Source organism: Saimiri boliviensis, chromosome 5 (assembly GCF_048565385.1).
Source record: "Saimiri boliviensis isolate mSaiBol1 chromosome 5, mSaiBol1.pri, whole genome shotgun sequence".
Taxonomy (NCBI): domain Eukaryota; kingdom Metazoa; phylum Chordata; class Mammalia; order Primates; family Cebidae; genus Saimiri; species Saimiri boliviensis.
This window is the reverse complement of record NC_133453.1, coordinates 125,237,079-125,358,974: the sequence shown is the minus strand read 5'-3', so window position 1 is coordinate 125,358,974 and position 121,896 is coordinate 125,237,079. Positions and strand designations below refer to the sequence as shown.

General features: G+C 42.8%; 2 protein-coding genes, 1 long non-coding RNA gene and 1 other non-coding gene across 12 annotated transcripts; 1 reads left to right on the top strand and 3 right to left on the bottom strand.

Annotated features, from left to right (window-relative positions):
• Window positions 1–3,863: 3,863 nt before the first annotated feature.
• TMED3 (transmembrane p24 trafficking protein 3) lies at window positions 3,864–67,894 on the bottom strand. Of its 8 annotated transcripts, none has more exons than XR_012517810.1 (5): window positions 67,599–67,891; window positions 65,104–65,352; window positions 47,289–47,427; window positions 28,724–28,894; window positions 6,898–6,913 (listed from the first exon to the last, which is right to left on the bottom strand). XR_012517810.1 is itself a non-coding variant. In XM_074399915.1 (3 exons), the coding sequence occupies exons 1-3, from the start codon at window positions 67,764–67,766 to the stop codon at window positions 6,626–6,628; spliced, it is 705 nt and encodes a 234-aa protein (XP_074256016.1). In that variant the 5' UTR covers window positions 67,767–67,894; the 3' UTR covers window positions 3,864–6,625. The 8 variants fall into 8 exon arrangements, 3 of the variants coding, with proteins under 3 accessions (XP_074256016.1, XP_074256018.1, XP_003921742.1); XR_012517808.1 differs by lacking the exon at window positions 6,898–6,913 and adding an exon at window positions 8,434–25,915; XR_012517807.1 differs by lacking the exon at window positions 6,898–6,913 and having other exon boundaries at window positions 8,434–28,894.
• LOC120368274 (U6 spliceosomal RNA) lies at window positions 7,022–7,127 on the top strand. The gene has a single exon (XR_005582460.1). It is a non-coding gene; the product is annotated as a U6 spliceosomal RNA (small nuclear RNA).
• LOC141584639 (uncharacterized) lies at window positions 56,999–65,094 on the bottom strand. The gene is made up of 3 exons (XR_012517812.1): window positions 60,224–65,094; window positions 59,580–59,621; window positions 56,999–59,068 (listed from the first exon to the last, which is right to left on the bottom strand). It is a non-coding gene; the product is annotated as an uncharacterized LOC141584639 (long non-coding RNA).
• A 13,350-nt stretch (window positions 67,895–81,244) lies between the features above and the next one.
• Window positions 81,245–97,229, bottom strand: ANKRD34C (ankyrin repeat domain 34C). Of its 2 annotated transcripts, none has more exons than XM_003921694.4 (2): window positions 96,380–97,229; window positions 81,245–86,309 (listed from the first exon to the last, which is right to left on the bottom strand). In XM_003921694.4, the coding sequence occupies exon 2, from the start codon at window positions 86,263–86,265 to the stop codon at window positions 84,658–84,660; it is 1,608 nt and encodes a 535-aa protein (XP_003921743.1). In that variant the 5' UTR covers window positions 86,266–86,309; window positions 96,380–97,229; the 3' UTR covers window positions 81,245–84,657. The 2 variants fall into 2 exon arrangements, with proteins under 2 accessions (XP_003921743.1, XP_074256015.1); XM_074399914.1 differs by lacking the exon at window positions 96,380–97,229 and adding an exon at window positions 92,199–92,273.
• Window positions 97,230–121,896: the final 24,667 nt, after the last annotated feature.

Sequence of the window (121,896 nt, the reverse complement as noted above, 5' to 3'; positions counted from 1 at the left end):
CTGCCTCAGGCCAAGTTACAGCAGCAGGGACTGTATAGCTTGTTCTGCTGACCCCTCTGTATCAATCTTTCTTTCTTTTCTTTTTTTTGAGACAAAGTCTTGCTGTCACTCAGGCTGGAGTGCAGTAATGTGATCTCAGCTCACTGCAACTTCTGCTTCTTGGGCTTAAATAATTCTTGTGCCTCAGCCTTCCCAAGTAGCTGGAACTACAGGCACGTGCCACCACACCTGGCTGGCTGACATTTTTTTTTTTTTCTTTTGAGCAGTACTAAACAGGGTTTCTCTATGTTGACTAGGCTGGTCTCGAACTCCTGGCCTCAAGCGATCCACCCGTGTCAGCCTCCCAAAGTGCTAGGATTATAGGTGTGAGTTGCCACGCCTGGCCCTGTATCAAGCCTTGAGGAAACTCCTTCACAAGGCTCTGTGGCCCAAACAGTGTGAGGACTGGGCTGTGTCAGGCATCTCTTATGCTTTGTCTCTGACTTCTCGGCCCACCTTTCACCCCAGCAATTGCTGGGGCAATCAGCTCTGTGCAGGTATGACCTGGCAGGACCAAGACTTGGCTCTGTTATGAATCTCTCCCTTTCTGCTTCTGGGATTCTCTAAAACCTCAGCATGAGCCATCTGCATGAACCCACCCGGCATTCACCCACACATGTGTAACCTGGGGGCTGGACAAAGTTAATGGCCCAGAGATAACTGGACCCTTGGGCCACAGGAGTCAGCAAATAAATGCTCCACTCTTTGGTGTCTGGTGGACATCTGTGAGGCACATTCTCTCCTGCTCCTGAGGTCCCAGTAGAGTGGAGCCCTCGCCATCCACAGCAGCGACCCACTGAAGAATGCCATCTTGATCAGCTTCTCCTTCCCTCTGCATGCTCCCTCTCCCCTCCTCCTGATCCCTGAGGTCTCAAAATAAACCACCTTCCCAAAAGCCTTTGCCACAGGTTTTTCTTTCTGGGGAAACTGAGGCCAAGACGATGACCTCCTTTCCTGCCCTCACTCCATCACTGCTCCTTTGCCAACCAAGAAGGGCCCCTGAGGATACTCCTCATGAAGAATGCCTCCTCCAAAGGGACTTTCTAACTTCGCCTAAAAAAAACCTATCGATGAGATTTCAATTGCTAACCACATCTGCTTGAAAATGGTACTAAGCATCCCCACCCGACACACCCCGTTGTAGAAGTGGTTTGACAGGAAAACCTTTATTCCGATTCTTCCACCTTCGTTTCTCTTTTCCCTTTGTCGTTTTTTGCGGTTACTGGTACTCAGAGGCAGAAAGGTGAAGCAACGCTTTCACACCGCCCCATGTCCCTGTTCGTCCTTCCACACGCGGTGAGGACAGGGCTTCTGAATCTTCGCCCTATTGACATTTGGGAATGAATAATCCTTTGTTTGGGGAGCTGTTCTGTTCAACATCCCTGCTCTCTACCCACCAGGTGCCAGTAGGGACTCCAATGTGACAAGCCAGGATGTCTCCGGACATTGCCAAATGTCTCCTGGGGGCAAAGCCACTCCTGGTTGAGAATCACTGGCCTGGGAAATCCTTCTGCTCCTCCTATAGGCTTCTATCTCTTACTGTCATCTACCTCATATTCCTGTAAAGAAAACACTGATCTTTCCTTCTTTGCTAAATCAAAATACAAATTCTTGCATATTTGTCAAGCGGCTGCTACATGCCAGAGCATGTCTCAGGCATTATGCCATTAAGAATGGTGATCATTAAAAAATCTGGAGACAACAGATGCTGGAGAGGATGTGGACAAATAGGAACACTTTTACACTGTTGGTGGGAATGTAAATTAATTCAACGATTGTGGAAGACAGTGTGGTGATTCCTCAAGGACCTAAAAATAGAAATCCCATTTGACCCAGCAATCCCATTACTGGGTATATATCCAAAGGATTATAAATCATTCTACTATAAGGACACATGCACACGAATGTTCATTGCAGCACTGTTTACAATAGCAAAGACCTGGAACCAACCCAAATGCCCATCGATGATAGACTGGATAGGGAAAATGTGGCACATATACACCATGGAATATTACACAGCCATAAAAAATGACGAGTTTGTGTCCTTTGTAGGGACATGGATGAACCTGGAAACCATCATTCTCAGCAAACTGACACAAGAGCAGAAAATCAAACACCACGTATTCTCACTCATAGGCGGGTGTTGAACAATGAGAACACATGGACACAGGGAGGGGAGCACTACACACTGGGGTCCGTTGGGGGGAAATGGGGGAGGGATGGGAGGGTGAGGAGGTGGGAAGAGATAGCATGGGGAGAAATGACAGATACAGGTGAGGGGAAGGAAGGCAGCAAACCACACTGCCATGTGTGTACCTATGCAACAATCTTGCATGTTCTTCACATGTACCCCAAAACCTAAAATGCAATAAAAAATTATATATATATATAAAGAAATGAATATGAATACTAGTACTTAAGTGTTTGATTTCATTCATTCAATCATACATGTAGTCCTTCAACTCATATTTATTGAGTGCCCAGTCCGTGTCAGGAAATATTCTAGGCACCGAAAATCAATTACTGTAGAAAGTAAATAAAAATTCTAAGACACACAGTAGTCACTCCCCCATGGAAAAAAAAATATATATGGGACTTGGGGATAGAACAGACCTGAGTTTAAGTCCGATTTTTATTACCTTCGGGCTGTTTTGTCCTAGGATGGTATGTAGTTTCTCTGAAACTCAGTTCCTGGTCTGGAAAATGGGGTGCTAGAATGCCTACCTTAGCAGACCAGCTTCAAGAGCAGAGGCAATGTATGCCACATGCTCATAATAGTAATGTCACCACATGGCAATTATTATTCACCCTCACAGCTTGTTACATTGTTGTGGAAGATCAGACATGGAAAGGTCCCTTGGCATTAAGTAATCCAACGCCCTCACTTTACAGAAGAAAATACCAATACTTACAGTGGTGACAAAGTCAGAAAAACAACATCAGTCTCCTGTTCATTTCTCATTAAATGAGATAATTTTTATATACACAGAATTGTACTAAAATGATCACATTGTAATAATCACTTTCCCTCCTGTTTTCCTGTCTCTTAGGTATAACGAGAAGGCGCTCATCAGCTCTAGACCCTAGATGTCATTTTCACATTGCTCATTTAATCAACAAATGTTTACCAAATGTCTATTATGTGCCAGGCGGTCAGTGTTCTAGGTACTGGGGATGTGACGGCAAACAAGGCAGCCAATATCCCTGCCTCTATCATGCCCGTAGTTTAGTAAGGGAGATGGATGAGAAATAATTAAATACATAGTACATGAAGTGACTCCAGCTTACCAAAGAAGCCAGGAAGAAAACAAACAGGTACTGTGACAAAGAATAACAGAAGTGACTTACTTGGATAAGGAGTAAGGGAGGGTTTGATTGTAGAAGCAACATTGAAGCTGAGAACTAAAAGATTAGGAGAGACCAGCGCCGTGGAGAGTGAGAGCAGAATGGTCCAGGAAAGGCAGAGCAGGTGCAAAGGTCCTGAGGTTAGGAGGAGCATGGCAAGTTCAACAGATCTTTTAGCTAGAAGAAAGGCTGGGGAGAAAGGCAGGAGCTATGTGGTGTTTAGACTTTCTCCCCGGTATGACAGAAAGCCATTGATGTTGAGGAGAGGGGTTATGGACAGCAATTTTCTGACCTGGTGTGCCTTGTAAATCACCCCACTTGCAAAGTAGAGAGGGTCATTGGCTGTCAATGAACCTCACAGAGAGGAAGAGGCCTCGCCTCCGTGGGGACGGACGCGCACGTGTCGGCCTGGCTGGCTTAGATCCACGCCCCCTGATTTCCACTGTCACTGCAGAGAAGAGCAGGATTACACTTGACAGTTCTCACAGATGCAAGTTTTATTGAGCTTTTCCAGAGGCCATTTAGGTTGGTATTTGAGTAATGAATCGGAGGGATGTTCTGCCCAGTTCGGAAAGGCAGGTCAGAAACCTTTCTAAAATGCAAATCTGACTGTGTCTCTCTCTTGCTTAAAACCCTTCATTACATGCCGGATAAAGGACACATTTCCTGGCATGGAAATCAAGGCCCCTCCACACATGGCTCCTGGCCACCATTCCAGCTGATGTCTGTTGCTACACACCATCCTACTCCTCCAGACCCCAACCCCCAGTTCTCCTGGAAGCATTATGTGTCTCCATGCCTCAGTTTCTCCTTTCTTTCCTCTTCCTTGTGTTTTTTGGACTCACACAAGCAACTGATGATCAGCTTGTCCCGGGACGTCTGCAGCTTTAGCACTGGAAGTCACAGTTTGGGAAACCTCAGTCCTGGACACACCAGGACAGTTGGGATGATGAGTAATTGTATGTGTCCACTTGAGTGAGCCATGAAGACCCCAGATATTTGGCCAAGCATCATTTTCGTGTTTCTGTGAGGGTACTTTTGAATGAGGTTAACATTTTGCTGGGCGTGGTGGCTCACGCCTGTAATCCCAGCACTTTGGGAGGCCGAGGCAGGTGGATCACTTGAGGCCAGGAGTTCAAGACCAGCCCGGCCAACATGGTAAAAACCCCATCTCTACTAAAAATACAAGAATTAGCTGGGTGTGGTGGCATGTGGCTGTAATCCCAGCTACACCGGAGGCTAAGGCAGGAGAATCGCTTTAACCGGGGAGGCGGAGGTTGCAGTGAGCTGAGATCGTGCTACGGCACTCCAGCCTGGGCAACAGAGCAAGACTGTATCAAAAAAAAAAAAATACATAAATTGGGAGACTGAGAAAAACAGATGGCTCTCCCTATTGTAGATAGGCCTGGTCCCATCAGCTGTGATGAGTAGTTTTATGTGAAAACCTGACTGAGCCATGGAATGCTCAGACTTCTGGATAAACACAATTTCTGGACGTGACTGTGAGGGCATCTCTGGAAGAGACTGGCATTTGAATTGGTGGACGGAGTAAAGCAGATGGCCCTCCCCGGTGTGGGTGGGCCTCGTCCAATCTCTTGAGGTCCTGATTAGAACAAAAAGGCGGAGTCAGGAGACTAACTGCGTGATTGATGGAGCTGGGGCATTGATCTTCTCCCGTCCTTGCAGCTTCCGGTTCTCAGGCTTTTAGCCTCGAACTGGAATCTACACCATGGGCTCTCTGGCTCTAAGGCCAGCAAACCACACCACTGGCTTCCCTGAGTCTCAGACGTCCCCGATTGAAAGAATCGCTGAAGCTGTGAGACACTTCGAGAGACTTAGATCATCAATAACTGAAGTTCTTACATGGAAATCCCCACCCCATCCCACCCCGCTTTCGTAGTTTTAACTTAGAAAATAGAGCTTTTAGGCCGGGCGCGGTGGCTCAAGCCTGTAATCCCAGCACTTTGGGAGGCTGAGGCGGGTGGATCACGAGGTCAAGAGATCGAGACCATCCTGGTCAACATGGTGAAACCCAGTCTCTACTAAAAATACAAAAATTAGCTGGGCATAGTGGTGCGTGCCTGTAATCCCAGCTACTCAGGAGGCTGAGGCAAGAGAATTGCCGGAACCCAGGAGGTGGACGTTGCGATGAGCCGAGATCGCGCCATTGCACTCCAGCCTGGGTAACAAGAGCGAAACTCCGTCTCAAAAAAAAAAAGAAAAAAAAAAGAAAATAGAGCTTTTAAAAACGACCTGCCTTTTAAAGTAGATCTGCCGTCCCCCACTACTGCAAATTTCCATTTATATTTCCTTTTATATATTATTATAAAAATTTTTTTAAAAAGCACTGTTAAATCTTGCAGGCCGCAGATAGTAGGACATCTCCAAGGGAAGCTGAGGCAGGCAGATCACCTGAGTCCAGGAGTTCAAAGCTGCAGTGAGCTGTGATGATGCCACTGCCTTGGCAACAAAGCAAGATCCTGTCTCTAAAATGAATACAATAAAATAAATGGCATGAAAGAATCCTGAATGCATACGACTAAGTGAAAAAAACAAACTGAAAAGGCTACATACGGTATAATTCCAACGACATGGCATTCTGGAAAAAGAAAGCAATGGAGAGAGTCATCAGTGGTTGCCCCGGTTGGGTGAAGGAGGGATGAACAGGCAGAGCACAGAGGGTTTTAGGGCAGTGAAACTATTCTGTATGATACAACAATGATGGACACATGTCATTATGCATTTGTCCAAACCCAAAGAATGTGCAACGCCAAGATTGAACTCTAATGTAAACTATGGACGATAGGTGATAGCCATGTATTCAGGTACGTTGGTCAATTACAACGACTATGCCACTCTGGTGCAGGACGTGGATAGTGAGAGAGGCTGGGTATGGGGCTGAGGGGGAGGGGCATATGGAAGCTGTATTTTAATTCAGTTTTGCCATGAATCTAAAACTGCTCTAAAAGGTCGGCTCTATTGAAAACTATAGCCTGAGTTCTGGTAGAAAATGTCGTCTGGATAGAACTCTTAATGATGCGTCTCCTGACATCTTATTAAAATATAGGCAAATGCAAAAATGTGTATGCATATTGACTGATTGATAATCTGATGCAAGAATCTGGGAGAAGAGAAGCTGAGGCAAATTGCAAAGCAGATCAATTAAACCGGCGAAAATGTATCCAGCTTCAGCTCCGGATATACTCTGTTTACCTACGCTTCATGAAACACACAACAATGATCAAAGATTGGTTTGCACTTTGAATCTTGTCTGTTTACATCGGTTGCGGCTCCGAGTCCAAGGGCTGACCAGAAAATGGGCAGCCAGTTCTTTATTCAGTGCTGCTGGTCCACGAGGAGGGGAAGACGCTGTCCTGATCTGTTCGCCGTCTTTCCAGGTCCAGGCAGATGAGAGAAAGGTGAGCAGACTGCTATGTGCACAGTACTTTCTGAGGGGCACGGTCCTCAGAAGAGAACTCTTCTCAGGAAGATACTGACGAGATAGCCTCTGTGAACCAGGAACAAAGTTCTAGGGAGAAAGCAGATTTAGATGAAAAGTAAAAGGATGAAGCAAGCAGACAAGAAAAGGAAATAAGAAGATGAATTTCAAATAAAATAAAATAAAATAAAATGAATGGTGCTGGCTTGGGCAGCACATATACTAAAATCGGAAAGATACAGAGAGATTAGCATGGCCCCTGCGCAAGGATGACACGCGAATTTGTGAAGCGTTCCGTATTTTTTTCAAAAAGAAAAAAAAAAGGAAATGAGTGAGTTGAGGGTCGCTAAGCAGTAAATGAGAAACAGTGTCGTGCTTTTAAAACCTGACCACGATGCTTGCCAGAGGTGCAGTCTGCATTCCCGCCTCTTACCTCTGAGGGTGCTTTGCCCAGCACCGTCCTGCACAAACATAATGTAAGCCACATGTGGCATTTTAAATTTTCTAGTGGCTGCGTAGAAGGAGTAAAAAGAAACAGGTGAAATTAATGTTAATATATTTTATTTAACCAAATATATCCCAAATATTATTTCAACATATAATAAATTTATTAATACAATATTTGACATTCTTCCTGGAATACTAAGCCCTTGAAACTCAGAATGGGTCTTTTACTTGCCCGAAGTCTCACTTTCCCGCTAACTACATTTCTGGTGGTCACAGCCACACGCAAGCCGTGTCAACCACTCTGTGCAGTGCACGTTTTGACCAACAGAGTGTGATGGGAGGGGTGCTATGTGACTTCCAAAGCTAGATCATAAATCACCGAGCAGCGTCCGCCTTGCTTACTAGAAACGCTCACACTGGAGTCCAGCGGGATGATGAAAGAAATCCAACCACCCTGAGGTTACATGCGTTGAGGACACCCAAGCCACAGGGACGGGCTACAAATAGGTGTTCTGACTGACATTTCTACTTGGGATGGCCACTAGCCATCCTTGCCAGGTACAGGACAGGTGAATGAAGATCCCAGCCCCCAGCCATTTAAATCAGACTTAGCCATTCAAGGTGAGGCCCCGGACATAATGGAGTCATGACAAGTTACTCTCTGTGTGCCCTTTATAAATTCCTCACTCACAGAACCAGCAAGCATAATTAAATGGTTTTGTTTTGTTTTGTTTTGTTTTGTTTTGTTTTGTTTTGTTTTTGAGAAGGAGTCTCACTCTGTTGCCCAGGCTGGAGTGCGGTGGTGCCATCTTGGCTCACTGCAACCTCCACCTCCTGGGTTCAAGCGATTCTCCTGCCTCAGCCTCCTGAGTGGCTGAGATTACAGACATATGCCACCAGGCCCCAGCTAATTTTTTGTGTACTTTTAATAGAGACGGGGTTTACCATGTTGGTCAGTCTGGTCTCAAACTCCTGACCTCCTGATCTGCCTGCCTCTGCCTCCCAAAGTGCTGGGATTACAGGTGTGAGCCACCGTTCCCACCTGATGACCTGATGGCCACTGTTTTATATCACCAAATGTTGGCGTGATTTGTTAGACAGTTACAACACAAAAATAAAAGTTACCACCTCACTAGAAGGAGTTAAAGAGTAGAACTAATAGAAGCAGAAATAAAATAATTTTTATGGAGGACAAACTTTAGCATTTGTTTGAGAATTCAGAGGCAAAGAAAAATGAGATGAAGCAATAAAAAATATGTTAGACTTAGAAGTCAGAAGATGGAGGACACTTTCTTTTTGTCTCTTTGAGGAGTTGCCTGAGTTGAAGCATTATCAAGGGAACACCTGAAAAAATATTTCCCAAACAGTTAGACTAACCATGACTTATCAGCAACAACTTATCCAGACAAGAACTGAGTGATATATCCAAAGTATCCATCTAAAATGTTATTATTTGCCATAGTATTAATTGGGACAAAGCGCAGAGGTTCACACCTGTAATCCCAGCACTTTAGGACGCAGATGCAGGTGGATCACCTGAAGTCAGGAGTTCGAGACCAGCCTGGCCAACATGACTTACATAAGAATAATTTTCCATTTATATAAGGACAATTTAAAATGTTCAAACACTGAGTCTACTACACACAGACTTTCATTAAAAGGTCTATAAAGGGATGTATTTAATCATAAAGGAGAGATATGAAATAGAAGAAACAATAATGAAACACATAGAAATTTGTAAAATATGTTGGTAAATGTGATTAAACATCTCTCTTTAAAATCTGGTATTTTTGTGTTAAACAGCAAACTCAGATTCTAAATAGTAATAGCAAAAAATAGCGTAAGTATCTCAACACATAAAGTCCTTATCCATGGTTGGGGGAATAATAAAAATGTCTTCTTTTGTAGGTGTAGTGAAATATATATTTTAAACTAAATATGGCACTTAAAAAACAGAGACATTTGCTAGGCATGGAGGCTCACACCTGTAATCCTGGCACTTCAAGACGCCAATGCAGGGGGATCACCTGAGGTCAGGAATTTGAGAACAGCCTGGCCAACATGATGAAACCCCGTCTCTACTAAAAATACAAAAAATTAGCTGGGCTTGGTGGTGGGCACCTGTAATCCCAGCTACTCGGGAGGCTGAGGCAGGCTGAGGCACTAGGATCTCTGGAACCTGGGAGGCGGAGGTTGCAGTGAGCCGAAATCACACCACTGCACTCCAGCCTGGGCAACAAGAGGGAAACTCTGCCTCAAACAGATAAACAAAACAAAACAAAACAAAACAACAGAAACATCATCCAGTTTCCAAATCAGGAGAGTTGAGTGAAAAAACAAAACCAGAAAATATTATCAGGACAATAGAAGGCAGAAAAGAATAAAAGACAGAAGAAGTAAATGGAAGGATAGAGAGAAATAAATCCAATTATATCAGTAACATTTTCCACTTATATAGCTCGATAGCCTGTAACACAGTGCTTTATAATATTTACGGATACATAAATATGTATCAAAAATATAAAACAACATCATTGCATGGAAACGATGCTCTAATTCATGACAGTATTTACCTTTGGGGAAGAAGAGAGGGTACTAGTGTTAGGTACTACTACACAGGGGATCTCAACTCCTCTGGAATGCTTAATTTCTTTAAATAAAGTTCAATCAAATAGGACACCATGTTAAAACTGGATAAAACTGGAGTAGTCAGGACACAGATATGATATTATTCTCTGGTCTTAACTATATATTTGAAATAGTCTTGCTAAAATAAATGCAGCGGGAGAAAGAATGCAAGAACCTCACTCCATTTGTAGCTCCTTCTCTGAGCCCAGAGAAGGCTGAATCTATGGACCTATAAATAGCGGGGAAAACACATTTCACAGCAAGAATGAAAACTCAGACTGGAATGCCAGCCTATGATCTAAGAACTGCTGCTCCAGTAACAATTACAAAATCTGTTTGCAAACTTTCCTCCCCGTGTGTATTTTTTAGGAAACCTTGCATTGCCAACAGAAGGATGAGTCAGTCTCTCTTCCCAGCCAGAGATACAACCAGAGCCAAGAGAAACTTGTTGCGGTAAACACATGGGAACGGTGGGCGTTCTGCAAAGTTAACATTCTATAAAGATCTGCAAAGCTGATTTCCGACAGTCTATGGGGAAAATAAACCCTTTTAAAGTATGCCTTTTTGAATGAGCTTTTTAGAGACTTGAGGCAGCCTCATTAATTTATTAGGTAAATGTCATTTGGTCCTAAATGTACACTGCTCCACCCTCCTCCCCCCACACCCCAACTATTCAGACCCTCTTCAGCTCTCAGCATTTTAACAGCACAGTCAAATACACTTTGGTGTGAATTCGCCCTCAGAACCAGACCTACATCTATGACTTAAAAATTAGAGGCAGAGGCCGGGCGCGGTGGCTCAAGCCTGTAATCCCAGCACTTTGGGAGGCCGAGGTGGGTGGATCACGAGGTCGAGAGATCGAGACCATCCTGGTCAACATGGTGAAACCCCGTCTCTACTAAAAGTGCAAAAAATTAGCTGGGCATGGTGGCACGTGCCTGTAATCCCAGCTACTCAGGAGGCTGAGGCAGGAGAATTGCCTGAGCCCAGGAGGCAGAGGTTGCGGTGAGTCGAGATCGCGCCATTGCACTCCAGCCTGGGTAACAAGGGCGAAACTCCGTCTCAAAAAAAAAAAAAAAAAAAAAATTAGAGGCAGAAAAGCAAATATAAAATGCCTAAATGGGCCGGGCACTGTGACACATGCATGTAATCCCTACATCTGGGGAGGTGGAGATTGCAGAATCACTTGAGCTCAGGAGTTTGAGCCCAGCCTGGGCAACATGGTGAAACTCCGTCTCTGCAAAACAATTTTAAAAATTAATTGGGCATTGTGGCATGCACCTGCATTCCCAGATACTCAGGAGGCTGAGGTGGGAGTATGACTTGAGCCCAGGAGGCAGAGGTTGCCGTGAGCTGAGTTCACACCACCGCACTCCAGCTTGGGCAACATAGTAAGACCCTGTCCTAAAAAATAAAATTTAAAAAAATTCTTAGATGAATGAAATGGGGCATCCTCTGTATTTCTTCTAAGGATTTATCGTTTGCTGACCATTGCCTTTTCTGCTTCTCCAATCTATGATATACCTATCGTATCTATCCTTCAAAAACCTAGTTTAAACAACACTGCTGCTTGAAATCTTTCCAAGTGTCACCAGGCAGAAGTGAGCTTCCGAGGACTTTCTCCGCATATATCTTTTATAACCTCTTGCTTTTACAGGCAGCGTAATACTCTTGTGTCTACAATGTCTTTCAAACCCAGTCCCGAATGCCTTGGCTGATTCATTTCTGTATTCTCTCCCGGCATTTAGCAGAAGTACTTCCAGATAGTAGCTACTCAGTTTTTATTGCCTTGTTAACAAAACTCAGCTCTAGTTCCTGAAAGCCTACTGCCAGTCATGCTGTTTTATTTTCTGGAATCTAGGCTTAGAAATATTAATAACTTCCAATTCCAATATTTGCAGACTAGATAATTCAGGCCTTACCCTCCCAAAATTTTGGATGGAAGTTCACAAAAAGTTGTTCAACATCTAAATAGCTTATCTTTAAAGGGATCAAAGAATAAAGAAGAAATGGAAAATTACTGAACTTAAAACCTTTGGGCGAAATGAAAAGCCAAAGAAGCGAGTCTAGCTCTTTTGCTAGTCGTATGGGGGAAGGGAGGAAATTTATTCAAAACTGAGTTAAAATCAAGATAGAAATTTAAAATTGCTCAAACTGAACAACAATAATCATACAACCTAGCAAAACCTCTGGGATCCAGCAAAGGCATTGCTAAGAAGAAAGTTTTTGGCCCTGAACACCTACAGCAAAAAACTGAAACAGCTTAGACTGACATTCTGACTAATATTCACACCTCAAAAAACTAGAGAAACAAGAACAAACGAAACTCAAACTCAGCAGAAGAAAGGAAATAACCAAGATCGGAGCAGAAATAAATGAAATTGAAATTTTAAAAAATACAAAAGATAAATGAAACAAAAGCTGGTTCTTTGAAATAAATAAAATTGATCAATCATTAGCAAGATTAACCAAGAAAAGAAAAGAGAAGATTCAAAGAATCTCAATAATAAATGAAATGGGAGACATTACAACTCACATCACAGAAATACAAAAGATGATTCAAGGTTATTATGAACACCTTTATGTGCATAAATTAGAAAACCTAAAAGAGATGGATAAATTCCTGGAAAAATACAACCCTCCTAACTTAAATCAGGAAAAAATAGATACTCTGAACAGAGCAATAATAAGCAGTGAGATTGAAATGGTAATCTAAAAACTACCAACAAAAAAGGAGTCCAGGACCAGATGAATTCACAGCGATTTCTGCCAGACATTCAAAGAATTGGCACCAATCCTTTTGACACTATTTCACAGCATAGAGAAAGAGAGAACTCTCCCTAATTCATTCTGTGGAGCCAGCATCACCCTAATGCCAAAATCAGGAAAGGACATAATGAAAAAAGATATCTACATATCAATATCCTTGATGAACGTAGACACTAAATTCCTTAACAAAATACTAGCTAACTGAATCTGACAACATATCAAAAAGATAATCTTCAAGATCAAGTGGGTTTCACACCAAGGATGCAAGGATGGGTTTAACATATGCAAGTCAATAAATGTGACACATCACATAAACAGAATGAAAACAAAAATCACATGATCATTTCAACAGATGCAGAAAAAGCATCTGCCAAAATCCAGCATTGCTTTATGATTAAAACTCTCAGCAAAATCAGCACATAAGGGACATACCTCAATATAATAAAAGCCATCTATGAAAAACCCACAGCCAACATAATACTGAATGCGAAAAAGCTGAAAGCATTCCGTCTGAGAACTGGAACAGGACAGGGATGCCCACTCTCACCACTCCTCTCCTACATAGTACTGGCAGTCTGAGCCAGAGCAATCAGGCAAGAGAAAGAAATAAAGGACACCCAGATCGGTAAAAAGAAAGTCAAACTGTCACTGTTTGCTGATTATATGATCATTTATCTTGAAAACCCTAAAGACTCCTCCTATATGATCATTTATCTTGAAAACCCTAAAGACTCCTCCAGAAAATTCCTAGAACTGATAAAAGAATTCAGCAAAATTTCTAGATACAGGATTAATGTACACAAATCAGTAGCTCTTCTAGGCACTAACAGCAACCAAGTGGAGAATCAAATCATTAACTCAACCCCTTTTACAATAGCTGCAAAAAAAAAAAAAAAAAAAAACCAAAAAAACAAAACAAAACAAAACAAAAAAAACCCAAAACAAAGCAAAACAAAGAACAACTTAGGAATACACATAATCAAGGAGGTGACAGAACTCTACGAGGAAAACTACAAAACACTGTTGAAAGAAATCATAGATGATACAAAGAAATGAAAATACATCCCACGCTCATGGATGGGGAGAATCAATATGTGAAAATGACCATACTGCCAAAAGTCATCTACAAATTCAATGCAATTCCCAACAAAACACCACCATCATTCTTCACAGAATTAGAGAAAGCAATTCTAAAATTCATATGGAACCTAAAAGGAGCCCACATAGCCAATGGAAGATTAAGCAAAAAGAACAAATCTGGAAGCATCACGCTACCTGATTTCAAACTATTTCAAACTATGCTATGGCCATAGTCACCAAAACAGCATGGTACTGGTATTAAAATAGGCACATAGACCAATGAAATAGAATAGAGAACCCAGAAATAAACCCAAACACTTACAGCCAACTGATCTTCGACAAACCAAACAAAAACATGAAGTGGAGAAAGGACTCCCTTTCAACAAATGGTGCTGGAATAATTGGCTAGCCACATGTAAGAGAATGAAACTGGATCCTCACCTCTCACCTTATACAAAAATCTATTCAAGATGGATTCAGGACTTAAATATAAGACCTGAAACTATAAAAGTTCTAGAAGATAACATTGGAAAAACCCTTTCAGACATTTGCTTAGGCAAGGATTTCATGATCAAGAACCCAAAACAAATGCAATAAAAACAAAGATAAATAGCTGGGACTTAATTAAAGTACACAGCTTTCGCATGGCAAAGGGAACAGTCAGCAAAGGAAATAGACAACCTACAGAGTGGGAGAAAATCTTCACAATCTCTACATCTGACAAAGGGCTAATATCCAGAATCTACAATGAACTCAAACAAATCAATAAGAAAAAAGTAAGCCTGGCTCACACCTGAAATCCCAGAACTTTGGGAAGCCGAGGCAGGCGAATCATGAGGTCAGGAGTTCATGACCAGCCTGGCCAACATGGGGGAAACCCCATCTCTACTAAAAATACAAAAATTTAGCTGGGTTTGGTGATGTGCACCTGTAATTCCAGCTACTCAGGAGGCTGAGGCAAGAGAATAGTGTGAACCCCGGAAGCAGAGGTTGCAGTGAGCTGAGATCACGCCATTGCAGAGAGTGTGAGACTCTATCTCGAAAGAAAGAAAGAAAGAAAGAAAGAAAGAAAGAAAGAAAGAAAGAAAGAAAGAAAGAAAGAAAGAAAGAAAAAAATGAACAATCTCATCAAAAAGTGGGCTAAGGACATGAATAGACAATTCTCAAAAGAAGATACACAAATGGCTGACAAATACATGAAAAAATCCTCAACATCACGAATGATCAGGGAAATGAAAATCAAAACCCAATGTGATACCACCTTACTCCTGCAAGAATGGCCATAATCAAAACATCAAAAAACAGCAGATGTTGGTGTGGATGTGGTGCTCCGGGAATACTTCTACACTGCTGGTCAGAATGTAAACTGGTACCGACACTGTAGAAAACAGGGTGAAGATTCGTTGAAGAACTAAAAGTAGAACTACCATTTGATCCAGCAATCCCACTACTGTCTACCCAGAGGAAGAGAAGTAATTATACAAAAAAGGTACTTGCACATGCATATTTATAGCAGCACAATTTGCAGCGGCAAAATCGTGGAACCAACCCAAATGCCCATTAATCAACGAGTGGATAAAGAAACTGCAGTATACACACACACACACACACACACACACACACACACACACACACACACAATGGAATACTACTCAGCCATAAAAAAGAATGAATTAACGGCATTTGCAGTGACCTGGGTGAAACTGGAGACTATTCTTCTAAGTAAAGTAACTCAGGAATGGAAAATCAAACATTATATATTCTCACTGATATGTGGGAGCTAAGCTATGAGGATGCAAAGGTATAAAAATGATACAATGGATTTGGGGGCCTTGTGGGGAATGGTGGGAGGGGAGCAAGGGATAGAAGACTACAAATAGGATACAGCGTATACTGCTTGGGTGATGGGTGTACCAAAATCTCGCAAATCACCACTGAAGAGCTTACTCATGTAAACAAACACCAAGTGGACCCCAATGACCTATGGGAAAAAAAATAAATTTTTAAATGAAGGAAATATAAATTCTAAAACTTTTTTTTCAATGATTGGCATTAACAGCAGAGTAACGTAAACAAAACTGGAGGGAGAAGTCGGAAATAGGAAGAGAGATCAGAAGTAATTAAGCATAATGAAGAAGAGAAAAAATTATAAAAAGCAAAGAAGAGGTTCTTATGACACGGGTGATATGATAAGAAAATCTAGCCTACATCAGCTGGAAGCCCAGAAGGAGAAAAGAGAACATAGAACAAAGATAAGATTTGAAGAAATAATGAGGGAGGATTTTTCAGAACTAATAAAAGACAACTGCGTATTCAAGGAAGCCCAATGAATCCCCCCAAAAATAAATAAATAAAAAGAAATCCATACCGGAACACTTCAGAGTGGAACTACAGTAAACCAAAGACAAGGAAAAATAGCTGAAAATCTGCCAAGATAAAAGACGAATATCTTGTAAAGGAACAAAAGTTAGGTAGACAGCTGACTTCTTAAAATGGAAGCCAAAAATATAGTCAAACAATATAGTCACAAGCAGAAGGACAATAACTGTCGTCATATACATATATATATATATATATATATATATATATATATATAAAACTGTCATCCTATATATATATAACTGTCATCCCATATATATATGTCATCCTATATATATATAAAACTGTCATCCTATATATAGGTCATCCTATAGATATATATGTCATCCCATATATATATGTCATCCCATATATATATATGTCATCCTATATATATATAACTGTCATCCTATATATATGTCATCCTATATATATATCATCCTATATATATATATCTGTCATCCTATATATATATGTCATCCTATAGATATATATAACTGTCATCCCATATATATATGTCATCCCATATATATATATGTCATCCTATATATATATACAACTGTCATCCTATATATATATATGTCATCCTATATATACATATAACTGTCATCCTATATATATGTCATCCTATATATATATATAAAACTGTCATCCTGTATATATGTCATCCTATATATATATCTCGTATATATATATCTGTCATCCTATATATATATATATAACTGTCATCCTATATATATATGTATGTCATCCTATATATATATATATAACTGTCATCCTATATATATATAACTGTCATCCTATATATATAACTGTCATCCTATATATATATATGTCATCCTATATATATATAAAACTGTCATCCTATATATATATATGTCATCCTATATATATATATATAAAAAACTGTCATCCTATATATATATATGTCATCCTATATATATATATAGGATGACAGTTATTCTATATATATTCACTCACTATCACCAATCTATTGAATACGTTATTGGGGAGTCATGCCAGCTTTAAATGTTAAGATGACAAATAAAATATATGAAGATCAGAATGGAAAAAATTCCTATATTTTCAGATACTATGATTGTGCTTATGGAATGCCCAGAAGTACTATAGGTGAATTATTAAAAATTAATTTTAATAATTTTAATAACTAAGAAAGATTAGCAAAATTGTCAGAAAACAAAATCAATTTTACTTCTGTATGCCAGCAACAAACGGAAAATGAAAATTTTAAAAATTCGACTTGGAATAGCATCAAGAAGTATCAAGTATGTAGGAATCTAGAGAATAAGAGACGTATAAAACTTGCATGAACAGAAATATAAAACTTTACTGAGAGAAATCAAAGGAAGACTCAAGTAAATGGAAAGGAATGGACTGGAAAACTGTCTTACAAAGATGTCATTTCTCCCCCGATCAACCTATGGATTCCATGCAATCCCAGGGAAAATCTGAACAGGATTATCTTACGTGTGTGTGTGTGTGTGTGTGTGTGTGTGTGTGTGTGTGTGTGTGTGTTTTAATTTGAGTAGTTGTTTCTAACATTTTCATGGAAATGCAAACAGCTAAGAATAGCCAAGACGCTGATGAAAATGACAAAGTGGGAGGACTTGTCTCACCAAATGCCAGCACTTATAAAGGTTCAATTATCAAGTCACTGTGGTATTTGCACAGGGATTGACAAGTAGGCTAATGAATGGGAATAAAGAACCTAGAAACAGACCCACACATATGTAGATATTTGATTCATGACAAAGATAACATTGCAGAGAAGAGGCGGATAATCTTTTCAATAGGGAACTGAAATAATCGGGTAGTCATATGGAAAAATCAAATAAAATTGAACCCTTACCTTCTAAAACACTAAAAACAATCCAGGTAGATTATAGATTTCAATATAAAAGGCAAAATTGTAAAGCTTTCAGTGGAAATGCAAGAGAATCTCTTCCTAAGTTGGGAGCGGAGTATGTTTCGTGTTTTTTACAAGCCATAATTAGCCAGGCATGGTGGCCTGCAACTGTGTCCCTGCTACCCAGAGGGCTGTGGCATGAGAATCGCTTAAGCCCACGATGCAAGGCTGCAGTGAGCCTGGGTGCCACTGCACTCCAGCCAGGGTGACAGAGCAAGACCTTGTCTCAAAAAAAAAAAAAAAAAAAAAAAAAAATTAAAGTATTGGTCATAAAGGAAATAGATTGATAAATTATATTACATTAAAATTTTAAAACTGTTGTTCATCAAACTACCCCTTTTACCTCCAAGCAGGAGAACACTTAGTCAAAGAAGAAAAAGGGAGGCAGGTGGATTGCCAGAGATCAGGAGTTCGAGACCAACGTCAGCAACATGGGGAAACCCTGTCTCTACTAAAATAGAAAAGATTAGCCAGGTATAGCGGTGTGCACCTGTAGTCCCAGCTACTCGGGAGGCTGAGGCAGAAGAATTGCCTGAACACTGAAGAAGGAGGTTACAGTGAGCTGAGATTGAGCCACCTCACTCCAGCCTGGGTGAAAGAGACTCCATCTCATGAAAAAACAAAAAAAGAAAAAAAAAAGGCAGCAGCACATAGTAAGAAACAATGTAGTGTATAGTAACATAAAATGATCAAATTTTTTGCTGCAAAGACCTAGTGAAGTAGAGATGGGGGAAGTGCTTCTGGAAACGATCATTCTCAGCAAACTGACACAAGAGCAGAAAATCAAACACCGCATGTTCTCACTCATAGGCGGGTGTGGAACAATGAGAACACACGGACACAGGGAGGGGAGCACTACACACTGGGGTCTGTTGGAGGGAAATAGGGGAGGGGTGGGTGGTGGGAAGTTGGGGAGAGAGAGCATGGGGAGAAATGCCAGATGTAGGTGAAGGGGAGGAAGGCAGCAAACCACACTGCCACGTGTGTACCTATGCAACTATCTTGCATGTTCTTCACATGTACCCCAAAACCTAAAATGCAATAAAAAAAAAATAATAAAAAAGAAAAGTGGCCCGTCACCTGCAGAGAGTGAATACAAGTTGTTTTGTTTTGTTTATTGTGGTCAAAAGCACATAACATTAACTCTACCATCTTAACCATTTTTAAGTGTACAGTTCAGTGGTATTGAGTGTATTCACACTGTTAGACAACAAATCTCCAGAACTTTTTCATCTTGCAAAACTGAAACTCTGTACCCACTAAAATCTAACTCCTCCTCCCCCCAGCCCTAAGCCCTTAGCAAATACAGGTTATCTGTAATTCATTCAATCCTTTAACCCCTTTTTCTCTGTCTGCTATCTCTGATTTCCAGCCTCCACTGTTCACACTATTTTCTGTGAAAATTTTTCTCCTTTCCTGGTCTAGTGCTGTAACACACGGGGGTTAAGAATGAAGACTTTGAATTCCGGTGGACCTGGGTTGAAATCCAACAGTTGTTTTATCATTTGTAAAATGAAGATAATAAAGAGTACCTGATGATGACAGTGGCTGCTGCCGTCACACCAGCTGCGGCTGGGACTGTACACTCTATGAAGCCAGTGGGAGTTCTGCTCCTTCTGAGTTGGGGCTGGAGCTCCCGAAGTGCTGCCCAAAATGTGACTGCAGTCCCAGGCGTCCTGCTCTAAAGAGGCGCGGTGGCTCACGTCTGTAATCCCAGCACTTTGGGAGGCCGAGGCAGGTAGATCACGAGATCAAGAGATCGAGACCATCCTGGTCAACATGGTGAAACCCCATCTCTACTAAAAATACAAGAAAATTAGCTGGGCATGGTGGCACGTGCCTGTAATCCCAGCTACTCAGGAGGCTGAGGCAGGAGAATTGCCTGAACCCAGGAAGTGGAGGTTGCGGTGAGCCGAGATCGCGCCATTGCACTCCAGCCTGGGCAACAAGAGCGAAACTCCGTGTCAAAAAATAAAAAATAAAAAAAAAGAGCAAGTTACACCGACCATGTTCATTATAATCTCAAAGGAGAAAAAAAAAAAAAAACGCAAAAGAAGCAAGACTAACAACACAAACTTCTATTTGAAGCATTCCAGTAACTTTTTTGTGTTTAAACTTAGCTGTGCTGTAAGTACTCTGTTCGTATTAGATTGTTTTTAAAAGGTCAAAGATAAAAGGTTTTTTTATTTCCTTTCTTTGTCTGTGAAGTTGCTGTTTGTTTATTTATTTACTGGCCTGTTTGATGTATGTGTGAAACAATTTTGCTCAACAATAAACTGGAATTTTATCTTGCTAAGTAGTTCTAACAAAAACAATTAAAATTAAAATGGTTAAGACAGTAAATTTAATGTTATGTGCTTTTCACCACAATAAACAAATGAACAAAAAAACATACATTTACTCCACAGGGGAGGGGCCCCTTTTCAGCTGCCACGCCCCCTTTTCTACCTCATTAGGTAAAAGCGCATCTGATTACTTTGTGTTCTTGTAAGCTACATTCCTCCTTGACAGATATATGCTTCTCCATTAAAGACGTGTTCCGTCACTAAAAGGGTTTTTTTTTATGAACACCAATTGTTCATTTTATGTAATCTAATTTATCAATTTTTTTCTTTATGCTGAATGCTTTTTATGGCTTGTTTTTTAAAAAATCGAAACATTCTCTGTCCCAAAGTTAGAAAAATATTCTTTTATTTTCACTGAAAGCTTTATGATTTTGCCCTTTATATTTAAGTCTATAATTCATCTGGGTTAGTTTTAATTTTATTTATGTATTTATTTGTGGAGACAGGATCTCACTTTGTCACCCAGGCTGGAGTGCCGTGACGTGATTTTTGGCTCACTGCAGACTCAACCTCCAAAGCTCAAGTAATTCTCCGACCTCAGTCTCCCAAGTAGCTGAGACTACAGATGCATGCCAACGTGCCCAGCTAACCTTAGTGTGTGTGTGTTTGTGTTTGTGTGTGTGTGTGTGATATCAGATCCGCATTTTATTTTTTATTTTTTCCCTATTTTATAGTTTTTTAAAAAATTTTCCAACTTGTATGTTAAATTCAGGGGTACATATGAAGGATGTGCAAGTTTGTTACATGGGTAAACATGTAACAAGCATGTGCCTTGGTGGTTTGCTGCACAGATAATCCCATCACCTACGTATTAAGCCCTACACCCTCTGACAGGCCCTGGGGTGTGTTGTTCCACCCAATGTGTCCATGTGTTCTCATCGTTCAGTTCCCACTTATAAGTGAGAACACGTGGTGCTTGGTTTTCTGTTCCTGCGTTAGTTTGCTGAGAATAATGGCTTCCAGCTCCATCCATGTCCATGCAAAGAACATGATCTCATTCATTTTCATGATGGCATAGTATTTCATGATGTGTATGTACCACAGTTTCTTTATTCAGCCTATCATTGATGGGCATTTAGGTTGACTCCATGTCTTTGCTATTATGAATAGCGCTGCAATGAACATATGTGTGTAAGTATCTCCCTAATAGAATAATGTGTATATTCCTTTGGGTATATACAAATAATGGGATTCCTGGGCCAAATGGTACTTCTGCCTTTAGTTCACTGAGGAATCACCAGACTGTCTTCCACAATGGCTGAACTAATTTATAGTCCCAGCAACCGTGCACTGAAAAAGTATTCCTTTTTCTCTACAACCTCACCAGCATCTGTTGTTTTTTGACTTTTGAAATTAGATCCCATTTGTCAATTTTTGCTTTTGTTGCCATTTCTTTTGGCGTCTTTGTCATAAAATCTTTGCTGGTTACTATGTCCTGAAGGATATTGCCTAGATTTACTGCCAGGGCTTTTAAAGTTTTGGGTTTTACATTTAAGTCTTTAATTCATCTTGAGTTGATTTTTATATATGGCGTAAGGAAGAGGTCCAGTTTCAATTTTATGCATAGGGCTGGCCAGTTCTCTCAGCACCCTTGATTAAATAGGGAATCCTTTCCCCATTGCTTTTGTTGGCTTTGTGGAAGATCAGATGGTTGCAGATGTGCAGCCTTATTTCTGGGCTCTCTGTTCTATTCCATTAATCTATATGTCTGTTCTTGTACCCCTATCATGCTGTTTTGGTTACCGTAGGCTTGTAGTATAGTCTGAAGTTGGGTAACATAATGCCTCCAGCTTTGTTCTTTTGTTTAGGAATTGTCTTGTCTATGCAGGCTCTTTATTGGCTCCATATGAATGCTAAAATAGTTTTTTCTAATTCTATGAAAAAAAATGTCAGTGGTAGTTGAATGGGAACAGAATTAAAACTATAAATTGCTTTGGGTGGTATTGCCTTTGTGATATTGATTCTTTCTGTCCATGAACATGGAATTTTTTCCATTTGTGTTATCTCTGATTTCTCTGAGCAGTGGTTTTTTCACTTCTCCTTGAAGAGGTCCTTCAGCTTCCCATGTTAGTTGTATTCCTAGGTATTTTATTGTTTTTGTGGCAATTGTGAATGGGAGTTCATTTGTGATATGGCTGTCAGCTTGCCTGTTGTTGGATGTATAGAAACGCGAGCTATTTTTGCACATTGATTTTCTATCCTGAGACTTCACTGACGTTGCTTATCTGCTTAAGAAGCGTTTGGGCTGAGACGACGGGTTTTTCTAGATGTAGGATCATGTCATCTGCAAACAAAAATAGTTTGACTTCCTCTCTTCCTATTTGAACACGTTTAATTTCATTCTCTCGCCTCATTGCCCCAGTCAGAACTTCCAATACTATGTTGAATAGGAGCGGTGAGAGAGGGCATCCTTGTCTTGTGCCAGTTTTCAAGGAAAATGCTACCAGGTTTTGTCCATTCACTATGATATTGGCTTTGGGTTTGTCACATATGGCTCTTATTATTTTGAGGTATGGTCCTTTAATACTGAATATATTGAGAGTTTTTAGCATAAAGGAATTTTAAATTTTATCAAAGGCCTTTTCTGGAACTATTGAAGAAATGACATGATTTTTGTCTTTGTTTCTGTTTATATGATGAATCACATTTATTGATTTGTGTATGTTGAACCAGCATTGTCACCCAAAGAATGAAGAATTTGATTGTGGCAAATAAAAACTCTCTTTCGTATTCTCACAAGGACGTATATACCTTTGCCTTTACTTGTGGTATTTATACATTTACTCATTTTTTAAGATCCTACTCAAATATTACCTCCTCCAAGAAAACAATACTAATATCCCAGACTACTATTTACTTCTGCCTTGTTCAGAATCCTACCCCTCAAGGCCTTTGTTTAGTATTAATCACTGCCTCAAGAGAGTCCTAGAGGTTTTGGACTGTTGAAAGAAAGGGAAGATGTACCTTATTGTGTACCCTGACCTTGTCTGTAGTTGAGAAGAAGCTATTAGAACCTCTAAGCCAGCTCAGATCACACCATCCTCTCCATGGGAACATTATATTTCCTCCCACAGGTTTGCATGATGGAACATCGGGAGCTCATTGATGATGGGAGGTGGGTTTCTCCAATCTCTTCTCTGGACTGAATCATTCCCTGGAAATGGGGCCATGAATTATTGGGGTCTTAGAGCTTGTGCAGTAAAGGATTAAGCCAAAGAAAGTTTTGGCTCTTTGCCCCCAGTTTCTGGAAGGTAACACTTAAACCCTTGGAATGCCATGAATTTTAAGAATGTCTTTATGTAACCAGAACCTTGGGCCCTGCCAGATAGCCTGTACTAACCATAAGATTTATGGTGAGGACCTTGACAACACAACATCAGCTTTGCCTCTGGAGGGGCCAGAGACCAAAGTCAGCCATGTGGGTGACTAGCCATATCAATGCAACTTATTCCTCAATAAAAACCCTGGACACGGAGGCTCAAGTGAACTTCCCTAGTTGGCAATACCCTGGGCACATCGTCACATATCATTGCTGGGAGAGATGAGTGCTGTCTGCACGACTTCACTGGACTAGACAAATGGGAAGCTCTATTCCTAGTCTCTCCTAGACCTCTGTACCTTTACTTATTGTTTTTTTTTTTTTTTTTTTTGAGATGGAGTTTTGCTCTTGTTACCCAGGCTGGAGTGCAATGGCGTGATCTTGGCTCACCACAACCTCCGCCTCCCGGGTTCAGGCAATTCTCTTGCCTCAGCCTCCTGAGTAGCTGGAATTACGGGCATGCACCACCATGCCCAGCTAATTTTTTGTATTTTTAGTAGAGACGGGGCTTCACAATGTTGACCAGGATGGTGTCGATCCTTTGACCTCATGATCCACCTGCCTTGGCCTCCCAAAGTGCTGGGATTACAGGCTTGAGCCACCATGCCCGGCCTATTGTTGGTTTTTAAATTCATTCTTTTGCTCTAATAAACTGTACCCATGGGTAAATTGGCTTACTGAGTGCTGCGAGTTCATCTAGTGAAACTCTGAAACTGAGGATGGTGTGAGGTACCTTCCAAACTTCCAAGGAGTCTACTCAATACATTTCTTTTCTCAATCTAAGGGCACCATGGGTCAAACAGATATAATCTTCAACAGCCTTAAAATATTTTCCAAAACAAGGTAGCAAACTGCCAGCCACATTGGAAATCGGGTAGCTGGATGGTCCCTGAAGATCGATGATGGTACCGATGACCAGGCCAGCAACACCTGGTGGAGGTGAGAGTGGACGTGGCAGAAAGTAAAGAGCACCAGGGCAGTGAAGCTGTTGCTATCTGGTGATCTACAGGCAAAGAGCCATGTCTCATGGAGTGTGTGCAGGAGGTGAATGAGCAGTTGGAACCGGAGACCCCAGATGGCGATCACATGGAACCCTTAGTGGTGAAGGATTTGGGCTCTTGGAAAGGAAATAAATCGTATTGATGTCCTTGTAATTGACTTTGTCACTGAAAATAAAGACTGTATTGTTTTGGTAAGAACAAGAGTAGGCCATACCCATGAAAGATAATATAAAAGAAGCTTCCCTGCCCCTATATCTGAAAACACTACTTCGTAAGTAGATGATCTGATCAAAATGTAGGATGAGGAGTAGCAGGAAGGATACGTGGCTGCAAAAACCGCTAGCCATGGTGCTAGAAGCTCAGAGTGAAGTGGAGGACGTAGAGAAAGGGATTAAGGTTTCTAACCAGGAGCTGTAGGGGGTAGAGAGAGTGAACTTGTGAGCCAAAGGCACTGAGCACCCAGAAGAACTGTGAAGAGCAGACAGTTTCTGGCAGCCTGGGGAAAGGCCAGCAGGCCACGGTGGGATAGGTGCTGCCAGTACAGGCCAGGCACCACTGGAAGAATGACCTCTCCCCTTGCAATAGCACTTTAGCGATGCATTCTGGCACTGGGCTGGTGTGCGTATCAGCAAGTAACAGCTCCAAGCAGGTACTACTGTCAGCCAAGAGACGGCGGGGCTAGTCACAACCGTTTTGTTTTTCAATGAGGCAGATCACAGAGGAGAGTCTGGGGGTCCAGCCGGCTTATAGCCTCCCTCGAAAGAAGTTCCTTCTGGGAATAAGGCCCACTAAGCTGTTTATTCCAGTTCAGCTCCTGCATAAAGAGCCAAAACTCAGCAGTATCATGAACCCATAGCCTGCACACGGTTTGCTTTGTGGTCTTGATGTTTATCTTTCTAGGCAGAACTGCCATTCATGTCGCTGAGAACTGCGGAGAGGATGGGGTGAGCTTCATGTCCACAGCTGCCGAGCATAAAACCCAGAATGGCAGAGACTTCTTCCTGCAAAGTCCAGAAAAATCTAAGCTCTATTGCATAATAAAACTCTCAAGCAGCTACTTTGTACACAATGCCAATGATTTTACGAATGGGGCAACTGGGGCCCCAAAAGCTCAAATGGCTTCTTGGTTAGTGATACAGCTGGTCACCTCTAGGCTGTGATGCAATACTTTTTAACTCCACATGGATGCTTCTGACAGCGTCAAGACCCCAGTGAGCTCTGGAAGAAAGAAGGAAGGTGCTTTGAGGACAGGAAGAGCAGCTCTGACATTGGTAAGTCAAGAGTCTGAGCTGACTTGCAATCACACAACACACAGCCTTTTGAACCCATAAAAGAATCAGGCAAACGCAACTGTTTATTACCCCACAGGATAACAGGTAGCTTTAACAAGACCGAGCCAGGCGAGAGTGGCTGCAATATGACATATCTTCTTTGTCCCCTATTCTGATGAGATACTGGGTTAAACCTGCCCTCTCAGCCTGGGCACCCTTGGGTAAGGGAACAAACCTCCATGACATTCAGCACTTGTTCCAGACAAAAGTTACCCAAACGTGCTAACGTTCAGGGATCAATTAGGAGTGTTCTTGGTGAGTATCTGCTACCTCCTTACTGCTCCAGAGAACCTTTTAACCTTCATCCTGTTTTGATAGGTGTGCAACTCCCAAACTGTTCATGCTGAAATGAGCAGAAAATGAGACTAAGAGACATTCACCTTAGCTTCTGTCTGCCGTGGGTTTTTCTGCTTTTGGTTCTGCGTGCACTCTGCCTCGGTTCAGGCTCATTTATTCCAGCCTATTAAGGTTACAGACTCACCTGGGTTTCTTTCCTGCCTTAAAGCTCACCAACAACTAGGGGATGCTGCCACCTGGTGATGGGAATTGCCTTGCATGAGAATCTACACCGGTGAGCATCAAATTGCACTAAAAAGTTAAGACTTTGCAAGAACATCCCTTGCACGGAGACTTCGAAGGGAATCAGTTTCCAGATGCCTGGACTGCCATTCTTAAAATCTGCCTGAGAACAGACTGGAATGATAAGATAGAGTTTCCTTTCCCATATTCCTTTTTGGAGGAAAAAGAAAGACACATCCTTATCCCATCCTGAATCTTACCACTGTGCATTTGCCCTGAGCTATAAAGCAAACAAAATACTGCAGTATGCCAAAGGGACAATTTAAAATACTGTCTTCAAGGACAACTCCATTAATGATTAATCAAAGTACCACAGGCTTGTCCAGCATGTCTCTGTCTGCGGGTCTGGGAGATACTTCCGTGAGGAGAAGTGAGACGTTGGAACCTGGGTTGCCCTGTGCTAGGGTGTTCTGAATTTGGATATAATGCAGAGAAAAGCAGTGAAGGGTTTCACCTCTTCCATCCCCAAATATTGCCAGGCAGAGCAGCACCTTGAGGGAGAGTCCCCTGAAAACATAAAAATGAGCCCCAGAAAATGTACCCTCCCTCAATATTTAAGTGATTCCTTTTAGACATATTTATATCAAAACCTGCACAGCTTAGTGATGCTGATACTTTTAAGCATGACTAGGTTTTCTGAGCTACCAGAATTCTCCAGTAAACACTGACTCATTCTTGCAGATAAAAACCTTTTGTGTTCTTTCAGATTTGGTGTTTCATTCAATAATGTAGTTAAAACCTGTTTTAACACATCTATGAAATGTTTATTCCAGCTACTCTGCTATTACCTTATTTCAGCTTAAAAAATGTTTAATATTTTTCTCTTTTTAACAAAAAAACAAAATTACATGCTAGCTGTCAGACTGATTCATGTATACACTTTAATTGAATACAGAAGGACATTTTGATCAGTATATCTAATGTGATTAATAATTTCTGATTTTATACAAGATTCTTATTTATTTCAAAAAGCTAGCCACCACTGTTTAATACACAAATACATACACATTTTTCAAATATATGCCTCATATACCTAGCTTCTTAATAACAATATTTTAGCCACATCTTACATTGCATTAATATTAGAGTAATTATTAGATACACGTGACTTCATTACGGATTGCTTTTAGTAATATATCTTATGAGATGTGTTTTTAAGTTATTCCTTAGCTGTTCTTTTTGAAATACTATTTTTTGAAACACAAATTGAAAAATAAAGTCAATCCTTTCTGATTTTATTAAATAAAGAAAGTAAATCTGATGTGACTGAATAGTTTGCCAACAAGGAACTGGATTTGCTCATCAGGTTATATGGAAGATATTTTCCATCAACTGAACAAGCTAAATTTGCAATTCTAAGATTTCAATCATAACAGAAACTATTTATAAAGCAGGCAAAATAATTAAGACATTTGATAAAATAATATTGGGTTGACAAAGGTATACTGAAAGTAAAATTTCAATTTTCCCCACTCTTATTGATTAAATGTGGTGCTTGTGAATAAAGGGGCAACAGTATAATTAATAGTCACTTAATACATATTGGTAAAGATTTTTTTGGTTATATGTTCCAGAAATATAAATAAGAAATTAGTTTTATGACTGGATAACACCATTTGAAAGTAAGGTGTTTTCCAATTATTTGATTTCAACAATATTGCAGAGAGACCTCATTAGGTCTTCAGCTGATAATGTTAAGGATAAAACTTTTGACATATTACTTAGAAGAAGTTCCAGTAATTGAGTCACAATTCTAAAACACAATGTTTATTCCCACCTCCATATTTCTGAGAAACAAGGTTTCTCAGTATTTGTATCCATAAAAATGAAAAAAATAGATGCTAAATCATGTCGCATTTTGGCAACAAGTAAAATTAATCAAAGGAAAATGACATATTTTTATAATCATCCATCTCATTAAAAGAGTGTATTTGCAACCTTCTCCTTTTCCGTTGTAGTTAGCTGCTGACCCTTCCGTGAGCTCCCATGCCTCATCCTATAGCAGAAAGTCCTCCCTGGAAAGCAACTGCTCCACCAGTGACCTCATGCACGTCATACGGTCATGTGACTACTTCTCACCCGTAGAAAGTCAGTAGTCACAGTGGGTGGAACTTACCTCCAGGCCAGGGCTTTTTAGGTCTTCCCCGTACAGTCCTCTTCCTTCTCCAGCTGGATTCTGCTAAGACGATGAGGCCCTCAGGGTTGGAGAAGCCATCAATCAAAAGAAGCTTGAGTTGCTGGATCATTGGACAGAGAGCCCCGTGCCAACTAGAATATCCACCTGAGACTGGAAAATGGGCCGGAGGTAAACTTCCGTTGTATTAGGCCACTGGAATTGGGGATTTCTTTCAACAGCCATCCCTACCTTAAATAACACATGCTCAATAATAACTTATCAATATTCATAATACATCTCTGTTACTTTATTATATGCTAATAATAAATTATATTAATAACTCAAGCCAGAAGAATTTTTAACACTTAGAGTCTTATGTTCATAGAAAGTTGTTTGAAAGTTTAATTTCAATTTACATTTGTAATTTTGACATAGAGAATTTTGATGGCATGATCAATAAATATTAAAATGTATTGTAGGATAAGCTAAGATTATGTATTGGGAGGGGTGTGGCAAAATGAATTCAAGCAAATAAAAGGCTGATATAAAACTTTTTAACATTATAGAACAGTTTGTTCATATACAATTTTTAAAGATGATAGTTTGCTTTAAGTTGCTACCAGAGTCCTTCAATACTTCTTTTAAAATGTTTAAGACTAAAATCTATTGCACCATGGTAGATTTTTTTTTTTTTTGAGATGGAGTTTTGCTCTTGTTGCCCAGGCTGGAGTGCGGTGGCACGATCTTGGCTCACTACAACCTCCGCCTCCCAGGTTCAAGCGATTCTCCTGCCTCAGCCTCCCAAGTAGTTGGGATTACAGGCATGCACCACCATGCCCGACTAATTTTGTATTTTTAGTAGAGACGGGGTTTTGCCATGTTGGACAGGCTGGTTTCGAACTCCTGACCTCAAGTGATCCACCCACCTCAGCCTATGGTAGACATTTTTTAAAGTTCTTAAAGCATAAATTGGCAAGTGACAGATCTGTATCTGAAGTCAGAGGCATCTTTATAATCATTCACTACATGTGCATTTACTGACTACTCTCCATATTCCAGACACTGCATTAGACTGTAAAGGTACAAAGATAAGACACACCTATACTCAAAACTCCCTCCCCACACCTACAGTCAAAAATCCCTCCCCACATTCTCTCTCTCTCTCTGTCTCTCTCTCTCTCTCTCTCTCTCTCTCTCACACACACACACACACACATACACACACACACTTGGGGGTTGCTATTCGGAATACCTAAGATAGCATGTCCACCTCACCGTAGTAAGTAGGCCCATTTTAGAAAAGAAAATAGACCCACATGAGCAAGAAAATGGCTCAACCCAAAACTGCAAAGAAAAGAGTGATCTTGGCCATTTAGATATTCTGTACTTTTAAATACCTGTAATCCCTCTATGCTCCCTGGTATCCCTTTAGTTCCTCCCAAAGTGGCAATGACAATGGCTAATTCCAGGTTTTCTCAGCTTCATGAAGACCTACCAGGAAGTAGACACAGCCTTGACCCCACCTCCCACTGACTGAAGGAGCTACTAAGCACGTCACATACCTGAACTAGCCTTGTGACCTGAGGCTATTTGAATGGAAGTCTTGGAGCTCTGCAAAAAACTATAAAACTGACCCAAATCTAGACCAGCTAGATGATGCCAGTAAGGGGGAAAAAACTCTGAGCACCAACTGAAAAACAATAAAACAAACACCAACAACAAAAATGCTAAATAAAAGATATTTTGAGGTTACGATGGACAGTAACTCAATGTCAATAATTCAGTGAGACTTTCAAAGGGTTAATGCTATTCTAAAGGCATTAATGAAAGCCTAGGTTCCGGAACAAAGGAGGGGTTTCCATCTATCTGAGCCAGTCACATAACAATTACAACAGTGTGCTCTGTTCTAGGTAACACGCTCTGAAAGCAGCCCTGACAAACTAACGCTTCCCTATAAATTCTCTCCACCACCCGCCACCCCACATAGACATGAGCAGTTATGGGATTAAGGCGGGAAATAAGGGTGGTGGAACTGGGATGCGACTGTAATTCTGGAGTTTGCAAAATCTTCTGGCATTCCATAACTCTCCTAAAATACGATATGCAAAATGACCAATCATGTCTATCTCAAATGGCCTCTGTCTTTGCTCTTCTTATTTGAGTTACCCAAGAACGCCTAAAGCTATCAGATAGAGGGTTCTGATCTTCGTAGCATGGTTTATAAAAATGACAGAGCGTTACAGTTTAACTTAGAGAAAACTTTCTCTTGAATAGATGAAGTCAGTTTGGGGACAGTACATCCCCTAACTTGGAGGTGATAAGCAAAGGAGATAGAGTAGAAGAGCAGATCATTAGCTTAAATAATCCCGACTCTAACCTCATGTAGCATAGGGCTGCCATATGGGTGCCCTTTACCTTGGATACAGATGATGAGAGGACAACAGGTCTGATCATCACCACTCACCTTCCCACTCTGAAAGGCTTCTGATGCCACAGAAAATCGTGCATCCTGAATAGTTTAGATGTGTCTCACACTGAAATGTAATCCCCGGTGGCGGAGGTGAGGCCTGGTGGGAGGTGACGGGATCATGGGGATGGGTTTCTCATGAATGATTTAGCACCCTCCTCTTGGCACTCTTCTTATGACAGTAAGTGAGTTCTTGCAAGACTGGTCATTTAAAAGTAGACGGCGTTTCCTCCCTCTGTCTCCTGCTCCTGTTTCTGCCATGTGACATGCCTGCTCCTGCTTTGCCTTCCATCATGACTGGGAACTTCCTGAGGCCTCCCCAGAAGCAGTTACTCTACAGCCAGCAGGACCATGAACCAATTAAACCTATTTTCTTATAAATTACTCAGACTCGGGTATTTCTTTATAGCAATGTGAGAATGGATTAATACAAACTCTAAGCTCTTCTGATGACACTACTCTCTTTTCCCAGCCATCACAGAAGAAGTCCCTGGGAGTTCCACGAGAGAGATAAAAACACAAGGAATGTTAGTTGTTAACCAGGCAGAAGTAGACCAAGAAGCAGTGGGACGTTGTGCTAACTGGTGGTCTGAAGGGCATGGGACCAACAGACCCGCTCCTCCTTCCTGGTCAAGGCCCAGCATCAGAGAACTGGGGAGCTACACCTGGCATGACAAGGGTTAAAGGGCCAGAGGGATGCTGCTGGTAAGGGCCCTTTATATGAGCATTTTGAGGCTTTGGGGATGAGATATTTTTCCATGATTCTATGGAATTCCAAAGGTCATGAAAAGCTACGAGTGTGTCTAGCATTGTGAAGACATAAGATGAGTAATTTAGGGATGGCTTTCGTGGGGATTCTTCAGAGTGGAGGAAGAGACCTCCATGTATCTACCTGGTTGCCCTGCTCAGCAACCCAGGACAGGGAATCAGAGTAAAAGCTCTCTCTAGCAATGAAGTACATTGGTCTATTTGAAGCATCTCCTAGACTGTGTTTTGTGGGGTGCAAAATCCACTGGACAACTTGAAAAAGGAGTTATGGTCCAAAGCGGAGTTAATGTGATTCACCTGTTTGTCCTGGTCCATCTGCAAATTACCCTGAACAAAAAGATCTTTATAATTAACCATGCTTTGTACAGAAATATCCCTAACCCCCCAAGTCCTTGTTAATAGGTAGATAATTTGGTGGGCATACGGCAGAGAGAAATCAGGGATGGGAAAGAATGTTCTTGAATTTCATCAGTTTCCATCTTGGTTTTATTCATTTTTTTTCATGTGGGAATTTTTAACTGAATCCACCTAAAGTTTAAGCAATTTCCTGCCCAATGGATTCTAAAAAAATTATCTTGCTTCAGGCAGAAAGGGTCTCAAATGTAAACCAAAATTAAAATTCTAAGCACCCCCCTCAACTGACTGAATGGACTCCTCTTGGCCAGGGGCATTCCAAAGTAAACCTAAAAAAGCTAGTTCAGGTCGTGATAAAAAGAGGGGAGGGCATCAGACATGCTTCATCATACTCCTCTCCCTTTGGAATTCAGGCAAAACTTACTAGTAATAACATTAAAACAGAGATCCTAAGACTGACAAAACAGACTCTTTGTAGCAATAAGATACCAAATTCCGGCCGGGCGCGGTGGCTCAAACCTGTAATCCCAGCACTTTGGGAGGCCGAGGCAGGTGGATCACGTGGTCGAGAGATCGAGACCATCCTGGTCAACATGGTGAAACCCCGTCTCTACTAAAAATACAAAAAAATTAGCTGGGCATGGTGGCGCGTGCCTGTAATCCCAGCTACTCAGGAGGCTGAGGCGGGAGAATAGCCTGAACCCAGGAGGCGGAGGTTGCGGTGAGCCCAGATCGCGCCATTGCACTCCAGCCTGGGTAACAAGAGCGAAACTCCGTCTCAAAAAAAAAAGATACCAAATTCCAACTTGACTCTAGCACAGCATCACACGGTGGATAGCAGTCCCTGGAAGACACTGAAGCATTTTACCCTAAAGGATAGATCTCCGACATATTTTTAAATGGCCCTGCAAAGTTACAGGCCCACTGGGGAAAATTTACACTCTGAAGAAAGTCCCCTTCCCTTTCCAGGTCTTCCCCACGCCCCCTGCCCCCCTCCAGGAGATAGTTAGCTAAGAGATCTCACCTTTTAGTGTCTGATAAGAGACATTTGCTATCGATTCTCTCTGAGCATTGCTACCTGGAGGCTTCATCTACATAACAAGAAACTTGGCTTCCACGACTTCCCTAATCTTAACTACAAACATTTTTTTCTGCTGACTTCAACTCTTCAGGTACACTTTAACCCTTTCCACCAATTTTCAGACAGGACATCTTTGAATCCACCTACAACCTATAATCCCCTGCTTGGAGTTGTCCTGCCTTTCCAAACCAATGTATCCCTTACATATATTGATTGATGTCTTAAGTCTCCCTGGTATAAAACCAAGCAGTAACGCAATCACCTGGCGTGCCTGTTCTCAGGACCTCTTAAGACTGTGCCTCAGGTCTTGCTCACTCCTATTTGGCACAGAATATATCCTTCAAATATCTTACAGAGCTTGCCTCTTTTACATCAACACAAACTATATAGACCATGAAACCCAAAGCCACAGCAGCTCAGAGAGGCTGCCCACTCTTACTTCGTATGCTGAGTTTGTCCTAATACCAGTACCCAATCTTCTGTTCATTCGCAGGAAGGAAAGGGATAGATAATTAACTGCTGTTGGGAGGCATGGGAAATTCATCGAAGGATGGGCTTGCTCACGTTAGACCGTATTTATAACCTTTTGCAGTTGAAGACAATTGAACAGCCAAAGAAAATAGCCCAAGAGGGAAACCGAAAAGATTTAAGATGCCTTGATGGAAGGTTCTTGACAAAATTCCCAGACTAGCATAATCCTGTTGAAAACACAGCCCTTTCTATCCCTAATCAAGAAGTTTCTATGAATAAAAGAGATAACAGCCTGTGACTGGCCTTATCTGCATGATTAGTGGTGTTCATAAAACACCAATTCATTGCATGGTGAGAGAATAGTGCAAACTTGTTTGCAGGTATAAAAATAAAACAGAATCTGCTAAAACTGGAAGCACAAGGGCCCCATTCTCTTCTATCTCTACTCATTTGATCAGTGTAAGGCTAGCAGTGAGCTAGGCTCTGGAGAATCCCATACAGATAAATCAAAGAATTGTGGATCCGTTATTTAAAGCTGATCAGGCAAACAGGGAGAAAGCTCATTTTTCAGACATTGCCTGAAATTTGACTTGAAAAGACTGGAACACATTATAGGGATAGAAGGGGCACTGATAAAAAATGAGAATTCTAAAGTATTATGTTCAATTCTAATTACCTAGCTGGGAACGGAACGGTAGAGTCAGGGTTGGGGAGTGGTATGGTTCGGCTGCGTCCTCACCCAAACCTCATCTGGAATTGTAGCTTCCATAATCCCCAAGTGTCATGGGAGGAACCCAGGAGGAGGTAATTGAATCATGGAAGCTGGTTTTCCCATGCTGTTCTGGTGAGAGTCTCCCAAGACCGATGGTTTTATAAAGGGGAGTTCCCCTGCACATGCTGTCTGCTGCCACCATGTAAGACGTGCCTTTGCTCCTCTTTTGCCTTCCACGATGATTATGAGGCCTCCCCAGCCATGCTAAACTGTGAGTCAATTTAACCTCTTTTCTTTATAAATTACGCAGTCTCAGATATGTCTTTGTTAGCAGCATGAGAACAATCTAATACAGTGGGAAAGGAGGGGAGAAGTCTCAGGTATGGAAGATTATAGAAAATTCTGCAGAGAAGGTGAGGGCCTTAGAACAGTGAAAAGTCAATTTCATTCAATTCAACAAACCTGTACTACAACCTCTCTACCTGCATCATCCCATATCACAAATTCTCCACCCTGGCACAGACATCCACCCTTGCCTATCTCCACCATTTCCTCTTGGCCAATAAGCCTTCTACTAACTTTACAACTTCTCTACCCATCTTGGTGAAACTGCCTTTGCAGAAATATAAGTAATGAGAGAAACCTAACATGACTGACTCCATGTTGCCTCTAAACTCACAGGCTAAGGTGATTTCTTTTATTTTTTATTTGTATTCTTTTGCTTATTCTAGCATTAAGACCAAGATAACTATGAAAGGAATTTAGTTGATAGTTAAGCTTTGACACAGAGAAAACTGATCCCCCTTCTTGTTCAGAGATTGAAGCAGCATCCACAGGAAAATGTAGAATTATGGTACAAGCTTGAACTTTGCTAAAGAATAGTTAAACTGTAACATGGCTAGCCTAAAAGTTAGAACCTGAGAAATGCCATTTTATAAAAGACAAAGCTGTTCTTAAAATAAGCTGTAACGGCTTCCCCATTCTCTTTGCAATAACTGCTGACCTTGGCTTCTATGAAAAGTGCTTGCTTCTGCTTATCAATAAGTGCTGAAAAGTTGCTTGCCCTGCATCCCCTCACCCTGAAACCAGGATGTGGTTTTTCAGCTTAAAAGCCCCGCTCCCCCGAACTCGGGGCCACGGTTTGGAGAGACGCAAGTCCTCCGTGGTCGCCGGCAATAAATGACCCTGCAATTTGACATACTTTTGTCTTGGTGTTGACTTTCTATGCTCGGTCCTGTACAACAGAACAATGACCTGCCATTGCCTATCTTGCTTTTGTATAAATTGCTTACTGTCCCTAGAGGTGCATAACCAGAGGTTGTAAGATTTATAACTTCCCCATTTACTCCTATAGATGACATCACTATTGTAAAACATAAAGAACTTGTCTTTGAAATATTTTTCGGATCCGACATTTCAGCAGACCAACGGAGGTCTCTGGTCCTGAGACCACCCCGCTCCTAGGAACTAACTCAGCTGCATGAAGACAGTTTAGATAACCCTGTGGTTTCATCCCTGGCCAATGGATGGTTTCAGTTCCCTAACCCCATGCCCATCAAAGTACCCTTAAAATCCCTAGCCTCTGAATTCTTGAAGAGGCGAATTTGAGAAATTTCTCCCATTCTCCTCACTTGGCTGGACAGCAATTATTAAACTCGTTCTCTGCTGCAACACCTACTGTTTTCGGTGCATTGACTTTTATTTTTTGGGGAAGCAGGCAATGCGAACCTGTTGGGCTGTGACACTGGGGCCCCAGAAGCTGCATTTCCATCACTTCTCACTGTCACTCAAAAAGTCACCAGCCCCAACCCTCATCAACAAGAGGCATTTTATATGGATGTTCTTAACATAGTCACATTTGTAAAGATTTGGATATAAAATTCATTGCTTTACATCATCTAAACCTTCTTAGGGACCTCAATTTTAAAATATGCAGCCTCATCAATTCTTTCAAGAGTATACATCTTTGTATATTTGTTTTTTTTTTTTAAGTAGGGCCTATGTGGCACACTATTTGGTCAACTGAAAGACACATTCTTGAGTATTTTGGAGTTCAAACCTTAAGGCAGTTTTAAGCACGGGCAGATGAATATTCTTTCAGTTTGATCACTGTCAGATTAGTAACAGTTCACCTGCCTCTCTGGAGAAGTTGTCTGGGAGGACTTTACAGACGCCTTTCACACAACCTGTGACTGAGATAAAGCTCAGTGCGGAGCTGCTTGTGTATTCAGCCCATGTAAGGCAACCACAAAGGAGAAATGGCAGACGTGCCAAGTAAAGCAATATGTGCAGAAGATGCTCAGAGAATGACTGTTTCATTCACAGAACCAGCAGAAGCCAGGGGACTATGTTGTACTGGAGCCAGCATAAAAAGTCAAAACTAAGACAAAAGTATGCCAAATTGCGGGTCTTTACTGCCGGTGGCCACAGAGGACTCGTGTCTCTCCAACCCGTGGCCCCGAAAGGAGGGTGTCAAGACCTTTCATGGCCATAAACCACCTCGGGGGTGAGGGTGAGGAGCGAGGGTTGGGGTGAGGGGCTTCAGACATTCTGAGGGCCAGTGGACTTTGGACATTCCGTAAATCACCTCCTGGGTGGAGATGAGGGTGAGGGGCTTTGGGCATTCTGATTGTTACTTAAGTGGTTCACAGAAGTCAAGATAAGCATTAGTTTACACATTGCCTGGGTAGGGTGGAAATTACAGACCTTAGTTACTTGATGGCGTGGATTTGGACTGGGTGGCGTGGGTTTGGACTGCTTGCTGGTCACATCAGGGTTACAGAGAGCAGTTTCAACAGAAAGCCGAGGTACGGTTGAGGTATGCAGTTTCATGGGGCTTTTACCATGTCACAGACGACACCAACATTCCTTCACATTTAAGAACTTACAGGCTCAAAACTATATCCTTGGGTTCCAGCAGTATGTCACTGGGTTTCATGGCCTCCATATAAAGACTACCCCATTAATAACTGGATTCTGTCACTTAGGAGATCATAAAATCAGACATAGACATTTGACATGGAAAGGCAGAACTGGAGATCAGTGCCAAGTTAGGGAAACAGAAACTAGGTGTTTCAGAGTTAGACGTGAAAGGAGCAAAAGGGGATGGTTGAGGTCGAACCCATGTGACTGGGGAAGCAAAAGGAAAGTTGATATTCCCCAGAGCCCATCACTGGGGCTGATGGAGCCCCTGTTCCTGCCCGCCCCAATCTGTGGGATGCCAGGAATCTGCACTCCTGTGGAAGCTGCAGGAGCCCTGGCACCTACAGTCAGCAAGGACTGCTCCTGCTGGAGCCAGATTCCAAGCTTTCAGCCGCTGCTGCTATTGCAATCCCCCGCTTGAGCAGAATCCCGGAAGCCGCCCTAGCAGGGACCTGCTATTGCCACTTGCTGGAGGTGACTTCGGAGCAAACGGGGGAAAAAAAGGACCTCCCTTTCTTCTCAGAAGCAGCAAAGCAGCCCCTGGCAGCCAGGAGCCGGCCTGGCACAGCAGGGCCAGGTGTTCTATTAGACATGAAACACTTCACAACAGCGACATCAAACAGGGCTACTCAGGGCCAATGATGCAGCAAGATAAACACAAGACCACCCCATGATTACGTGTGAACACTGACAACACATGAGTCTGTTCAAATCATAAAAACGACCAAACATTCCCCCATTCTGGCTAATAGTGTAGCTGAAATGGGGGTCAGTTGCTTGCCAATTGCAGAGTCCAATTGAGGAAGGAGACCCAAGCATCTGGGATTCCCTCCCCCTCCGTCACCCACTGTGTGTCTCAACAGAAGAGAGAGCAGGCCGGCTGGCACCTCCTGAATCTCCTTCCTGAAAATAACACGCTCGGTGTTGGGGAAACCCTCTGGAAGACACTATTTTTATTTAAAACAAGATCAAACCAGAAACCTTTTCACATGTGAGTCCTAAAACTGTAAACCAGAACCCTTTCCTATGTGATTCCTGAAGCTGTAAACCGAGACTCCTTTCATATGTGATTTCTAAAACTATAAACCTAAGATTCTTCCACGTGTAATGTCTAAAGTATAAGCCTATACAAAAGCAGAACTTTCCTTTGTTAGAGGAGCTGGGTTTTGGACAAATTACCGCCCAAGGCTCCTGGTCGAATAAACCCCTCTTCCTCCTGTATTTGATGTTTGAGAGATCCGTTTCCCGTGGCCGCTCCTGCTACACAATTAACAAGCACGAGGTCTGTATAAAGCGATTTATTTCCAAAGCTTAGGAGAAGCAGCAGAGGCATCCCACCTTTAAATGCACCATTTTGCTTTGGGAGCAGGAAGTGAGCACTTTTAAAAAGCAGGGGAGAAACCCAGCAAAGTGTGGAGACTGCATGTTAGCGTGGTGCCTTACCTACTAGGTGGTCAAGCTAGTGACAGCTGGCGTCTTCTTGGGCAGGACTAGGCAGACCACTAACCCAGGTAGGAGACAGTAGCAGGCATGTTTTTTGACTATTATCCGTCCAGGCAACCCCCTGGTGGGTGAGAGCTTCCTAGTGGGCACGCTTTGGTTTATAAATCCACTGTTAACTCTCAAGGAGAGTTCTGTCCTGGAGAACACAGATGAGCCTGCCCTGTGGGGAGTGTTTGGTGACGAAGAAGGAAAAGTATTTGCGTTTCGTTTTTTTTTTGGAGACAGAGTATCAGTCTGTCACCCAGGCTGGAGGGCAGTGGTGCGATCTTGGTTCACTGCAACCTCCGCCTCCCAGGTTCAAGTGATTCTCCTGCCTCAGTCTCCTAAGTAGCTGGGATTACAGGTGTGTGCCACCATGCCCAACCTTTTTCTTTCTTTTTTTTTTTTTTTTTTGTATTTTTAGTAGAAATGGGGCTTTTCCATGTTGGCCAACTGGTCTCAAACTACTGACCTCATGTGATCCACCCACCCTGTCCTCCCAAAGTGCTGGGTTTACAGATGGGAGCCACTGTGCCTGGCCCTATATTTGTATTTCTAAAGGGTTAAGTAGGAAGTGGAGAACCAGGGGAGCAAGAAGAGAAAATAAAATAATGAAAAATAATTAAACTATCGCTTAGGAAAGTGGGGGTACTCATTCACAACATGACTGATGACTGCTTCGTACAGTTTTGGCTTCACCTGGTTTTCCCTCCTTCTAGATTAGATGTATTAAGATATCCAATCATAGAATTAAGCCCATTTCCTGGAAGCATCTAACACCTCCTCCTTAATTAAACTTTCCCCAAATACACTGAAAACAAGCCCAAGTCCTATCATAGGTTCTTTCTGACGCTATCTTACAGAGGTACCCCACAATTCCCATTGTGTGCAAGCTCCCTCACAAGAAGCAAACCTCACCTTTTTCACTACGGGAGTTCTCAGTGGTCTTTGGCTGCAGCATAGACACTTCCAACTTGCAATCTGCTGCCAGCAAAGGATGTTGGATTCTGATCATCAGTTGGGAAAGATGACCGAAAAGCATGAAAGCCCCCCTACGCATGAAAGTAAAAGACAATCGTGGCCGGGCGCCGTGGCTCAAGCCTGTAATCCCAGCACTTTGGGAGGCCGAGGCGGGTGGATCACGAGGTCAAGAGATCGAGACCATCCTGGTCAACATGATGAAACCCCGTCTCTACTAAAAATACAAAAAATGAGCTGGGCATGGTGGTGCATGCCTGTAATCCCAGCTACTCAGGAGGCTGAGGCAGGAGAATTGCCTGAACCCAGGAGGCGGAGATTGCGGTGAGCCGAGATCGCACCATTGCACTCCAGCCTGGGTAACAAGAGCGAAACTCCGTCTCAAAAAAAAAAAAAAAAGAAAGTAAAAGACAATCTTGAGTTCCTTCAAGGCACCTAGCTGGTCCTCGGAAATAAATAAGCAACTTGATAAGCAAGAAGCTAATGGTAACTTAAAATAATAGCTGAAGAAGCCAGAATCACATGATGTTTGGAAACTAAAGACAACATTCTAACATACGTCGCTGAGTTGTTTTTCAGAAATCTGGGTCTCCGCCAAATGGATGCTTTGTTGCTGAGGCCCCAGGCAATGAGGAGCTGAGGGCTGAGCTCTGGCCACTGTTTTGTTCTAAATTACTTCCTGAGGGGCCTGGATAAAGTTATACCCACAGACAGAGCTAATTCGTTTCCATTGACCTCAAATTTTTCAACAAAGCTTCTCTTCCTTAACAAACTGCAAATCAGAACATCTTTGAATCTACCTGTAAGCCCCTGCTTCAAGATGTTTCACCCTTTTAGGCCAAATCCAACATGCAATTTCCATGCCTTGATTTATTACTTTGCCTGTAACCTCTACTTTCTTGAAATTTACTCCTGCCTTTAAAAAATCCTTACCTGAGAGCCGAGATTGCGCCATTGCACTCCAGCCTGGGTAACAAGAGCGAAACTCTGTCTCAAAAAAAAAAAAAAAAAATCCTTACCTGCAACCCATCGGGTTGTTCAACATCCCTTGATGGCAGAATATTGGGAGCTGAAAGCGTCGATGCCCCAGCCGAAGACCACCCAGAACACCTGCAGTGGGGTTTATTCCTTGCTCTGAGGGAGCCTGCACACTCTGGGAACTGGGAGGTGTCTCTGTAAGAGTGTTGGAAAGGCCCTGTAAATGGACTTGGGCCTGGGTTAGGTGTTGCTGGGGAGAGTTTAAGGAAGAGATGTTAGGTGCTGCCAGGATTTGGGTGTCAGGACTTAAGCATTAGCTCCCCAAACTTCCTTGGGTGGTGCCCTACAAATAAACACCTCCCTTTCCCCTGCTGCAAGCCCAGTGGAGATCTCTGCTCCTACTGCACCAGGTGAGCAGACCTCAGTTTGGTTTGATAAACCATCTGAGTGCTGGCATAATTTCCACTTCACTAATCCAGTTTTCTGTAGTATCCAGTAACCTGCCGACCAACTCTGTTTGACGTTCTGCATCATTTTGGACTTTGTCAGGCACCACGTGAGATGCGTTTGGTTAAAGATGCCTTAGGTCTCCACCTACATCCTTCACCCAGAAAGAAGTATAGAAAGCTCTATGTTACAATTTTGAATGTCGAATTCAGGACCCAGCGGCTGGGGTCAGGTGAAAAGGAAACTTGGTTTAGAATCAGCTCCGCTCGAACCACATGGGCTGACAGTGTGCAAAGGGCGGTTTCTAAGAAAAGCTAAAGTTCTGTGAAAAAGGATCTAAGCAGAGAAAAATAATAGACTCTCAGTTGTAGTTACATACTTAAACGGGAGGACAGAGAAATGTCCACGAGCCAGAATCTAGAACACTCAAGTCCTTGACCAGCAGTCCTTGAGTACAGTTGACCCTCAACTAGACAGACCCTGGGAGAAAGTTTCTGCAGAGAACAAGCTCAGGAAAGTCTGCTTTCCTTACCACCCAAGGCTTTACCCCAGCCAGAACCCGCAGCCATTGGGCTTGTGTGGTGCAGATCATGTTGTCTTCTATGGATTCTGACTGCTGGCGACAGGCTCTTAGCCTTTGCTAAGGGCAAACCGTTTGGGCTCTTGGTCTCATAGGCCTAAGTTCAGGCTCCCTGTGAAAACACTCCAATGAATATCAGAGGGAAAAAAAAAAAAAAAAAAAAGAAAAACGCAAGGAAAGGTCACTAAGGAAAAATGGAGGCTCTTTGCAGGAAACCTCAGGCTTACCCCTCTATCACATGAAGCCAGATAGAAGCAGAGCAAAGATACTGCCAAGACCAGGAGCCCGAAGCCAAATAGGGTCATTCCCTGTGGGGGCCTAAGCTCTAAATTTCAACCGTTCTCATTCAAACTCCACCCCCAGCTCCATTTTTGGCTTGCTTCTGATCTTTCTCTGGGAAGAAGATGTTGAGATGGAGAGGCATCATCAGACATGACCTTAGCCCCATAACTGCCCTCTATGAGCTATGTCTCCTATTTAAGCAGCAAAGGCCATGACAAATCAGGAGAGGGGATCAGTTGGGCATCAGAGATCTTGCCTGCCCTTGCAAATCCCTTCCACTGGGTTTACATACCCACTTGGTACCAGTAATACAGGAAGTAAGTCCTTTAATCCTTTTAATATCCCATTATTGAGGACCCCAGATACTCCTGAAATGAGCTAGGATATTACACCAATTACATAACTCTAAAACACTGTGTACTAGACCAGGAAGTCAGCTGTGACATCCAAAAAGCCCACTCTGTAAAGTTATCCAGTGTGTATCCAAAAACAACATAGCTCACGTGTCTGATGACAGCTGTCCAAAGGGGCCCTATAGACTCACTTCTAAACCTGGAGGTGGTGGGAGTGGCCAGCCCAGAAGGGTCATTTGCAATAGCAGATCCAGCCCGTAGGTTAGGTGGCTGGGCTGGTTGGAGGGAAGGGACTCTCTGGGGAAGAATGCCATACCGGCTCACCCAAGCGAGTGTCTCAGCCAGAAAGAAGATTTTCGGAGTCTCAAAAAACCAGCTTGCCATCCAAAGCAGGGCTCCAGTCCTGGGGTGCTGCAACTTCAAAGCAGACCGCCACAATAACCAGTTGTCTGACATGGCTTGGCAAATACACTGTAACCCTCACTACAGGGACAGATTTGAGGGTAAGAGAAGAAGGGGTGCTAGTCCTCACCCCTTGGATCAGGCTAGTCTCAGGCTCTGGGGTGAGCACGCCAGCAGGTGGGAGCCATCAGCAAACCGAGCTTTGAGGAGCCAGCCTGACCCTCCCCAAGATGGCCTGTCCTCCCTCTGTCTGGCCTGTCCTCCCTCTGCCTGGCCTGTCCTCCCTCTGCCTGGCCTGTCCTCCCTCTGCCTGGCCTGTCCTCTCTCTGTCTGAGCCCATCTATGGCCTTTTCCATTTGTGGTTTCCTGGGTGGCATCTGCTGCCCACTTTGCAGATAGTTTTTATGGATTAATTGACTGAATGTTTGAGAAAACGTAATTTACTGTTTAAATTTTAAGTGGGAGGTTTAATTTTAGATGTTTCGGCCCACATAAACATCATCATTATAAATTAAATGTCAGAGATGTCAGCAAACTTAGTCTCCGGTCCAGCCTGTCCTCATTAACTGGGGGGAATGAGCTTAATGGGACATTCTGATGGTCTGTTTGTTCATCTCCCAGCACACATTCTAGGTGGCAAAGTACACGGTTGAGACTGCCCCTGCACCCAGCATCAATATGTGCCCACGTGATGCTTTCTGCAGGGATGAGGTGGTTCAACAGGATTTTGTTAGATTGGCGAGGAGAAGCTGTGTGCTTTGAAGAGTTCAAAGTGCTCCTCAGTCCCAAATGTCCCCCCATTAAAACAACCCCTTTCACTCACTTAGCAACAGGGTGAGGCTCGTGTCCATTTTCTTTAGTGCTGTATCCTCAGAGTTTAGAACAACGTTGGCACATAAAAGGTGTTCCATATACATTTGGTGAATGAATGGAAGAATAAATGAATTTAAGAATGTTCCTTTATCACCCACCACGTGCCAGACACTGTCCTAGGACCCAGATGGCAGCAGTGGATGGCTGCAGTAGGGAAAAGGCATCCAAAGCCCCTGCTGTCATGAAATTTCCAGAAGAAGAAAATGAACAGCAAACACATAAATTCCTATGTACTCTCTCAGATGGTGATGGGTGTAGTGGTGCGACAGAGATCAAAGAAAGCAGGGCAAGGAGATGGGGAGTGTCAGGGACTGGGAAGGTCCATGCAAGAGGGTCAGGGCAGCTCACCCTGAACAATTCAATGGCTTATTGGAAAATTAATAAATGAAGGAATAAATGATTTCACTTCCAAGTTACATCATAACTGACATAATGAGGGAAGGCTGGAAAAATAACTCCTTGCCTTTAATACTTCTGAATAACTATCATGGCTAACATTCATTAACTGTATGCTACATGCCAGGTGTATTAGTGATCTTTTCCTGCATAACGAATTATCTCAAAATTTTGTTGGCACTTCACAACTGCAAACATTGCTTATCACCATTTCAATGGATCAGGAATTCATGAGAGATTTATCTGGATGATTCTAGCTCAGTGTCTCTCATGAAATTACAGTGCAGATGCTGGCTGGGGCTGAGGAGGTTGAACTAGGTGGTTCTCAACCAAGTCGGGAACACTCATGACACTCTGTGATCTGTTGACTGGCCTGAAATTCCCACAACCTGAGCTCCTGCAGAGACCCACACTTCTCCCTGCTGAGGAGCGGCTTCTTGAGTGGAGACTGTGGCTTGTGCCTGTCCTGTCCTTGAGGTGTAAAGTTCAACTTTATTGATGTTTCTCTACTGTCCTCTTGTGGTCTTTTCTCATATTGCTGCAGTTCTTCAAAAAGCTGAAACTCAAGTATTTCCAGGAAAAAAGAGAATTACCATGCTCAGTACAGTACTTTGAACAGTGTTTACTAGCAGCAGTAGGAGACACACATTAATGCATTTTGCCTTTGGAGGGTTTAGTCTTACTAGCAGTGAGACACACAGCCCTAGAAGTGTATGATATTATGCAGCAGTGTGTGTGTGGTGTGGCTCAGAGCTAGATCAGAGGTCTAACACAGCTCCCTACACATATCACCTTCACCACCACCACCACCATCATCATCACCATCACATTCACCATCACCACCGCCACTGCTGTCACCACCATGATCACCAACATAATCACCACTGTCACCATCATGTCATCACCACCACCTAACACCATTACCACCACCATTACTACCACCACCATTACTACCAACACCACCATTGCTACCAACACCACCATTGCTACCGCCACCACCATTACAACCATCACCACCATCATCACCACCATTACTACCATCACCACCATTACTACCATCACCACCATTACTACCAACACCACCATTGCTACCGCCACCACCATTACAACCATCACCACCATCATCATCACCACCATTACTACCATCACCACCATCATCACCACCATTACTACCATCACAATTACTACCATCACCACCATTACTACCACCACCACCACTACTACCATCACTATCATTACTACCGCCACCACCATTACAATCATCACCACCATCATCATCACCACCATTACTACCATCACAATTACTACCATCACCACCACCACCACCATTACTACCATCACCATCATTACTACCACCGCCACCATTACTACCATCACCAGCATTACTACCACCACCACCATTACTACCATCACCACCATTACTACCACCACCACCGTTACTACCATCACCACCATTACTACCATCACCACCATTACTACCAACACCACCATTACTACCAACACCATCATTACTACCATTACTACCATCACCATTATTACCACCACCACCATTACTACCATCACCACCATTACTACCAACACCACCATTACTACCGTCACCACCATCACTACCATCACCACCATTACTACTGTCACCACCATTATCACCATCACCACCATCACTACCATCACCACCATTACTACCACCACCACCATTATCACCATCACCACCATCACTACCATCACCACCATCACCACCATTTCTACCATCACCACCATTACTACCACCACCATTACTACCACCACTACCATTACTACCATCACCATCATCACCACCATTGTCACCATCACCACCATCACCACCATCACCAGCTTTACTACCATCACCACCATCATCACCATCACCACCATCACCATTACTATCACCACCATTACTACCATCATGAACATCATCGTCACCACCATTACCACCATCACCACCGTTACCACCATCACCACTATTACTACCATCACCACCATCACTACCATTACTACCATCACCACCATTACCACCATCACCACCATTACTACCATCACCACCATCACCACCATCACCACCATTACTACCATCACCACCCGCTAACAGCTGCACCGCCACCACCATCACTGCCACTCTCAAATGACCACTACCATGGTCAGTGCCAACACCACCCAAAACTTGGAGCCATCCAACACTGTGGACTTTTGAAATGGAAGTTAATAGAATCAACAGCAAATGAAACAGATTAGCTTAAACTGTAATATTTGTACAGAGCTTTTAATTTTCAAAGAACATTCACAAATATTTTATGATTGAAACTTTGCAATATCCCTAAGAGGTGAAGCAAGGGCAATTCCCATCCTCCTATTTACTTTGCCTTTGAGATGTTTAATGCAGAAAAGTACAAATGGTAACATAGCAAAAACCCACATATCTGCCACCCAGGACTAAGAAACGCGAATATTTTGTCATACATTCTTCAGATTTTTTAAAGAAAGGAAAAGAAATACTCCACAGATAAAATGGAAGTCTCCTTTGTACCCCATCCTGATTTCTATCTTCAATTCCCAAAGGTGACCTTTTCTTTACAATCCATGTTTTATATACATTATAGATGAACACATTTATATGTTTACAACACATACATGAACACATTTACATATGTTTACTACATATTATACATGAACACATTAATTTTTTCCCATGAGCTATACAGAATCATGTTGAATGTGTGTTTTTACTGATATATAAGTGATACCACAGTGGATGGTTTTGCTTTTTTAATGTACACTCTGGTATGTCCTCAATATTACTTCATGTTGCTGTGTAGGGAACTATTCCATTCATTTCCAACTGTTATAAACTATCCCCATATACAAGAGTACTATTTTTGTTTATTCCTTCCCTGTCCACGCTCCTTTGAGTTATACTGTAATGTTTTATCACTATACACAATGCTGTAGTGAATATCATTGTATGTTTCCCTTAATACCACATTTCATTACAAATAAGGAAACTGACCGTCAGAGGAGAGAGACCACGTGATCCGTCCATCCTCACACAGCTCCCAGGAGCAGAATCAGGATGTGATCGCCACTGAACTGTTCCACGCTCCAGGTGTCTGTGCATGTTCCTGCTGATGCGAGTGTGTGATCAATATCTTATAAAAGAGATCAGGAAAAAAAGTAATTCAAGCTATGAAATGCACCTAATCTTGAAAAAATGGTGGTTCTAGTCAAAGATAATTTAATGTTTTGAAAGCGGCGTAGGTTGAAAGACTTGGATGACATTTACGGCACTATCTGTCATTGGATGAACTATGTCCTCCCCTCTCCCCCAAATTACTCTTTTTTTGTTGTTTTTTGGTTTCCCCCCAAATTCTTATGTTGAATTCCTAACCCTCAGTACCTTAGAATGTTACTGTATTTGGAGATAAGACTTAAAGACGTAATTAAATTAACTACAGTGGGCCTTAATCCAACGTAACTGATGTCCTTTTATGAAGACAAAATCAGGACAGAGACATGCACAGGGAAGGCGCCATGTGAGGACACAGAAGGCAGCCATCTACAAAGCAAGGAGAGAGGCCTCGGGAGAAGCCAACCCTGCTGACACCGTGATCTCTGACTTCCTGCCTCCAGAACTGTGAGAACATAAATTTCTGTTCTTTAAGCCACGCAGACTGTGGATAGTTTGTTATGGAAGCCCCAGCAGACTAAGACACCTTGCAACTGACAGCAGCTAAAGCAGACAGATCCAATGGATTCCGGTCAGTTCACCTACAGCCTTGGTAGCAGTGAGGCTGGTTCCACCAGGGTCCACCACAGCCCCGCACTTTCAAGTCCCTTGCTCTGGTGACAGATGCACAAAGCACTTGTTGTCTATTATTATTAGATCTACTTTGACACCTGGAAGTTGTGACATGGTAAGGTTCCTGAGTGTTTCATGTACTGGAAACATCTATGACCCTCTATTTTATAAGTCAATCAACCAACTCCAGTGGGTGGACTTTGCTGTGTTTGATCCATTTAGAGTAAAAATATTACCTAGGGTGCTAATGTGTTTTTTTGTTTGTTTGTTTTTGTTTTTTTGAGACAGAGTCTTGCTCTGTCTTCCAGGCTAGAGTGCAGTGGTGCGATCTCGGCTCACTGCAACCTCTGCTCACTGCAACCTCTGCCTCCTGGCTTCAAGCCATTCTCCTGCCTCAGCCTCCTGAGTATCCGGGACTATAGGCGCATACCACCACACCTGGCTAATTTTTTGTATTTTTAGTAGAGGCAGAGTTTCACTATGTTGGCTGGGCTGGTCTCAAACTCCTGACCTCAAATGATCCACCCACCTCAGCCTCCCAAAGTGCCGGGATTACAGCCACGAGTCACTGGGCCTAGCCCGAATGAAGTTTGTTGATGGCTCTATCAAGACATTCCCAGGTCCAGCCCACCAGCCAGCCAGTGGGGGCCTAGGTTTTTGATGTTTTAACATCTGCCTACCAGAGCCACAGAGGTTCAGAGAGGTAAAAATTTCCAAGCTGACATATAAGAAATGCTCCCCCTGCCACCTCCTTGGCACCAGAATAAGAAACAAGTGAATCCATAGCTCCAGACTCTACAGCCACACTTCAGCTCATCCTTGTCCATGACCAATCATTTCTTTATCAAAAGTTTTCATCAGGAACGGCTTGTGTTGATCTTACAAACTTTGTTTTCAGGACCTCTTGAGATGACCAAATGGCTTTCCTTATTTTCCTTACTAGCTGCATTGCCTCGGGAAAAGATTAAATTCTCTGTGTTTCAGTTTCCTCATCTGTAAAATGGGAACATTCGTGGTTCCTATGCTGCTCAGCTATTGTGAGAGATTGATGAAATGCTACGCATAAAACACTAAGAAGTGTGGTTGGTGCCCAGCAGGAACTCAAGGTAATTTCTTTTGTAGTCATTAACGTTCTATCAAGAAACATTGGAAAGTTAGCATTTACATTTCTCTTACCTTCCCTCACCTCCTAACTCTCAATTTCAATTTGTGTATTGCAATTTTTAAATAATTAGACTTCATAAAATTTATTCTCACTAGATTATTCATACTTGTCTCACTAGAGTGTTCATAGTTGCCACCACTGTATATTTTAGTGGATGAAATGCTTGCTTACTACCTGCCCTTTTGATGATGGCCTCTTTCCTTTCCTTGCTCGGTGGAGTTTTTCCTGGGGTAGCTGATTCAAGGGTGGTTCACAGGTGCTCTGTGCGCTGAATTCCTTTTAGTTTTAGAAAGGCCGTCTATTGCCTTTGTATCTGAATGGCAAGGTAACCGTGTATCATTTCCCTGGGTCCATTCTCAGTCTCCCTGAGCTCCTTGAGGACCCTCTTCCATGATCTTATCCCAGTAAACGTCGAGGAAAAGTTTGAGGTCACATGATTTCTTCCTCTGATCAATTACTTGCTTTTTTGACTTTGTTTTTTGTTTGTTTGATGTAACTTCAATGTTGTTTGTTTATCTTTCCTAGAAGCCCAGGAACATCACCAGAATCTGTCTGTGTCAATTATTCTGCTTTGATTTTTCCTGAAACGCAAGGTACCTTTTAAACTGAGGATTTAGGTCTTCCTCGGCTTTTATTAAGGCTTTGTTACATCTTTGAATTTGTTCTGTTTTCTTCTTCAAGAACCCCAATTATCTGCATGATGGGAGACCCTTGTTGTACAAAGCTCTCTGGCTCTCCCTAATAACTTTCAGCTTTTTGTTCTTTTCCATTTGTTTTTCAGACAGTCTTCTCAAGCCTTTCTTTTGTGATTTCATCAGTGTCTGTTCTCATTTTGGCATCTTAAAGTTAACTATCATTTCTGAAATGGTGTTTCCTCGTCCACGTATTTCCTGACATCTGACAGCTTCTTTTCATCTCGTGTTGTATTATAACCCCTTCTACAATTTCTTGTAACCTTTTCTGAAGTCTTGTTGCCTTTTTTTTCCCCTTTTGTTAAGACTATGGGAAAAAATGTGTGCATCGTTTTGGCTTCTGGGAGTAATTCTCCCGAAATACATTCCCTACGTGCCTTCTGTTAGTTACTTTGCTGTGATCTGTTGCTTGTCTGAAGAGGGTGGAACACTATGGGATTGTCTCTCAGGCCCTTGCTCTGGGCATGTCACTGTTTCACTGGCCTGGGAGTGAGTCTATCAGCTTTTCAGAGGCTTGGGGGCCTCTCCTGCTTGGGGGAGTGTGTGTAGCAATCTGGCCGGTTCAACAGTGAGTTTACCCTGGGCAAACTGCCAGACTGTTCTGATGGCTGGAAGCATGACAGTTGGGGGCTGGCTTCTCTCCTGTGTAGGACCAGAGTCCTAGTCAATCCTGGGCTCAGGCTTCCCATCAGCCACCCAAGTGTGGGCTTGGTGGAATGAAGGTGAAGCCCCAGTGCTGAAGACATGCAGTGGCTGCTGGCCCCCAGAACAGGGCCCATTCCAGAGGTGGCTGTGGTCTCAAGATGGTACCGTGCTAAACAGCTCGGCTCGTGGAAAAGGTTGAAGGTGGGCAGTGTACACTTTGTGCTCCTAATCTGGGGCAATGTAGCGCATTAATTCCCAGCTCTTTAGAGAGCTTAAGGAAAGGGAAGGAAGGGAACCCCTGGACAGAGAAGGTCACAGTGTAAAATCCTCATTTGCTAATACTTCCTTCAAAGTTCACTTTAAACTCTCAAAAACAACCGCTTTGGAATAAGATGGTGGCCTTAGTTTTTTTCTTTCTTTCTTTTTTTTTTTTTTTTTTTTTTGAGACAGAGTCTCACTCTGTCGCCAGGCACCAGGCTGGAGTGCAATGGCACAATCTCAGCTCACTGCAACCTCTGCCTCCCGGGTTCAAGCAATTCTCCTGCCTCAGCCTCCTGAGTAGCTGGGACTACAGGCGTGCGCCACCATGCCCAGCTGAGTTTTTGTATTTTTAGTAGAGACGGGGTTTCACCATGTTGGCCAGGATGGTCTCAATCTCTTGACCTCACGATCCGCCTGCCTCGGCCTCCCAACGTGCTGGGATTACAGGCGTGAGCCACCGCGCCCCGCCTAAGCCATGACTTTTTCTTCCTCCTGTATCACACAACCCACTGGCTCCCTTGTGTTTCTTCCCTTTACAATGGGTACAGTTACCAAAAGGGTGACCTTTTTAAACCAGTGGTGAATCAAATTTCCAGAGAAAGTAACATACTTTGGCATTCACTCGAGAGCTTGAACAGAAGCAGTTATATGAAGAGCGGAACAGTCTCCAACAGTTTATACGCCATTTAGGAGTTCATAACTATATTGACTTTTATAGCTTAACTTAGAATTCTTACACAAGCCCCCTAACACATAGAAAAAGATATGGCCAGTGCCTGAGTGCTGCCACCGGAACTAAACCCAAAGAAGCAACTATTTTCTATTTCATTTTAGAAGGCTTGTGATCAGATAAAATGAACCATCCCTCAATTGAGTATAGCACATAACACTGAAACTCCAAGGAGAAACAAACAGAAGCTATTGAATTGCCAGTCCCAACAAGAAATGGCAGGAATATCTGACAATACATTTTCACAGATGGATCCAGATGGTCAGATCTTCCCAGATATCATCACATCAGGTTTATTTATTAGCGTTTTGTTTGGTGCGTATGAGTAGAAAGAGGGAAATTAGTATTTGTTTCAGATCAGTATTGTGCTAGGCACATTCGCATACAGGATCAAACAGCAGGGCTGGAAAAAATACACGTGGCCTTCTGCCACGAGGAGAAGCACCCTGAGGCCCTCACCAGATGCCCCCCCACCACCTGCAGAACTGTGAGCCAAAGAAACAATTTTTTTCTTTGTAAGTTACTCAGAGTTGGGTATTCCTTTGCAGCAACACTAAGCAGAGTAAAATAGAACTTCCCTCCCGCCTCTTTCATAAGAGTACTAATCTCAGATGGGCTCCACTCTCAGGAATCTATCACCTCCCGAAAGCCCCACCTCCTAATACCATCACCTTGTGGTAGAGAATTTTAACACATTAATTGGAGAGAAACAGAATATTCAGTCTGTAACACCTAGAATCTGCACCTAGTGATTCTTCCTTCCTTCTTCCCTCCCTCCTTCCTATTTTAAGTTGAGGAGAGTTTCAGGGAGGCAATATTTACAAAGGTCGGGCAGGGTTAAGATGAAAACCCAAGACCAGCAATAGCTAAAAGCGGTTCCCATCCCAGACCTAAAGAGGCCAAGGGATGAGTCTTTATTAAACCAGAGAGAACATGGAACAGGTGGTCTTACTGTTAATTGAACTAGAAATCAATGCGACTCCCCAGGGGCTGTGACAGCTCAGGAGCCTCTTTTGAAGTTATAGGGAAAAAAAATGGTTTTAATAAAATAAACTATGCATTTCTGGACAGCCCTCCAGACTGTTTGATTCTAAGCTTCCTCTTTGAGCTATTTTTGCAACTTTTATGTTTTCTCCACATAGCACATCCTTTTGGATTATTGATTCTAGCCTGGTTCTATGTCTTCCAGCTGTTTTACAACTCTGTATAAACGTGTCTGTTCTTTGAATTATCTTTCGAATCATTATGACATGTCTGGTTCCTTCATTGCTTCATAGGTAAAATAAAATCTTTAACATGCTATGATGGTTAATATTCGTTGTCAAGTTGATTGGATCGAAGGATGCCTAGATGGCTAGTATTGTTTCTGGGTGTGTCTGTGAAGATGTTGCTAGAGGAGATGAACATTTGAGTCTGTGGACTGGGAGAGGATGACCCACCTGCCCTCAGTGTGCGTGGGCACCATTCAGCCGGCTGCCAGCAGAGCTAGAACAGAGCAACCGGAAGCTGGCATGAGATGGCTTGCTGGGTCTTCGGGCTTTCATCTTTCTCTCGTGCTAGATGATTTCTGCCCTTCGACATCAGACTCCCGGTTCTCTGGCCTTGGGACTCTTGGACTTATATCAGTGGTTTGCCGGGGGCTCTTGGGCCTTTGGCCACAGACTGAAGGCTGCACTGGACTGAGCCACCACTAGCTTCCTTCCTCCTCAGCTGTCAGAGGGCCTATTATGGGACTTCACTTTGTGACTGTGTGAGTCAATTCTCCTTCATAAACTCCCTTTTATATATACATACATCCTATTAGGTCTGTCCCTCTGGAGAACCCTAATACACATGTTCATTTTATATTTGTAAAAGATCATGATTTTACCCTTTTTAGGAAAATTATCTTTCAACAAAGAAAACGTCCGCTCCTCCTTTAAAGTTATCCTGTAAAGAATGCCCTGCAGCGATAAAGGCTTTCTTCCCATACAGAGCCATTTTACCACCAGACAGCTGCATCGCCAGGATTCAGAATCAGCACCACAAACCAACTCTTGGTCTTTGGAGCCAAGACCAGTTTGCCAATGCAGACCCGTAACTATTTTATGGGGGATCTCATCCCAGAAGCTCTATTGTCTCTTGAAATCTATGGTATGAAACAAACCATACTCCATTGGACCATTTTTGAAAATCTCCCTCTCATAATAATCCAGAACCTCAGTTAGAGTCAGAGGTCCTGTTTTTCCCTGGGAGATTCTCAGTTTCCTACGTAAGGCAGATGTGCCTTCAAATTCCACCTGTTGGTAGCATCCAGGTCTGAAATTCAAAGGGATTTTACTGAAAACAGGGAATCCTAATTCTGCTCACCAGTGCATAAGCCCCAAGTCCTTGGCCAGTAAAATACTCCCTTGTGCCCATTTTTCAGATGAGGAAATGAAGGTTCAGAGAGGTTCAGTACCTTACCCAAATGTCACAAGTAGCACATAGTGGACCTGGATTCAAATCCAGAAAGGTCAGACCCAACCCAGTTCTCCTTCCACTAAAATACCAATGCTGAACACATCTTTCCACCAAGCTGTCCAGACATCAAGGAGTCGCTCCAAAAATCCAGATGCAAAAGCATCTCCTCTTTCTTTTTCTTAAATATGCTCTAAAAGAACCTGAGAAACTCTAAAGCCTCATACATTTTTAAAGCTGACATCTAAAACATTTCATCATGAATTTAAATAGTTACAAAGGAGGTAATTTCTACCACATATTAAACACTACTTTTTGAAAAATGCCATCACTATTTTAAGTATATTCTAATTACCAAGATAACTTGATACTGATCATCATCCAGAGATAAATGCTCAGAAATTTTCCATCTTTTCCCTTCCTTCTGAGAGTCATACCTCCATTTCATCTCTTATAGAACTGCATTACTTTGTTTGAAATTATACAGTGTACCCTATTGTATTTCTCTGTATTAAAAACCTTTGATTTCAAAATGTTTCATATGCTGTAACTGTAAAGATGTGTTAAAAATATTTCTTCTGGATTGGGTAATTATTACAACTGTTATTAGCATGTAATTGATCAAAACATAAACACTGGATAAGCAGTCCATTTTATTGCCAACATTATTTCCTAAATCAATCGGTGGGGGAGGGTTTTTGTCACCTCAATGAATCTATATGTTTATGGATGAATGATTACAAGGTTATGTAAATAAAACACGTGTCACGAGCAATCTTACTTTTTGTGTTTTCAGGTTGAAAGAACCCAGTTTCCATAAAAAAGTAGAAGGCAACATGTTTTAGTAAAGCTGTGTCCTTCAATTCTTTAAACTCCTGTCTCAGGGCTTGGTAAACACTACCTTTAGGGCTTGTGGTTCCCTCAGAGGGTGAAGGAGAAGGGCAGGTGGGAGCATTTCAGAAGCAATGGGTCATGTTGCACTGCTTCATCTAGGTAGTGAGAGCATGGGATTTTTGTATTGTTTTTCACTTTAGGCATATTTCACCTTAGACATATTTTGTAAGTAATCTTTTATATATACCCAGTACTTAATTCTAAAATAAGAGAAATATCAAAAAATATTATCTATATGAAAGATATATTATCTATATGAAAGATAAGAAATATCTATATGAAAGATATTATCTTCATGAAAGATATCTATGAAAAATATTATCTGTATGAAAGAAATATTATCTATATGAAAGATAAGCAGTATTTATCCTTCAATCAAGCTAAGTAAGTAAGCCTTATGGGTATCTTTTTTTTTTTTTTTTTTTTTTTTTTTTGAGACATAGTCTCACTCTGTTGCCCAGGCTGGAGTGTGCTGGCGCAATGTCGGCTCACTGCAACCTTTGCCTCCTGGGTTCAAGCCATTCTCCTGCTTCGGCCTCCCAAGTAGCTGGAGTAGGCACCCACCACCACCCCTGACTAATTTTTGTATTTTTAGTAGAGTCGAGGTTTTGCCATGTTGATTTCAAACTCCTGACCTCAGGTGATTCTCCCACCTCGGTCCCCCAGAGGGCTGGGATTGCAAGTGGGAGCCACTGCGCCCAGCCTATGGGGTGTCTTTTTAGATTATTTCCCTTCTTTTCCCTGTCAGTGCAGGATTTCAGGTTTGATAGGTTTCCTTTGGGGGAGACATCGTATCTTCCCTCCAGACCTACTACGCAGACGCTCAATCGGTGTGCATTTGTTTCTTACTAATGCGCAAGGAGGGCCAAGAGCAAGTGAGATGGTATCATCCTGAAGAGTGCTGGGAGGGACTTCACTGACAATGTGGCTTTCGGTCACAAGGAAATGACGGGGCAGAGCATGTGGATATCAGGGAGAAGGTATGATCAGAGGAAGCAGCATTTGCAAACTGAGCACGTGGATACCAGGGAGAAGGTATTATCAGAGGAGACAGCATTTGCAAACTGAGCCCATGGATACCAGGGAGAAGGTATTATCAGAGGAGACGGCATTTGCAAACTGAGCCTGTGGATATCAGGGAGACACCTCTCTGCACAGTGCCCCATGCACCTCCCTAGGTACTCTCGCTCACACTCTAAATTACGCACACACCCATGCTCTGCTGTAAGCTCTTAAGTTCTTTAGGGCAAAGAAAAAAGGGCACAGCCTCCAGGATGCTCACACTTAGTTTTTATTAGCCACAGTTTCCCACGGTTTTCTACCTCCTAGGAAATACACAGCTCACCAAGGGCACCCAGTCACCATCCTGTCCTGCTGGTATGGCTGACGCTGGTGAACACAGCTGCAAAGTCGCTCAGGGCCTGGTTTCCTCGGGTACAGAGAACCTCAGGGCGGGAAGAGCCAGAACTCAGAGCCCCTTTCTTCCCCATGTGGGATAGGATAACCCAAGCCAAATGACCCACGCATCATGAAGCAGAGGCAGGACCCTGAGCTGCCCAAGAGGCCCAGGTACTTGGAGTTCCCGCTAAAGTCAGGTTACGGGATCGTGGCGTGCCCACCCTCCCACAGTGGCTAAGCCCTAACCTAACTGTAAACACAAAACGCAGTCGGGATGCCTTCTGATTACTGGGCTCTGTGACCTTCAGCTGCTGAGGTGCGAGAATCGGGCATGGGCATGAAAGGCAAGGGGCCACCACAGCAGTATGGTTCTCCCTCCACCCTGCCCAGCAGGCTGTGACCTAGAGACTGCTGCAGCCTGGGGCATCAGGGGCCCTGGAGCAGGATGCCTGGACTAGGAGTGGACTGCCCTGCTGACGGGTCGTTTTTCTGTGAAGAAGCTTTTCAACAGTAGCACCTGGCTGAAGCTGACCACGAACAGGGCAATCGTCTCGCCGATAGACCAGTAAGAGACTCGGCTATTGAGGTCTTCCGCTCGGGCCCGGTCCTGGGCCTCTCGCAGCCGATAATGCGTCTGGGAGTCAATGACCGTCTTCAGAGCCTCGTGGATGGTCACGCAGGCGGACTCCATCTGGGCAGGAAGAGAAAAGCAGTCACGCTGCTAACCCTGAGACAAATGTGGGATCCAGCAAACCGCAAATGCTATCATCAACATCCTAGGTGACATCCACTGCATACTGAGTCTATGCTAAGGGTTTTCTTTAATCCTCACAACAAGCCTAATTGAGGCTCAGAGAGGTTAAGTAACTTGCCCAGAGTCACATTGCTGGTATGTGGCTGAGTCAGAGTTTGGCTCAACTGCCAGAGTCCTGAACCTGAACACTGCTCTATACTCTCTTATCTAATCCTGGCAATATCCCTGATAGGCACGGATCATTACCCTCATTGTTAATGAGGGCTTATCCCAAATACAGATGAGGAAACTGAGGCTCCAGGAGGCTACATGAATTGCCCAAGGTCACACAAGTAATAAACTGCAGAGCGTGAACTAGACCACAGTTGTGTTTCGCCTCTGAATCCACTGCTCATGTTCATTCTATTATATAATTGCTGCCTATAGTTTTAGGTATACACACAAACACATGAAGACACATGCCTCATGTACATAAGAACATACACACACATGCAAAGACACATATATGAACAGGCACCATATAGACACATATGCTCATATGTAACGCACACTAAGTGATCACTTTCTTTATCTGCCAACATATTCAATGTGGTAAGCGGAAGTCTGAAAACGTCCTTCCCACCGCCACCAAGATCCCCTCCCCTAATTCCAGGGACCTATGAATATGATGAGCTATCATCCCTGTGACTGCATCCTGTTAATAGACACAGCTGACCTTAAGACGGGGCGATTATCCAAGCCTGATCTAATCACAGGAGACCTCAGACGCTGGGAGCTTTTTCCAGCTAGTGGCAGAAGAAGTTAAGACGGTTTCGAAGCATGAGAAGAATTCAATGTGCCATGCTGGCTTTGAAGGTGAAGGTGACCACGTGTCAGCACCAGAAAAAGGCCTCCAGGGGCTGAGGGGACAACAGTCAGCAAGGAAACGGGGACCTCAGTCCTACAACCACAAAGAACTCAACTCCACCCACCACCTGAATGAACATGAAAGCAGATCCTTCCCCAGAGCTTCCAGCTAGGAGCCCAACCTGCCACCATCTCAACATCAGCCTTGGGAAACTCCAAGCAAAGAATCTGGCCACCCTGCCCAGGCTCACAGCATACAGAGCTGTGTGGTAATAAGTGAGTATTCTGGGGACTGGGGAGAGATAACATTGGGAGAAATACCTAATGTAGATGATGGGGGGATGGATGCAGCAAACCACCATGGCACATGTATACCTCTGTAACAACCCTGCACGATTTGCACAGGTACCCCAGAACTGAAAGTAGAACTTAAAAAAAAAAAAAAAGAAAGAAAGAAAAAATAAGTGAGTATTCTATTAAGACACTGTTTGGAGTAATTAGTTACTCAGCAATGGACAACTAACACATTATGCCTGTATCTAACACCTAGAATGTATCATGTATCTAACACCTAGAAAATTCTATCCTATCAGTGAGTTCTCAGGCTAGAGGATTCACAAAGCACACTCCAGACACTTCAGTTCCCAAACGCCAAAGCCAAACTATTTGTAAAGTGCAGTATAATAAACCAGAAGAGACTAAGTTACTCTGTAACCTCCCTCCCCAAAGCCCTTGTTGCTCTCTCACATTGAACCCCTTCCAAAAGACAAATGGGAAATACTGCCAAACAATGGTGTTACCCGTACCTGCCTCATTGGGTATCCTTCACTCTGGACCATTCTGGGAGCTGAACTAGATGAGGCAGGAAAGAACAAACGCTTCCCTTCAGCCTCTGCTTCTCTTTCTGGCAACAGTCTACCTTCCGAGGCTTCGGGACTCTCCTGCACATGGTGGCTGGCCCTCTCATCCTCGTCCACGTGTAAGAAGTGGTGAAATGTCACATGTAGAAAGGTGGCATGATCACTGTATATCAGATGGAACTGGGAGAGTCAAACTGGGCACCAGCTCAAGGAGCATTATCAAGTAAAGAAGCCCATTTGACACTGTTGGTGGGAGTGTAAATTAGTTCAACCATTGTGGAAGACAGTGTGGCGATTCCTCAAGGACCTAGAAATAGAAATTCCATTTGACCCAGCAGTCCCATTACTGGGTATATATCCAAAGGATTATAAATCGTTCTACTTTAAGGACACGTGCACACGAATGTTCATTATAGCACTGTTTACAATAGCAAAGACCTGGAACCAATCCAAATGCCCATGGATGATACACTGGACAGGGAAAATGTGGCACATATACACCATGGAATACTATGCAGCCATCAAAAACGATGAGTTCGTGTCCTTTGTAGGGACATGGATGAAATTGGAAACCGTTATTCTCAGCAAACTGACACAAGAGCAGAAAATCTAACACCGCATGTTCTCACTCATAGGCGGGTGTTGAACACTGAGAACACATGGACACAGGGAGGGGAGCATCACACACTGGGGTCTGTTTGCGGGGAAATAGGGGAGGGACAGCAAGGGGTGGGGAGTTGCGGAGAGAGAGCATGGGGAGAAATGCCAGATATAGTTGAAGGGGAGGAAGGCAGCAAATCACACTGCCACGTGTGTACCTATGCAACAGTCCTGCACGTCCTTCACATGTACCCCAAAACCTAAAATGCAATAAAAAATAAATAAATAGATAAATAAAAGCAGCCCATTGTCCCCGCATGGGTACCTCCATCCTGCTTTCTCAGTGACATCCTCAATGCTCTATTTAATTTTGGGCCACACATCTTTTCTCTCACGACCGCAGTATAGGCAGCACTGGACACTACACTTCTCCACATCTGACAGGTGTGCTATACCTGCAAATGTTTGATATTGAAAAAGGGACAAATGATCCTAAGACGGGTTCCAGACATCAAGAAGTTGACTCCAAAGGGAACTTCCAGTGCCAAGTGGCTTCAAAGGCCAACCACCAACCGCCAAACGAGAAAGCTCAGGTGTACGCCTCTGCCCTGGGGGTAATGGTCGCCTCTGTGGTTGCTTCCAGGTCTCCAAGGGATGCTTCCAAAGCTCACTAAAGCACATCCACTGTCACAGATGGAACAGGGGACCACACTTGGAAGAAAGTAGGTAAGAGGTCAATGCGGAGTCAGGCTTAAACTCTGTGAACCCGTGCCAAAGCTAACTCAAGATACAGCATTTCTAGAAGCCTCCCTCGTGCTCCCTGCCAGACACTACCTATACAGACGGACTTGGTAATACAAACCTGTTTTATATTTACATCACTCTGGTGATCCCTGGAAATCACAAGGACTGAAGGTGGGGCTGGGGAACTCAGGAGAGATACCTGTAGGGTGAGGTTATAAGAGTTTTAAATCAGCCAGGCCCGGTGGCTCACACCTGTAATCCCAGCACTTTGGGAGGCCGAGGCGGGCGGATCACGAGGTCAAGAGATTGAGACCATCCTGGCCAACTTGGTGAAACCCCGTCTCTACTAAAAATACAAAAATTAGCTGGGCGTGGTAGCATGCGCCTGTAGTCCCAGCTACTCGGGAGGCTGAGGCAGGAGAATTGCTTGAACCCAGGAGGCGGAAATTGCAGTGAGCTGAGATCGTGCCACTGCACTCCAGCCTGGTGCCTGGCGACAAAGCAAGACTCTCTAAAAAAAAAAAAAAAAAAAGAATTTCAAATCATGGCTGAGTTTAATAGCTTATACTTCCACTAATTCCTTCATTCAAACTTTACTCAATGCCCACTTTTCTTCCAGGCACTGTGCTAGGGCCAGGGAATTCAGAATCAGAGCCAGACACAGTAGGCGAAGGACTGTACAGGGCCTGCTCAGGGGCCAGGGACTGAGGTGGTGACGGCGATGTGTGGAGAAGCAGCTGTGGGGAGGTGGGAGCTCACCGTAAAGGGCCTCGGTCTAAGACTTTATCGTGTGGCTCTGTGAGCAGAAGACTGGCAAGATCAGAATTCCGCTTTACAAGAATCTGCCGCTGGCAGCTATGATGCAGAAACGGACGTACAGGAACCAGTCCAGTGGCAGGGAAACCTCTTAGGTGGCTGTGGTTCTACTGGGAAGAGAAGCTGTAAGCCTCAATGAAGAAAGTCGCCAAGTCAGGGAAGAGCAGATTTGGGGGAAATTGATGGCAAGGAAATCACAGGACTTGGTAACCAAGTACATCATTCTTGAAATCAGTGGGAGGGACAGAGACACACACATATGTGTATACACGTTATGTATCATGGTCGAGGGAGTATATGTGTATCTGTATGTGTGTGGTGCACACACACGTGTGTACTCATATGTACACACAGGCATACACGTTTGTATGGATAAATCCGCACAGAATTTGTTTTTAAACAGTCCGGAAGGGCTCATTTGATTTTCCAGGCGAGAATTCCATTCTCCAAGTTTATGTGTCACAAGTTCATTCAGAAACAAAGTGTACACCGGACTCACTTGACTGGGGGCTCCTTGGACCGTAGGCTCTGGCCTGGGAATTCAGCAGTACTGGTCAGCATCTCCAGCCTCCTTCCAGAGCCCAGAATCACTGGAGAGGAAGGAGGAAGGGAAGTGGAAGAGAGGAAGGACAGAAATCACAGGCGCAGACAGCAAGACAGAGGGGAAGTCAGATATTTACATGAGGCGTCACTTTAAAGGCCTGGATCCAGTGACACGGGACAGAAACCGGCACTGAGATTGCATGAAGAGCCCTCAGCGGCCTTTAAAGGAACAATCTCAGCTCAGATCAGTGAAACCAAGGGACCAGTTCCAAATGGGTAACGGAGCAACAGGTGATACTCTACAGCTTTCTGGGCATCTAACACCTGCAGACACCTTCAGGACCTGGCGCAGATGCCGCAGGAGACCCCAGAGAATCACAGATACGTGGACGCTCACCCTCACTGCAAAAACACGCTCCTTCCCCATCCACTGAGATCTTCCATTAGTGCTCATCTAAAACAAACCCCTTCAGCCTGTTACCACAAAATTGCAGTTAGCCAATCCCTCAGCCAGCTTCCCACCCGGCAGAAAACGAACAGAAACCGTCTGCTCTGCTTCAGGGTTCTGTTTTCCCAGGCCACGGGTCCCCAGCTCTCCTTGTGTGTGACCTTCCGCCCTGCTAAGACCACCAGTCCTGGCTGGCTTCCAGCATCCTGGAGCCTCACAGGAATTACGGTCGTGGCTCCATGGTGACAGTCGGTCTCTAGGACACCCTGACCCAGCGTTTCTGGCACTATTCCTTTCTCCTATCTCCACGGTGACATCCCATCCTGTCCCGGCTACCTGCGGATGCCAACGTCTTCAGTCTTCAGGTCCGTGTAACCACTGAGAAATTCCTGGAACCCTCATCTCATCAGGTCTCCACTGACCCAAGTACCTGCTTCTTTAAATTCTTCAAGAACTCAATGACAGGGAAGCAGGAGCTGGCCTCAGAGCACGCAGGAAAACCTTTCAACCTTCCTAGAACACCAGTAAGGTAGCTCTAGGCCTTTGACCTCAGTCAGAATGCTTCAGCTCTGACCAGGATCTGCCCAGGTTCTCAGGAAGCCTGGAAGCCCCTCAAGCTTGGCTTTCCTGAAGTCAAATCCTCCTGGTCCATGTCGTCTCCTAGGAGTCTGGTTTTCCTGAACTCAGGTCTGAAACAAGTCCTTTGGGCCTGAATCTCCGGCCTGGGCACTGTTCACGACAGAAGTTGTTCTTTCACCTAGTATTTACTTTCGTGCCAGAAACCAAGGCCTCTGGCCTGCCACTGTGCTACAGGAAGTCTGGGGAGAAGCGAGAGAGTAGCTGCCGCATAAAAAGCCACGCCAGGCCGGGCGCGATGGCTCACGCCTGTAATCCCAGCACTTTGGGAGGCAGAGGCGGGTGGATCACGAGGTCAAGAGATCGAGACCATCCTGGTCAACATGGTGAAACCCCGTCTCTACTAAAAATACAAAAAACTAGCTGGGCGTGGTGGCGCGTGCCTGTAGTCCCAGCTACTCGGGAGGCCGAGGCAGGAGAATTGCCTGAACCCAGGAGGCGGAGGTTGCGGTGAGCCGAGATCGCGCCATTGCACTCCAGCCTGGGTAACAAGAGCGAAACTCTGTCACACACACAAAAAAAACCCATGCCAAGGAAGATAAAAAGGGCTGGCAAGGAGAATGAAGGTTCCACTCCACACATTTCACCTGCTCTCTTCATCTAGGAGGCCAAACACCTACATTTTCAAGTTAAGGTAAAGCTCTCCCAGTGAAGCCTTCCTGACTCCTGGAACAACTCATCAGTGCCTCCTCAAAACCCCTGGCCCCCCAGTTACAGCTCTGACCACAGTGTCCCACGGCCAACTGGCTTGTAGGGCTGTGCCCCCTGCAGGGCGCCCAGCACCAGGCACAGTGTGTTGGCAGAGAAGCAAGTAGGCACAGATGGTTCAAGGCGGCACGGTCAGAGAAGGGGAAGGAAATGGCTCTTCTGAGGCTGAGCGGGAGCAAAGAAGAGGTTCTAACATATAAGAAAAGGGAAGTATAAATCACCCTTTCCTGCCCCAAAATCAAACTACTGTTCAGGCTCCAGGAACGAATGTCTCCATTCACCTAATTCATGAAGGCTTTTCCTATCCATCTGTTTTCTACTGGTTAAGGGGGAAGTCCTTCAGCTCAGCTTTTGGAGACTTACAAAATCTTCTGACTAGAGGCTGTTTCATCAGTGGCCAACAGAACTCTCCTGAGTATTGATTGCAAAAGATCTTAACACATAGCACCCCTTCGGCTGGACATTCTAACGGCAGTCATGTACCAGGCGCAAAGCTCAAACCCAGTTTTAGACGATGGAACTTTCTATGCATGGCCACTAGTCACCTGTGACTACTGAGAAACTGAAGTAAGGCTGTGGTGCAGATGAGGGAGTGTATTTTCATTTCATTTTAATTAATTTAAATAGCCAAATTTAGAGAGAGTGGCTACTACGATGAAGAGTGCAGCTGTCGCCTCCGACTGCTGAGGGAAGATGGAGGACTGGGAAATGAATCCACAGGCATTCACGAGTGTGCCCAGAGCCACAGAGGAAGGGAGCCACCTTGGAGGGCAGCCCAGAAGGTCATCTGGCCTCCTTGAAATTACAAGACGCTCTGGCTTTGGTTCCGGTACATGTGCAGCGACGGATGGTTATGCTTGTCTTACAGGTTTCCCTGGGCCCTGAGTCATGTGACAAGCATTTGGTGAGCTCCTTCCTGGACCACACCTAATGCACGAGCACTGAGGATACAAAAGTAAACCATTCAGAGTCCCAGCCCCCAGGAAGCCCCAGCTTGCACATGAAAGGGAAGGAGGAAATGAAATAGCAGGACGGACGACAGATGAAGGAGGCTGAGATCAGAGAATGATTAACCTTGACAGCCATGAGTGGTGGACATGACTCTCCCCCAAAAATGCCCCGGTTTGTCTTCCATAGTGTGGAGGTGTTGCTAAGGCTCCACCTGCCAGGCTTCCTGTCATCCAGGTTTGCTGCATGACTCAAGTTCTCACTCACGAGACATGAGCAGGTGATACGTATTCCCACTGTCCCTGGCGTTTTAAGAAGCAGACGGGCATTTCTCATTCTCTCCTCCTTGGGCAGCGACAGGCAGAGGACCCTGAAGCCCCAGGGGAAGACAGAAAACTTTCTAAGGCAGGTGCTGTGCCAGTTTCTGACAAGAAAGAACGAGCCTGGATCCCTGAGTCACACTATGGAGGAAAGCTCTCCATCAACCCTTTCTAGATGATTATGCCTGACAATAAGCGTCTATTGTGTTAGGCCACTGATGTTTCGTGCTTATTTTGTTACAGCACCTTGTGTTACCTTAACTAATACACCACGCAAAGCAAGACTTTGGTCTTCATGATACAAGCGGAGACACGTGATGCAGGTACTTCAAAAGTACCGTTCGAAAGACGCAGTGGGAATGAAAGAGCGGAGACAGGAATATCCGAGGACAGCACCGCAGGGATCTGGTTACAGAACGGGAAGGAAGATTGCAAGAGCGCAGCGTTCTTTAGGACTAAGTGTGAAGAAAAGAGGTAAAACCAACCCTAATGATGACTCCGACCACCAGCCTAGACAGAGGCCAATGAGGAGGAACGCGCGAGGGGTTTAGCAGCGCCGCACTGCTCATGTTCACTCACCTGGGTGAGAGCTGTGACCCTGTTCCCCATGTCTGGGAGAATGGGGGGCTCATCGCCTACTTGAAAGTCAAAGTAGACGGTCTTGTGAGAGAAGGTGGAAAACTCATTACTGAAGCAAAACTGATAAACACCCTTGACCTCAGCCCGGTGCGTGAAGCTGTCGTACTGCTTCTTGGTTTCTCTGTAGATGGGGTTCCCCTGGGGGTCCTCCACATAGCAGTCAACATCATAGTGGCCTCCAGTGATGACCTGACAACCATAAAAAGCTTGCTGTTATCAAAGGGGCAACCACCACCTACCAAATGCCAACCAGACCCTGTGATCAGACTAAACGTTTCTGTCATTTAATATTCAAACGTTTCCAAGGCGGGGGCTATGCCACTTCCCATTTTACTGAGGCTGAGCAAGGTTAAATAAATTGGCTATGGTCACATCGCTTGAAAGTGGAAGGGCTAAGATCTGAATCTATGCCTGCCTGACTCCAAAGTTTGCTCTGCGGGAGTTCGATAAGCCTAATCCTTTCCATTTTACAGAAGAAGAAACCGAACTTCAAGGTTAAGCAGATTGCTTAAGGTTACACAAGGGACAGTGGTAGAGCTGGGGTTTGTCCTGAGGGCTTTTGGTTCCTGTGCTCAAAACCTTACCTATTGCACTCTGACGCATGAACGAACAGACCCCACCATACCTGCTCTTCATGAGATGGTGCTGATAAGGCTTCCAGAAATCCAGAGGAAGATGAGGAGGGACGCCCAATAAACTATTCCAATGCAACCAGATACCACTGATTCTGTATCTTTGTTTAATACTTAACACAAGATGTGCAGCAAATCACTGCTTTACGACCCTGCCACTCATTAGCTATGTGACCTTAGACAAGTTACTTTACTCTCTGAGGACATGGCTTTATCCATGAAATGAGGATTCAATAAGCTATCACACCTAAGTACACAATGTCCAACATGGATCAAGTGTCCCCAAACTGCCAGCCAATTACTGGACAATTGCCAGACTGCAAACCAGCCCCCTGGGGGTGACAGTGGAGACGTGGAATTTGATTTGGGGCCACTCTAGAGCATGCAGGCTGCACCTCCTGCTTCTCCTTTCCAATGACAGATAAGTGCACCCCCTTACCCCCAGCAAGGTTTATTCTTGGCTTGCTGAATGGGTCTAGTAGCTATTTACAATGTATTATTACTAATTGGATAAAGGAGAATAAAAATATTGCTGGATACATTCATGGACTTTCTAAGAGTCAGAGGTGGAAGAGTCCCTGGGAATCATTTAGTTCAAACTCTCCTTCTAACATAAGAAAAAATAAGACCCACATGCAGCAAAATCTGACAGGTAGGGAATGGCTATAACCAAGATCCATCAAAGGACACGGTCAGTGGGCTCCATCTGCTTCCAAACTTAAATGTCCTCTTTGTCCAGACAAAAGTTACTGATCCTGTCCAGCAAGCTTTGCATAAAGCAGTGAGCATCCCGCTGCTGGGTGTGTTTAAACCCAGGCTGGACGCACTCTGACATGGGATTTCGCCCTGGCAGTGACCAGTGGACCTCTGAGGTCCCCGCCACACAATGATCATTCCTTTTGTCATTGCACCTAGGTCGCCCACATTAACCCAGTCACAATTTGCCTGTTGTCCACACAGACGTGAAAGTGGACAAATGGGTGTACGCTGTCTCCAAGCACAAGCTTCCTTCAGCACCTCTAACCACAGAGGCACTGGTCAAATAGCTTGCCCTCGTTCCCGCTGCCCGCGCCACCTCACTTCTGAAGTCCCTGTCAGCATGCATCCACAAGCAGACAGCTGTGTGAGTACGATGCCCACTTGGCCCCCAACCCTAGGCCTGCTCACTAAACCTCGGGGCAGACCCCTCACTCAAGACGTGCTCCTGTCACCTTTGGGCCACGGGATCTCTCAAAGGAGGCGGGAGTACAGGCGCTGCGCTTTTCTAAGCCATATGGCAAGAGCCCCATCTTGCAAGCACACCACTCCTTGCAAACACCGTCAGGCCTCGATGGCTGGTCCTCGATGGCTCGGTCCTCCTTTCCAAAGCGCCCATTCTCTCGCCTCTGCTGCCCTCACCTCACTCCAACTTTCAACGCTGGAGAGGGGGGAAGGAAAATAAAACTCTGAACCCGCTTCCTCTCGCTGCCATTTCTCAGTACTGGAGGGCGTAAGGCGGTGTGAGAGACCCGGGGAGAGGGCGTGCGTCCCGCCGATCGGAACCGGCGGTCGTCAGTGTCTCGGGCCTGCGGAGGTCTCTCTGGCCGGCTTCCCAGGCTGCGGGACTCGCACCTGCGGCGCTGACTGCCCCCGCCTGCCTGGCCCGTCTCGGGTGGGCCCTGATGACCCAAACCGTCCTCCTCACGAGGAAGTCAACGGGTCTCCGGGGATCCCCGCCGCCTCTGTGGCTAAGGGGCGCGCCAGCGTCCGAGTGAGTCCCGGGAGCGGCGGGAGAACGCGGCGCGGGCGGGCGCCCGGCCTCACCTGGTAATCCAGGGAGAACTTCACGCCCTGCTCCACCTCCTCGTGGAAGCACTGCTTGGCGTTGTCCGGCAGCTCGAAGGTGAGCTCGGCCCCGCGGGGCCGCTCGGCCCGCAGCAGGAGCAGCAGCAGGAGCAGCGCGGAGGCGGAGCGCGGGGCCGCGCGGCCCATGATGCGCTCGGTCCGGTCCCGAGGCGGCGGCTGCGGGGCCCAGGGAAGACCGGCCCGGAGAGACGTGGCGCCGGCTGGGCGCTGCGCTTCCGGGACGGCAGGCGGCACAGTGCGCAGGCGCGCGCTCGGAGCGAGCCCCGCCCTGTGCGCCTGCCGCGCGTGCGCGCTGCCACGCTGGGCCAGGGGACACGCCCCCTCCCCCCGCCTCCCGCGCCTCGGAGGGCGGGTCTCCGCGGGGGGGGAGGCGGGGCCTCTCCCCGGCACGCCCCCTCCCCAGAAGAGGGAGGAGCCGTCCGCGGTCCCGCGCGCTCCCGGGCCTGCGGGGCCGAGCATTCCTCCAGGTCCGCCCCGGCCCACCCTCCAGCTGCTTCGGCACGGAGCACGTGGGCTTTTACTCCCTCCACACGGACGCTGCTTTTGACAGCTCTGTAACTTCAGTCTCACACGTCCCTGGCGAACCAGTCTCCTTGTCTAGAAATGGGTGTGCCCAAACCTAACATCCACAGGAGGTGGGGAGCTAGGTGAAAGATAAGGGAACGCTGGGAACCCCAGTAACACTCCTTCCTTCATTCCCGTCCCCTTCCCGAGGTGAAACAGTGTGTGTGTGTTGGGAGGGGGTGTAAGTAAAGATCCATTATTACACCTGCTCTGGGAAAAACGCAAGCGTGCTCACACACAAACGATCTTATGAAAATCCAAGTAAAGTCTCGCAGCGACTTCAGGTATATTTTGGCTGTCAGGACTCGTTGAAAAATTTTCTTGCACAAAACTGTCATTTTTGCACTCTGACTTCTTAAAAGTGCTGAAAGCAGATACCCTGGTTTACTGTCTTACCCATGACCACTCACCTAAGAAGATTCTTTTGTATAATCGTAACTATTGGTATGGTTTTATATTCACTGTGATCTAATAAAGAGAAAAGACATAAATTATGATATCGATACTCAATAAATAATTTATTCCGGAGAGCATTACTAGACGTGGTATGTCTTGATTTCAGGAAAGAATGTTACTACCCATAGAGATAGATCTCTGCTGGGCACATTTCACCATGGATGAGCATGCTAATAATGTGTGAAAACAGCCTGTAGGCTTGGAAATAACATGTATGCATAACAAAGCTATTAATAAAGTGACAGGCATGGAAGAGGTGTTTAGTAGCGTCCCTTAAGTTTCCTTCCCTAGAACTGTCCTATTTCACATTGTTTTTAAGGAACTGACAGAGACCATTGAAGTCATAATCATCTGATCTAGATGCACTAAGTGGAGAAACAAATGACAGATAGAAGACCATGATTGCCTTGGCACGGCTGGAGTGCTCGGCTAAGACTAACAGAAAGAAATTTCAGGCTGGGCACCATGGCTAACGCCTGTTATCACAGCATTCTAGAAGGCGGATGTGGGAGGATTGCTTGAAGCCAGTTCAAGTCCAGCCTGGGCAACATAGTGAGACCTCGTTTCTACAAAAAAAAAAAAAAAAAAAAAAAAAAAAGGAAAAGAAAAGGAAAAAAAAAAAATTAACCAGACATGGTGGTGTGGGCATGTAGTCCCAGCTACTTGGGATGCTGAGGTGGGAGGATTGCTTGACACCAGGAGTTTGAAGCGACAGTGAACTGCGATGGCACTATTGCACTCCAACATGGGTGACAAAGGGAGACCCCATCTCCAAAAACCAAAATAACTTTCTCCCGATTAAATGTTAAGTCCTACATTTAAGTTCCAAGAAAACACCTGCATAAGTTGAGGGGAGGAGCTGACTTTTTGAAGTCACTCAAGTGAGAGCAAGCAGAGTTACACAAGCAGGCTGTCGGCTGGGACATCTCAGTTCTCCTCCAGGCATCCTATTAAGGCTAGATTACTTCCTTATACGGCAGGCTCAGGGCGACATCCCAAGAGGAACCACGCACAAGCAGCAAGGCCCCCTGAGACCTAAGCTTCAGACCTTTTCCAGTATGACTTTCTCCACATTCTGTTGCAAAGCAAGGCCAGCCCAGATTCAAGGAGGTGGGAAAATGGAATCTACCTCTGGATTCTAGGAGTTGCAAAGTCACGTTGCAAAGGAGGAGCATACTGGGATGGAAGGAATTATGGCTGTTACGCCTCTTCCCTAGTACCCAGACTCCCTCAGCTTATCAGTGGCTAAACCAGGAAGTGAATCCAAATCTGCTTAATTCTGAAGACGACCAGCTTCCCACTAATCACACTGCCTCTACCCATACCACAGGGAACACTTGCCCTACACGTTCCACGTGGCAAACCTTGGACCAAAGCATGAATCTGATACTGAGGTACATTTCAGCTCACACAGTAAATGACTTTCTAGAACTAGAGATTTCCAAAAATAGAATGAATAAGGATAGTGCATTTTTCATCTCTGAAAATATTCAAACAGATGCAGGTGAACAACCAACCCCTTAGCAACAATAGAGATGATTCATGAACCTGGGTGACAGATTATAATGGTGTGTGACCGCTAAGGCTCCTTCCAACCTTTATATTGTATGATATATGGTACTAAAGGTAGGATAACTTGAAAGAAAAACCAAAAATGTTTCCTAGCCACTTTAGTCCTGGGGTGACTTCTGTGAAGGCCTTTTAAAACAGCAAATTAAAAAAACACACACACAAATAATAAAACACAAATAATAAAAAAATTAAAGCAGTAAATAAAAATGAGAATTTTAACAGATGCAAAAAAGTGCAAAAAAATTCAACATCCATTCATGCTAATAAAAACTTTAGCAAAACAGAAATAATAGACAACGTCCTTAATGTCATAAAATATAACACATTTAGAGCAGACATCATGATTAATGATAAACATTGAAGTATTTTTCTTCAAACTTTCGAGTAAGACATAAATGCCTGCTATCACAGCTGCTAATTAACATTGTCTCAGAAATTCTAGTGGGAAAGGTTGGGCAAGAAAACTAAATAAAAGGACAATAATTGGGTATATAAACACCCGATTAGTGCTTATGTTTAAGGGGAAGGAAAATGCAGAACTGGCACCCAAGGGAGGCTCACGAATTTTCACATTCTGACTTTCATTAACTGAACATTTATGTTTTACTTCTCTAAATATGTACAGATGCTTCTTGGCTCACAGTGGGGTTACATCTGAATAAACCCATCGTGAATTGGAAACATCCTAAGTTATATGTGTTATCATGAGATGAGCAGTAGAAGGTAGACCCATCTGTGCCCTAAAGCAGAATTTTATCATTGCTTCATGCAACAGGAGCATTCCCTAGCATGCCATTAGGATGTTGAAACGAAAGCCAGGTTCATCCATGACTCATGCAGGTAATTGATGGTGAAGAACAAAAGCAACACAGTCACTGTGTGTATTGACCAAAGCAAATGGAAACTGCAGACCGCGTAACGTTGCCGTGGAGCTATAACCAGAGCCCGCTTTTCCCTGAACAAACCAGAGAAAGGTGACACACGCTGCCCTCCTGAGACTCACCAACTTATCCAGAATAACTGTTTTGTGGCTGTCAAGCATTTAACTATCCCTCCTATGGGGAAATCCCAAACTAGGTGGGAGATTAACCTGCCTCTCATCACAGAGCCAAAGAGGGGCAGACAGCCTCTCTCCCTCTGCTCCCGGATGCCAGGGTTTGTGGGCATGGGACCCAGGCTCTGCCTACTGGATCCCCTTGTGTCTGAATTGTGAGGGGGTGTCTAGAGAGGTAGAATCAGAGAACACAATGGTGGTTACCAGAGGATAGGGAGTGGTGGGTTGGGGAAATGGCCAATGACTACAAAATTTCAGTTATATAAGAGGAATACATTCAAGAGAATTACTGTACAACATGGTGTCTATGGTTAATAACAACACATCTACACTTGAAAATCGCTGAGAGTGTCTTTTAAGTGTTCTTGCCACACAAAATGGTATATGGAGTAATATGTATGTTAATTAGCTCAATGTAGCCATTCCACAATGTATGCATATTTTAAAACATTATGTTGTACATTTCGAACATAAATAATTTTTATGTTAATTAAACAAACAAATTTAAATTGAAAGAGAAAAAAACACTTCAATCTTTAAGCTTTTGACAGGAAAATATTGTGACTAAATGGCAACAGAATGATCTTTAAAAATTGAAAAGCTTTTTGCAATTCACACGTTATGTTGAATTCATGGAAATGACTCATATTCTCCCTTAAGTGTGAGGTAAAGAAATACTAATATCTTAAATATAAGAAGAGAAAAATCCATGTGCCCACTCACCATGCATGAGTTACATTTTCCTTGTGCTAAAAATTTAAAATTCTTCTTACCCCATTGGGTCTTTGTTTCTAGAGAAATAAATATAATTTCTTCAGCTCTTAAAAAGAGAAAAAGTAAAAAGAAACATCGTGTAACTTTTTGTCTCACCTGCAACATGGTGGAGTGGAAAGAGAATGAAATTCAAGACCTGCTCATTAATGTTGTGGCATTAATGTTTTGACATTCTGTTCCTGTCTGGGAGTCCACGTCTGAAACTCTAAAACAGAGGCTGAGGCTGGGGATTGGGTGGGTTGATACTGAAGGTTTTCTTCTTCCAATTATCAAGACTTTTGATAATTTCAAACAGCAAGCTTGAACTTCTTTTCTTCAATTTAAAAGAAAACCACAAAGAAAAGAAGAAAAATAAACGAAGGAAGGGAAGAAGGGAGGGAGAGAGAATGGAAAGGAGGAAGAGAAGGAAAGGAACAGTCATCTCACGTGGTGTATGTATGAGAGACGGTTAAGATAGGCCATGCTACAGTAAAAATCAACCCCCAGATTCCACGGCTCAGCCAAAGTTTATTTCTTGGCTATTGTATGTTTTTCACAGGTTCAGAGGCAGAGATCTCTTCCATGTATTCATTCAGGGACCCTGACTGACAGAGAACCCCATAATCTTGAAATTTTTTCACCTCAAACACACATCTCAGTTACAGCAACAGGGAAAGAGAAGGTGAGATCTCACGCCAGCAATAATGCATCAGCTTGGAAGAGACACACGTGACTTCCACCCACAGCCCATGGTCTTGAATTGATCTCCTGGCCCCGCTAAAGCCCAAGGTGAATGAGATTTGTCTTCCACGTATCTAGAAGGAGGGGACAACTGAATGTTGGTGAATACCAGTTATATTTGCCACATCACGGTAAAATGCGTAATAATAAAAACAGAACAAAGACTTGCAGTTTCTGGTAAAGACAAGTTCGATGATTAGAACAAACAACTAAAAATGCAACTTTAAAAATGGGGCTGGAACACTGGACGGTTCCAAGGGAGGTGCAGGGTTCATTCTGGGGGGACTGGAAGGACTTTGAAAGCAGCCCAGGGAGGGAGCCAAAGCCGGGTGACGGCCGCCCAGGGAGAACGGACCAAGACAGGGTGGGGCGTGTCCGCACCTGGAACGTGCAGCCGGCTCGGGGGTCGGGGGACGTCACCCCCTTGGTGATCCATTCGGATCCTGTGCTTACCTCATCCCTCCTGCAACCCACGGTCCGGAGAGCCCCGCCAGGCTGAGGGGGCCCGGGGTGGTTCGTGCAGATCTGAGCCACGGCTCCTGCCTGGTGCTGTAAGTTGTCAGCTGGATCAAGGAAGAAGTTTGGACTAGCGCCAGCGGGATGGAACTGCCCGTCCCACAGAAAGAGGCAGAGTTGAAAGCAGGGAAACAGGCCATAAGGCCTAGAAGGCCCACCCCCAACAAAACTCAAACTGAAGGCCGTGCCAGAGAGCTTGGCAACGAATACACCAGTTTGACCCCAACCAGGAAGACTGAGCTCAGAGAAGGAGAGAGGCCATTGGGAAAGGAAGGGCTAATTTCACCTGCAAACAAACCCCAGGGGAAGACCACCCACCCAGCAACCTGACTGCATCCGAGGAGCGCAGCATCGGAGGGAGGTTGGGGAGTGATAACACGGGGAGAAATGCCAGATACAGGTGACGGGGGATGGAGGCAGCAGACCGCTTTGCCATGTATGTACCTATGCAATAATCCTGCATGTTCTGCACATGTACCCCAGAACCTGAAGTGCAATAAAATATACATTTTTAAAAAAGAATTACCAAGCCAAAATTGAAGGGAAAAACAATAATTTAGAAAGAGAAGCATTCTCACAAGTTACTTTTCCAATGACGGCATTGGCCAATCCTGAATATTTTGAATTTTCATTTTTACAGTCTCACAGGGAGAGTGGACAAAAACCGGAGCCCTAAGGAGGATGCTGAGGGCTCATCGTTTCACTTCCTGCACAGAAACTGTTACCCTCAGATACTACATTAAATTCAAACTCTTGCCTTCACAGAAGCAGCGCATCCTCTCTTATCCTGACTATTTCAACTCATCCCAATCATCATCCATATTCTACGAGGTCCAGTCTCCACTTGGGCCCCACGTGCTATGGCGACCATGGTCATATCCAACTACATGGCTTTGCTTGTGTTATTTATATGTCTAGAAGGATCTGCTAGCTCCATTTGGTAACCCCATCCCACTCACACTCTCTACAAAACCTCTTTCTCCTCTTACAGCCTATGATACCCTCCCTTCTCCCTTTATATAATCATTCCTTGATCTTCCTCCTGTTTCAGGGGAGTTCCTTATAGTACTTTGTTAAAAATTGAGGCTTAATTGACATGCAATACCTTGCATATATGTAAATTGTACAATTAGGTAAGTTATCACATACACCTGTGCAACCATCATCTTAAGCATAAACAAATCTATTTCCTGCAAAAGCGTTCTCATTTTTTTGTAATCCCTTCTTCTGTCTCTCCCCATTCTTGTCCTCCATTCCTGAAACCGTTGATCAGCTTTCTGTCACAATACATTAGTTAGCATGTTCGAGAATTCTGTATAAATGGAATCATACAATAGCATTGTTTTTTAGTATGGCTCTTTAATCTTTGCATAGTCATTTTACTATGCATCCATGTTGTAACAGATGCCAATAGTTTGTTCCTTTTTATTGCTGAGTAAAATTCCATTGTCCATATGAGTTTACTTCTTGTCTCTCTAATCTATTCATTGATCTATTGCTCTACCTTTATGCCAATACCATACTGTTTTGATTACCATAGCTTTATAATAAATTTCAAAATCTTAGAGAGCTAGTTCTCCAACTCCATTCTTTTTTAAAGCTGTATTGGCTATTGTAGGTCCTTTGCATCTCCAAGTGAATTTTCTAATCATTTTTTTAATTTCTAGAAAAATACCTGCATAAATAAAACAAACATATATCAATGACTGGTTTTTCCCAAAGGAACAAAATATAACTCATTCAACAAATAGTGCCAGAAAAATTAGATATCCATGTGCAATAACAATGAACTTGGACCCATATCTCACACCACATACAAAAATCAACTCAGATGGATCACAGACCTAAATGTAAAAGCAAAAGCTATAAAACTTCTAGAAGAAAAATGGACAAAATATTTATGACCTTGAACTAGGTAGAACTTTCTTAGATAAGACACCAAAACGCAATCTGTATGAAAGAACAAATTGATAGATTTCAAAAAAATTCAAAATTTCTGCTTTTTAAAAGATTCTGGTAAGAGAATAAAAAGATGAGCCACAAACTGGAACAAAATATTTGCAAAACATACCCTGTTAGAGGATGATCCAAAAGACAAAAAGAACTCCCAAGACTCAACAGTAGGAAAACAAACAGTAGAATTGTTTAAATGAGCAAAAGATTTCAACAGACACTCCTTCAAGGATATATGGATGTCAAGAAGCACTTGAAAAGATGCTCAGCATTTTTACTCATTAAAGATATTGAGATGGTAATTATAATGAGCTACTACTACACATCTAGAAGAATAGCTCAAATTAAAACAACGATAGCAAGTGCTGGCAAAGATATGAAGGAACTGGAACTCTCATACACTGCTGGTAGGAATGTCAAATGATACAATCATTTCAGAAAACAATTTTGTAGTTTCTTAGTTTCTTAAAAATTAAATATATACCTACCATTTAATTCAGCCATCCCACTCCTAAGTATTTACAAAAGAAAAAAAGGAAGCATATATCTGTACAAAATCTTGTATATGAATTGTAGTAGCTTTATTTGTAAAATTCCCAAACTGGCAACCACCCAACTGATCATCAGAAAGTGAGTGGATAAACAAATTGTATTGTGATACAATTTGTATTATGATACAATTCTTTTTATTGCTCAGCAATAAAAAGAAATGAACTAGGGATACCTGAGACCACTTGGGTGAATCTCTAAATGATTACACTAAGTGAAAGGGCCAGATGCAATGGAGTATATGCTGTAGAATTTCACCTGTATAAAACTCTAGAAAATGCAAGTTAGCCGGGCGTGGTGGCTCAAGCCTGTAATCCCAGCACTTTGGGAGGCTGAGGAGGGAGGATCACAAGGTCAAGAGATCGAGACCATCCTGGTCAGCATGGTGAAACCCCGTCTCTACTAAAAATACAAAAAACTAGCTGGGCATGGTGGCGCGTGCCTGTAATCCCAGCTACTCAGGAGGCTGAGGCAGGAGGAGAATTGCCTGAACCCAGGAGGCGGAGGTTGTGGTGAGCCGAGATCGCGCCATTGCACTCCAGCCTGGGTAACGAGAGCGAAACTCCATCTCAAAAAAAAAAAAAAGAAAAAGAAAAGAAAATACAAGTTAATATGTTAATATGACAAGAAGCAAAGCAGTAGGTGCTGGAGATGAGATTCAAAGGGGATGTGCAGACTTTTAGTGGCAATTAAAATGTTCATTATCAATGAGAACACATGGACACAGGGAGGGGAACAAGACATACCAGGGCCTGTTGGGGGCTAGGGGAGTGAGAGGAGGGAATTTACGAGGACGAGTCAATAGATGCAGCAAACCGCCATGGCACACGGAACCTACGTCACAAACCTGCACATTCTGCACATGTATCCCGGAAATTAAAGTAAAAGAAGTTTAAAAGAAGAAAGAAAAAAAAGAAAATGTTCATTTTCTTGATTGTGATGATGGTTCACGGTGTATACTTATGTCAAAAGGATCAAATTGTACCTTATATGCATGTGATTGGAAATCATTTATACCTCAGCAATGCTGCTCACAATAATATGTAAATAATTTTATTCCAAAACATGTATTAACTTAGAAACAATGGATAATTTCTTAGAATAATGCAACCTTCCAAATCTGACTCAAGAATAAATATGAAACCTGAATAGCTGGAGTGGTAGATGCTGTTTGGATGCTCTGTATAGATTCCCTTTACCAGATAGCTCACTCATCCCCTGCTGCTCTGTTAACTGCTAAGTTTTTACAGCTTCCCCCTTCTCCCAAGAATTACCCTAAATCTGGGTCAGAAAAAAATAGCATCTTCTCCTCAGCCCACAGTCTATGACTGACTAAAGCAAGAATAAAAATAGGAGCCTCCGTGCACTAAAGAGGGACGATTCGGCAGCGAGATGCCTTCTCTCTACGTGCCTCCTCTGGGAATCCAGCCAAAGCTAGACCTTACCTGAGATCACCTCTTTCTGGGCCTTTCCTTCTGCTCAGTCCTGCCTCCCTACCTTCCTTAGAGGTTTTCTCTGACGATCACTCCCTCAGTACAACACAGGAGCCCAAATCACTGTCTCAGTTGTTGGTTTCACTAAACCCAACGTGAGAACCCCTATCACCATTAAGTAAATGCAATTAGTATTTTCAGTCTGAAGCTCAAGTACTTGATTAAAAAAAAAAAAAAAAAAAGGGCTCTGGACCCAGATTGCCAGACTAGGGAGTTCCAATCTCAAATTACTGCTTCCCAGCTGAGTGACTTCGACCAGGTCACCTAATCCCTCCAAGCCTTGGTTTCCTCATTTGTGAATGAAGACAATAATTGTACCTACACACTATGCACATGCGTGTATGAATGTGCATACATTAATGTACACACACACACACACACACACACACACACACACACGAGTCTCACCTGGTCCAGATGATTTTATCAGCAAGATCTACTTACAAGAAAAACCTGTGAGTACACAGTCAAGAAACATTTCATTCCAAACCTAAACATTTCCAGAGAATGTAAAATGAGGGATCATTCCCCAGCACATGTTATGAGGCTAACCTAAACCTGATACTGAGCCAGACAAAGAGTATGAAAAGGGAAGACTCTAGGCTAAAATCATAATCAAAGTATTAGTTTTGCTTTATTCATTTTGGTTGTACATGCATGCTGTAAGGACCCAATTTCATTTTTGTTTCATATGGAAAACACATTTTCTCATCACCGTTTGTTGACCTGCAGTGCCACCGCTATCACACCTAAATTTTCCCTCTATTCAAGGTTGTGTGCCAGGCCCTCTATTCTGTTTTTGTCATCAGTTTATCTGTTACTGCATCTTAACACAGTATTTTAATTACTGTAACTTTTTAAATCTTGTCATCTGATACCATAATCTTCCAAATATCGTTACTATTCTTCAAAATTGTCTTAGCTATTTTCAGTTCTTTGCTCTTCTGTATGAATTACAGAATCATTTGTCATTTTTAATGAAAAGTCTCATGGATATTTTCATTGTGATCACATTAAGGGAAATCAAGTTATGCTATCCTCCCAGCAATATCTGAGAGCATGGGAAAAAGTATCATAGTCACAGTAACGCTTACTACCTAGTAATAGGATGAAAAAGAAATGTATACAACAATCTCTATGAAGAAATCTAAACACTTTAATGAGGGATTAAAAATAAAGATGAACTTTTTAGCGTAACAATTTATGCTTCTGGATTGGAAGATTTGATCTTTTACTAAATGTTAATTAGTACCAAATAACTAAATGATATCATAGAATACTAATCATAATCCCAGTACAATATTGCTACTTAATAAAATAGTTTCAAGAAATAATTTGTCCAGTGAAGCGAACTGAGAGGGGACTTGACCCACAATTTGTGAAAGCAAATTGAAACTCTACAATAATTTAAATGATGAGTGTGATGCTGGTACAGAAAGACAAATACATCAGTGGAATGTCACAGAATGAAACAGAATGGGATGGAGGAGTTCAATAACTTTAAAATAAAGAATGTAGCATATTATAAAGATGACATTTCAAATCAGTGAGTGATATAAGGATGCTTTTGGCTTTAAGTAAACTGAAAACTAACTACAGCTATATTAAATGATACAAGAATATATCATCTCACATACAGGAAGCTCAGAGGTGGTGTGGGCTCCAGGCATTACATCATTGGATCCATTTTTCTGCTGGGCTCTTGGCTCTGCCTTCTTTATCTTTAGACTCTATCCTCCCATTGTTACAAGATGTCAAACCAAACAAGCAAATAAATAAAGTATCTGGACATGTCCAGTAAAAGAATGTCCTTCAGTCATGGGATAAATGTCCTTTTATTCCCTCACTTGGTCTGGCTTAGGTCCTGTACCCATCCCTGGATCTAAGGCATTGACGAGGGGAAAGCCATGTGCTGACTGGCTTATGCTGGAGCCCTTAACCAATCACAGGGAAGGAGAATGAAATTGCCATGACTAATTTAGAACAATCAGGACTCCTCTTTGAGCTGGGGATGGGGTCAGCTTCCCTGGCATCAAAAAAGATGCAGAGTTATAAGGTGGCTTCATGAACAAAGTCAGGATCTGATAGGAAGGAGAAGGAGGAATCAAACTGGGGAGACAACCAATATTGCCTACTGCAGCAAAACCAGGATTAACAACTTAATTGTAATAGGATAATAAAAAAAATTAACTTAGACTGTTAACTCTCATACAGCCTTTGTGTCCAAGGCCAGGAGTGTCTGTGATGCTGCCAAAGGAGAGAGATGGCTCCAGAAGGAAGCTCCAGGTGGATTTATGTCATTAGGCTGATATTTGGACAGGTTCACATTGTCAAGACTTCCACCTCTTCTATCTTTTCATTACTTCTTTCTCTTCTGTTCCACTTTCCTCCAACCCTCATGCATAAGGAATATCTTTTCCTTCATTCAGGACCATTAGATTTTCATTCTATGATTTCAAAAGGCACCAGTCTCTGCTAGAGTGGATCACAGAATCACTTTTAGATTAGGAGTATAGGTGAAAATCGTCAGACTCTCTTCCCTATGTTGCAGTCATGAGATATTGTTATAGCTATAAAACACTGGTCTCCTTTGATATCCGGAGGCCTATTTCTTAGTTTTAGCATCCATCATCAGGCAAATTGTGTGATGCAGACCCTGTCCTTCCTACTATATGCGTGACATTTTGTAATCAGATTAGAGCAGATGGAGTGCTATGAATTTCTCTGTATCACCCTTGGATGTAGGTATGTCTGTGTTTTAAATTTTCCTTAGTAAAAGTAAAATTGATCCTAGGTTCATCTCCTTCTAAAAAAGAAAGTCATCTCAGTCATCATGAACCTTTCCCCCACTCTGTGGAGGTCTTCAGCAGTTCATAGCATTCAAGTTCAGGGAACCCTTTGACGTTCATGCTCAGTAACAACCACATTGACGTGTTCATTATCCAAGCAGTAGGGTTTCTTCAAGGCAGGTGACTCAGATGCCTTTCTGCCACACTTAACGCAGCCCTGGCTAGCAAGAGGCACTGTACACCACTCCCCTCTGAGGTTTTCCTCTGAAAAAGAGCAAGTTCCACTCAAGGAACGCCAAACCTCCAAGCCTTTAGACAGACAGCCCTCCAAACAATTCTACTTTTGTTTTGTTAAATCATCATTAACACTTTTGTTTGGAATATTCAGATAAATTTCTAGTAAATGTAATTATAGAAATGGTATAATACGTAGAGCTTATGTGACAGAATTTTTTACTTGGGAATAATCTGAATGAGATTCTCAGCCCTCATAATCTCTGCTCAAAGGATTTGAAAACAATATGGACTTCTTCCCTAAAGTTAGAAGTGGGGAACAAACGTCCTAAAACTCATCTCTTTTTTTTTTTTTTAATTAACTGAGTTTATTTCAGTAGCCTAGGAGATAACCTGAGGGTAATCTCCAGATTACCTGTTCTGAATTGGAACAGTCCAGAGAATCAGGGAATTCTGAATAAAATTTGAATTACAGGGTACAAGAATTTAAGAGACCGGAGAGACCATCAAACTAGTTCACTTTATACGTGCTGTCCTGCCCTTGAATAAGAGCTCATGGAAGTCAGCTTACATGAACACTTCTGAGCATTAGAAACACGGCCCAAGGAGGGATATCCTCTGACCATACGTCCCTGCCACTAGCAGATGCCGGGTGCAGCCCTGGGGGCGTTAAACAGCTGGGGCTAGTAAAGAAACTCCTCCCTTGGAGAGGCAACACACCTCTCCTTCATTGGGATGTGCTTTTTTCTTCAACCAGGACAGAGATCATAATACTTACATGATTACAATCTAATTTTGTAAATTATGTGTTCATAAAATGTTGGGTGTTTAGTTGATGTTACTAGGCAGTTATGTCAATTCATCTTAAGGAAATGGCAATACGTATAATTGAGACTTCACTGAGAAAAAGTGGAAAATATGATGAAACGATTACAATATATCATTTATTGACATATTAGAAACATCTCAATGGTGCCATTACATGGATTTTGATACATCTTTGAGCACGTCACCAGCTTGAGACTAGGATGAAACGCTAGAGAATCAGTTCAAGCAGCGCACAATACGTCTGAGGCACCAACACACAGAAAAGAGGAGGGTCAGACACACCCTGCATTTGCAAGGTACCATTTACTCAACGAAGTTTTAAGAGAATAGACAATGAGTTTCATTTTTTTTTTTTCTGGAAAAAAAAAAAGGCTTTGGAATGTCACCAAAGGTCCAGACTTTAAGCTTTAGGCTCACATTCTGTCATATATTTTGATAAACAGTCCAGAAACTCTTAAGTAGTTGAATTACTGAAACTATAGTTTGCAGCTAACTTAATAAGTGACTTCAGGATTCCAAAAAGACAAGCTAACCTCTGATCTAGAAAGCATGTTTGAATCTAAAGTCTACTTTTAAAAAGCATTCTTATGAAGTTCATTGACATGGACAAAATAGCGCATTTATGCATAATCTATGAGAAAGTATTTTGGTTGTTGTACCGGTGTGGAACAGTCTAATTCCGCTAATGCATCGTCAAGTAGTGATGAGATAAGATACTATCCTGATGACTGCCTATTGAAAGGCTAATGCAAAGGTCACGACTGACTGATGCAGGCAATGAGTGGCATGAGAATACCTGATATGACACATTTGTGCAATGGACCGGCTGTCCTGAATGAGCAACTCGTCATGTTTGATGTTTCACCTAAGCTAATCACTATAAATGGACCACAGTCACTACTTAGGAAAAATTGAGTTTCCAAATCTTAGCTGGGAAACTAGGTTTAGGGGGAAAAAATGCTCCTATGTAATGTCTTGCTATACCCACAGCTGGATACTACTAGCAGAGATTAGTTTTAACTGACACTAACAGCTGGAAAAGTATGTAAAATGGGTTCTCGCTCTCTCTCTCTCTCTCTCTCTCTCTCTCTCTCTCTGTGTGTGTGTGTGTGTGTGTGTGTGTGTGTGTGTGTGCGTGTGTGTGTTTGCATTTAATGAGCTGCTGAGAATGATGGGTGTCTGTATGATTCTCTCTTTCATGCATTGGAAAGTTGTTTCTTTGCCTGGAATTGTTTCTACTCAGTAAAAACTATTAATGATTTAATGATTCTGAAAATAACAGAGTTGTCCGCACTAAACCAAGTTCACGAGCTATAGATTTTGGCTAATTTATGTGCTTTCCGTATTTTCTTCCCTTCCTACAAAGTATGAGACCATTAGCCCTCATGTTCGACATGCATTTGCCAAGGATCCTGAAGGCCCACCATTAGTGTTGATTAGACATCTTACTAAAGCACAATTTGAATTGTCTTAAGTTAACGGGAGAGCCTAGCTAGCCAGTCAGCACCCACATTTCTATACGGCTTTGTTGTTCTTGACATATGCCTACCATGCATTCAATAGGTCTAGCAGGTGAGAGCAACCGAGGTGATGCCCCAGGAGAAATCCGGCCATGTCTAGATATACTTTTGGTTGTCACAGCTGGGGAGAGGGTGTTACTGCCATCTCGTGAGTGGAGGCCAGAGATGCTGATAAATATCCTGCAATGCACAGGACGGACAGCCCTCCAAACATACCCCCAATCTTGTTTTGTTTAACAATCATTAACTATTTTTTTTGAATATTCACATAAATTTCTAGCAAAGGTAATTATTGAAAAATTGTATAATACATAGATTTTATGTGGCAGAATTTTTTACTTTACACATAAGTTCAGAGATCAGTACTTTTAAAAATAACTGGGGATCTCATGAAGATACTTGAACTTTTCCAGGTAAACTTTATTCCATTTTGTGTAGTAGGTGTATTATTTGAGATATTGCTTCAGCGGTCTCAAATAAATTAAAATTACTTCTTATCCAGTGACTTCTGTCTGTGCTGGGCACAATGGTGGGCACATTCATGTATTGTGTCATTTAATTCTCACCACAACCCTGTAAGGTGAGGCATTACTAATCCTATTTTACACATGAGGGGACAGAGATTCAGAAAAGTTAAGCTGCCTGCTCAAGGTCACACAGCTGGTAAATGATAAGACTCAAGGTCACATAGCTGGTAAATGGTATACAAATCCAAATACATCAAACTCAAAGCCTTTACGCTTCCCTCTGCATGATACTGTCCTCAGGAACTATTGAACTTTTTAACTACAGAGCAAATAGATCTCAGCAGCACGAGGGGAAACATAAATGGGAATAACCAAAAATATATTCATCTAAGGTGTAGTGACATTATACAGAATGTGTTAGGTTTCTACTTCCCTTCTTGGGTTTGCTCAGAGCAGCCTAAAAGGGCTGTGTAGGTTATTTCTACAAATCTCTTCTCACCGAGATAATTCAGGAAGGGAATCAATCAGATTTTTCTTCAATTACCCAGATAACTGAAGGGGAAATGAGAGTTTGCACTCCCAAAAATCTTTAGGCTGCAAAGTGAATGGTCCCCACTGCTTCTAACCTGAGAACCGCCCACTTTACCTTTTAATCTATGCATACCCCATCCCCAGTTGTCCTTTGAGTTTTGAGAATCATCTAGAAATGCTTCTTATAGCTCTAATCTATAATTGTATAACATTCAACTCCAAGTTAGTTCACCTTGACTGCTTTTCACAAGATTTCAACACAAGAGCCTGAGTCTCGGGAAAGCTTCATTCCTGGAGCAAGATTTGTCTCTAAGGCATCTGCTACCATGACATATCGTAATTCAGGGGCCACATAGATGGGCTATTTGGGTACTCAGAGCACATACAAATTAGTATGTGAACAGAGTATATTACTGGAGAGCTGAACAATTTTAACCACACCACGATTTACAGTTCCCGGATAGAGTCAGAGCCAGGACACACAGGCCAGAGCCTCTTCCATGGGGGAAATATGCCTCTACTCAGATAGAACCCAGATACCCAGATTTAGTCACTGAGGGGTTGGTTTGGGGCTTTGTACATTCTAATAAATGTTAAAGCCTCATTTTCTATGTAGGCACTTAATAGATTTATTACAAATGACATACTCCAAATACTACCTCCTGATTTCCATTCTTCTTTTCTGTTTGTCTGATAGAAAATTACTGGTATCCTTAGCTTAGATCATTGTAGTCGCTGTTACCTTCAAACTCAAAGGCTTTCTTCCTTTGGAGAATTTTTTAAAATTGTATCTTCAAAACCCAATTATCCTGAGCTCTTTTCAAGTAGGCCTATAAAACCCGGGGATTATTCTCAGAAGTGAATAATCTGCTTTCGTACCTTCTGAAGTGACCACGCTTCCACATTAAGGAATGATTAAGGAATGATCAGGAAGCAGTCTCATCCACAGCCCCTTTCGTAAACTATATAGGTTTTTTTTAAAGCCTTTCTAAAACTTCTAGGTCATGATTTCTTCAAAATCAGACAGCTGCTTCATTTGCTCAATTTGCATAGAATGCCTTCTGAGGAGCTTCTTTTTACTTCTTAAGTCAACTCTCTTTGGTGAAGTCGGAGCAACAGGAACCATAGATTTTAAGCCACCAGCAAGAGGGGAAGAAGATTTGCTGCTAGATCTAATATCCGGAATAGGTGGGTTCAGATTCACGTTTAAAGGCGGCAGGAAGCCAGGTCTCGTTTGAGAAATGCGATCAAGGAGCAGCGTTCCAGAACCCCGTCGTTCTAGAAGATGTGGCGGCCTGCGGCGGGCTGAGCTGGGGGAGGTGCTAGGCACGGCGTCCAGGGACTCCCGAGAGCCATGGAAAAGGGACAAATGGGAGCTGTTGAGCTTCTTTCTATCTAAAGGTCCTTTGCTGGATTCAAGGACAATGGTGTTGGGAGGGTCAGGCCCTGGCTGTGAGTCTAAGTCGTAGAGGTCATTTTCCAGCCGTTTGAAGGAGGCTGGCTCCTTGAGCGCAGAGGGCCCCGACGGACCCATAGCACATTTCTCTTGGTCAACAGGGAGCGTTCCTCTCCTGGCCAGACGCGGGTGGGGAGCCTGACCTTTTTCATAGGCTGCTTTCCAGGATGCCGGTGCTGAAGAGACTGGAATCTTTAGAACCTGCTCTGTGACTGTGTGAAAGAGGGCAGGGTCTTTGCTATCGATACTATTGGTTCTGGAGAGGGGTCCCCTTTTAGGGAAGGACACATCACTGATGCTCTTGATGACCTCGTTGTCTGTGCTGGCACCATGGGTCTCGTCCTGACGCGTCGAGACGGCCAGCACGGAAGGCGCGATCAGGCCCCAAGGTTCAGACTGGAGCCGCTTCAGCTGAGGCAAACGGGCCCTTTTGAGATTACTGACTTTCCTGGTCGGTGATCCAGGCTCATTCAGAGCCTTGGAGGCGTTACAACTGCTTGGATGCCCTGCTTGGAGGCTGAAGAAGTGATCTTCCTTCTCAGCGAGTGGAGAGTCCAGGCCTGGAGCCTTCAGCTCTATGTCAGAGGGAGACGCACACAGTGGAGGCGACTGCCTGTCTTCTACTTTGGGTGAAGGCGGGACATTAAGATACTGTTTGGTGGTTTTGGTGCCTGAAGATGACTTATCTGTTGTGATAATAATCACCTCCTTCCCTTTGGCTTTGCAGGCATCAAGGAGATGTTTCAACGCATCCTTGTCATCTGCATTTATTGCATAAACCAGAGCTGAAGCCCCAGTGCGATCCTCAAGGCTGGGGTCTGCTCCATTCTCCAGTAATAAGGAGACCACTTCTCCTCCAGCTCTTCTGATGCACGCATGGATGAGGGCGGTCTTGCCAGACTTATCTTGGATATTAGGGTCTGCCCTGTTGTCCAGCAGGTACTTCACCATCTTGGACTTGCTGATGCTTTGCTGGTCCACATGCTTGGTGATGCAAGCCACCATGAGAGCTGTTTCACCTTTGTCATTGCTTTCGTTGATGTAAGCTCCCCCTTCCAACAGTAGTCTGGCCAACCTGAGCCTCCCCAGCCACACAGCCTTTAGCAAAGAGTTTCCATCAGTCCTCAATTCAGTGTCATCGTCCATCATACCGGCTACAGTTTGGAGTATCTGAGCTGCGGTAGCAATCAAACCTAGCAAAGGAAGAAGAGGGGACAAATGTCAGATCTTTACAGCAGATCTGTGCAGCATGGTTATTACGCGGTCTGGGCACAATCATATCCCAACCTGACCCCAACTTACATTGACTTGGCCAACTTATCTAACATTGCTGAGTAGTTTCTGCAACTGTAATGAGTGTGTCGGGGTCAGGGGAGGGATAGTAGTAACTTAGCTCATAGGGTCATCGTGAAGACTGTGTAAGAGAGTGTGTACAAAACACCCACATGAAAAGCACTTAACATAATGCTTAGCATAGAGTAAACACTTGTTTGAATGCAAGATGTTATTGTGTTGACTGCACAGCACTTATCCCAAATGTAGAACTCTGCATTCCTTAGAAAAAGGTTTGCGATTATTCTCTTCACTGCTGTATCCTCAGCATTTCGCAGTGATTCACATGTAATGAATAGGTGCCTCATAAATAACTGTTTAATGTGTTGTTATCGGTGTGCCTCAGAAAGACTATTAGGAAACACATCAGAATGTTGATCCTTATTCTGGGCAGTGGGATTATGAGTGGTTTCATATTTTTCTTTTTGCAGTTTTCCCAAAATAAGTATGTGTTATTATAGCAATGGAGGTTGGGGGGATGGGGACGTGGAAGCGACTGTAAAACAGAATCGCTCTCTATCCCTCTCCAGGTTGTAGTCCTCACTTCTCCAGCAAGTGTCAGAATTTGTGTTCCCCTTATTCAGAATAACGCCATGCTACGTTCTCCCCTCTGATTGAACGGAGAGGAGGCAGAGAATGGAGAAGGGGATTGCATTTTGCTCACAAATGTCAGGAAATACAGCTCAGACCAAAGCTTTCTCAGCTGAAGTTTGTCAAACCTCAGTTTCCTGTTTTGATTCTTTTGCCAGTTCCCTCATTCCTGTACTCAAAATCTCCAACCTACGTGTTGCTTGAGAGGCCCTTCAGAAACAAGGAGAGATGGGCATCCCAGTCTTGCTGCCCTGCCAGCCCATGGGTACCACACTGGCCGGGTCTCTGCCAGCACAACCCCGTCACATAGACTTTTTGTGCCTTGAGGCTCCTCATGAGCAGATGGCTCATGTGGTCTACCTACCACAATGCCCGAGTTTCCACCTCATCTGATTCACATCATTCTCTCTCTTACTCTATTCTCCTAAGCAGTTATTTTATAATACTCTGTTAAGTTAGAAGGCAAAAGATTTTCTTGGTTGAAATTGAAAGATATATATACATCCCTCTGAAAAATTTAATACATGAATAGATACTTGCTATTTAAAAAAAAAAAAAACTAAAGTACATGTACGTATATAAAGAGGAAGGGGTCTTCTTTATTCATCTCCCATTCCTCCTTGAAGTCACTCCCCCGCCTCTTCAGAAGTAACCATGGTTAAGAGTCTAGTGTGTATCTTTCTGCTTCTTCAAATGCATTGTTCTGATAACTACGTGAGTCTGCTGTTCCTGTGTTTGTGTGTTCTGCTGGATTTCCTGCCAATCTACCGTAATCCGACGGCACTGTGTGTTTATTAAACACACTGACAACAAATCTCCATTTCTGTCTCTCCGTCTCCTTCCTCTCTTCTCCTTCATTCTCCTACTGATCTGTGTGTGCTTGTGTGTGATGGTCTTTCTCTCTCCTCTTTCTGTCAATTTCAATCATTTTATTCCTTTATGGTCCTACGTACCATTGTTGTGTTAAAGCCCTAGGCATCGATAAGCTTGTCAGTCTCGGAACTCTGGAGAATTGAAGAATTTCCAAGGACTAGATAAATGAGTGGAATTTCCAGAGAAAGCATGCTTCTTTCCACTTCATCGAAGGGGTCCTTCTTCTCCTGGCCTCAACCTACCTCTCTAGACTCATTCCCTGCCCCTCCCATCATCTTCACATTCTGTCTTCCAATCTCACTTCTCAGATGCATCACTCTTCACATGTGCTTCCTCTTGGCACTGTTCATGTTTCTAACTATAAGGCCTCCCTGCTCTTCTTTAATTATTCATCATCCCCCAAACTTCAGCTCAAATGTTACTTCCTTTGTACTCAAAAGGAAAATCACTCAAGATCAAAGAGGGAGGGTTGAGTGAAATTACAGTGACTCATCCTCAGACTATATAAAGAACTCCTACAAATCACTTCCTCCAAAAGAGGATACACAAATGACCAATAAACACATAAAAAGATACTCAGCCTCGTTAGCACTCAAGGAAAATCAAATTAAAGCAAAACAAAATACCATTTTAGAATAGCTAAAATTAGACAGACTGACAATACCAAGAGGCATGCAGACAGGAAGCAACAGGAACCTGTTGGGAGTATAAATAAATTGAACTAAACTGAACTCTGACATAGTAATTCCATGCCTAGGTTTATACCTGTGGTAGTTTGCAAATGACAGCCACGAGGTCCTCCCCTCCTGGTACATACACCAGGAGTCAGCCTTGTGACTTGCTTTCACCTATAAACTGTAACGTTGTGTGACTTTCTTTCTTTTTTTTTTTTTTTTAAAGACGGGGTTTCACCATATTGGTCAGGCTGGTCTTGAACTCCCAACCTCAGGTGATCCGCCCACCTTGGCCTCCAAAGTGCTTGGATTACAGGCGTGAGCCACCGCGCCCGGCCCAGACAAAGCCTGAGTACAGCTTGCAGCTTTCAACTTTGCTGTCTTGGAACCCAGCTGCTGTGTATAGAAGTCTGGAGTACCCACCAGGAAGGGCACATGAAATTTTACCTGATAGCGCCAACTAACTGCAAGAATGTGAGTGAGACAGTCTCAGCCCAGCCAGCCCCGGCCAGCCCCTAGAAGATTTCGACTGCATTAGGGAACCCAGGTGAGACCAGCGGAAAAAACACCCAGAGGCTGGGCCAAGCGTAGAGAAGAATAAACTAATATGTGTACCAAAAGACATCAGCAGTACTATTCATCAAAGAGAAAAACTGAAAACAACGCATCAGGAGGAAAATAGGCTGGGCATGGTGACTCACAAGTCTAATCCCAGCTCTTGGGGAGGATCTTTTGAGACCATGAGTTTGAGGCTAGCCAGGGCAACATAGTGACACCCTGCCTCTAAAAAAGAAAAAGCTGGATGTGATGGCTTGCACCTATAGGCGTGGCTACCCAAGAGGCTGAGGCAGATGGATTGCTTGAGCCCAGGAGTTCAAGGCTGCAGTGAACTATGATCACGCCACTGCAGTCCAGCCTGAGTGACAGAGCTAGACTCCATCTCTTAAAAAAGAAGAAAATAGATAAAGCAAATGTAGTATATTCGTACTCTGGAATATCATACACCATATTGTATAGGCTCTCTCTTTTTTTCTCTTACACACGTGCAAGCACACACATAAATATGTAAAACTAGATACCACATGCCCTGTGTTCCTTAATACTTTGCAACTTTCTATGAATATCCATCTTGTTAATCACCTGGGTCAGCCCCCTCCATAGAACCTTGTACCCCTCAAGGGAGAAATACCGTCCTTTCTCCCTTTTCAGCTGAGGGACAATTAAAAAGTAGGCTAAAGGAAAAGATGGAGGGAAGGAGGAAAAGCAGGTGAGACGGAGGAGGGATGGATAATCGGGTTACATTTTACATTGTGTGCAGTGCAAATCACTTACTTCCAGTCTAGCTCAAAGTCAAGAAAGGGAAGAAGAGAAGCAGGAAGGGAGGCAAGGAAGAAAGGAAGGGAGGAAAGAAGATGGTATATGTAGAAGAGTGCTTCTCTCCCTTCAGCTGGAATCAGTGGCCGCCTCCTCCGCTATGCTCAAGTCTTGTCCCTTGTGGTCTGAAATACCTATATCTAGCCCACCGATAGTCATAATATTCTGTGTGCTCAGTGACTTGTTTTGCAAGTTGTCCACAACCATTTTTTCACTGTGGGCCTCCCAACTGAAATTCCTTAAATGATAAAATGCAGGAGCTTTGTCTGAGGACAGAATCAGGTGCTTACCTCACTCGTAGCCCAGATAAAATATGCTGGGCCAACGTTAACCGTTAGCATGCTGCAATAATTCTACACTTTTCATTTTAAGAATACTGGGCGTGGCAGGGCACAGTGGCTCAAATGGCTGTAATCCCAGCATTTGGGAGGGCGAGGCGGGTGGATCACCTGAGGTCAGGAGTCCAAGACCAGCTTGGTCAACGTACTGAAAGCCCACCTCTACTAAAAATACAAACATTAGCCAGGCGTGGTAGCGCACGCTCATAATCTCAGCTACTCCGAAGGCTGAGGCAGGAGAATTGCTTGAACCTGGGAGGTGGAGGTTGCAGTCAGCTGAGATCACCCCATTGCACTCCCTCAAAACAAACAAACAAACAAAGAGAATACTTGGCTTAAAAGACTGGTGTTTACATAGCCACAGTTGACAATAGCCTCACAAATTACAGCAGACTAAATTCATGCATCAGCCCAGATTTGCGTAGCCACACCTACTTTCCCTGTCATGGGTGTTACACACTTACCTTGCTTTCTTGCCTGAGTGGTCTTGGCAAAGTCCAAACTTTTCCCACAGTTTTAGTGTCAGGCCATTTGCTGCTGTTGTCTGCTGCAAATAGTGGACCCCTACACCCGGTTTCTGCTGACCAGAAGAAACTGACTCCGGCCTGACTTTCTCCAGCAGTTGTCTGGAAAAACTAGGTCATTCAACCAAGAAGTAGGAGGGAGTTAACCCTTTGTAGAACCGATGTTGACCAATAGGAAATAGAGGATGGGAAAGAGATGTCACACGGACGCTTCTCCCTCTCCTCACCCAACTGCCTGTTCCAGGATGCAATTGGTTATACAGTTTCCATATGGTGGAATAATCAGTGCATTCGTCATGAAGCTGTGTCTAGCTCAATCATGTATCCCCTTGTATTTGCTTTTCCTCCTCCCTTGCGTCACTTTTCATTTTCCTTCATTCCTATTCCCCAGGGTTTAAGCCCAATAAACTGTTAATCTGCAGGTTTTTGCTCCAGCCTGACGTTAATTGCCTCCCCTGAACCATGAAATGCCCCTTTCATGAAGGTTTTCCTACCATTTCACAGATGAGGAAACTGAAGCCAAGAGTGATGGCTTGCCCATGGTCATTCAGGGATCAGTGCGTGACTCTGACGATCTCTCACAAGCTGCAGTGACTCTTTCTTTCTGATATCATCTCTGCCTTCCCCGACACAGAGTGAGGCTGACGGTTTATATTACTTGACTTGCCCCATGTGCAAGGCTGACTTAACCTTGGGTGGATTTTGAAATTGAGACTGAGAAACACCAATTATGCTGGGCCGTTTGTAGGGAACTCTGGATGTAAGAGCTGCGTTTGTGGGTTTGCCACAAGTGCAGAGAAGCAGAAAAGGTGACGTGCCGAGGAAGAAGAATGGAGTAAACACACTGAGAAGCTGAGATGAGCGGCAAGGAAAGAGTACTTTTCCTCTCTTCTCAAGTTTCAACTGTCTTTGGAGTCCATGAACACCTGAGAAGCCTTCCAATAAATTAGCATGTTTTTGTTCCTGGTGGCTTGAATTAACTTCTGTTGCTTACAACCAAGTAAACCTTGACTAAAACAATGGCATTACGTGTGCATTCATTCATTCGTGATCAAACATGTATTAGCTATCTACTCACTTATTCATTAATGATCAAACATATACTGACTATTCCACGCTAGGTGTTAAGGATAAAGAGATGCATAAAATTCAGGAATGGTTGCTAAGGTATTTACAATTTAGAAGGAAGGCAGATGTATGTTTTAACCATGGTAATAAACATTTGTGGTATGCTTGCCACAAATTGCCAGGCAATGTGCTGAACACTTTATATGCATTATGTTATTTAATACTTACAGCAATAGTATGAAGTGGGTACTGTTATTATCTCTATTTTATCAAAAATGAAACTGAGTCTCAGGAAGATAGTCACTTACCCCAAATCACCCAGGCAATCTGTTGCGGAGCTGGAATTCAGATCCAGGCAGTCTAACTCCAAAGATCGTGTTCTCAGCCTCTGCATGACATAAGTCCCAGAATGGAAGACAAATATAAAACAAGGAGACACGAGTGCCAGGAGGGACTCAGAGTGCAGATTAGGAAAGGACTCACAAAAAGAATAAAATTGAGCCAGCACTTGAAAAACATGAGTGGAAATTTGTTGAACCAAAAGAGGGAAGTCATTACATTTAGGGGCAAGTACAAGTTCAAAGGCAGAAGGTAGCAGAGCATGGACATTTCAAGAACTTGAAGATTGGTGCATGGTGGTGGTGGGAAGTGCATTGATGAAGCAAGCTAATATGAGATCGTCTAGAGAGCTCAGTTTCAAAGTTTCTTGCCACCTTGTCCTCCAGTCTGACATTCGTTATGTGGAAATAGGAAACCAATACAGAATTCTAAGGAAGAGAATGACATGATCATTGGCCACAATGTGGGGGATAAATTGGGAGGCTGGGGGGTCACCTAGGAGCCTCTGAGAGAGGAAGAGTTTCAGAAACGGCACAGCAGGGAGATAGAGGAAGAGTCAAGCTGGAGAGATGTTTGCAAGGTTTTCGTCCATTCGACGAAAGTGTCAACAAAATCTAATTTACCTTAATTTGAAAATGTATCTCCTTTTGTGCATCACAGTGAATAAATATTAAGAACACCTATTATTGGAAATATGAGATGATTTACAGGATCTCTAAGCTTGTTGGAGAGAAAGGAAGCAATCTGGGTTGACAAAAGCTGACGCATTCCTAGAATGTGGAAATCCCACCCACTTTGGCTTCTCTGGGGAGAATATTTTTGTCTTAAAAAATTAGCAAATATAAAGTGTTTTTTTTTTAACTTTCATAAGAAGAGTAAACTGGGAAGTGAGCGGTTTGCCTTGTTCCTCCCTTGCTGTCCTCCCCCTCTCTCCCCGCTTCCCCCTGCCCCCAACCCTTACTATCCCTTTCACCTCTCTGGGCTGTTTTCTGCCGGACTCATTTTTATTTTAATGGTGGCCAATGTATTTTACAAGGGCACAGGGGCTGGAGGAGAAATGCTGAAGACTAAAATATTACCAGTGTCAAAAATTAAAATGATGCCTTCTTTCACGGAGACAAGTAGACAGAAGTGTTTGGTATCTTTGTCCTGAAGTCCTTTGATTATTTTATTGTCCCCAAAACTAAGGTTGTCTTATATTTTTTTAAGCTGAGAGAAGCCATCTTGTCCAATCTTCCCTGTTTAGCAACAGGAAACTTAAAGGCAGGGATTAAAGCTTTTATCTCTCTGAATCCAGGGTCTTTCACTCGATGCCTTCTTGGATCTTTTGGCCTGAGTCATTTAGGCCAAGATTACATATGGAAGGTCTGACGGCCAATTTAGCCCACAGCCATGTCTTGCTTGGCTGGCACTGTGTTTTAAATTTTCTTTGAATGTTTTAAGATGGATTATTCACTGTTCCGTTTGAAAATTCACTGACCTGTCATACTCTGCAGTCTTACAATTGGCCTGATTCATACCATCAGGTGACTTAACTGGCCTGTGTAGGGATGCAGATTTGTGTATAAAAGTAAAATACATGATATATAAAGTCATGATGCTGGGGTTTTGTCCTTCCTGTGATTTCCTAGCTGCTTCTCTCTTCAGAGTTGTTAGAAGGCCGAAGTAAGCTAATTGGTGTAGACTTTTATGTAAACTTTAAAGTATGGTGTGCTTTATAAATTAAACATGAGCCATTATAAATTATGTAACTAACACTTAATTACCTTAGTGCAGATACAATGTCATACACTTTATTTCCCCTTCTTTGAGTCACACTGACATTGGATTTCCAATTAAATGTTCCTTGTTTGTCACAGTGAAGATCTCCCAGATGGTAAGGGAAGGAATTATACAAAAAAGAAGGGTCTACAGACTTGCCAACACCTTCAAAGTTCCTAGACCTCTGAGAAAGAGCTTGGATATACACTTTCTAGTGCTTCGAGATCCGAGTAAGTTTCCAGGACTTTATAATATATGTACTTTGTAATCATTTTATCTGTGGTTATAGCCTTAATCTTGTTTCACCTCCATTTTCTCAAGTACTTCTAATATATGCAAAGCTGACATCTTGTAGATCCTTATAAATTGCTTTAAATTCTTTGTGGAACAAAGTATATGATCAATAAACATTTATGAGATTGATCCATATGAAGTTGCTGTTTCAAAATGGTTTTAAAAACCATCAATGTCACATATTTAAAGTACTTGTCAGAATACACTTTAGTGCTGTGACTGCCCCATAATCCAAGCTCCTAAGGATGTGGAAGGATTATAAGCTAGAGAGGTAGAAGACCTGGATTCTAATCCCATCTCTGCTACTAAGTGCCTGAGTAATTTCAGGAGAGCATCATTTTGCCAAACGAGTAGAATAACCCCAATCTTGCCTACTTTACAAGATTGTTATAAGGATCAAATGATAGGCAATATGTCCACACTCTCTATAAAGTCCTGTTAAAAAATGTAAGAGGCTATTACACACTGAACTAAGCTCACCCAGAATTCCTGCCACTGAGCCTCTCTCTCTGCCTAACCGCCTCGGTGTGTGCTGAGGGAAGTGTTCACGACCTGGACAAGTTATTCAGCCGCTCTTGCCTCACTTTCCTCATCTGTAAAATGGGGATAATCATAGGACACCAATTTGCGGTGCACTGGCTTAGCACGGGACCTTGGCACATGGTAAGCGCTTAATAAATGCTAGATTTTTTTTGAGAAGTTTGGGTACACCTTCCGAAACCCAGGGAGACCACAACATTTGGCTGTAGTTGTCGTGGAAGCTTGGGAGATTTTTTGGATTTCTTTCCAAAAAAATAAAACCTCTGCTCCCTCCTTTCAGTGTCTAACACCCAACACAATTCCCAGTTTGCCAGTCTTTCCACAGACATGATCTCCTTGACCAGCCTCCACTGGCACTTCCGCAAGGAAAGCATTATCAAGGATTTACAGAGACTTAAAATCTGAAGTTTAGACACATTTAGTAATTTTGTCTAAGGGCACAGATTTGTAAGCGCTACAGCTTTGATTTAAACTCTTCCTCTGATCCCAAGTTCAGAGCTATTTCACGCAGGGATTCCACTCAAGCACATTTTCCCACCACTGCAATCTGGCAGAATTGAAGCGCGCAGCCATTGCTAGTTCCATAAACCTGGACAAGTTCCTCGGCCGCTCTTGCCTCACTTTCCTCATCTGTAAAATGGGGATAATCATAGGACACCGATTTGCGGTGCACTGGCTTAGCACGGGACCTTGGCACATGGTAAGCGCTTAATAAATGCTAGATTTTTTGAGAAGTTTGGGTACACCTTCCGAAACCCAGGGAGACCACACCGTTTGGCTGTAGTTGTCGCGGAAGCTTGGGAGATATCTTGACACTCCGCCTCTTCCTTCTGCAGTCACGGGAAGCAGTTAGAAGCAGATCAGAAATCGAACACGTTTGCTTCTGCGATTCGAGAGCCCTTTCTGGCGCGGAGCTGGGGGCGGCCTGACGTAGCCGCCCTGGACGGAGAGCAGCGGTGGCCCGGGGCCAGGGCGCCTGGCGGCTCCGCGCGCCGCGCGCCTCTGGCGGCCGGGCTCTGTCCGAGGTGCTGAACTCCGGGCTCCGGCCGCGCCGGCGGGGTGTGCCGGCGTCCCTGCCTGCCAGTGCCCGCTGGCATCTTCAAGGCCGAGCGTGGGGGTCAGGTGAGACCAGGGCGGTAAGTGCTTCTCCCATCATTTCTCAGAAATGCTTAGATGCCTACTTCTTACAATTTTGTGCGCATCGTCAGGATCATAACCTCTCACCGCCAGCTCCTCACAGGTTTCTGCAAAAATTTACGACCTTTCTCCCCCTTCAGTCCCTGCAAAAATCCAGACACCTATCACCCAGCCCCGCTCCGCAACCATTTCCTACAAAAATCCAGGCCCCTACGCATCTCGTCCCCACGCGTCAATGCGGAAATAAAAAAATGTTAAATCCGCCTTCCATTCCTGTCTCCCACAATTTCCTGTGATAAAAGCAAGCTCTCTCCTACCAGTATCCCACTCCTGCCTGTGGCTAAACAGCATGGACTGACTTCTCGGGAGTTCGAGGTCCCACCCAGGAGAAAAGTGAAGACCCCTGGGGTGCGCTTACCTGGTGGGGACAATCGCCGAACGAGGCCACCTGGGTCCAGGCTACGGGTAGTGTCATTGTTATTCCCAAAGCAAAATCAGGGGGCGGCTCGCACCCCTACCCGCAGCTGGGGGCTGGTTGCCAGAGGGCACTGCCAGACCGAACCAGCGCCGGGAGCCGGGGCTACCCCGGGCCCCGCGGGTCCTGTTGAGTCACTTGCCCAGAACTTCTTCAAGGTTCGTGAATAAAACCTCTGCGTCAGTGCCTTCATAGCAGTCCACCGCTCCTCCAAGTTGCGGTGGAAACAGGGGAGTTTGGGGGTTGGTTTTGTTTGGGTTTAAGAGAAAGAAAGAAGCATGAAAGAAAGACAGGAGTCACCCGGGTTCCGCGCCTCGGGTGTGCAGGTCTCCTGCGCAGCCCCAGCTCTCCGGCTCGGTCTTCGGCTGGCTGTGCTGGCTGACGACGCGCTGCTGCCCGCTGGCGCTGAGAGCAGCTCTCCAGCCGCGACGGGCGAGGGTTGTGTGGGTGTGCGAGCTGCGAGGAAGGAGGAAGGAGGGGGCCGCGGGGGTGGGAAGCGCCTACCTGCAGCAGCGGCGCCCGCCGCCCCACCCCCTCGACCCCAGCTCCTGCAGCTCTGACTCAATCAGCAACTTAGCCGGGGGCTCCGAGACCCAGGAGCGTGAGCGCAGAGCAGGCGCAGGCACCCCTGGGGTCCGGAGAAGTGAAAGGACGCTCCCAACGCCTGACGTTGCAGGTCTCAGACCCTGGCAGGGATTTGAACTCCAGTCTCCTTTGTTCTTTCTGCGGCCCTGCCCTCCTTGGCTTTCCAGGACACGCGCGCGCTGGAATCTCAGGCTGTCTGTCCACAGTATGGGAAAGAGAGGGAGACAGGAGGGTGCCAGTGTGATCCTCAGGACTGGGTGGGGCACAATCTGATGATCGGGGCTGGTTCCACTGCCGTTGGATTTCATTCCAAAGCCATGCTTTACCCCACCGGCCACCTATTCCCTGGTCTCCTGTGGAGTCGTTCGTGGACAATCTTTGTTTCCTTTTTATAAAGTGGTTAATAGTTGCTGTATATGATGGAAAGCATAGGGCATTGTATTTAGAAAGTAAATGATTCATCCTTGTAATCCCAGCACTTTGGGAGGCCAAGGAAGGAGGATCTTTGGAGGCCAGGTATTCAAAATCAGCCTGGGCAACATAGTGAGACTTATCAAAAAAATAGTCTGTACATCTGTACAATAAATAAATAAATAAATAAATAAATACAACTAAAATCCTTTCAAAAAAAAAAAAAGAAAGAAAGAAAGAAAGAAAGTGAGTGCCTTCTCCTTCCTCATCCTGCAGTGTCTGTCCCCAACTAATCAGTTCCCCAGAGGCAACCAGCATTTTTGTCTTGATACATGTTTCTAGACATAGGGGTTCTATTTGCCCTATGTTTTTAAATCCCTACTTCTTGAGTGGTTTTTAGTAATTTATATTTTCCTAAAATGCTGCCCATCTCATCTACGTTTCCAGATTTTCTGGTACAAAGTTACAAATAGTGTCACCTTATATTTGTTTTTCTCTCGATATGTTCTATGCCTCCTTCTTTTTGTGAATATTATTTATTTGCGTTTTCTACTGCTCCATTCCCAATTTTTTAAATCAAGCTGGATGGAGGATTATCAATTTGTCTTTTAAGTGCAAAAATATTGTGTGTCTACAGTATTACTTAGAGAAATGTACCCTCCTAGTATTATTTGGAATGACTGTCTACTGCTTATGGAGTTTTTCTCTCTAAAGCAGTTTCAAAGTTTATGCATTCAAATATATATCTCATCTTTCCCATCTTGCCTAGGGAGGCTTCATATCCCAGAATCACAATACAGTTCCCTAAATGTTCTAGTAATGTATAGCTCTGTTGTTTAGATTATCAGTTCATCTGGAAATTGTACTTGTGCACAGGGTAAGGTAAGGATCTGACAAAGATGAAAGCCCAACTGTCCCAACACCAATTCAGAAAGTCCATTCTTCTCTCACTGATTTGAATGCCACCTTTAACTATGACACTTTAGATTTCTCAAAACAAACTCTACTTGGTTAATGTATGGTATTTTATACAAATACACTGCTAGATTGGAATCATTTATTTATGTTAAGATGAGGTTTATTCCATCTATATTAATAAATAAAAATTGTTTTCTTTTTCTGTTTTAGAGGATGAGGGTTCTCATTCAGCTTTGGTACAAGATTATGCTAACTGTATAGAGTGATTTTGGAAGCATTCCATTTTCCTATACTCTGGAATATTTAAAATATCAACTTAACTATCTGTTCATTGAGAGTTTAATAGAACATACCCATGAAGCCATCTGGGGTTGAAGGATTTTGGGAGGATAGATCTTTGATTACCTTTTCAAATTCATTGACGATTATTGGCCTATTCATCATCTGACCTCTCTTGAGTCAATTTTGGGTAATTTATATTTACCCAGAAAAATGTTCATTTCATCTACATTTTTTAATTTATTGGCATAATGTTACACATTATGCTCCTTTATAATTTTTCATCTCCTTTAAATCTATTCTACATCCCCTTTTTATTCCTGTTGTTGTGTTCCCCTCACTATTTTTGGTGTTTAATGTTATTTTGCTGTGGTTGAATTATATGATCTCCATCATTTCCATGTTGTGGTCTATTTATATGACTAATAAAAAATACTCCATGAGCATTTTCCCTCATAGTTAATGCAGGAAAAAATGTGCATTCTGTGTTTTGGGGCACACACCTGCAAAGTTAATTGCCCACTAACACCTGTATTAGTTCTCTCTCAAAAGACATACCTGAGACTGGGTAATTTATAAAGGAAAGAGGTTTAATGGAGTCACAGTTCCACATGGCTGGGGAGGCCTCACAATCATGGTGGAAGGCAAAGGAGAAGCAAGGTCATGTCTTACATGGCGGCAGGCAAGAGTGTGTGCAGGGGAACTTCCATTAATAAAACCATCAGATCTCGTGAGACTTATTCACTGCCATGAGAATAGGATGGGGGAAACTGCCTTTGTGATTCAGTTATCTCCACCTGGCCCTTCCCTTGACACGTAGGGGTTATGGGAGCTAAAATTCATGAGATTTGGATGGGGACACAGCTAAACCATGTCAGTACACCTTACATCTTTACTTTAGACTGTAGACAGTATAGGGTATTGATTAAGAGCACAGACTCCAGGGTCAGACTGCCTGTATTTAAATCCCAGCTCCAGCACTCACCAGCTGTGTAGTCTTCGATGAAACATGAAATGTCTTTATGTCTTAGTTTTCCCCTCCATAAAACTGGGTTAATAATAGTATCTACTTCCTAGGACTGGGATGAGAGGCAGCTAAGGTAATACATGAAAGACATTTAATGCAGTGTCTGATAGGGAGTAAGAACTCTATATGTGTTAACTACATTTATCTGTCTGACCTATCAGTATTCAAATTAAACTGTTAAAGTCTTCCAAGAGGCTTGAATTCATTTTGTTTTTCAGCAAAAATATATTACTGAGTCTGGGCTATGTGACCTGATCTGCCTTCTTTGGAGTGCTGTAGATTTAGCTGTGAATAAGACAGGCACATTCTCTGCCTTTGCAAAAGGGCCTTCTACAGACTTGTCAGCATCTCTTTGGAGATGTGTGTGTATATATGTGTGTAATCAACTCACATTGTTTTATGAAGCAAAAGGCCTTTTGCAACCTATTCCAGGTCTGCTTTCTTATGGGCATCTCAGCCACTTCCTCAGAGATGCACCTTATGTGCTAGACCTATTTGATTAATAACAACAACAATAATAATACCTTTTTTAAAAAAATGCTAGTAATAGCAATAATAATCTTGAATATCTACTACCATCAATGCCCTCCAGCTAAAGACCACCTGGAACCCACCTATAGTTGAGCAAATTGTCTGTATCACTTGTTGCAGCGAGAGAGGACACATACCATGGAAAATTGTGGGGTGTCTCAAGAGGGGTGTTAGAAAGAATGTGTGATGGAATTCGGGCTGTGGTCACTCTTACAAAGGCAGTTGGATCAGAAGGGAATCACATTAAATGTTATTCTAAAACCTACAAGAAAATTCAGATGTGATCCTAGGGTTCCCTCTTCACTTTGTTTTAAGTCAGTGAAAGTTGAATATTTGTCTACCTCTAGCAGTTTCCCTCTCTAGAGTATATTGTCAGTCAGTCATTGTCCATAGGGAAGAGAAAGTCAGATTCAGAAGTGAGCACTGAGCTCCTTAGACACAGCTGTCAGCAAGAGTCATCTGATTCATTGAATTCACACATATTGGGAGGCCAAGCTCTAGGAGGAGGAAGTGCTTTCCTAGAATCACGTGACAAATCAATACCCTGCCTGCCAGGTCTCTTGAGATGAGCATCGTGTGATTAGACGTATGAAAGAAAATTATAAATTTAAAAATAACTTTTACTAGATTTTAACCACAATGTATTACAGATATATTCTAGAAAATACAGATAAGATATGGACTTACTGTTTCCATCCTTTTATTCCACTTTTTAATTTTGAAAATCACTTCCAAATATTTGTATTTTATATTTAAATTGGCTCGCAATTGATACAAGTAACATAAAACCACGTCTTAAACAAAGAGATGTTTCTTTTCTTCTTTTTTTTTTAAGTGTGGTAAGAACACTTACCCTGAGATCTACCCTGTTAACAAATGAAGTGTATGATACGGTATTGTCAAGCACAAACACAATGTTGTGTAGCAGGTCTCGAGAGGGCTTGCTTTCTCTACGTAACAAAAAGTCTGAAGGTAGGCAGTTGGCAGTGGTGGTTGAGAGGCTCAGAACGTTCAAGGTCGGCAGTGATGCTCTTTCCCTTTCAGTTTGCTAGAAGACTGCTGATAACTCCGAGTGTAGCAACCACATTCCAGATAGGAAAAATGGAAGAGGCGGGCACAGTTACATTAGTCCCTTTTAACAGAAGAGCAAAATCTTCCCGGCAGCACATCTCCCAGTAGACTTCTTGAATCTTTTGATGAGGTATGGGTCATTAACCCCTAATAGTTTAAGGTTAAAAAAAAAAAAGAAAGAAATGGGTCATATGCAACAGGTGCCGGGGAAATGGAAAGCAAGCTTGTGATGATTGACTGAGACCAAGAAATGATTCCTTTCCTTGGTCTGGTGTCATGCCGTCCCAGATAAAATAGAGCTCTGTTAGCAAGACAATAAATGGGAATGGATAACGTGACTGTCACAGTGCTTTTTGTGAAAAATTTGGAAAACACTGATAAGCAAGAAAAAGAGACTATATATACATATATATAATAAACAATGAACATTAATTTACACAGAATTAAATAATGCAGCACATTATACTCATTTGTATGACCCCTTTTCTTCCTTAAAAAGCTATAAAGCTATCAATTCAGATTATAATTTTTTATTCTACTATCTTTCCAGTCATTACATGCTATTCTTCTACTTTATCTTTTTTTGTTTGTTTGTTTGAGATAGAGTCTCGCTCTATCTCCCAGTCTGGAGTGCAATGGTGCGATCTCGGCTCACTGCAACCTCTGCTTCCCAGGTTCAAGCGATTCTCCTGCCTCAGCCTCCCGAGCAGCTGGGATTACAGGCATGCGCCACAATGCCAGGCTAATTTTTGTATTTTTAGTAGAGACAGGATTTCACCATGTTAGTCAGGCTGGTCTCAAACTCCTGACCTCAGGTGATTCACCTGCCTTGGCCACTCAAAGTGCTGGGATTACAGATGTGAGCCACCACGCCCGACTGCTTCTACTTTATTGTGAATGGCTACATTATATTTTAGTGTATGCATTGGATCATGATTTCTTTAACCAATTGTCTGTTTAATGTTAAGTTTTCACAGTTTCTATTTTAAGCACTGCAATGAATACATCTCGGTTAATCTTTTTCAAAATTCTGAGTTATTTCTTTGAGCAAAACATTTGAAATTTTAGACACAGTTTTAATACTTTTGATGTAGACTGAAAAATTATTCTCCAGAAAGATTGTACCAATTTTTATTAATTCTTTCTCATATTTGGAAATGAATCCTCAACCACACTTCATCTAATCATTAACGAAAGTTGGCCATTTGATAGTTCAAAATGAAAGTATCAGGTCATTGTTTTGTTTATTACTAGTCAGGTTGGATTTTTAAAACGTTTACTGGCTATCTTTCTGTAAATTGCCCATTTTCTATGTATTTTTCTGCTTGTGTTTGTGATTAATAGTTTATTATAAAACATAAAGTAAATAATATTGTTCATAATTTCCCTGTACAGAGAGAGAATCACTATTATTTATCTATTATTCATACAAATTCCCTCTGTCTCACTCACACCCTCTTTCTCTCTTCCCCTCCTCGTCTATCTATCTATCTATCTTGTAATTATTTCTTTTGGTTAGATGTCCAAAACAGGTAACAAAAATGTTTATGCTTTCATAGAATGATCAAATTGCTCTCTGAAATGTACCCTGATACACTCTCGTAAGCATTACGGTAATACTATGTTTTAAAATATTTGCTAATTTGAGAGGCAAATTGGAAAGTTTTCTTCTTGTCTGTGCTCAGGTCCTCATTTTGCTGTTCCTAATCTTGGCTATTTGGGGTCTCTTTTCTCTTAATAAGACTTCGTCAGGGCTTACCTAATTTGTTGTTTTCTTTCCAAGACAGATCTTTTATACTTGATCATTATTTTATTTTTCTATTTATATTTCATTTGTATTGCTTTTATCTCTATTAATTTCATATTCCCGTTTTCCTTCTTTTGCTGTTTGTTGCCTAGCTTTCTGAGTTGAACACACACTTAATTCAGTTTTACTCTTCCTTGTATACAGTTGGATTCATTTAAGGATTCATGTCATCCTCGAGGTACAGCTTTGCTAAATCCATCCCTCCCCATTTTCTTTCCCCACACAAAAAATAACGTTTTGAAAATAATATAAAGTGGTACTCTATCAAACAAGTCAAAGAAATATAAAAGTGAAGGGAAATCACCTGATATTATATAATTCAGAGCTAACTACTATTGTCATTTTGGGGATCATCTTTCCAGGAATTTCCATTTTATAAATGTAACTAAATTTATGCAAAAATGGTGTTATACTATACTTTTAATGTTATACCGTGTACTGAAAACCTTTTCCTGCCAGTAAACATAGTATACATAATAGCTTTTAATGGCTAAATTATAGTCCATTGTATAGATGTGTCATAGTTTGTTTAACTAATCCATAAGAGAGATACATTTTGGCTGTTTCCAATTTTTCACTATTTTAAACAATAATTATATCTTGTATTTGTCCAACTATCCTTTGAGTAAATACATACAAAACAAATTGCTAAGTAACTGCAGAGACAACATGTAACTTTTCTTTCTTTTTTCTTTCTTTCTTTCTTTCTTTTTTTTTTTTTTGAAATGGAGTCTCTCTCTGTCACCCAGGCTGGAGTGCAGTGGCATGACCTCGGCTCACTGCAAAATCCACCTCCCTGGTTCAAGCAATTCTCCTGCCTCAGCCTCCTGAGTAGCTGGGATTACAGGTGCACACCACCACACCCAGCTAATTTTTGTATTTTAGTAGAGATGAGGTTTCATTATTTTGGCCCGGCTGGTCTCAAATTCCTGACCGCAAGTGATCTGCCCGCCTTGGCCTCCCAAAGTGCTGGGATTATGGGCATGTGCCACCATGCACAGTCACAATATTTAACATTTTAATAAATATTTGCACTCCATTCTCTTGAATGATTATAAAATTTGCACTCCCATCAACAAAAGATGGTACTAAGCATATTTATATACCCTCAGCAATTCTGGACGTTATCAAGCTTTTTAATTCCCAACAATCTGATAGGGGGATAAAAAGATCTTATTTTTATTTTCATTTCTTCAAAACTAATGATATTGACCAAATCTATACATATTCGCAGGTTCCTTGTATTGTGTGTATGTATATGTGTGGATTGGTTGTTCATATCCTTTCTATTTTTGTGTCTCTTATTAATATTTTCCCAGTTTTGGGCCAGGCACGGTGGCTCAAGCCTGTAATCCCAGCACTTTGTGAGGCCGAGGTGGGTGGATCACGAGGTCAAGAGATCGAGACCATCCTGGTCAACATGGTGAAACCCCGTCTCTACTAAAAATACAAAAAATTAGCTGGGCGTGGTGGCACGTGCCTGCAATCCCAGCTACTCAGGAGGCTGAGGCAGGAGAATCGCCTGAACTCAGGCGGCGGAGGTTGCGGTGAGCCGAGATCGCGCCATTGCACTCCAGCCTGGGTAACAAGAGCAATACTCCGCCTCAAAAAAAAAAAAAAAAAAAAAAAAAAAAAATTCCCAGTTTTTATTTGTATTTTAGTTTTATTATCTCGTCTTTTGCCATAAAGAAGTTTTAGAAATTTTTAACCTAAAGATTATGAGAAAATTCCAACCTTCTTGTGACTTTCTTATAATTTGATATTTTACAGTTAGAGTTTTGCTCCATGTGGCATTTATTTTGTGCAATTAACTAGATATCCATTGAGATCAGCTGTGTTCCAACAGACAACTAATTTCCCCAATATAATTTCTCCCAGTATAATTTTTTAGGAAAATATTTTCCTACTGTTTTTGAATGTTACCTTTATCATACACTAAATTACCATAAAAACTGGAATTTATTTGTGAACGTTCCTTTCAATTCCATTGATCTATTTTTCTCTATTTTTGTCACCTCATTCTGATTAGTGTAAGTTTGTGATACAGCTTCATGCGTAGTGGGAGAGTTTCTCCTTAAACTCCCTCTCAAAACACTGAATTTTATCACAGATTTACTCTTACAGATTAACTTTAGAATCATCAAGTGAAGTTATAAAAAGACAACATGGGATTTTATTGGAATTATGTTGAATTTTTCATTTGATGCAATATCAGTTCACTCTTAATAAAGCCATCTTGCTTAATAGTGTTATCTTTTTTCAAATTAGAACTTTATATTTCTTGCTAGATGTATTCTGCTGTGGTATTTTAACTTTCTTCCCAGAAGTAAATTTTTCTTCTATTCTACTTTCTAAGTTAATATAATGGAAACATAAGACAGTTATTGATTTTTAAACATTCATTTTGTAATTTGCCAATTGACTGCGCTTCCTAAATGTTTCAATGGACCCCCTTGGTTGACCTCCAGGTATACAGTATTGTAATATACAAATAATTGTTTGTCCTGACTTTACCATCAGTATATTTTCACACTTCATTTCTTATCTAATACCATTGCTTGGCACTTCAGAAATCACGTTAAATAAAGGAGATGATAGTGGAAATCTATTCTCCGTTTCTGATTTTACTGAGAAAATTCGTTACATAGATGTTCTAATATCGCCATCTTGGACTGGAAGACTTCCCTGGAATTTACTGGTGACGTCCATGATCCTTAAGGGTGTTCTGCAAGATTCATATGTGATGTGATAACTTTATGTATGAAGCCGGATGTTTTCAAAACAGGTATAGGAGTCATATCAGGAGTAAAAATATGGTAACATACACCATCTGTCAGTGCCCTAAAGTAAAAGATTACAGTTTTTATCCAATAGTGTTTTCCTTTCTAATAATCATGATGCTGTCCAGTAATCTTCTTATTGTTGAGGATCAATTTGAGGTCTATATTTTCAGTGAAAAATCTTATGTTGTTTTAAAGAATTATCAGCTCCAGGCTAGGATAAAACCTCAGTCTTAAGGTGATAGGTGACTACACAGACTGTAGACTGCACCGAGAAGCTTATGTCTCTTTTACCATAAGTCTCCAAGGCTCAATCTACAAACACTTGACAATAAGCCTTCTGAGCTCAATCATCTGAGTCAATTCAGAGATGACTCTCTCCCATGACGCCTACTTGGTCTATTTATTCGGATGAGGTGGCCAGGAGTACAAGAATTGTTTTTGACAGTAATTCCTAGCTTTGTTTTATCTCTTTCAGTCTATGTTATAAGATGGAACCATTTAGCAAGGTTGGTTGGATTACTTATGCTGGTTCTCACTCAGCCAGTAATGGGAGTAAGTCACTCAATGAACACCATATTTTGAAGCCACCAACATGAGTACCATCATGGAACATGGCTTTCTAAGCAGTGAGACCTTCCTGAAAGCACTCAATACCTTGGGCAGCAGCCTATGTAAAGCGATGACGTTGATCTTGCATGTTCATCACATGTACCCCAAAACCTAAAATGCAATAAAAAAAAAGAAAAGAAAAAAAGATGGTACTCAGTGAAAACTCATAGATGCATATGTCAAACAATAATAAAAATTGTGAGCAGAGAGCAAGAAATTACCAACAAGCAAATTGGGCTTTTTAGGTTCAGACAGAACAGGTCAGAGTGGCCAGAAGCTGAAATTCCTTTTCATCTGTGCATCCCCCTAACCAGCTACATAGGCGACTTTAATCACTCCAGCTAGAACTCTGCAAAGCCTTGACACTATGAAGATACTCAGTGAGAGTGTGTTGGACGGATGTGCAGATGCTGCAGATGCCACAGCTCAGATGAGAGTTGAAGGACATAACATTGGAGACCTTCAGGCCTGATGTGCAGCCCATTTTCAAGAACACTGGAAGAGAAGATATTTAGGATTTGTTTCCAGAAGGGTATTTAAAGTCCACTCCCAGTCTTCCTGCCTTGGATTTCTGCAAACAACTGGGCAGTGTTTCTCATTGCAAGACTTGTCAGCAGCGTCCTCTGGAAAGACATTTTGTATTTGGGCCCCAGAGTCTCTGGAGCCTGGTGCTCTCACCTCTCTATCACCTGGCTCATTACAGAGGCTCTGGCATCAACCCTATTCACCACAGTGTGGATTTGGGAACAGCATACCACGTGCAGGGATTTTTGCCTCTGAAAATGTATCTCAAGTTGTCTGTTCAAAGATATTGTCAGCTGGGAAGCAGCTTGAAAAGATACTTTAGAAAATTGGAATGTTCACATCTAGTGGTATGCTGGTAAATGCAACTGGTTCTGTAATGGGAAAAATGAATGTATATGTGTGTACATATATGTGTATGGATGTACATTTATGTGTGTGTACATATATGTGTATGTGTGTACATACGTGTGCATGTGTGTACATATGTGTGTATGTGTGTGTATATGTATAGACACGCATATAAATTTAAGTTTAAACTTTACTAACATAGAGGATGTGTGATACATTATTTATAAATAAGAAAATATACAACGATCTTTTTGTAAATTCTCTATAATCAATTGATTGAGATGGAATGGTTTCACTGAATTTGACACACTCTTGTATTTTGTCAACTATGAAGCAATTCAACCATGATTTGACAAGTGGAATTGCATCCCAATGCACTAACACTTTTCCTAGTAAATTTACTATCATCACAGTAGACATATGACCCGGTATTGAACTATTCCTCACTCTCACACAAATTAGACTCATTAACTAAATCCTGCTTCAGCTTGAGCATTGACTTTAAGCTTAATCTGCATTGTTAACATTTTTCTCCATTGCTTACCTTCTTAAGGACAGGCTGATTCCCTAGTGTAGATTCTTCGATCATGGATAATTTCAAGCTACCAATGGAATATTACTGAATGCAAAGTTGGAAACAGTTGCAAACTGTTATATAGTATTTCCACCATATGAGCACAATGCTCCTAAAGAGCCTCAAAAATATACACAATGGTAAAATGTATTCAGTAATGTGGAAGGAGTGAATTTTGAGTGTTTATTACTGTGTTTTTGATATAATTTATTTAGTTGTAAGTTTGCATCAACTGTAAATAATGGCTGTGTTTGATAACAGGCAGGCAGGCAGGCAGGCAAAATTCCAGGAAATTTTTTTTTTTTTTTTTTTTTTTAGACGGAGTTTCGCTCTTGTTACCCAGGCTGGAGTGCAATGGCGCGATCTCGGCTCACCGCAACCTCCGCCTCCTGGGTTCAGGCAATCCTCCTGCCTCAGCCTCCTGAGTAGCTGGGATTACAGGCACGCACCACCAAGCCCAGCTAGTTTTTTTTTTTTTTTTTTTTTTGTATTTTTAGTAGAGACGGAGTTTCACCATGTTGACCAGGATGGTCTCGATCTCTTGACCTCGTGATCCACCCGCCTCGGCCTCCCAAAGTGCTGGGATTACAGGCTTGAGCCACCGCGCCCGGCCAATTCCAGGAAATTTGACGATCAGTTCTCAGAAGCTGTTACAAGCCGAGTCCAACACACTGCTATCCAAAATCCCCCAAATCTTAGAAAGGCCATGCTTGAAAGGCCGTTAGCAATGTCTGAGTCCAATTTATTTGTTTATTTATTTATTTATTGAGACAGGGTCTCACTCTGTGGCACAAGCTGGAGCGCAGTGATGCAATCACATCTCACAACAGCCTCGACCTCCCAGGCTCAGGCAAGTCTCCCACGTCAGCCTCCTGGGTAGCTGGGACTGCACAGGCACCCCACCACACCTGGCTTTTTTTTTTTTTTTTTTTTTTTTTTTTTTTTTTTTTTCTGAAATAGGAATAACTCTGTTGCTCAGGCTGGTCTCAAATTTCTGGCCTCAAGCAATCCTCCTGCCTCTGCCTCTCAAAATGCTGGGATTATAGGTGTGAGCCACTGCACCCAGCTCCAATTTATGTTTTGCATACATGCAGCAACGGCAGCCATAGGCTTACCTAATTGCAGTTACAGTAATTGACAGTGAAAGGATCCCTCAGGCTCCCAGCAGCCACTCAGTATGCTCTGCTCTACATCTTGCTCCTCAAAGTGTGAGCTTGTCAGAAATCTAAAATCTTAGGTCCCACCCTAGACCTGTGGAATCAGGGTAACATAATCTCCAGATGATTCACATGCACATTAAAGTTTGAAAGGCTCTGAATATCAAAGCAGTGATTCTGATACAGGTTGTCCAGTAGAATTACCTACAATCCTTTTCAAAATCTCCGTACCTGGGTCCCACCCTCAGAAATTGTTTCATTGGATGGGGAGAAGCCCAAGCATGGGTGGCTCTTAAAAGATCCCCAGATGATTTTCAGGTGGTGACTGGAATAGAGACCTTGGCTGTACCACATTTCCTCCCTGACACTGGAAGCTGCTGAGGCTGACTTTTCCAGAGAAGCTGGATGAAGGCGTCCACGCCCGGAGGCGGCACAGGGACCATGGTCTGGGTGGCTGGAAACCATCTTGGGCAAGCTGCCTGAAAACCAAACTGCAAGACCTGAATGCATTCACAGCTCCCAAAAGCCTTCTTTCCTCCAAACAGAACGGGGCATCACCCCCTTGGAACTTCTTTACCATCATCTTGTCCAGTTGGGAAAATGAAACCTTTGGGAAACCAGCAGAGACAGGGAGCTGACAATATTCTCTTTATGCCAAATTTGTGCCGTCATCTCTGCTCGGGCTCTATCTCTTCACCCTAAAGAGACTGTATCCTAAGGTGTCACTGCAACATAAACATAACAATATTATGACTACCCTCTTCTTCCCACCCTCTGCTAAAGGCTCCTACAGAAATTGCTTTTGTCTTTTCAGAATTAAATTTCTTTATAAAAATCGTCAGCAAATATTTCAGCAAAAATAAATGTCCCTAAATAGCCACTCTATCCAGGATAAGTCATCATCACCAGTGCTCCTCCAAAACGCCGAAAATAGAGTCCCTGCCTGCAGTTCCCTCCAAGGAACGTCCTTGTTTAGCTAACCTAGTTAGAAGCTGTGAGCTTGTGCTTTTGGGTCCTGTGGGAGCCTTGCGTTTTTAAAATAATCTTGTCTGAAAACCCTCTTTTCTCCCGAAGGAGGCTCTAGGATATGCAAATTTCCAAGAACTGGGAGCACAGAGTGGCCCTGCTTGTGTTACTGCAGCCCTTGTTTGCAGACCCCAGTGGGGGTGCGATGTGAGCTTATCCCAGGGGCAGTGTCTGAACAGAGGCCCCTTTGAAGCCCCTACAGGATGCCTCCTTTGGGCTATGTGTCTCTGCTGGCAGCGTGGACAGGATCGGGTCAGCTGCACCAGTGTACTCCAAGGACCCTTGTCCCTTTCCTGCATTCTTGTCACTCTCTTTAGAGCAAGAGCTGTGGAGGACAGTTCCTGCACTTCAGTCTGATTTCTGCTGTGATCCAGGAAGAAAATGGGCATGTCTTTCACCTACTGCAGAAAGAGCACACCTGTCACAGAGGGAGGAGAGTGTCCTCGCAGCTGAACTCATCAGTTGACTAAAATTCCTGGAGGGGCAGCAGTGACCAACGCACCCTGATTTGCTGGGCGCCTTCCCAGTTTTAGCACCAAAAAGAACCCTCCCAGTCCTGAGCAAACACAAAACTCGGTCACCTGAGGTGACAACCCAAAGCTATCTCGCCTGAGGCCTGGAATAGTAGCCTCAGCTGAGGTATCATGATGAAATAACATTTAAAATTGAAAACGAAACAAAGATTTCATGTGCACGAATCAGATAGGTACAGTTATTAAGCAAACCCCATTGTGGGGCAGGGGCAGGGGTAGGTCCAGCTGCTGTTTCAGGTTCAAAGGGCCAGAGCCAGGACGAGGGACCCTACCCAAGGTGGCCATCTGTTGAGAGCACCGGGGAGTTGACGCAGGCGCAGAACAGAGCCAGCCCGAGTGAGAGCGGAGGCGAAAGGGAAAGGAATCCCACAATGGTCATGCGCTGTAACTGCGACCCACAGCTGGCTTTCCTGACCCACTGGCTATGCATGGATGAGTCGGGCAGCTACTGACGGCTGTGCAGAGGCTCTTTGAAGAACTAAAAGATCAAGACCATCCTGGTCAACATGGTGAAACCCCGTCTCTACTAAAAATACAAAACATTAGCTGGGCGTGGTGGCGCGTGCCTGTAGTCCCAGCTACTCAGGAGGCTGAGGCAGGAGAATTGCCTGAACCCGGGAGGCGGAGGTTGCGGTGAGCCGAGATCGCGCCATTGCACTCCAGCCTGGGTAACAAGAGCGAAACTCCGTCTCAAAAAAAAAAAAAAAAAAAAAAAAAAAAAAAAAAAAGAACTAAAAGAAATGAAAACTGTTAAAGCATGTTCTCCTTTATTTTAAGAGTAATACATTCATAATGAAAAAAATGGGAAAAGTATAGAAAAAATAGAAGAAAATTAAAATATCACATAAAACCGCTGCTCTGAGCAACCATTTTAAATATTGCTGTATATTTATTTCTCCCCTAAAAACCCAGGAATCACTGTGATCCAGTCGTGAAGCAGTTTGGAGGGAAAAAAAAAATCTCTCTCCAAAAGTGATCAAAAGCAATTGAGCTATTCACTGGAGATTCTCAAAGAAAATCCAAAGAAATACAATTTATAATCTATGAAAAAACTTGTAGATTTTTTTTTGCCCATTCTTTCTCTTGCCACCTCCCTGTAGCTTCCCCACAAGTGCTCGTAACCCTCCACTCTCAACTACCAACAAAACCCATCCTAAATCCTGCCTTCTGGGTGTTTCTCTCTTTTCCTCCCCTCCTTTTCCTTCTTCTTCTGTGAGACTGTGTTCTCATTCCCAATATTAAATCATTTTAACTTCTTTCATTCCTTGCAATTCATCTTTTCTTTCTACCTATCTTCTCCATTCTGCTTGGAACAGTCTGAACTTGGAGAACTATTCCTTCCCCTGGAAACTGTAGGACAAGAGGCTATGCAATTAATGACAGAATATTCTTTCATGTGTGAGGGAAGGAAAAAATATTGCCAAGTGCTCATAATGTAACACCTTTTAGAAAAAACAATCTACAAATGTTTTATATGCATTTTTTACAAAACTAATACTGTAGATGTTATTTTATATTGTGGTCTATAAACTTTATATTCCTTCATTTATTCATTCGTTCATTCATTTAGCAAATATTTATTGTGGGCTTACTATGGCCAGACACGCTCACTGGGGAAACAACAATGAAAAAAAAAAAAGACACACACACACACACAAATCAATGCCCTCATGAAGATTAGTCAAGTGAGAAGAGACATAACATAAAAGGAAGGACATTAGATATTATGCTAAAGGTAATAAATACTCTATACTTTTTTTAAGTAAAGTGAAAATGGGTCAGAAGTGCTGGGTAGAGGGCTGGTTAGTTCTCAGCGAGGTGAAATATGGACAAAGACTTGAGCAAGACGTGGAGAAGCATGCAGATTAGGGGGAAGGGTCTTCTTGGCAGGACAGTACAGGTGGCACAAAGCCCTAAGGCAGGAATGTGCTTGGCATTTCCCAGGAATAACAAGAAAGCCAGTGTGGCCAGAGCTGGACACACTGGGCGAAAGAGAGAAGTTAAGGATAGCTCCAAGTGTCTTGGCTTAAACAGCTGCAAGAACGGAGTTGCCCTTAACTGATATGAGAAAAATGGCAGATGGAGCAGATTCCGGTGGAAGTATCTGGGGTTTAGTTTTAGACATGTTAACTTTTAGATGCCTCTTAGCCATCCAAGTGGAAAAGTAGGACATGTAGTTGAGAAAAATATTTTTGCCTGTTATTAAATAATATTTGAAAAATCTACCTTAAACAGGTAATGCTTTTCTTATAAATTCAAAAAGTACGAAAGGGTATATAATGAAAATTAAGTTTATTTCCCTTTCCCTATCCAACCACTCATTTCTCCTCCCCAGCTGCATCCTCTCTTACAAGTTTCACATATATCCTTCCAGAAACAGTCTACATATTTTACAGTTATACATTCTATTTTTCTCCCCCATAAAATTTTCAGCATTATATGCACACAATTTTTTACTATGCTGTTTTCACTTAACCAAATATTTTGCAGCATTTCTATATCAATAAGGATAAAGCATTGGCATCTATACAGTTGTATAATTTTTAATTGTATAATATATACAATATTTTAACAAAGCCCCTATTGATAGACTTATAAATTTTTGTTGCCAGTCTCTTGCTATTATAAGCAGTATTGAACTATACAATGACCTTGTACATATTTTATTTAAATTGTGCAAATACATTTCTAAAATAAGTATCTAAAAGTGAATTTTTGTTGAGTCCAAAGATATGTGAATTTTTATTTAGTCAGATATTGCAAATTTCAGTTTGGCAATATATAGGATGATGTTTTCCCACACTCTCCTTGTGAAGAGGATGTGCTATCACATTTTTTATAATTTTCTATCTGACGTAGTAAGACTGAAAAAATTAAAAATGCATATTATCCTATAGTCGTATTGTTTGTGACTTCTACATTGTACTTTAAAAGGCTTTCCAATCTCTGAGCTTATTTTTTAACTCCTCTAGTTTTAAAAGTAAGTCATAGTTTTATTTTTTCATTTAAATCTTTAATATGGAATTAATTCAAAGGTGTGAGGTAGGGATTCATTTTTCTTTTCAAATATCTACACAGGTGCCCTAACACTGTTTATTCCTTAATAAATATATTTTTCTCCCTGATGAGAAGTGCTACATGTAAGACATGATAAATTACCACATGGTTTGGGGTTTATTGCTGAACTTTCTATTCTTTTCCAGTTTTCTGTGTAGCAAAACACATATCTTACATTAATTTAATTACTCTGACTTTACATTTTATTTTAATATTTGGTAAGATTAACCAGTCCTCATTACTTATTTTTTTTTTCAGAAATTTTCTGGCTATTCTTGCTTAAAAATTTAATTTTAATGGTATATGTTATTCCATCATATGGTATCATAATTCTATTATTTCATCATAATTCATGAGCCATTTCCCTCTTGTTGGACACTTAAGTTGTTTAAAAATTTTTTGCCAGAATCAATAACACAGAACTCTTTCTGTAGCTCAATTATTATGTAATGACAGGTTCTAGGAAATGGGGGTGACTGACTTTGAATGATTAGAAAAGTCTTGGCATATCAATCATTTTCTAACCAGAGACAGGGGTGTCAATTCACATTCCAACTCATTCTCTAATAGCATGCTTATATCACTACACTTCTGTAAATACTAAATATTTTAGGGTTTTTAGAAAATTTCATCTTGTATTTGAAAAAAGATGAATATTTAATTTTTCATATGCTTATGGAACTCTGATGTTCCTTTTATGAATCATCAAGTCAGGACTTTTGCCCATTGTTATGTTATATGCTCGTCTTTTTCTTAAGTCTTTAAAAAATGATCATACAGTAAGGCTACAAAAGGAAACTTAGAAAGAAAGAAAAATATTCTCATTTATTCATAATACTCTCACTTTAAAGTAGGGATTGGCAAACTGGCCCAAGGGCCAAATCCAGCCTGCAACTTGTTGAAAATAAAGTTTTATTAAAACACATTCATTCTTGTACTCTCTATGGTTGCTTCCACACTACAGCAGCAGAATCGAGTGGATGTGACAGAGACTTAACTGTTCTGCAAAGCCTAAAATATTTACTCTCTGCCCTTTTACAGAAAATTTTGCCAAGCTTCACTTTAAAGTGTTATCTAAACTTGTATTCCAATGTGTGTGTATTAGAGCCTCTGTAATAATTGTTGAGAATCAATTTCAAATGTTCCCTTTTCATTTGGTCATATAGAGGTTCCGATTTTACCACTTAGTCTTTGTTCTTATTATTTCCATGGCTGATTAATAGCCTATCAAGATGTGATATCATAAGTGCTTGACCATTAATTATTTGTCTCCATGTTGCCTTATTCCTAAAAGTGTTAAGTCAGTGATTATCCTCCTATTGTATAATTGTTTATAAATTACACTGCAATTATAAATAACATCTTCACACATAACTTTTTTTTTCGTGTTTTGAATGACATCCATTGGAAAAATATCCAGAGATAGTATTTGAAAAGCGGTTAACAATAAAAATGAAAGATCATCAAAGTGACAATATCCTTCGACCCTGTTATCCTGTTTCTGGAAGTGTTTTCCAGTTCAAAAGAGCATAAAGTCTTTTATTCTAGGAATAAACAGCTTGAATACATGCAAGTATCTAGAGAGCAGATAAGAGAAGGAATCTAGTACTGTCTGGGGCATATTCTATGCCAAGTAATTTATGAGCCATTTACACATTTCCTACCATTTAATCTTTGCAAAGCCTTTTAGAATAGGTATTGCTGTGCCCACTTCTCACAGAAGAGACCCAAGGATAAGAGTTTGGGGAATTTGCCCATGATTAACACAGCCAGCAAGTGGCGGACCCAGGATTCAAACGTAATCTACCTGTCTCCAGAAACAAGTGCTCTTTCCACTACAGTTTTTAAAGATACGCATGGAAGTGTCCAGGTATCTAAAACAAGTGTCCTGTGGACCCGTAGCACCTGAGAAGACAACAGACACAGAGAGCGACGACAGTGCGCCCCACCGAGAGCCTCAGCCCGTCCTCGCCCGAGTCGTCACTTTCTCACTCTCTCCTCCCCCTAAGCTAGTTGAGCATCAGCTTGGCTCCTTTTTCTCTCCCTGCCCTCACCCCTCCCAGGTTCCTGGCCTGTCTGGGACCTGAAGTCCCTTCTCACTGCACTCTCATGCAGCTCCCAAGCATCTTGCCCAGTAGAGCCCCCTTGCTCCCTGCTTCGTTGGCCAGCACCCCATGGACATGCAACCTTGACCTTGGCATGGGGATCCTCCACTGTGTCAACCCCAACACCCAGGCCTATCTGTCCTATCTGAAGACAGTTATTCAGATAGGACAAAGGGAGAACAGGGCCGGGGAGGGCAGGAGAACTCTGGGTGCCCCTGGGACGCTTGCCATTTGATGAGTGAGACTGACAGTGTGTGCATGTGTGGTGTGTGTGTATGCTTTAATGACCCTGAGTTATGGTGGGGTGTGTGGCTGTGTATGCATGTGTGGTTTAGGAAATATGAGTGTCAGCATATACGCACGTGTGGACAACACGTGTGTGTTTATATGTATATCAGGGATGCCTTTTATGAATGCAAAATGTTAGTGTGTGTAAGCATAATCTGTATATGCTGTCATGTAAATGGGGATAATTAAACCAGATGTAATATCTTTTGCTTCTGAGAATGAGAGGATACTAGCAAATATATACTTTTTATTTTTTATTTTTTACTAAGTCTAGATCAGGCGTCCGCAAACTACGGCCCACAGGCCACATGTGGCCACCTGAGGCCATTTATCCAGCCCCCCCGCCGCACTTCAGGAAGGGGCACCTCTTTCACTGGTGGTCAGTGAGAGGAGCACACTATGTGGCGGCCCTCCAACGGTCTGAGGGACAGTGAACTGGCCCCCTGTGTAAAAAGTTTGGGGACGCCTGGTCTAGATGCTGAGATTCTTGAGTATGACTGTTCTGCTGGGCAAGGGTGTCTCAATCTCAGCACTATTGACATCTCCACATAGCTATTTCTTTGTTGTCAGGGGCTATTCTGTATGAGGTTTAGCAGCATCCCTGGATTCTCTCCTCCAGATGCCTTTAGCAGCCACCCCTCACCCATTGTGATAGCTAAAAATATCTCCAGACTTTGCCAAGCATCCCCTGGGATACAAAATCATTCCCTGAGAACCACTGTCCTAAACCATCATTTTCATTTCTGGCTGCACATTAAAATCATCGCTCAGGCTCAAAAAGATCAGTGGTTTTCAGGCAATAGTCGGGAGGGAGGGATGACTAGGCAGAGCACGGAGGATTTTCAGGGCAGAAAACCACTCTATATGATACAATAACAGCAGATGCATGCCACTATACGTTTGTCTATGCCCACAGAATGCACAACACCAAGACTGAACACTAACGTAAACTGCGGTCTTGGGTGATAATGATTTGTCACTACAGTTTTATCATTTGTAAGAAATTCACCCTCTGGGAAGGAGGTGTTGATATTGAGGAGGCTGTACACTTGCAAGGATGGGCACACATAGGATATCTCCGGACCATCTGCTCAATTTTGCAGTCAACGTGAAACTGCTCTAAAAACTAAAGTCTATTAAATAAAATACACATATGCAAAAAGAACGCCCAGGCTCCACTGGATCAATTCAACAAGAATCTCTCCAGCATTGCTAATTTTTAAAAGATCCTCGGGAGTTTTCTAACAATATTCTCATGTGCAGACTTGGCGGAGAACCTTGCCTTAATCCAGGGGTTCTCACACTTGAATGCGCATCAAAATCCCTCGGAGGCTTGTCAAAACTCAGAATGCGAGGCCGGGCACGGTGGCTCATGCCTATAATCCCAGCACTTTGGGAGGCTGAGGTGGGTGGATCATGAGGTCAAGAGATCGAGACCATCCTGGTCAACATGGTGAAACCCCGTCTCTACTAACAATACAAAAAAAAATAAATAAATAACTGGGCATGGTGGTGCGTGCCTGTAATCCCAGCTATTTGGGAGGCTGAGGCAGGAGAATTGCCTGAACCCAGGAGGCGGAGGTTGAGGTGAGCCGAGATCGCGCCATTGCACTCCAGCCTGGGTAACAAGAGTGAAACTCCGTCTCAAAGAAAAGAAAACAAAAAACAACAACTCAGAATGCTGGGCCTCAAACCCAGAGTTATTAACTCAGGGGGTCTGGATGGGGCCTAAAAATCTTCATTTCTAACAAGTTCCCAGGTGATGCTGATGCAGTGACCACACTTTGAGAACCACTGCGTTAAAAAAAAAAAAAAAAAAAAAAAAAAAAAAAGCAATTTGAAAACTTAATGGCCACAGGATAACCTGGATAGCTTATTGAAAATGTACACTTCTATGCCTAAGCATTTTGACTCTATGTATCCTCGGTAGGGTCCAGGAATAAACTTTTTAGTAAGCTGTATCCCAGATTATTTTAAAATGACAGAAAAACCTAACCTATGCAGGGTTTCTAGAAAACCCACTTTGGGGAACTCTGCAACATGTCAGACAGAAGATCAACAACAGCCGGATGGATGAGGCCCCATTTCTGGAAAGGGTCTCAGGTGGGGGTGCTGCTGGGGCTGAGGCACTAGGAGAGCCATCTCTGCAGCAGGAGCCTAGAGCCCAGGAACTTCTCTTAAATTTAGTGAAGCAGAGGGAGCTCAAGGTCCAGGTCGAGCATGGAGGGACCACAGCCAAACGCTCTAAGATTAAAGCTCTTGGAACGCTAAATGAAGAGGACCTGATGGCCGGTCCCCATTACCTGCTGCTTTGCTCCCTGGACACTGCCCGATTGATATCTGACCTTCATTTCCCAAGGCCTTTACTCACCCTTTGTTCCATTTATAGTACAGTGGAGGCAGGCACAAAAATGGCTGATGTGTGGTCATGATGTCTCAGCCAGGCGTGGCCGGGGACACTTACAAGAGAGAAACCCTCGCCTTTCACATTCTCAGGTCCTTACCCACCTCTCATACACCTGTTTATCCACTGGTCACATCCATTCTTGCTTGTGTACAACTCCCCTGGTCTCTGTCCTTGCTGTTTACTTTCCTGTTTCCATCCTTACTTGGGTTTCTCAGATTCGACACAGCAGTCTCCTGGCTTCACATGTGGCTTCACTGAACAGTAATGGAGACTGATGTAGCCTTGGGTCAGCCTGGGTGTGGCCCTCCTGGTGGGATCCAAACACAGGACCCGGTGCCCCTGAACTATTGCCTACAGTGGTCCCATGACCTGACATGTGACAGTGCATGCCTAAGACACTGAAGTTACTTGCCTTCAAGATGCTGTAATCTGGGCCAGGCGCAGTGGCTCATGCCTGTAATCCCAGCATATTGGGAGGCCAAGGTGGGCGAATCACAAGGTCAGGAGTTCAAGACTGGCCTTACCAACATAGTGAAACCCCATCCCTAACCAAAATACAAAAATTAGCCAGGCAGGTTGGCACGTGCCTGTAGTCCCAGCTACTCGGGAAGAGAATCGCTTGAACCTGGGAGGTGGAGGTTGTGGTGAGATGAGATTGTGCCACTGCATTGCAGCCTGGGCAACAGAAGGAGACTCTGCACCCCCTGCCAAAAAAAAAAAAAAAAAAAAAGATGCTATAATCTGGATCTGAAAACCAAGATGGAATGAGCAAGGAAAGAAAAAGAAAAGACATGAATATTAAAGTGTTAGCGATAACATAAATATTTGCAGATAATGTTGTTACCCACCTTGAAAACCCAACATACTCCTCGAAAACACAACTAAAAGACATATCAATGATTTTACATGATAAACGCACAAAAATGAGTACTTATCCCATACACCACTGAAGTGGCATCGTTGTCTGGGGTCAATACCTGGGGTTGGTCATCTTGCGCTGAGAAGATTAAAAACAGGAAAATGCATACACATATGGAGTGGGTTAAAGAGCAGAAAGTTTAATACGCAGAAGAAAGGAGAGAGTAGCACAGCTATCTCTTGTGCGAGAGAGACACTTCTGAAATGGGAAAAGCCAGGGACTGCTGCCGATTTCATAGGCAAGCTTGAGGAGCTGGTGTCTGATTTATGCAGGGCCCGCAGATTGGTTCAACCAGGTGTGACGTGGACATGGTTTACATGGTGCTGGTGGAAGTCTGGTCGCCTCCGCCATCTTGTTATTCAAATGGGCTTTCTACTTGGTCAGCTGCCGTCGGGTCTGCTCCTTGCTGTACATGTGGGTGGCAAAGAGGAGAGAAGATGGCACTGACGTTTTGATCATGCCTATTCCCAGGTAATTTCTTCCCATTGGCACAACTGCCGACATTCACCTGTGCAAGCTTCTAGTTTGCTTGCCTGTGTCTGCAGCTCAGTTTTACAGGCTGCTCTTTCTTAGAAAAGAAAATGATTTGGGGGCTGCTTTTCATTAAAAGGGAAATCTTACTGAGGACTAACATACCCCTCACTATCTGTCTTCTTAACTCCTATATCACTGCCAATAAGAATTAGACAGCATAATGAGAAAAGGAACCTATTCACGATAGTAATGGTTAGGAAAAAACTTTAAAAGGAATAGACAGGTTTCGTGGGTTTTTTCCCCTTCTGACACCAACCAATTCCAGCACCAATTGGGTGTCTAACACGGAATTCAGTTCTGACATTAACTACCTAGAGTTAGCACCAGACTCCACAGGTTTAAGGGCTGAGTCCCACAAGACTGTTCCTACTTCAGATGCCAGCCACAAGTATCAGGTCCCCAGAGTCCCCACACTTCTGTTCAACTTGGTTACAAGGTCAAGGAGTCCCACCTTCTTATGCCCTAACTCCAGGTTCAATAATTTGTTGGAAAGGCTCCCAAACTCAGGAAACTGCATGACATGGTTTGGCTGTGTCCCCACCAAAATTTCATCTTGAATTGTAGCTTCCATAATCCCTACGTGTCATGGGAGGGACCCAGTGGGAGGTAATTGAATCATGGGGCTGGTTTTTACCATGCTGTTCTTGTGGTAGTGAATAAGTCTCATGAGATCTGATGGTTTTATAAAGGGCAGTTTCCCTGCACATGCTCTTTTGCCTGCCGCCATGTAAGATGTGCCCTTCCTCTTCCTTCGCCATCCAATATGATTGTGAGGCCTCCCCAGCCATGTGGAACTGTGAGTCTGTTAAACCCTTTTTCTTTATATATTACCAAGTCTCACATATGTCTTTATTAGCAGTGTGAGAACCGACTAATACAACATGTAACTTACATTTACCATTTTTGTATAAAGGATATGACTCAGGAAGAGCCAAAACAGAAGAGATGGCTAGGGCAAAGTGTGGATGGGGTTGGGCGGAACTTCCCTGCCCTCTCTGAGTGCACCACCGTCCCAATACTTTGATGTGTTTGCCAACCCAAAGCTCTCCAAGGTACATTGTTTAGAGGTTTTCATGGAGGTTTCATGACATAGGCATGTTGATTAAATCATTGGCCATTGATGAGTTGCTCATTCTCCTCCCTGGAGGTTGGGGAGGAGCAGGAAAAGTTCCAAGCTTCTAATCAAGGCTAGTTCTTTATGGAGATAAGTCCCGACCTAAAGGTGTCTGGGAGCCCACCAAGAGTCATCTCATTAGAACAAAAGATGCTCTTATCACCCTTATCTTTCAGGAAATTCCAAAGATTTTAGAAGCTCTATGACAAGAACTAAGGACACAAATATTACTCTACTATCCCACAACAAGATGTATGTAGAGAAAATCACAAATCACTATTTGAAATGCATTAAAAAAGACTTCAATAAATAAAAGAACACATTGTGAACTTGGATTAAAAGCCTTAATCTGTGAACACATTAATACTTTAAGAATTAATCTAGAAATTTAACACAATTTCAAAGTCTCAAAAAAATTTTTTTGAAACTTAACTAAATTGACACCAAGCTTTGTTTAGAAAAATACACAAAATGTTGAAAAGGCAGATAATGTAAAAGAAAGAGGTCCAGTACTTTTGTTGTACTAGAAATTTGCAATACAGATAATTAGAAGTAATATCTTACTGGCAAAGAAATAGATTCATGAATAATAAAACAAAGTATATATAGAAAATCAATGCATGATGAATATGTAATTGCAAACCATTGGTGATGGAATGGATATTCAAGTCATGCCTAAGTCCCTTGGGGGAATGAATTAATTCCTCATTGCTGACACCAAACAAATGCTACATGGTTTAAAATTTACATTGTAAAATAAAATCGTAAATGTGTTACAAAAATAATAGAAAAAATTTTGTAATCTTGCTAGCAGAAAGAACTTTTAAAGCATAAAATAAAAGTTAGATGCTG

Bases quoted from the DNA above. Each gene is read 5' to 3' on its own strand.
- ANKRD34C (XM_003921694.4), bottom strand. From the start codon at position 86,265: ATGATGGACGATGACACTGAATTGAGGACTGATGGAAACTCTTTGCTA.
- TMED3 (XM_074399915.1), bottom strand. From the start codon at position 67,766: ATGGGCCGCGCGGCCCCGCGCTCCGCCTCCGCGCTGCTCCTGCTGCTG. The intron at 65,353-67,598 runs GTGAGGCCGGGC...TATGGTTGTCAG, and splicing joins AGTTCTCCCTGGATTACCAG to GTCATCACTGGAGGCCACTA. The intron at 6,914-65,103 runs GTGAGTGAACAT...CTTTCTCCCTAG, and splicing joins GGGTCACAGCTCTCACCCAG to AACTTTGTTCCTGGTTCACA.